This window comes from Cupressus sempervirens, chromosome 5, assembly GCF_028749045.1.
Source record: "Cupressus sempervirens isolate cs-2001-9-10 chromosome 5, ASM2874904v1, whole genome shotgun sequence".
Lineage (NCBI taxonomy): Eukaryota > Viridiplantae > Streptophyta > Pinopsida > Cupressales > Cupressaceae > Cupressus > Cupressus sempervirens.
The window spans coordinates 469,582,943-469,727,121 of record NC_143122.1 but is presented as its reverse complement, the minus strand read 5'-3'; the positions used below and the strand labels follow the sequence as shown (position 1 = coordinate 469,727,121).

General features: G+C 35.6%; 1 protein-coding gene across 5 annotated transcripts; it reads right to left on the bottom strand.

Annotated features, from left to right (window-relative positions):
* Positions 1-58,682: 58,682 nt before the first annotated feature.
* On the bottom strand, positions 58,683-118,056 carry LOC149556792 (uncharacterized). 5 transcript variants are annotated; one of them, XM_089831327.1, is made up of 6 exons: positions 115,878-118,056; positions 115,573-115,737; positions 115,309-115,427; positions 60,439-60,629; positions 60,173-60,341; positions 58,683-59,433 (listed from the first exon to the last, which is right to left on the bottom strand). In XM_089831327.1, the coding sequence occupies exons 1-2, from the start codon at positions 117,967-117,969 to the stop codon at positions 115,721-115,723; spliced, it is 2,109 nt and encodes a 702-aa protein (XP_089687453.1). In that variant the 5' UTR covers positions 117,970-118,056; the 3' UTR covers positions 58,683-59,433; positions 60,173-60,341; positions 60,439-60,629; positions 115,309-115,427; positions 115,573-115,720. The 5 variants fall into 5 exon arrangements, with proteins under 5 accessions (XP_089687453.1, XP_089687454.1, XP_089687452.1 ...); XM_089831328.1 differs by having other exon boundaries at positions 58,683-58,804; positions 58,959-59,252; positions 59,341-60,625; XM_089831326.1 differs by having other exon boundaries at positions 58,683-60,341.
* Between the last annotated feature and the right edge of the window lie 26,123 nt (positions 118,057-144,179).

Here is a 144,179-nt window from a genome sequence, read left to right as displayed (position 1 = left end):
ATGCTTTATCAATCTGATATCGTTTAATCGGGCCCCAAAGTGGGTTTGGCTAAAAAAAAATTATTTTCAAACAACTGATATTCAAAATTGATCCATTAACCATTTGGCACTAATTTGATCAAAAATCAATCACTGGAAACCAATTTGAAACTCATTTTATATCTTTCTACAAACTACAATTTTTAGCTAACAGAGCCTGTCAGGTGGCTTTAAAAACTAACCCAAACATCTAACTAAGCTCTGAAATCAAACATGCTGACTCTTTGCTTCGTACACTTTTACCCTATCAAATCTTGTCTCACGATGAATTCTCAGTCAAAAGATATTTGTTGTCAAAGTTGACCTCTTAAAACTGCCTACAAGAAAACATGTCAAAAAACCATAAATCACGTTCGGATTTGGCTTTGAAAATTGGGCAAATTGATACTTGGGAGAATGAAAATTGGGGCATTTGTTCACTATCATGAGGAGAGTGTGGATATACTATTTGGGCTCATGATGAATAATTGGGCACAAATGACGAGCAGTCAAAGTGGGCTACTCAAACTTTCAGACTAGAAAAAATAGCATAAAAAACATTTTTTGCAAATGGAATTGACCTGGAAAGGTGTGCAGACAGATTCGTCATGATTTGAAAATTGACACACTTAAATTATTTTTAGAGTACAACATAGTGGTACAATCCATTCAATCTCATCTATCATAGATTTCAAGTTATGACATAATGAATAGGGGTACTGAAAAATATGCACTTTATGACACTAGCAAAAGGTTAGAAATTGCATTTGGAATCGCATTTGAAAATTGATCAAGCGGATTCGTCATGAGCTCAAAATGGAAAGATAACATGTCTTTGACATCTAAAATGCAATGCAAAAGGAATTTTCTCATTTTGGTCAACTAGGTCAAAATTATAACAAGTCAAACAAGGCTTCCCAGAATTCAAAACTATTCATATCAGCATGACATTGATAAACAACCAACTTTGAGGGATTCAAAACCTAGTCAAACAGACTTGAAATGACTCAAATTCTGAAACATAGGCTCTTAGGTATGGGCACTAGAAACTTCCAAAGAAATGATTCATGAAACATTTCTAGGTGCGAGATATTTAGTTGCAAACACAACATCCTGTCACTATTTGACAAGCAAAAATGCTTATTTGACAAATGCTCAAAGCGTGGCTTCACAGAATGACTTAGAATGAAAATTTATCATCATGAGACAAGTGGACATACTGAATGGAAGCTGTTAGAAACATTGAACACCTCTTAAGCCTCTAAAGTACAGTCGGGCACATAGGCATCAAAAAGCATTTAAAGGGCTTGAGTTCTCAATGGTACTCAAAATTGGGGTTGCAATTTTGAGCACCAACACCACTTATGTTACAGAACTGGAGATGATTGTGCAAAATGGTTTATTGTTGTTTCCCAAATTGTGTAATATCCTCTCTTTTAAAAATGAAGTCAAAGATAAATTGTAGAAGATAAATCATGATATGAAGGCCAGTGTTGGTGCATTAAAAGAATGTCCTTGCACCTCATCAACACATTATTCCTGTGTGAAATATCTAATAACACTTCAACATGAATCATTACAAGAAGAGAGCAATCTAAGGGTCAAGATAAATGAAGTAAAAGCATTTTTATTACTCCATCTAGAGGTTATGCAATATTATATCAATATTTATAGAGAACTTGTAGTTGCCTAGAGCTTATTTATTCTTGAATACATGAAAGAGTTAACAACCAACTTGATAATTGAGAAGCAAACATTTTAGCTGATAAGAAAAAATTAGAACAATACAATGACAACTATGTTGAACACTCATAAGGAGTTTCTTACCGACTTTGAATTACATCCAAAGTAAGTATTTTTCATTTTTTGGGTTATTTTGACATTAGTGTCAAAAAAGGGGAAAATTATATAATACTACAAATAAACATAATTTTGAAAGATAGGTCATACCGAGGAAGTGTATGTATAAGGAAAGTTTGTATAAACTTTCAAGTTGTTTTGAAGCATAATATTTTTGTCACTAATGTCAAAGGGAGGGAATGGTACCCTCGGACATAATCATGTTGCCTATTAGTTTCAAAAGCCAAGTGAAAGTGAACATGGTAACCAAGTCACCATACTACCTAAGAAATGAAGGAAGAAAAGGATAAGTGTATACTAAGAAGTGTACTCATCAATTTATTCTATAATCGCTAATTAGAAGACATCACTAAATCAAAGGAAGACATTATCAAGCCAAATAAAAGGTCACCAATTAGAGATTTCACCAAGTGACATCATATTGAACACTTTATTTACTAAGTGGAATTGGGGCTCTATAAAATTTTGAATTGGCATATAATATGACGTGACATGATCATTTCAAGTGAAAAATGGAATAGATGGATCGAGGTAAATGTTTACAAAGATTTTTTGAAGACTGTACATTCATTGTATTATGATAACAAGGAAAAAATACCAATGAAAATGGAGAAAGGGAAGAAATGAAATGATGGATTATTCCAGATCATTGATTTTGATCAGAGAAGCACTCTAGAAATTTTTTAAACCCTAATTAGGTCAAACAGTGAAGAGGAGAAATAAAACTATAGAAGAACATATATGCAACAGTTTAAAAGTTTTTGTTGAGAGAAGTATTGAAGTGAAAAAAGAAGATGAGTCAAAGAAAGAAGCTAAAAAAAAAAGAGAAATTTGGAAGTACAAGTTCCTATACAAAAGAATATATCACCTACTACCAATGTTATAAATTCTAAGGGAAAGAACTCCAATACTCTAGAAGAGTATATCTATATACATCAAGATATGTGAAAAATGAGCAAGCTAGATTGAGAAAAGAGCATAAATAGAAATAAGTATTGCATGATATTAAAGGCATATTACTGCAAGTTATGCTAGAAATTATTTTGGATGAAAAAGGGTTCAGATGATCCAGTGGATCCACAAGCAGTAGCAAATTTTTGATAAGATAAATGAACCAAATATTGATACCCAACCAAAAATGATGCAAACTAATGATAAAAAATTTGAAAGAAAGGTGTTAGAAAAAGTTTCTATAGATATTGCAATCAAGCAAGTGGCATTATCCACTTATGTTATAGAACTGGAGATGATTGTGCAAAATGGTTTATAGTTGTTGCCCAAATTGTGTAATATCCTCTCTTTTAAAAATGAAGTCAAAGAAAAGTTCTAAAAGATAAATCATGATATGAAGGCTAGTGTTGGTGCATTAAAAGAAGATACCCGCACCTCATCAACACTATTCTTGTGTGAAATATCTAACAACACTTCAACATGAATTGTTACAAGAAGAGAGCAATCTAAGGTTGAGATAAATGAAGTAAAAGCATTGTCATTACTCCATCTAGAGGTTATGCAATCTTATATCAATATTTATAGAGAACTTGCAGTTGCCTAGAGCTTATTTATTTTTGTATACATGAAAGAGTTAGCAACCAACTTGATAATTGAGTAGCAAACATTTTAGCTAATAAGAACAAATTAGAACAATACAATGACAACTATGTTGAACACTCATAAAGAGTTTCTTACTGACTTTGGGTTACATCCAAAGTAAGTACTTTTCATTTTTTGGGTTATTTTGACATTAGTATCAAAAAAGGGGAAAATTATATAACACTACGAATAAACATAATTTTGAAAGATAGGTCATACCGAGGAAGCGTATGTATAAGGGGAGTTTGTATAAACTTTCAAGTTGTTTTGAAGCATAATATTTTTGGCACTAATGTCAAAAGGAGAGAATGGTACCCTCATACATAATCATGTTGCCTATTAGTGTCAAAAGCCAAGTGAAAGTGAACATGGTAACTAGGTCACCATACTACCCAAGAAATGATTATACTAAGATTTTTACTCATCAATTTATTCTATAATCGCCAATCAGAAGAGATCATTGAGTCAAACGAAGACATTATCAAGCCAAATAAAAGGTCACCAATTAGAGATTTCACCAAGTGACATCATATTGAACACTTTATTTACCGAGTGGAACTGAGGCTCTATAAAATTTTGAATTGGCATAAAATATGATGTGACATGATCATATAGGATGAAAAATGGAATAGGTGGATTGAGGCAAATATTTACAAAGATTTCTTGAAGACTATACATTGATTGTATTATGATAACAAGGCAAAAAATGCCAATGAAAATAGAGAAAGGGAAGAAATGAAATGATGGATTATTCTAGATTATTGATTTTAATCAGAGAAGCACTCTAGAAATTTTTTAAACCCTAATTAGGTCAGACAGTGAAGAGGAAAAATAAAACTATAGAAGAACATATATGCAACAGTTCAAAAGTTTTTGTTGAGAGAAGTATTCAAGTGAAAAAGAAGAACTGATGATAGAGAAGAGTATATCATAGGTCAAAGATTAGAGATAAGAAAATGTAGAGATGAATTATAGATCAATCACAGAAGGTGATATATTAGTGAGACGAAGAGGGATCTTATCAAGAAAAGTAAGTTGCTACTACAAAGATCATTTGTTACTACTTATAATCATTGTAGTGATTTTAAATCTTTGAAAAAGGTGGACCTAAAAGCCTTTATGTAAATATCTTAAGCATTTATACACTTAGAAGAGTATTATAAAACACTTAAGAAAGGTAGATCCTAGTAGATCAGATTGTATGCTCCTAATAGAGTAATTCATTAGAAGTGACAAAGCATTGAAGCCCTAACAATGAACCCTCTTACTGTAGTAGTGTTGGATTTTTGGGTACCATCCCCACCATAGTTTTCACTCTAACCAAGGGTTTCTACATGACCAAATGAGTGTGTCATGAGTTATGGTTTTACATTTATGTCTACATAGTTGTTTCAATTTAGAATAGACCAAGTTACTTCCATTTACAAAGTATTGGGCTAAATGTTATGTGATTACCAAGTTACAAAAGTAAAGGGATACATACCAGATTTGTTTAAGGATTAAAAAATTTTAAGGAAACTAATTCAACCCTATTAGAATCTTAGGATGTTGAGAGGGGGGGTGAATCAGTATCCTAAAAAACTTTTACTCTTAAAATAAATTCTATATTCACCTTGATTCCTCTATCACTCAGTAATCACTAAACATTTACAACATTACTAGTAAATCAAAGTCAATATTCATTAACCATAAACATAAAATCAGAATACATAAAATAATCTTTTGATCGCATAGAAACCCTTCATTAGAGGGAAAACTATGGTGGGGATGGTCCCCACAAATCCATCACTACTACAATAAGAGGGTTCCTTGTTAGGGCTACATTTTGTCGCTTTTGGTGACTTACTCTATTAGAAGTATACAATTAGAATTGTTAGGATCTACCTTTATCAAGGATTTCAAAACACCCTTCTAAGTGTGTAATTAGTTAAGATATTTACATAAAAGGTTGTTAGGTCCACATTTTTCAAGGATTTAGAACTACTATAGTGATTAGAAAGTAGCAGTAAATGATCTTTGTAATAGAAAATTACTTTGCTTTCTTAGATCCCTCTTCTTCTCACTAATATACCGCCTTTTGTAATTGATTCTATAATTCTTCTCAATTCTTATTTAGTCTCTAATCTCCTATCTCTAATCTCCTGTCTTGCTTCTATATTTCTCTCAATAGCAACAACTTCAAAAATAACAACCTTTAAATTGTTCCTTATAGTTTCTTTTATAGTTTTCTTTTGTCTCTTCTCTATCTGACCTAATTAGGATTTAGGAACATTGCAAAATTTATCATTGATAAAAATCAATAATCTAAAATAATTTATCATTTTATTGCCTCCCTTTCCTTATTTTCATTGGTCTTTCATGCCTTAAAACCATAAAATAATAAATTCACATTCTTCAAGAAATATTTGCAAATATTTACCTCAATGTAAATTGTTTTTCCACTCAGTATGATAGTATCTCATCAGATTATGTGTCAATTCAAACTTTTACGTCACCTCTATTTTACTCGATAAATACTTTATTTCTTGTGATGCCATTCAGTGTAACCTATACTTAGTTATAATTGTGTAGCTTGGTAATCTCTTTGCTCAATATACTCTAACTAGTTCAGTGATGGCTTGTACTTGGTGATTAAATAATTACTCAATAAGTACTAAACTTGTGTATAACTATAATGATCATTCATCTTCTCCTTCATTCTCGAGTAGTATATAGACTTGGTTACTATGCTCACCTTCACTTGTCTTTTTGACACTAATTGGAAATCAAATTCTCTCCCTTTGACATTAGTGACAAAAATATTATGTACAAAATAAATATAACTCCCCCTATGCATATGCTTCCTTGGTAGTAATTACTTTTCAAAATCTTTTTCAAAAAAATTTAGTATTATATCAACTCCTTAAAACTATGTATATAAACATAATAGAAACAAACATTTAGAAAAAAAAATATGCTTTCCCCCTTTTTTGATAGTGATATCAAAGTAGCTCTAAACATGAAAGTACTTACTTTGGATGCAATCCAAAGCTACCAATAAAATCCTTGTGATTCTTTAGTATAGTTTCCAATGTATTGTCCCAATTGGATTTGGTCAACTTAATGATTTTCTTCTCTATCCTCAATTTTGTCGTGAGATATATCATGTGATTAACAATTGATAAGCTTGGGGCGTCTATGAGATCCTTAGCATCTTTAATATGATTATGCATAACCTTAAGATAAGGTAGTAGTAATGCTTTTATTTTTTTGATCTCTGCTCTTAGATTACTTTCTTCTTTTAACAAATTAGGTTAAAGTCCTGTGAGAAATCTCACTAGGTTATAGTGTAGGGATGATGTACTTGGATCTGTTTTCAATTCATCTGCACTTTCCTTCATATCATAACTAACCTTTTGCAATTTTTCTTTAACTTCACTTGTTAACTAATGGATATCACACAAATTTTGAAACAATACTAAAACATTCTTGACAATATTTTCCATTTTGATAACATAGGTGGACAAAGTGACTTTTTGTATAACAATTTCACTAGCAATTTTCTCTAATAGTTGTCTCTCAAATCTCTTCTCTTCTTGCTTCATAAGCTTTGATTTTGTATCAACTTTTGGTGCATTAAGTTTGTCCACAATTTTTACTAGTTGGTAAAAAATTGGTGTCTTTTCATTCAATACAATATCTAGAACAACATCTAGAACTATATCCTTAACTTCGTGTGGCACTTGTTTCTTCTTTTGTTCCTTCCTCAATCTAGCTTGCTCCTTTTTCCTTTCATAGAGCTCGATATATATTTTCATTTCTTCTTCATCCAATGTATTTGGATCCCAGTTTGGTATGAAAATCACTTCATTGAATGTGATAGGATTAGTTCTAATTGCTTGAGCTTCTTTCTTCTTCTTTTTCATCTTCTTTCCTTTTGAATCAATATGGCTTGTGCTCATTGAAACTTGTAATGACACTAGAGCTATGGACTCCTGATGTATTTTTTTGGTTTCCTCACTTTTTTTGTTTCCTTGTCCTTTTTCTCCTTTGTTTATTGACCTTATGCAATACTTTGTTTCTCATCTTCCCTCATTTTCTTCTCTTGTGAAATCACATCCTGATGCTCAATATCAAGTTGTGTATAAGTTGAGAGCTAATAAATAATATGTCAATTAACTTGGGACAATGATAAATCTTCTAGCTTATTGACATTTTCATAAATTTATTGGCTTTTCCTAATAATTCCCTTAGTTAGAGGTTTGTGAGTTGTTGCTTCTTTACCAGTAGTAGAATTATCTACTTTGTGCTCTGTGGAGTCTCCTCCAATTTCAGAATTTTTAGTATCAATATTTTTATTTCCAAGTTCAACATATGCAATTTCATTTGTTTCTTCCCCTTATCCCTTTTGAGATTCTTGAGCCTGATGCTCATTATCTACATCTTCTTGTTCTTCTCATGTAATCATTGGAATAGTATCTACAAGTGTATATAATGACCCAATAGATATGTCATTCCTATCTTGTGGTTTCTCCTATGTCTCAATTGTAGGGTATGGTTTGATTTTCTCAATAACATGTGCATATCATAGTATGTGTGCAAATGTTTTCTTGGTAGATATAGGACCTTCATCTTTCTTCTTGGTTCTAGTCGTTACATCTTCATATTTCTTTAAATTTTTGATTGGATCTTCATCTTGGCTATCTTTAATGTTTATTGTTCTACCAATTATGTCTTCTACCATGTTGTGAATAGAATTGTCCCATTCTTATGGTGAGATATTAACAAACTTTTCTTGTTTTCAAGATACACATTTTGTTTCGGCTCAGTGTTGTCCACTTGAATCACTTCTTGCAGATCCTTTATGTTTTACACTTATTTCTAAATCATCTTTGAGTCCTCATCGACTAGTCGTAATTTTCCTTTCTAAATATAGATAGCTCTTTATTTTTGAACAAATATGTCTTTATAGTGTTACAAAGCTTCACTTACGTCTTCAAGACCAAAATATGGCATAAGAGTAGCTAGTGATCTGCCTCTCATTTCCTTCTCAATCTTAAGAGCATATTTCCATTGACTATCAATTCTTTGATATAGATCATTAGGAATTAGATTTCCAATTTCTATACATGTGTACTTTATTCTAGTCATCATGGCTATCACAGCATCTTTAACCTTTTTCTTGTCCTCTTCACTCATTGAATCATACTTGTAGTATTTAAATGTAGAAAATCTTGTATTGTTTTTTATATTCTTGGTTATTTCCTCAATGGTCTCAAGTCTTCTGTGTATAGAAATCCTAAAGTGACTTCCCTCATCTAACTTTTTTTTCTCACTATCCTCACCTTCTTTATGATCACCTTCCAAAATTAGTCTTCTTCTCCTTTGTGTGATATTCTTAGTAGATTTTCTTGTTGACTCGGGCACCTCCTTTCTCTTTTAATAAGTCTTTACTTGTGGTTGAGAGGGCTTAGTAATCTTCATTGTACCATTTTTCAATGGTGTTGTCATTTCATGTATAGCTAAGGTTCTTACTCTTGTATTATTTGGACTTATTGGTGTTGCCAAAAGTATTTTCTTTCCTTTCTTTGCACATGGTTTAGAAAAAATGATAGCTTTACCTTTATCCTTTTATTCATCAAAATAGTCATCCTTACTTTTCATGATCATCAGGGGTTGATTTTCTTCTCCTACACCAAGTTTACTCTCTAAATTATCAATCATTTCTTAGTTTTCTTAAATACCTTGGGAGAAATGATATCCATCTTAATATTTTCCTTTGCTTATTTATAGACCATAAATGGTTGTGCATTCTTATCAACTAGATCATTCAATAGAGCTTCAATGGCCTTGTTGGCTTGATCTATATTGATCTCATAATCCATAGGTCCAAGTCATGCAACTTGAAAATTCACTGCTTTCACCAGTATGTTATTGATATCAACCAAAAAGAAAATATCATCATGGTATTTTTACATTAATTGTGAGGAAATCCTAGACCTTCAATGCATCTTTTCCTTTAAGTTTTTAAAATAATCGATCATTTCACTATCAAAGTTGTCTCCTAATGTTTGAATTAACTAGTTGATTTGGTATATTATAGGAGTGTATGTTCTCCAATTTACTTGACCAATAGAGGGAAAATAATTTTAAATATAAAAGGAAATGCCTACCAATAATGATCCAAACTTGCAAGTATTGGACCTTGTAATCCAAATAGTCTTCATATTTTCTATAAGTTGTCTCAACTATAACTCGACAATGTCATGCTTATGACCCTTCTTCGCAATTTTATATCCTAGATCAACTACCAGGCAAGGCACATTGTTGGGTCAACTTGATTGAAAAAAAATTTATGCCACCACATACACTCCAAATTTCAATTCCAAGTCATCAATTGTAACAACCTTCAATCCTTGTTTACCCCACTGAGATTTTGTCTACTTCAATTTCATTATTGAAAGTCATTCAGAATGCTTTGGGTTTCTCTATTATAGGATACCCACTAACCATATGAATCACATCATATATAATCTGAATAAGTTCAACCAACAACATTTTCATATCATGAACTCAACTCAAAATAGTGCTAATCCATATAGCTTTGAATTCCTTTCGAACATGAAGGGCATCTGTGAGACCCTTGTTCTCCAATATTTTTTACTCATCTTTCAATTTCACATCTACATACAATTGTTCATACACTTCTTGAAGCTCAAAATCACAAATTTTACCAATTTTTTAGTGATAGAATGAATGACTATCATTCACCAACAAAACCCTAGGTAGAATAGAAGACAGTGCACCCACCTTATCCATTTATGTAGAAACTTTTAGATATAATTTACACTTTGGTTCTTTGCATGTCTCATTATGAATCAATTTCATTGAATTTTCCTTTGCATTTATCTTCATAGTTATAGATCTTGAAGCCATTGTCTCAAGTTAGGGTTTTGGATAATAAAACACTTCTTTCTTCACTTGATTTATGAAAAATTATTCTTCATACTTTGACTCTCAAGAAAATTCATAATTAGAAACTTTTGAATTTTATGGCTCTCCAAAATTTCTCTAATTCTCTCTATGCTCTTGGACATTTGAAACTTTAATATATACAATAAAACTGTCTTTATGACCACTAGGGAAAATTGAATGCTTCATACCCTATGCTCTATTGATATTAATGAACTTGGTTACCAACTATTACTTGGTCATGCTCCATTTCCATCACTTACTCAGTTAGCATAATAGAGTTGTCTTAAACTTGGGTAACTCACCATCTCTTCTTTCAACATTACTTGCTCGGTCAATACTATAGCTTTTGATTACTAACCAACTCAGTGTGACTTACAAACTTTGCAAAATTTCCAAAATTCATGAGGTCTCCTTTGTGCATCATACAGTATGTAGATATGGAATTCCTTACCTTTCATTGTAGGAATTGATATGAGATGTAGCAATAGTATTGTAATTCCTTGTCTTCTTCTAAGGCTTAGTTGGAAGTGGAGGTTTTACCAATGAGGTGTCACTACCAGTTTTAATTGATGTTTCATTCTCTTTCATCTTTTGTCTCCATGTCTTATTTATGAGTTCATGTATTTCATTCACGTTAACTTTTCCTTTACCTTTTGGATATTCCTCTTTTGGTGTTGACACTATGTTTCTACAATTCTTGGTTAAGTGATCAACCCTATGGAAATGATAACATGCCATACCAGAGTTCCTCCAATTACCTAATCTACCTCCAAAGTGAAATCTCACAATTTGCAAAAATAGACCATACTTTCCACATGAAGTACAAGAAAGTCATGTATTGTAATCCCAATTGATTGCATTACCTTTCTTTCTCGATGTCTAGATAGACTTCATATGTGGTCTGCATTCTTGCGACTTGTGTTCAAACTTGTTACAATTATAGAAATAATCATTAAATGCATGCCTCTTTGGGGATTGATTGCACTTAGATCTAAATTAATATACTTGTTGTCGTACTTATTGTAATGTTAACAACAACCATCAAATTTAGGAGTAACATTTATCTTACTAGTATTACTCCTGTAGAGATATCTTGTGTTTCCAATATTTCTACAGTGATAACATGTAGGTTTCTTTGGCTTTGGATTGGTGTACACATTTCTCTATTCATCTTGTTTTGGTTACTCTCCTTTCTCGGTAGTAGAATGCTTGGTATAGCCTAGTCCAAATGTATCTCTCAATCACCTTTTTGCTCTAAGTTTTTCATCTAGTATCATGATACTCTCTTCTGATATTTCCCATTTCTCAATGGTTTCTTTTTCATACTTTAGTTCACTCTTTAACTTTTCATTCTCAATTTTTAACTCAAAAATCTCTTCCATCTGTCTAGAGATCTCATTATTTTCACCAAGTACATGATTTACCATATCATAATGATTATGTGTCAACCTTATGATTTCTTCATCTTTAACATCCATTTTTGCAGTGATTTGTCTCTTATCTTCTTCCATCATTTGCTTGTCATCCTCAACTTTTCTCTTTTGTTTCATTACTTCACACATCCTGGTAGATTGTAACTCTTATTTTCTTTTTAGTGACTTGTCCTACTCATTGTGATTATTCTCCAATAGATCAGTTATGGAAACATCAAATTCATCAAGCATGTTTCCATCAAACAATTCTTCAATAATCTCTTCTTGATATGTTATTTCATTAGTTTGTTGAGAAATTTATTTACTCCTTTTCAATGAATTTCTCAATGCATCTTTCATCTCATTAAATTTGATTCATGGGCATCCTTAACTCCAATATCTAATTCTCAATAGTCCTATCAAGCCTATACCTCTCCATGATGTAGATATGTACTATCAAGTGGTAAAACTTTCAACAAGATAACTAAGCTCTGATACCAATTTTTGGAATACTAGGAAAGATGGGATGTTGAGAGGGAGTTGAATCAGTATCCTCAAAAACTTTAACTCTTAAACAAAATTTAGTAATCACAATGATTCCTTTGTCTCTCAATAATCACTAAACATATACTGCATTACTTGTTAATGAAAGTAATATAACTAATTCAATATTCATCAACCATAAACTCATAAACATAAAATCATAACATATAACACATTCATTTTATCATGCAAAAACACTTGGTCGAAGGGAAAATTGTAGTGGGGATGGTACCCACAAATCCATCACTACTGCAATAAGAGGGTTTCTTGTTAGGGATACAATGTTTTGCCACTTTAGTGACTTACTCTATTAGAAGTATACAATTAGATCTGCTAAGATCTACCTTTCGCAAGGATTTAATGACACTCTTCTAAGTGTGTAACCCAGTTAAGATATTTACATAAAAGACTATTGGATCCACCTTTTTCAAGGATTTAGATCTACTACAATGATTAGAAAGAATCAAAAATTAATCTTTGTAATAAAAAATTACTTTTCTTGATTTGATCCCTCTTCTACTCATTGATATATCACCTTTTGTGATTGATTCTATAATTCCTTCTCAATTCTACTTTAGTCTTGATCTTTGACCTCTTATATCCTCTGTACTCTACTTTGTCCTTTGATATCCTTTCGCACTTCTATATTTCTCTTAGTAGTAGCAACAAATTTAACAGTAACAACCTTTAAATTGTTCCTTATAGGTCATTTTACAATTTTCTTTTACCTCTCCATTATGTGACCTAATTAGGGTATAGAAACATTCTAGAATCCATCATTGATTGAAATCAATGATCTAGAATAATCCATTATTGTATTCCTTCCCTTTCCTTATTTTCATTGATCTTCCTTACCTTGAAATCATAAAATAATCAATTCATATTCTTCAAGAAACCTTTTCAAATCTTTACCTCAATCAACATAAACCTTTTTTCCACTTGGTATGATAGTGTCTCATTAGACTTTATGCCAATTCAAACTTGCATGTAACCTCAATGTTACTTGGTAAATACTATGTTCCTTGGGTTTTCATTTAGTGTAACCTCTGCTTGGTTATAACTATGTAGCTCAGTAATCTCTTTGCTTAGTATAATTTGACTAGCTCAATGATATCTTCTACTCAGTGATTATAGTTTTACTTGGTAAGTACTGAGCTTGGATATAACTGTACTACTCATTTATCTCCTCCTTCATTTCTTGGGTAATATATGGACTCGGTTAGCATGCTCAACTTTAGTTGGATTTTTTACACTAATTGATGATTATATATGGGAATAACACCCCCCCAAAGCATCCTACCTTTCATCATATTCCAACAAAGCCTTGTGTTATTCCAAGACAATGTGAACAAGAATTCTACGCAGACATTCCACATAAACTGAGTTGGTCTTTTGTTGTTAGACATGATTGAAGACAAGGGTTAGTAAAGTATAATGTGATAGAAGAAGATGATGATGTAGATGATGATCTTGATGGAGATGTTCATGAAGAAGAAGAAGAAGATGATGATGATTATGATGATTATGCTGATGAAGAAAACGATGATGATGATGATGGTGATAATATTGACAAATATGGTGATGGTGTTGACAAGTATGGTGATGACGGTGGCGATGGAGATGATGGTGGTCATAGTGACCATAATGATGATGGAGATGATGATCATGATGATGACTTAAATGAAGAAGAAGATCAATGAAATGAATGAAATATAGAGGTATGTGATCAATCCTTAATCTATTTAAACAAATTTAGTTGCAATTGGTTTTTTAATTAATGTAACCTTTTGTATTTCAACTCTAAGAGTTGTTAAACAAGATGAGGTGAAGGATAGACAAAATGATGTAGAAGATGTTGTTGGACAATAGAATATTTTATGTGATAATGTTAATGATTATTATGTGTTAATCAGTATGATATGTTAATGAATGAAAGTAATATTTTATTAATGATGAAAGAATGAATGAATATTAGATGTTAGATGTTTACATCATCTGATAATGAATGAATCTTTTATTTAATTAATGGATGAAAAAAAAAATGAATGTTAGATGTTAACATGGAATTTACAGTTATGTTAGGGTCGGAGGGGTGCGAGGGGGGGGCAGGGGGTAGGGAGCAGTTGAGCTTTAACCTTCACATGGTTATGCCTATTAAGTAGAGAATAATAAAACTATTCTTAAAATAAAGTGAAGCTCAATAATATACTAGATCCAAAAATTATCATTCTTTGACATATTAATAGTCAACTACTCCTAGGATCTATGTCTATTATATACAAGTCAATCACCTTCTCAAACTTTGATCACATCTAGATCAAACTTTGTTGTCACTACACTGACTTTGAGAAATGTTTGAAACAAATAGGGCTTGTCCCCAATGCTCCTTAATATAGTCAATAGTCGAAGTGGCCCAAACATTTATTTACCATTCTCTATGACCCCCAAGGGTTCCTAAGGTCTCAACTAAGTAAATTTAATCCTAACAATTAGGCTTCAAAGTCCCACACACTCAATTGTTAAGAAAACACCATTGACCCTATCTATTAGGCCTAGTAGCCTAATTAGGCCTCCAACAACTAAATTAAATTCCTTTCTAAAAATATTTCCAAATAACTTCCAATAGAAAATACACTTTCATATACCCATTTTCCTCTATTATAACATATCAAAATATTATCCATGGTCTTTTGGATCAGAAGCCTCAAAATGGAGAAATTGATTATTTTTAAGCCTCAAATAGCCCTTTTTTTTGAAGCAAGTGTATAAAACACTCGCTCCCAATCATTGGATCCTTCAAGAAATATCTTAAGGGTCAATTTCTACTAAATTCCTAAATTTGGCTTAAAACTAATTTGGTTTGTGTTATTTTTCTCTTTCAAGAGCATATTTCAAATGTTAAAGTGTTTACAAATGTTTATCTTATTTCAAGAGCAGATTCCACCTCCATCCAACTAAATTATAGGTCATTCTATGATTTCTAAATATAAATAATGAACTTTTAATAATATTATTGCAATTAAGCTTGGGTATGCAATATCCTATCGTACAAAATATTTTCAATTTTATTTATTTACTTTTATTGTTATCAAATGTTTACTAGAGAGTTATGAACTAAAAAGATAGAAAAAATCATTCCCATCATTTTCCCTCCCATCTTTTATTCATTATCTTTTAAATTAGTACGGATTGTCCCTTCTTTTGTCTTCTTAATTGTCCACTAGCATGTAGCATGTGACTTTATGGAGTTGCATTAAACAACTTATTCTTGTATTTGACTAATGTTATCATATATCAATAGGGAAACATAGGAACAACATGGTTTGTTTCCAAAGGTATATGACACTCCATCTTTAGAATTTTATGATATAATCTACTAAATTTATTTATATGGGTTGGTATATGCTTGAGAATAGTGAGTTCCAATAGATCTATACACCAAGTCAAAGAGGCGGTCATGAAAGTAAAAGTATTTGAGCCAAAATCTTTTTGTGTTCCATTTCAAACATTTTTATTAGGAGGGTATCCTGCATTGTTGGTTACAAAAGTTGCAGATTGAAATTTAATGACAACAGTTGTTTGGATAGATTGGGATCATTACTTTAATTTTGGATATTCTCATGGTGATGAGTTTCTAGAAACATGAGACATTGGAGGCATTTCTTATGCCATGAAGGCTATAAATTTCATTTTTTTTTATGTTTTTTGAACTATAACAATAGCCTATTGTGGTTTGATATATATTTTTGGTACCTTTGATGGGCATCCATCACATTTTTGTAGATTCACTCAGAATTAGATGGATGGTTTGCATTAATAATATGATGAGGGACATCTATAGAATTTCCTTACCATAGGAGCAATGTGGTTCATTGATAAAGGTATATGACACTCCATATTTAGACTTTTATGATATAATCTACTAAATTTATTTATTTTCCATTAAAAGCACTCCTTTTTCCTATTTTAGTTTTGATAGAATGCATTTTGAGGATGCAAGCAAATGTGGGAAAGCTCTTTCTTCTAATCAAAGCTTAGGAAGATTCTTCCTTTTTCCCTCAATAACTTGAATAGTGAAGTAAGTATAGCTCATATTTTCCTGCATCTTGCATGTTTATTTTCTTTGTCATATTACATCTTTGGACATCAAAATTTGAATGGAGAGAAATGTTCGTCTTATGAAGATTTACATGGATATTTATGTTCCTTTCTTTTCTTTTCTTATTGTTAATGTGATTAAGAAAGATGGTTTCTGGAGGATGTTTATTGACTATAGGGTCTTGTAACACAACCTTTAGGAATTAATTGTTGTTTTGTCAATTGTAATTCATTTTTTAAATCCAGTGCATGTAATAAATGTTTCCTTGATTATCATTTTATACTACCTATTTTTTCTAGATTACCTTTTTATACTAGCTACATTGGCCATTGAAGATGAATGCTAATTTTATATGTGTACTACATCAAACTCTTGGCTTTAGGTGATGCAGGAGGTGGCCCTAGTTCAATATCAAAGATCGATAATGGATTTGCTAAGGTGATTTTTCTTCCTCTATCACATACACACACACACAAATGGTTCTTTTCAGGAAGTAAGTTAGAGATAGTTGAAACCTCAATCCATAAGTATGGATGACAAATGGAGCTTTAAACATAATTTCCAACACATGTTTGCATGTTTTTTAGAGATTTCTATAGGTTTTTAAAGATATAGAATATGGAAGGCGTCATAATTTTGACTTCTATAGGAAAGGTAGTTCCCTCAACAAGAAAGAAAAATGAAATAGCTAAACAACCAAAAGAATTTTAATCAAAATAGACAAGAAATCCCGTATTTATAACCCAACAAGGAGTTTTGACCATCAACAATTTTCTAATATCAAAAAAATTATTAGTGGTTTGAACTTCTTAGTGGTTTTTGAATAAGGGTGTTCATAGTTGTTTTGATTACAAGTCTTCTATTCTATTATTTGTTCTATTTTGTTGGCTTGTTGGGCATATTACCTCACATATAAGAGTTAAAATTATGACATCAGTAATGGTCTATAACATAAAAAACCTATCCACCTCACATAAATGCAAACATGTGTTGGAAATTATGGTTTTGCTCCTCCACCCACTATCCATGCATATCAATTGTGGTTTTATTGTCCACAGTTTGCTTCCTCAAAAGTACCCATCACCAGTTTTACATATAAAGGCTAGTTTTCAACAACAAATCCAATGTACATATATACATGCAATGACTAGTATGTCACACATTTTTTCAGTTTGCCGACAATGTGACATCAGCACAAGACCAATCATATGTTTCTCATCGTTCTTCTATTTCAACATCTCTAGGGTGTGCTTTGTAATATTTGTCAATGTCAGATGAGCAACAGATGAGTCAATCATCATGAAGTTTGATGCCCATTTAGCAATGGTATGTTTCATCATGTGATCGACAAAGTGTCATCGACTAGTGTGACAAATTGTTGTCAAAAATTGGCGCAACATGTAGTAGTCTAAAATCTCTAACCCTAAGCCATTTTAGAAAAGCTTTTTTCTACTTACAAAATTAGGGCTAAATATTTTTTACAACCTAAAAACACTTCACAAGACAACCTTAGAAAATGGTTGATGAGTCAACTCAAAAAACCTTGATGAGTCACCCCAAAAAATTAATGAAAAGTATACAGTACTTTCCTAATTAATCACGTATAAAAAATGTCCCACTTGGAGATTGATCCTGTAGCAATACCACTACCACATGAGACTCCCACTAGATCAAACCACCCTGAATTCAACTAATCCTTTATTTTGTTTAGTCTAGAACACCAACTAAAGGTAAAGAGGATTTCAACTTCTCCATTATCACTACCTTTGTAAATATATTGATTGGATTATCATTTGTATGCATCTTGTCCAGCTTTAATTTTCCATCTGGCCGAATGAAATGGTACCATAATTGTATGTATCTTGTCTAGCTTGAGAAGGTGTTACAATATCTCTTAATGGAGAATACCAAAGTTGTCAACACATGAATGTGTTAATTGTTTCTTCAATCTCTTCATGTAATCCATGTTAGACCTAGCCACAAGCATATCATCAACATATAACTATAAAATAATATAGTTGTCATTATCCAACCTCTTAAAATAAACATAATGGTCAAGATGAGACCTAGTGTCCATGCAGATGTATAAAACTATCAAATTTAATATACCATTGTTGAGGTGTTTTCTTTAAGCCATATAAACTTTTCTCAACCTTCACTCTATTTTCTCCTTACCTTTGACCTCAAATCCCTGTAGTTGTTCCATATATATTTCTTCATCCAAATCACCATGAAGAAAAGTTTTTTTAACATCAAGCTACTCAAAATGAAAATATTTAGTAGCCACAATAGTTAAAATTGTAGAAATACAAGTCATTTTAACAACTAGAAAAAATATCTCATCAAAATCAAGTCCCTTTTCCTATGAAAAATCATTAATTAACATGGATTTAAATATTTTCTTACCTCCTTACTCTTCTTTTAGCCTATAAACCCATTCATTTAGTAAAGCCCTCTTACTTGTAGGTAACTTACATAAATCCTAAGTCTTATTTTTTAGCAACTAGTCCATTTCATCTATCATTGTAGACTCACACTAAATTTTTGTATCAACTTACATAGCTTCATCATAACATTCAAGTTCACCATCATCTATTTATAAAATAGAATACAAAGAGGGAGAAAATATTTCTAGAGGTCTACTTAGCCTTGTTGACCATCTAACATTCATTAGGGTGTGTGGTATTCATTGTTGTTTATGTTGTGGAGCATAAGGAACTATTGGATTACCATCTTTTGGAGTATCATCGAGTACTACATAATCATTTTCTTTCTTCTCATTTTACTGCAACATATGATGTCCCTAATTCTTACAATTTTATGATTTTAAAAATTACAAAGCTGATAACCAAATTCATCAATGCCATATCCAACAAATACATATTTCTTTACTTAGCCTCCAACTTGGTTTTATTTTCAGAATCTATGTTTGCAAATGTTTCACAACCAAAAGTTCTGATAAAATAATAACTCACCTTCTTACCAATCCATGCTTCCTCTAGAATACCATAGCATCACATATTTAAGGGTAGCCTAGCATGCAACCTCATGCTCCTTGTATGCTCCATTATTGTCATGTTCATGCATTCAACCACTCCATTTTCTTGTGGGGTCCATGGAATAGTTTTCTATCTATGAATGCCATAAGTGGAACAATAAAATTCAAAAAAAAAAATTGCAATACTCACCACCATTATCATATCTGAGACATTTTATCTTTTTACCAGCCTCATTCTCAACCAAGCATTTCCATTTCTTAAAATTTTGAAATACATCAAATTTCTATCTAAGGAAAAAAAATCCATACTTTCCTAGGTTCATTATTAATGAATGTAACATAATAATAAGAGCCACCAAGGGAAGATACCTGGGCTGGTCTACATACATCTGTATGCTCAAGTTCTAATTTCACATCTTTTTTTCCCTTCCCACTCTTCACAATACTAACTCTCTTTTATTTTCCATACACATTACTTTCACAAAAATCCATATTGACACATTTAAGACTTGGTAATATTTTCTTTGAATGAAGTGAATTCATACCTTTTTCCCTCATGTGCCCAATTCTGTTATGCCATTGTGCTTTTTAAGAATCTCTAGTAACTTTTTTTTAGCTCAACTACAACAGTTGTTCCTGAACATTCATTTTTCTCTTAAACAAATAAAGTAGAAGGAATAGTATGACCTGTAAAAAGAAATAACGTGTCTAGTTTCACACATTTTTCTACTATTAAAGAACCTTTTGAAACCGTCCAATTTTTATCATTAGAAGTAATCATGCAACCCTCATCACCCAATTGTCCTGTTGAAATTAAATTCTTACTTAATCCTAGAACATGTCTTACCTCATGTAGTAGCTAATGATTCTCATTCTACAACTTAATCTTAATTTTCCCCTTTCCAATGATCTAACAGGATTCATTATATGTCAAATAAACAAGCCAAAAATTCCCTTGGACATAATCAAGAAAATAACCTCTATGGGCAGTAGCATGAAATGAAGCCCCTAAATCTAAAATTGGTGAATCATCAACATTTTCAAAAGAAAGAAGCAAAGCATCATCTTTGAATTTATTACTTACCATATTTTCCTCCCTGTTTCCAACTTTTTGTCTCCTTCTTTGTTCTTATGAAACCATCAAGCTTTCTTCTTATGCCCTAGTTTCCCATAGTACCAACAATCTCTTGGTCCTCTATATTGAGACCTCTTTCCCTTTTATTTTCCTCTTTATTTCCCATAATTTATAGAATTATTTCGTCTCTCATTCATTCTACCTCTTCTTTGTGTGTTCAAAACACTTCCCAATGTAGATCCACAAGAGATTTTCCCACAATTTTCCTCACTCTGAATCACACCAATAATATCATCAAATTTTAGGGTATTAGAACCAAAAACATAATTACTCACACCTATTACCAAGTCATTTCATCTTTTAGGAAAAGAACACAAAATAAAGGGAGCCTTAATTTCTTTATCAAAATTAGCATTTATAGAGGATAATTAGCTAGTAACCATATTAAACTCATTTGAGTGATCAGCTACAAATTCACCTTCTATCATTTTTGTATTAAATAAATGCTTCATGATACATACCTTATCTGAAGTAAAGGGCTTTTCATACAACTTTTCTAGGGTTTGTATCAACACTTCTGCCATCTTATATTTCATAATATTAAAGGTCACTGATTGTGTTAGGCATAAACAATACTTCCAAGTTCCTTTCTGTCCAAAATATCTCAGTCCTCATCTATCATAGTTGTCGGTTTCTTGGATTTTCCTTGCAATTGCTACCATAAGCCTTGATAAATATTATCCTCCATTTTTATTTTTCATAATTGAAAGTTCTATCCATTAAACTTCTCAACCTTCATCTTAGCCTCATCTTCCATTGATCCCACTCAACAATGAGACCTTCCTATAGAGGATAACTAAAAACAACCTTACTTTGATACCACTTGTTAAGATTAATGAGATAGAAATAACAATTACATGCATATATAACCAATATAAGAAAATAATAAATCACACACAAGAGAATACAAGACACAAAGATTTAACAGGGTTCACTCAATCCTTGGGCTACGTCCAGAAACAACAAGTCCAATATTCCTATTATCTAGTGATTACAACTTGATTACCATCTGTGACCCCTAATAGTTCAATATCACCACAAGAAGCTATAGTCTCATCACATCATGAAATCCCTAACCCTGAGCCATTTTATACAAGATTTTCGTTTCTTAAAAAATTAGGACTAGATAATTTTGACAAGTTAACCTTAAAACACTTGATAAGTCAACCTTGGGAAATGGTTAATGAGTCAACTTAAGAAACATTAATGATTACTTTCCCAATCAGTCACCACATATCAACAATAAGAATTTTAAATGTCTAACATAAAGGGTAGTGCAATAACTCATCCCAGTGTTGCCTGATTTTAATAGAATATTTACTATAGAATGTACTGTAATCCATGTGGCAATAGGTATGGTCCTAAGTTAGGAGGTTAGACCAATAGCCTTCTTTAGTGAAAACTAAATGGTGTAAAATAAATTATTCATTGTATGATATGGAATTATATGATATGGTTCAAGTATTAGAAAAATTGTGATGTTACATATTTCCTAGGGGTTATATAATGTTTATTGATAACCATGTATTTTTTCTCTTAATGGATAGGATAAGTTGAACCAAAAACACATTAAATGTGTTAAATATCTATAAGAATAAGCTTTCATAATAAAAACATAGGGGGTGGAAAAATGAAGTAGAATATGCTCTCAATAGGAGAGTTGTGATAATACAAGAAGTTCAATTGTAAAGTATATGCATATAGTCCCTGAAAGACATGTACAAAGGTAACAAGACTTAAATATGCTTATGAGGTTTACAATAATTTTTTAGACTCTTCTCATATTGAATACTATGATTTTTTTTATTTTGAATGGAATATTAAACAAAAGAATTTATTTATGTGCCTAAGTGTTCTATGAAGGGGAAATTTATTAGGGAGAAACATTTGGGGGCTTGGGTGGACATTTTTATCTAGATAAGACATTAGATAAAGAGAAGAGGTGTTACTTAGGTCCTAGGATTTAGAAAAACGTTAACAAAAAATGGAAATGTTGTGTGGTTTTTCAAAGGGCCAAGGGAATTTTATATAATGCATGCCTACATAAGCTAATCCCTATTCCAAGAAAACCATGAGAGAGCATCAACATGGACTTTTTGGGGGGTATACCAAGGACACAGAAAATCTATGATATTGTGTTTGTAATAGTTGATAGATTTATTAAAATATATCATTTAATACCTTGAAAGTATGCTAATGATGTCTTCTATATTACAAAAATGTTCTTTAAAGAAAATGTAAGAATCAATAATTTACTAATAAGGAGACTCTAGGATCCAATGTGTTATATTATTTTTTGTCTAGGAATTTTTCTCATTATCACACTGGTACTTGAACTATGGTCTTGTATCTTTAATATTTAAGGTGAAACATTCCCCTTAGACTCAATCCTAGATAATCCCAATCAATTTATTTAGGTTTAAGTTTGCTCTGTAGGTCTCCTTTCCCATATATCCCCAAAATTTGATCAAATTGACTCCAAGACATGAAATGTCTCATATATTTGTTCTAACTTTCTTTGATAGGTTGTTGGACCCTACACACATTGTTCATATAGATTCACAAAACATGCCTAGTAGAATAGAGCTCCAATTAGGCCTATGGTTCGGATATTTTGCACTTTTATCAAAAACATGTCAAGGAACCTCTAAAATAATAACCATTATTATTACCCATTTGAATAGTCTAAAATATTTTTTAGGTTTCAAGTTCCTAACTATCATACAATACTGTCAGGCCCAGACTACGAGGGCAAAAACACACACACACAAATTTTTTTGAATAATAATTAATAATTAAACATGTTCTAAGTTTGAAATGATTGAGATAACATTTTAAGTACAGGTTCTCTACATAACATCTTAAGTTTATAGTCCTGAGGAGGAATTGAATCATTAAATATGAACTCTCGATACAAATCTGATATCGACAAAAGCTACCTTGTTATTTTAATTAAAGAGCAATCTATTATAACTTAGAATGATTAAATCAAATTTTCTAATCTCACAAAACAAAATAATTCTCTAGATGAATAATTAACATTAAAGTTAAATCTAACAATCTCACTTAATTTTACAACCTTTACTAACCTAAAGCATTTCAAGGTAAAATAATATGAACTTTTGTTTTAAGAACAATATAACCATTTATAATAAATCTCAAGCAATTTTAAGGCAAATTAATTATGCTAACTACTCAACTTAACAGCACATTAAAATAATGCCTAATATACAATTAAATGCACTTTTATTTTAATAACAATTTATTTAAAACTATAATCTAATTTATAATTAATAAATTTAACTAACAACTAAATGAACTTAAAACAATACTAACAACTTAATTACATTAAATACTAACTAATTACAAGTATTATCAATAACAAAAGTAACTACATGTAACAATTTATTATACTAAACTAATTTACAATAACTAACTTAAAAACTAAAAAAAAAGAATAACACAATTCTAAATTTAATATTTTAATCACTAACTTAAGTTAAACTAACTACTAAAATAAACTAACCTAACACTAACCTAACTAACCCCTAACACCTATTACTAACTTCCTATACTAACCTCTTATTTTTCCCCTATACCCTACTCTCCATCCTACACACCTCTCACCCAAGAAGGGCTTGGGCAAATCCCAAGCATACCCATGCAAACCGAGGGTTTGCAACACGCAGACCCAAGTGGACCTGACCCAAGTACATGGGACAACAAGTCCACCAACCAAAAGCTCCCTTAAAAGGTGATTGGTTAGGAAGATGGGTTGAAAACAAAATTTAATCTTATACACACCTACACACAACCCAAAACCAGCATCCATAAAAAGGGAAGGCATGGTAGGTGACGTCATCACATAGGATGACACTACTCCAGCAATGCCTAGAACATAGGTACTTCCACCAGCCGATCCAAAGTATGTCTTCAGCATAAATGCCATTGTTTGGTTTAAAACCTCAGCGCTTTCCCAAAAGGAAATCATCCCCTGCACAAGTACAAGGTGACGTCACCTAAGATTGACGTCCTCTCCATTACCAAAAAGGTTAATCATAACCTTCCTACGAGCTGGCTTCAAGTGGATGCAAGGAATTAATGCATAAAGTTTATATGGTAAGAAAAGACTTTAGTAGCTTGGATATAAATATTTTTTAAAGCATTGTTTTTTTTTTAATTTCATTGGGGGGTCTATTATTTTATTAGTCTGTAATAGAATCAACTATATATGTGTTTGCCATACAAATTCCAGAATGATTTATGTGCTACTACAGGCCTTTTTACAAGCATTTTGAAACTCACTTGTTGGTTTAAGTTTTTTTTTTTACTATGGAGTCTTATGGGATTAGTGTTTTAATTCTTAAGGATATTCACTAATCATCTATTATATAACATGCTTAACAAAGCAACTTATTGTAAGATCATCAAAATCTACTTAAAACTCTCATGAGTTTCTGGTTAATAATTTTTTCATGAGCCCCAAATGATATGCATTGCAATGATACCCACCTTACAAGGAACAATCATCTACATAATTCATTTAACCATCTATTATAACTGATGGATCAAAATTGGAAAACATAGTGACTAAACTAGTCTTAAGGCAATTGAGAAATAAAGAGATCAAACTGATAATGCTCTATTCAGTTTGTTGGGCGTATCAAAACACACCAAGTTCTTTCCTCTATAGTGTTTTCAAATTTAAGTTTGGATAACTTGACATAATTCTTTCCTACATGTCTTTTTTTTAAATTCACTTTCAACACAACCATCCATAAACTAAATCATACCAAACTCAAAGGAGATACCATACATTTACAATTTGAATCTTGCATAATTGCACATCATTGTTTCCTCTCATCTTTGATACACATTCATAAGACAACATAGAATACGAAAATTTTAAGAGAAGCAAAAATTACTCAATCGCTTATCTTATTAACAACCTGATTCAAGGGCTCAGCCGGGAAAGAACCAGGAAGAAAACCCTACGTCGTGGCCACTACAATCAAAACTGAATTTACAAGTTACATAGGATCTCAATCCCAAATTTCAACAATTTTATCAAAATTTCTTCATGACCCTAATCAAGGGATTTATAATGTTTTCTGCAACTCACTTCTAGAATCATGGAGGGAACATAATCTGATCAGGTGACAACCAAGCATAACCAAGAGATAATCAAACATGCATAATTCATACATGGTTTACACAATAGGATTCACAATGAATCAAAACTAGGGAAAGGTGGATTCTTCCAACAGGAGAAGTCAAGCACAACACCAATTCAGATGCCCAATCGGGGCTAATAACCAAGAACTTCTGTTCTTCCATTTACACATGCCATACTCATATCAGGTTTGTGCTGACAGGTAGGGGCCCATAACACCCTACCCTTTATCCCTCTTCTCATCCTGAGAAGAGACTCTACACTGGATGGAGTCCAACTAAACAAACCTTTCCCAAAATTGGTCACTTCTGCCCTCTCCAAGAGTGAGTAATACCAAAACACCCATGCAAGGGAAAAAAACTCAAAATTTCAAACATAAACAAGAAAGGAAAACAACCAAAATAACATGGTTATCAAATCTTCCCAACATACCCACAACCATACAAACAGTGAAACAACAACAAAGTAGCATGAGCATGAAACAAAACACAAAAACTGAATAAGGGAGATGAGAATTTCCTACCTTCACAAAGAGGTAATGGCAATGAACCAGTTTGAGTAGAGTATCCCTTTCCTTCCTTCAACCTTCAAGAATTCCTCTCTAAATGCAGAGATTGGGTAACAACCAACTAGTCCAAGGAAGGCCTCTAAATAAGCCTCCAACTCAACCACCCAAAAGGAGCAATAACTATTTCCACCCACTAGCAACTCTAGAAACTCCTAACTCAACCTACACTATGGTTAAACCCTAAGTGGAGATGAGGTGAGGTAACTCAAAATAACCATGATCAATTTTCGCACAAAGGCAAAAAGGGACTTTTTGAGTGACCTCAAAAGTCAAAAAAAGGGGCTTAGGGGTTGGAAAAGACCCCTAACCCATACCCATACTCTTTGGTTAGAATAATAACATGTTTAAAAGCCTTAGGAAAGAGGTTTAGAGTCAAATAAAATCTAGGAATAAAATAGGTCCAACTAACTACTCTAACTTGCAAAATAAGCACTAATCTGGATTAAGGGATGACTAACCTTAATTAAGAACCTAATAGAAAACTGACACTGACTTAAACCAACTTGGTCCAAAGGTTAAAAAATTAACCCTAAACAGCCACTGAAGCACATAACCATTTTATGAGTGTCAAGCGACACTGAAAGAACATAATTACGAACATTAACATTCACTTGAACAAAGAAGATGCATACATACATCTCACAATACAATTACGTGAATTACGAACAACAAGGTTTTCAAAAATTAGCACAAAGAGATCAGTTATGTTCCTCCGTAGGGTTTCTCGGCTAAATATCTGCACACTCATTGCACACATCAGTAGTCCCGTAAAATCACATGTACATAAATGTATACGTATTCAGAAATTTACATAAATTAAAACATACATCAATAAGGGTTTCTTTATCCTACTTAATTCTTAATCATTTAAAATATCTTAAATCAAAGTCTCAATCCTACATTTACTGATTTCATCAGCATACATATGCATGAAACATTAAATGACAATCATCAAATATATCTGAAAATAACACCACACAACATGAAATAATAAAATATGTTCTAAGCATCAGATAATGTCTCGACATCTCGAGTCGTGAATATCAAAAAAATAATAGTAATGCATCACTATGCTACGATGGGTCGGGGCAAGGCCTCACACAATACCCTAACCCCAAACTAGGCCTAACAAGCTTATCTTTGCTTAGAACAGATTGTTGTCATAAACACTTGTTAAAATGGATTCAAATTTTCTTGAGATCATAATATTTTCTTATCTTAGCCTCTTCTTACATTCCTTGATTATATTTTTACTCCATTCAAGCTACCCCTACAATTTCTAGTGTGTGTTGTCACCAAGTACCTAGTTGGGCATTCAAACTCATCGCCTATGGTTTTCTAGAAGAAATCACAAACATGACTTTATATAACTCTACCACTTGGAGAATAATAAACAAAGCCTCTAATTGTATACCCCCAATGTTCATGAAATTTTCATGAAATGTCCATGGTGGATGTTCTAGTTAGAGGTGTTTCTCTCACCAAACCATAATCTACCAAATAATGGCAACTTATAGTCTGATTTTTAGCAGATACACTAAAACTCCTAAACTATGCAAGCTATTATACACAAATAAATAATACAAAACACACACAACCTATTCAAAATGAGAAAAAGAAAGATTTAATCCAAAATGATCGAATTTCTTGAGTTGTGGAGCTATTGTACAGGTTTCACCAAAAACTATCACTGTGAATTGTATTGCAAAATGGGATAAATCATCACTAACCCTTCTACAATAAATCTAGGAATCTTAAAAATTCTTCCTAGTCATTATACAACTATTTGGGTGTGTCCATAACTATTTCTTTTATGAGATGTGTTAGAAAGTAAAGTTTGTCAATGCACCTAAGAGGGGGGGTGAATTAGTTGTATACTTAGTCCAATTTAAACTTAACTTATTTAATCCAACTTCAATAACCAATAGTGTGAAAAATTATAAGAGATAGAACATACACCATAATATAATTATTTTCTAACTAGGGAAACCCTTGATTAAAGGGAAAAGCCTAGTGGGGATAGTACCCAAAAATGATGTACTTGTATAAAAGTTCTTTGTAAGAGAATATGACCCAGTTAGGAGCCAATTTTATAAAATCATAAATATGATCACTTTTAATCCCTATCAAAATATTTGAGCCTTGTTAAGAGAAATAAAGAACACAACTAAACCCACTATCAAAATTGTTTCATAACTATTATACAAAACATATCTCTAGGATAACCTGTCCCAATAATGAACTGGCCAAGATAGAAAATTCTTTGCCAATACAGTTCCTTTGAAGTTATCAAACCAATCTCATCATCATCTATTTCTCTACTTTGATGAAATTTGCATCCTCGACATCAATATAATACAATTACTTAACCACACAACTGCTTGACACTTACAACCAAGGAAACAATCTTTCCTTTATACCTTGTCCTAATAACTAATTGAGTTGGCTTGTAAGGGCTTTCCCAATATACAATGAGTAATATATGACTAGAATAAGATGCTAAAATAAGGTTCCAAATGCTACAATACAATTTACAACTTCCAAAATAAATTTTAATTGCATAGTTGGTTGCCAATGAACATATCACACGTTACACTTCAACAACCTCTAAAGGATGATCTCTAGCATCTTCTATCACAAACATAGCATCATGAACATGTCTTCATCCATGATCTAAAATCTCTTACCTTCATTCCATCTCTCTAAAAAAATACAATTGAATTACTAGTAAACTATTTCATACACACTCACTTGCAACAATCTTCAATGGATCAATTGTAACTCATATAAATCTTCATACTAACATGAGAAAATATAGATTGTTAGGATTAGTGAGATAGAAATAATAATTACATGATAATATAGCCAATATCAAAAATAATAAATCACATATAAGATAAAACAAGACACAAAGATTTAATGTTGTTCACCTAATCCTTGGGCTACTTCCACCAAACAATGAGTCAAATATTATTATTATCTAGTGATTACAATTTGCAATCCCTTATAGCTAAATATTGTTTCAAGAAGCTATTATCTCATCATACATTATAAGACTCACTTAAAAAATTAAGGCTAGAATATGTTGTTAATAGAAAAATAGTTTTTGATGCCTTTTCATGGACTTCTTGCATGGATTGTGAAAAATCATCTACATGAACACTCATGCTCTCTAAACTAGTAAGATCTTTCATGAGCTCTATCACTCCTCTAGGATGCATTCATTATGTCACTAAATGCAAATTCATCTTAATGAATCACATGATCCCATGACTATCCATATTTTTTGGTCAAACATCTTACAATATTTCCTAGGGTTCTATTGACAACCTATGTCTAACCAACAATTTGAAGATGGTATGCAAACCCAAAAGACAAATTGGCATCCAATCTTTTCCATAGATGATTTCAAAAATTTCCTATAAACTTTGAGTCTCTATCAAAAACTATACTAAGAGTTTGTTGCTTCTGATTCCCCTGGGTTCCACTGTTTAGTTTCTTCTAGGGATTGGATTGCTGAGGTAGCAAAGGTGGAGGATGGTTACACTGTGATAAAAAGAAAGAAAGCCAAGTCCTCTACTCCTCCTTTAGAAATGAACCTCTGGTCATGCAAAGTAGGCTCTAAATCAAAGGGAAAATCATGAGCTCCCTTGTAGTGTCTAATTTTTTGGAGGCTGATCTCTTAGTTCAATTTTTAGCCTTCTAGCTGGGTGTTTGGTTTTGGCTGGTGAAAGACTTTTATGTCACCATGGTTACCCTTTGTTTGGGGGGTGATCGATTCCTCTTTTGTCTACTGTACTTTTGCATCTGTGATTATTGAAAATCTTTAGACTTGTATAGGATTTCAAGCACCCTTCAAAACTTGTTTTACTTAATCAAAAACAATAAAGTTAACCTGTTAGGGTTACAATGTCTGATCATAAGATATGATCTACCCTATGAGGGGTCTACCCTATTAAAACTTAAGAGATTATTAGGTCTCACCTTGTTAAAGGATTTCACTCACAATGAAGTAAGGACTCTATTAGGAGGTTTACATAGATTTGTTAAGACCACTATGTTAAGAGATTTACCTTATCTCAATTAAAAATAATTGATTTAGTACTCGACCCTCAGTTTTCTTTGTAAGCTAATCTTGGGTATCCTCATTGTTGTATCTTTGGTCTGATATCCTAATATGATAACTTTGTCTAGTCCTTCACTGCTCTGATTGCTCTCTATCTACTTTTTTTTCAAACTTTGTCTTTTCTCCTTCAAATGCGCATAAGGATACTTGTCCTTCTCTCCTCCACATAATTCTAGGGTTAGAATCCTCCTTAAATAGATGTTCTGTGAAAGTTCTAGATCTTGATCGATGACTTACACTTCATCATCTTTTGACGTTTCTATCCCATTTTGTGATTGGGTGAATTGCACACCTTGGGATCATTAACTTTTGTAATGATGCATGATCAACTCATTAGTTGACTCTTCAAATATTAAATATCATAGAAAAGTCAGCCAAAATGGTTTACATATGTGTTTGTGCCATCACAAACTTATATCAAAATTGAACTACTTGGCATTTGAATGCTCTGACACTCAATCATGTATACTTGTTCATGTTGTTACTCAGCTTCTATAGTCATGTTTACTCGACACTCAATGACTTGTTAATATGCTCAGTCTTGACTATATTGCTCAGCTCGTACATCTGCTTGGTTGCTACTGAATACTCAAAAATCACTATCCTGCTCAGTATAAGCATTGTATGCTTGACCTTTACTAGATAACTCGGTCATAGTGATGACCTTGTAATCTTGCCTAGTAAATGACTAAGTTTTGGACACTAATCAACAACATAGGCTTAGAGATCAACAATCTCCCCCTTTGACATCAATGGAAAAAACACTTTGTCATGAATAAAATAATCATTTCTATCAAAAATGAATACTCCCTCTAAGACCATAATTTGATCCTATAAGATCTAATATCTTATCTTTGATTTGCAGATTGCTTCCTTGGCTTATTCTGTCATATCCCCTTTTTATTCTTTCAGATCCCCTTTGTTATTTCATATCCCATTATTTTGTTTTTTTCATATCCCCCTTGTTTTTTTCACTGATGGAATTTGGGGTTGTTGGGGCTAATTGATACTTATCAAAGAATTGATGATGACTTGCCATAATATTAACATAGCCTTTATTCCATCATTCTTGTACTTGTTCCAAAAGTTGAAATGAATCTCTAGCTTGGCAACTAGATCAATGAAACCTACAATATGTGAAAAATGTGTCTCTTTCTTCAAAATGTCTTTAGCAATAGAGACCACCTTCTGAATAATCTCTATATGTGGCACTAACCGAAGTTGAATCAGTGTCAACTTACCCCTAATCTCTATACCTTTACTCGTGAGCTTGGCTAACCTCTTTTGACTGAATGTCAGTTCACTGTAAGAGGATGAGCTTGAAATTGTGTTATTTCCCAATGTAATAACATTCTCTCTAATATTTACATGTAATAGTTCTAATGTGCATGTAGTATCTACTGTAGAGAAATCAATATCACACAATTTCAAATATAATGAATTAATGGTTTTCAAAATTGTTTCTAGTGTGTAACTGATGTAGAAATCTCAACTTGTCTATGTACAAGTTCCTATGAGACTTTCCACAGCACTTCACGCTCCATTCTTCTTTCAGACCATTGTAATAATTTATCATTGATGTCTAAGTCTTCTGTCTAAATTTTATCAAGTATACTAGCTGATCCAAAATTGTTTGTTGATTGTTTAGATCTATGATCCCAAATGCATCTGTAAAAATATCTTTGACAATATGTAGTACATGCCTTCTCTTTTTCTCTCTTCTCAGTTGTTCTTATTTTTCCTTACGGCTCAACAAGGTTTGTATCTCTTGCATTGTAGTGTCTCTCGTGTTTGTAGTCTATACATCATTTATTTTGATTCGAGAGATACTTGGTACTCTTTTTGTTTATGTACTTTGAGACGACATGAGGGTTAGATGTTATACTTTGATTCAGTACCATAGATGCTATACTGCTATGCTATTCAAATTATCATATTTGCATGTTGATGCTATTTTGAGATGACACTAGATCTATGATGATATCTAGTTATATGGTTTATTTGGACATATTTTTTGGTCATGTTATGTGATGGATTTTTATGCTATGGAAATTTACTTACATTCTTGTATTTTTATGCTTTATGCGAATGTGAGTGATGTAAATGGATTAAATAGATATTTTAATACATGTTGCTTCATCTATGATATTATATACAATTGTTCTTGATCGTGTGTTTTAGTGTGAAGGAATTATATCCTTGGCAATGGCACCTGGAGATAGTGATTCAACTATTCATATTTTGCCAATGTCACCCTTGTATGGTCGACATATCTTTATTTAGTTGTTTAAATCAAAACCATTCGGTGATTAGTAAATCCAAACTCATCTACATTATGTGATTAGACCAGCAAGCATGTCTATGCATTTAGAGGTTCGCTCTGTTGTGAAAGTGTTAAGTGATTTTCTATGATTTTGGGTTTCCAAGTTTTAAATCTTTTTTGGATTTAATTTCTGGCAGCTTTACCTTAGGTGAAATTCCATTATGGACAATAACCTATTTTCTTTTGGATTGATTCGGAGTCTAACTACTCTAGTTGGCTATTTTCCATAATCGATTATTCACTCAAAAATGAATAAGTATTGGAAAGTGGATTTATTATTCACTTCTCACATTTTAGAAATAGAATTTGGAGAGCAAATTTGGAAATCCTCTTCTGAAGGATTTGTTTTTTGTTCATTTTGGAAGCTATGAGTGTGGGATCTGCGCAAGGTTGGTCTCATTGGATTCAGTTCAGGGAGTTTATACTTTGCCATCATTTTCAGCAAATTCGGCGGGTGATTTATTTTATTGTGTGAGTTACTGTTTCTCCCCTTTTTCTATCAGGTAGGGCTTTCTCATTTTACTGTTTTCACTCCGTTTCAACTTCTGTTTCTTGTAGCAGTATGTTAGGAGGTTGAGAACTAGTGTTCCCCTCCATTTCTATATGTTGGTTCTTCTCGGTTGATCAGGTATGAACATTTTCCCTATTTTTGAAATGGGGGTTTGGGTTTTTGAGTCATTATGCTGGTCATTTTTGCATACGGTGTTCGATTTCAATTATGTTTGAATTTTTTGGGTTTTTGCACCCAAAGACCAAATGGGTTTTAATTTCAAAAAATTTCCAAAATTTGGGGTTTTTACCTCATTTTGCATGCCACCCTATTTTCCCAGATTTTCTTAGCACAATGTGGCTCATGGACCTAAATGATCTATTTGGATATCCATCAGACCACTTTTGCATCTTTTGTTGCATTGGGATGCATGTTGCATCCATCCTCTCATTTCTATTTTTGGTTGAGGGACTTGTTTCCTTGTGTTCTCATCTAGTCCTTTGTTATGATCTTCATGATGGCGGTGCGCCACACACGAGTATGTGCACACACATTTTTGGATGACTTGCAAGTCTCAATCTTCTGTGGTATTTTCAAAATTGTGATCATTGGGGTTGGGTTGGGAATTTGCATGCCTACAAGCACTCATCGTTGGATGAGCATGGGTAGGGTAGGGTAGCATATGGAGGGCGCTTCTATCTTGCAGCTCGGTGATCATGACGCCATGGGTTGGAAGAAGAAGTTTTATATAAGTAATAACTAAAGAAAATACTAGGTGGTAATAAAACTTAAGATAAAAAAATGTGTGAGCACTTGATTAAGTTCGAGGACACAATGTGTGAGCACCCATTTAAGTTTGAGGACACACAATCCGAGCTTGGGCTTGTACATGCCAAGCGACTCTACATGATGTCAACCCTTACATAGTAGCCCATTGAGATGTCTGACTAGGACCTATAGTTATGCATTGTCTTTGTCTTGGATTCAGTCATCATACTGCTTGGCGTGTGTGTTAGCCATGGATGTTACTTTGTGTGTGGTTGTGGTTGGTTCATTATCTCCATCAACACGGTGAGTGTGGACCTATGGGTGCCATGTGGTTGGGAGGCATAGCTACCTTCACCACTGCTAGGGATCGATGTACAGAGATGGTCTTATATCCTAGTGCGACCATTGTTGTATGTGTTCACTTGGTACTTTGGTTCACAAAGTATGATTCTTGTGGTTTATGCTTTCATTGGGATGTTTTTTATCATGTTTAGATGATCTTAATTTTGATACATTCCTTATTGTGTTGATTAGCATGTGATAGGTGATGTTATCTACTTGTAGGTTTATCTTCTGTTGTACTACTAGTACGTTAAATTTCCTTATGCTTTTGGTTATTAGCATGTTTAGTAGTCATGTCCCTATTATGACAGTATCGAAGATTTGATTGATGGCTTGGGATGTTATGCACGGGGGATGGCTAGGGCCCATGATGGCCTTATGATGCCATTGACGGTTTGGAGGAATTGCATACTTAGTTTGGTTGTTCTATACATTGTGATGTTTCTTTAGTTCATTACAATGTTCCTTCTGCACTTTTTCTCTTATCCGTTAGATGGTTAGATGTTGTTCTTTCCGTATTTCCTTAGTCTATTCAAGTGTTCTTGCCTCAAAATGTGGATTCGGTACTCCTCGGTGTGGAGGTTCTGAACTTAGTTTTTCTCTATTCTTCCTTGTTTGTATTTTCCTTAAGTTTTCTTGTGTTTCTATGGGTGACCTTTTATTAGCATGGTGCAACACAAAAATGTATCACACGCCCATTGAAACTATATCATGCGTCCCTTGATTCTATCACATGCCTCTTGGAGAAATATCGTGCAATACTGGAAAGTATCGCACCTCCTTGTAAGAAATGTTGTACGACACCCTTAAAGTGTCGTACGCCTTTGGAAGAAGTATCGCCCAGTCCATGAAAGTGTGGCCCTCCTTTAGAAATGTTACGCAATACTTTTATGTGTTGTATTAAAGTATCACCTATTTTTTTATAAAAACCTATGTGGGCAGGCAGCGGGCACTTTTTGGTCTAGTTCAAACTTTTTGAGAGTTGATTTGGATACCCTCTTCATTCTCCAACCCTATGGTGTCGCATTTTAATTTCAGGTGTGTGTGTTTTTGTAGTCAGTCTCTTGGGGTTTAAAATATATCATTTAAGTATATGTTCCTTAAGATATATTTTAATATATGCGACGATTCATTTGAGATAGGTTCTAGACCTCTACAAGCTAAGATAAAGATTCTAAGAAATTTCAAGGCTTCAGAAATCCAGACTTAGCCAAATTTTAGGGCTTTAGGATTTCAGACTTAGCCAATTTTTAGGAGTTAGCATTTGTCTATCAGCTTGGTTGATCTCGTATGTTTTATTATTTATGTTTTTGTTAGTAGTGGCATTTGGAGATCCGTTGGTGATGGATGGTTGTTAGTCTTCCGTTGCGATCTTTATGATCTATGTAGTTTGTTATCATGTGCACTTACACTTGGTTTTGAAAAAAAAATTATCTTTCTTGTTTTTCGTCCTTGTTTCCAAGGATATTCGGGTGGGGCATTGCATGTTTTTTCTCTACTGTAAGTTTATTCAAATCATACATAGGTAATGTAATTACCTCATCAAGGCTCACTTACTCATCATCTTCCTCTCTTGAATGAGTCGCATCCTAAGATCGTGAAGGTGTATCACTTGGTAGTGATAATTGCAATTATTTCCCCTTTTCACTCGATCTCAATTTTGGTTGTTGCACTTGTGTAGAAATCACTTGTTGCATAGGTGTCACATTTGTAGGTTATGTAGCCTTTACACTCAGCAATTGAATAAGAGCTTGAGTAGCCTCTTGCTCTTTCTATTTTATTTCATCTTCTATCAATTTAGTGCATGAGTCTTTATCAAGATTTGTCTGCTTTTTCAAAATTCCATACAAGTTAATGGTGCATATAAAAATTAAAGCCTTACCAAGTTACATGGCACTTGTATTCTCTTAACTGATGTGACAGTAACATCATCAGTCTTTTATTTTTAAGCTTTGGACAATCAATTATCTATAACAAGATTGGGTTAGTACGGAGTTTTCTTGAATCTTTAAGCCTTAAATTTCCTCCTCTGTAAGTATATTTGGAATAGGTGGAGGGGTGTCAGTGTCATCCTCAATTGTGACAGTCTCTTTTTGTTCACACTGATTGACAAGTTGTTGAATCTCCTCGGTCAACTTGGCCATTTCTTGCTTGTATTCATCTTCAAACTCTATTGCATCTTGGCCTTCCCTCACTTCCTTAGATGGAGTAAGCAACCCAAATGCTTCTTTCCATATCTAAATACTATCTTGCTCAACTTCGTGAGCTTTATTTTTCAAAACCTTATATGCCCTATCTCTCAACATAAACTTCCTGACAAAATCTTTAAGGGCTATAGACATTTGAGCCTTCCCTAAATCTAGCATAATTTCTGCCAATGTTGTCTCTCCTATTTGCTTCTCATTGGACAATGCCCATTTCCACTTACCATCCACTCATTTGTAAAATCCCACTGGAAATCTAGTTCCTAATTCCATGGGTGTGCACCTAAACTTGATCATCATGTCAATCATTGCGCCTTCAAGCTTAACTTGATCGTCATTGTTCAAAGAAACATAATGAATGTCTTTGAATCCCATAGTGCTTTCATATTCGATCAATTTTGCACATACCTGATCCACAATCATTAGAGGGAGTCTCTTTACTATTTGAATTTTGTTGGTTTCATCAAACTCAGTCTTTTCATCATCCTCCTCCTCTTGTGCTATGATCAATTTTCTCCTTGGATTTGCTTGTATTTCAGTTGGTTTCCTCTTCTTTGATGGACTTCCTATGAATTTCTCGATAGGGGGTTGTGATGTCCTTTTCCTAGTGATGATCACCTTTCCCTTTGGCCTCTAAGGTGTCACGATTTCCTTTATATCCTTCTTTAAGTCAGCCTACACCTTAGATTCTATCACAACAACATTTTTCTACTTGGTGGCCTTCAGCTTTACAACAAGAAGTTATTTCCCTTTGTCTTCCTCCGCCTCTCTAGGTTGTCTTGACCCTTCTCCTTGTTCCTTGTTACCACCCTTTATAGCCTTTCTTTTCCTTTACTTCCCTACTTTAGGTGTGTCGGATTCAGCAATCAGCATGGCAATTATAGTCTTGTATGTGCCAATTTGCTCAGCATTAGCATCTATTTCTTCTACTAAAAGTGTAGTAATTGTTCCAGTTGCCTCATCTACATTTACTTCATAGGGCATTGGCCTTAGTCATGCTACCCTTATTAAAAAAAATTGTGCATACACAAAATCTATATCCATAATGAAACATACTTCATCATAGTATTTGTCCACAATTGACTTTGGAATTCTCATTTGATTCTTCATCTTAACTTTGAATTCTTCAAAGTAGTTGTCCATTATTGCTTCAAAATTCTCTCCCAATCTACTTATTAAGTCACTTAGTTTTTTTATAGTTGTTATGTTCCTATGCCATGCAATTGTTCCAATGGTAGGAAAATAGTTATGTACATAGAAATATATACAAACTAACAAGGATCCAAACTTACAAGAGGTATTCTTTTCTTTCCTCACTACTCCTAAGTTCTTTGTAAGTTGGTGAAGTTGTAGCTTAGCAAGATCATATGAATGATCCTTCTTCACAATTTTGTAGCCCAAATCCACTGCTAATCTGCTAGATTGATGAAATTTATGTGCAATCATGTGAACAACAAATTCAATTAATGGGTCCTCAATTCCATCAATTGACATACCACAGTTGTTCCACTTAGCCTTGGTCAAACAATTTCATTCTTTGATACATTTCTAATGCTCTTCAGTCAATCAACGTACCCAGTTACCTTGTGAATGATAGCCTTGTTCATCTTGATTGGCCCACCTTCTAACCACATTTTCATATCATGTACATGGCTCAACACAATCTTTATCCATTTGACTTTTAAAACTTTCAAAAATCCTAGGGCATGGGTAAGCCCCTTTTTCAGTAATGATCTTGAAATCATCCTTCAGGATTCCATCTATGCATAGCTTCTCATAAGCTTCTCTTATATCAAAATCTTTGACTTCTCCAATTTTGCATAAATAACATGATCTTAAATCTTGAACAGTCAAGACTCTGGGCAGAATTGATGATAAAGCTCTAATATCATCAACAGTGTCTTCAATGTTAACTAAATTTATGAAGTTGGGTGGAGGAATTTGATCATTCCTTATGATTTGTGCATGGTTGTCCTTCATCATTTCACTTCCAGATGTCATTTCAAACTAGGGTTGGAAACAAAAGTCTTTTGCAAATATCTTCACTGAATATTTAACTTAGTACTGAGTGTATTAATTACTTTGTTTTACAAATTCATTGATAAATTGTTGTGATTCTTTTGCTCTAGTTGCTAAAATCACTTTGATCACCTTGGAATCTTATCGTAAGCTCTTTGATCGCTTGGTGAATGAAAAATGAATGTCAAATTTGATAAATACCTTCAAACTTTCATTTTAGGTATGCAATTAATGTCTTCATAATTGGTGTATGACAGTTAGCTCAATCTGCACTTTAGCTCGATCAAGGTTACTCACTCGGCCATAACCAATTCATTCGGTCAGTAGGTTATCTTCCTTGATCACTTGATCTATACTGCAAGGCTCAATCAATATAGACTATACCACTAATGCTCAGTACTCTATGATTTTCTTTTTCTAATAGTTCTTACTGCATCTTTCTTATGTAGATATGAACTTTCATCACTTCTACACTAAGAACTGATGTAAAATATAACATTGAGTATATAGTTCCTACATACCTTCTTTCTTTAGTGAGATGTGGTGTGATCACCTGATCCATCAGATTGGGTGATCGCAGTTTCATCTGCTCTACTACTTCTAGCCCTTACTATCTCTATCCATCTTTTCTTTTCTTCAAGTTTGTCACTTCCATTACTTGGTACTAGTGTTGGTGTTCTAGTTTTGCAATTTCTACTGGTGTGTCCAAACTGAAACACATTATTTCTCCATTTAACAATTTCTTGTAATTTCCTTTGAAATGTATTTTGATGCAATTCTCTGGAATGTGTCCATATTCTCCACAATAGTGACAACTGTACCATGTATTGCAATCCCAATTGTAGGAATTGCCTTTCTTGTTGTACGAATTTGTTTTTTGGGTAACCAGTTTGACTTTTGAAAAATTGTAGCAATGATCTTGGAATCTAGATACCTTTCTGGCTGAGTCATTTTTCTTTGATCTACATTCATGTGCTTGATGTCTTGCTTTCTTGCAATTAAAATAATTACTACTTGGTTTAGGTTTAAAGGTTTGATTACTATTTCTGCTCCTACAAATGTTGGTTGTATGACCAATTTTACCATAGTGATGACATGTAGGTTTGCCTTTGGATTTTTCATTCATTTATTCTCCACTTTTGGATGATTCTCTTTCAATAAATGAAGAGTGCTTGTTGTACTAAAAGTGTCTTTTGTCCTAGGTGACCTCATCATTTCTTCAAAGTGTTTGATTTCATCATTTGGGTTGTTCAATCTCTCCATGAGTTCCTTTTCATGCCTTAATTCACTTTTCAATTGCTCATTATGTAGCCTTAGATTTGTGATCTCCAAATCCTTTCTATTTGCTTCCTGATTTGCAATTACTAATTGATTTATCGTATCCAGCTGATTATTTGTACGCTTGTTTACTTCAAATGATCTTTCTTCAAGTCTGCTAACCATCTTTCTTTTTTCTTCTTTAGCCATGATCTTTTCTTCCATTGCTTTCTTCTTTTGTTTGATTGCTTCACAAAGTGTAACAGATTGAATTTTGTGTTTTGTCTTGAGATCTTTTGCTTCTTTTACTACAGCATTATTCTTCTCTAGCAATTATGTCAATGCTTCATCATTGTTACCAGTCTTTCCACTGTCCAGCAATCTTTTTCTATCAAGTTCTTTGAATTGAGTGTCATTTAGCTAAATAGCTATCTCTTTTCTTCTTTTTAGGGTTTTCCTTAACTCCTTTTTAGCTTAACTCCTTTTTAACTGCTTCTAATTGTTGTAATACAATCTGGATTTTAATCATCTTATTCTCAATGATTTTTCCCATCTTATACACTGTCATCTCCATGATCTTATCCTCTCAAGCTATTACGCTTCCTAACAAGAGAACTGAGCTTTTGTTGGAATAAGTATATGGGAAACAAGATATTGAGAGGGGGGTGAATCAGGATCTTATACTTTTATCTTCAAAATCAATTCCATAAATTCATACCTAACCCTCATATAATAGATCTACCATTAAAATTGAAATGCTAAAACATAAATGAAATACATCACATCCATAAAGAGTTCAACACATAACACAATGATTTGGTTACTCAGAAACACTTCAAGATGAAGATAAAACTGGGGTGGGGATGAAAGCCACAAATCTTCACTATTGTAAAAATAAAGTTAATTGAATCTTCCCCTTCACTATTGCAACAATGGTAGATTCCTCTTTGGGTAAGGTTGTTGAATCTTCCCCTTCACTTTTGGCTAGATTTTATCCTAATGGTTGTGTTTGGGAGGCCCTTGGGGACTTCTTGTTGGTTGATTTCGGGTCTTCCAATGTGTTTAGGATGATGTATGCTTGCATTCTTGTGGAGATTGATGTCTCCAAAGGGCTCAATGAAAAGATTAAGTTGGCCTCTCCAAATGATTCTTGGACAGCTTCTTGATTATGAGGGAATTCCCTTCAGATGCAGTAAATGTCATAAGACTGGTCATCTCGCTGTGTGATGCTCCTTTGAAAAGGTTAGATTGAATAAATCACCTTCTTGGTGGTTGGGGGTTTTGGATAATACTACATAGTTCAGAAAGTAAGCACAGTTGTGAATGGGCCAGATAGCTTTTCTCAGAATGATCTTTCTTTGGTGGAGGATTATGTTGTTGTCTATAATGATTCAAATGTTGTCCCTATGGCAGTGACTCAGAATGATGTTGATGTACCTTCTTCTATTATTGAAAATGTTGATTTCAACGATTTCCCTTTGGTGGGTCAAGTTCAAATTGGTGATGTCCCTTTTTCTATTGTTGTTTAGAACATTGTTTTTGGTGTTGCTTCAGTTGTTTTATCTCTTGCTGCGAGGGTGTTGGGGGGTGGTTGTGGGGTTGATTTCCCTAATTAGTAGAAGGCTACTGGGAAGGTGGACAATGGATGGACATCAATAAAGGGAAAAAAAAGTCAAGTCCTCCAACCCTTTGTTTGATATGTCTCTACGTTCTCAAAAGACAAAACCAAAATGTAAACCTTGACGTTCTGTACTAATCGTGGTTTTAGGTCCTTTCAAAACCCGTTGATCACCTACTCTTTTAGAAGTTGTTTCTTTTTGTCAAGCTCTCCTGGTCTTCTATGGCCTGTTGTTTCTTTGTTGAATGTTTAGGTTTAGGACTTAATGTCTATTTCTTTTGTAAACTAATGGGTTTCAAGCACTCGTTAAAACTTATTTTACTTAATCAAAAACAATAAAGTTAACCTGTTACAGTTACAATTTTTGATCATAAGATATGATCTACCCTATGAGGAGTTTGTCTTGTTAGAAGCTTAAGAGACTATTACATCTCACCTTTTTAAAGGATTTTACAATCACGACGAATTAAGAACTTTGTTAAGAGGTTTACATAGATCTATTAAGACCACTATGTTAAGAGGTTTACCTTGTCTCAATTAAGAATAATTGATTCAATACCTAACCCTCGGTTTTCTTTGTAAGCTAATCTTGGGTCTCCTCATTGTTGTATCTCTAATCTCATCTCCTATATATCTATGTTGAGTCCTTCACTACTCTAATTTCTCTTTGTTTGCTCTACTTTTAGACTTCCTCTTTTCTCCTTCACATGCACATAAGGATACTTGTCCTTCTCTCTTCCACATGATTCTAGGGTTACAATCCTTCTTAAATAGATGTTCTGTGAAATCTAGATCTTGATCGATGACTTACACTTCATCATCTTCTAACGTTTCTATCCCATTTTCTAATTGGTTGAATTGTACGCCTTCATATCATTACCTTCTATAATGAAGCATGACCAACTCTTTATCTGGCTCTTCAAATATTAAATATCATATAAAAGTCAACCAAAACGGTTTACATATGTGTTTGTGTCGTCACAAACTTATATATCAAAACTGAACTACTCGACACTTGAATACTCTAACGCTCAGTAATGTATACTTGTTCATGTTGTTACTTGGCTTCTATAATTTTGTTTATTCAGCATCCAATGACTTGTCAATGTGCTTGGTCTCAACTATATTGCTCAGCTCCAACTATATTGCTCAGCTCATACATTTTCTTGGTCATTACTGAATACTTAGCAATCACTATCCTGCTCGATCTAAGCATTGTATGCTCGGCCTTTACTAGATAACTCGGTCATAGTGATGACTTTGTAATCTTGCCTGGTAAATAAATAAGTGTTTGGACACTAATCTACAACATAGGCTTAGAGATCAACATATAATTTTTTTGTTTCACATACAATTTTAGTTATGTCTGAGTAAATACATAACTTATCAATAATTAAATGATCCTACTTTCGAATAAAAAGTTTCTTAGGGAAGGACCGTTAATGGGATTTTGAGAGGTCACTCTCTATCTCGCCCCCATTATGTTGCTTAGCCACAGTCAAACTCAGGATGTATCAACATCAACTTTGATGAGGGCTCTGAGGGCAATATGGATTCCTCTAGGATTGGTGTTGTTGCTAGAAATGATGCGGGAGACAAATGGCATTTGGGGCCAAAAGGGTGTAGGATAGGATTAAGAATCAAGCATAATGTCTAGCTACTATTGATGTTACTATGCTTGGTGTCAAACCTAGTGTTAGAAAGCTACATCTAGAGGGGGGTTTGTAGATTGTGGTTAATGGAATTGCAAGAGGAAGCTCAGATGACTGACACCTTGATAAGCACCCTAGACAAGTTCAAATCATCTCGAAAGATGTGGAGGAGTTTAAAATCACCCATGTGCTCACAGAACCATATTCCATTGTAGACAAACTCTCAAATGTGGGTGTGGAGGGTTCTTCAAACAAGAATTTTGAAGTTTGGGAAGATTTTAGCCAAATCCAATCATCGAATTTGGATTGGTGATAGAGCATTAAAATCATTGTCGCATCAAGACTAACCAATTTTGTAATAGGGATGCTAAATGATGAGCTAGCTTGAATGTAGCTTTTTGTGGATGGATTGAAAAATCTTGTCATGTGTACTTTTCTTGGCCTTTTCCCATTGGCAATAGGTGTCCTTTTGCCTGAACATAGGCTTTTTGGTGATTGAACTTTTCTCTAACTTCACTATTTTTTGATCATGAAGATTTGAAGTGTGTGAATGGTCATAGCACCCTCTCTCCATATACAACTAGAGGTAATGGCATACAAATATTTATATTGATCTAGTCTGAAGGCATGTATGAGAATAGGCAGGATGGAAGTGTAATTATGACTTCTCACTAGGGTGACAGTCCTTCATGAGTCTTCAAATGCTATTAAATAGCTCACCTCTCTCACATTTTTAGGCATCCAAAGAAAGTCGTTTCACTTCCATTGTTTAGATTATCAATTGTTGGCAAAATGGAAGCAAATTTTTCCCTATTTACGGATTAAAAAATGCCCTCAAATAAAGGATCAATCTCTATTACTCCTCTTCAAAATGTTTTCAAAGTTGATCATGAAGATTTTTGGGACACTGTGAGGCTAATCTTTTGGGAGGATTTTTTGGAAAAGGACTAGTAGCCCCACTCAAACTTAGACATCTCTTGACTTTTTGTGGTTCTTAGCCTCATGGTATGTTATGAGGGCTATGCTAGAACAAAAATGGAGTGGTGATGTGAATGATATTATTCTAAGTGTAGAGTTGGGAATCAATCTTCACATAAAAAATTGTTTGTGGTATTTGATTGGAGGTGGGCTTGGGGAATTAGAGCACCTTTAGGTATGATCCTTGGATGCCCCATTAGATTTACACCTCCCAATGGCTCAATGGGGGTGGTGCGAACTGTTAGCTTTTGTGCAATTAGTTGATTGTGCTCAATTTTTGGTTGGTAACCAAGTTGTCAGGAGTGCAGATTGATGTCCTCTTATCAAGAGGCAATTGTTAGAATGTCACCGATGAGAGGTTGCTTGTGAAGACAATGTTGGAGTGGTGGATTTTGGTATTGCTAGTGTTTAGGTGGTTGATTGTTGGTAGGATGATGGTGCCAGCTTCTTCTATGCATGTTGATCAATTGCTTGAAGGCGGGGTTGACGTTTTTGTACTCCCTATGCAAGCTTCAGGAATGAAGCAAAGGTTGGGTCATTGAGTTGGTGATACTAGTCAATCTATTCATTCCTTTCCTAACTACACAAAGCAGGAGGGCACAAAATGGTTCAGGGGTTTGTTACACAACTTTTGTATCAATGTGTTCATTTTTTTGTAAACTCTGGTTATGCACATGGGTTGGGTATGTTTAGTGGGTGTTGAAAGGTTGTGTCTAAGTCTTTGACTCATTCAAATGCTACTAATGTAATCCATTTTTGGCAAATATTAATTTAATAGATCTTTATTACTGATAAAAAGAAAGTTTCTTAGGTATTAGTTCCCCGCTTATAAGTGTGCATTTAGCTTTTTGCACTAACTAATTATCCATAAAACGGACCAATTATTTTCAACTTCATTTTCTATGAAGATGTTAAGGCTTGGTACTTATAATATATGTCTTTTATATTTTCATTTATTTTCAAAGTATAAGATTGTGTTTTTAAGCTTTAGAATGATTATCATAATATTTTCTTTAACATACTCTACTAAAAATGAAGGAGATATTTATGGGGTTTGTATACATATGGCATGTGGTGGAAAAGAGATTCATTAGGGAGATTTTTTCCCTATAATATAACACAAGATATAATATCTATATATAAGGACCAAGAATGTCTATTCGGACTAACAAGAGAACCAAAGGAAGAAGACATAGTGATAGGGGAAGGTGATAGAGAATCCTTTAGATAGCCCATACAATTATGAAAAGATAGTAAATATGTTTGATGAAGAGGTAGAGAATCCAAGAAACCCAATAAACTTTGAGTACCCTACATTAGTCTAGGACAGTATTGTCGGTCTTGAGAAAATACACCCATGTTCTCTGCTCTTATCTTATCTTATCTTATATGTCAATGCTATATGCACATAAGCTCAATATCTTTCGAAAAACCTTGAAGGTGTTGGAACATCTAAAAATATAACATCATTAGCCAATAGCCATAATTCATCTTAAATCTTTTATATTTCATACATCTTTCAAGGGTTGAATCTACTAAAGTTTTATATTTAAATTTCATCACAATGAACATTTGGGGCAATCCACATGTATTTATTGGGTGCGAATGTGAATGTTTAAAGCATATTTATCTAGAAGAATATCTCTCTTTGGTTATTAGGAACCAAAAGATTATCATTAGAATATGAATTTCCCATGAGCCTTACAAGTAAGATGTTATCTTTGGAGTGTTTTTTTCTGTAGGAATCAAATAATGAAGGTTCAAAAATAGAACGGTATTTTTTTTATTTTTCAAGGCACTAAGACTTAAGTATTGGAGAGATCTTTTATGTTGGGGTGATTTCTAGGTGGAAATATTGTTAGATGGTTATTGACATGCAAGTTTTGTCATTAATGTCAACATATTTTTAGATAGTACAAAGGTGAGTTGGACAAACTATGAGTATATATGTTATAGGCTATTGAGTAAGAGAGTATGAACAATGTACTAAAATCTCGAGTACACAAACTTGGATTTATGCTCCAAAGTGAATGTATACGCTATGTCTATGGTTGTAAATGTTTGTGCTGGTATGAGAGATGTATAGGTGTTTTGGTAAATATCGGTTGCATATCAATGACAGGGAATCATCCTAGAGGTGGTTACTGTGTTTTCATGATAAATTGCTGGTAAACATGAGTCATGGAATACAAGAACAAGGTATGGAAGAAGGACTCTTCTAGTAGATGTTTTGGGATCTATAGTTCATTTGATCATTATTGTGTTGATAGCTTTCATGCAAAATTTAGTAAATTGCATTTGGGAGCCAAATGGATGATGTAGCATTTTGTTTAGTTTAACAAGCATTAATTATAGATCTTGGCATGTATTTTTTTATTTGTAATTATATTTTAATTTTAATAAGTGTTGTGTGTGTGCCTTAGCAATAGATTATGTAATTATTCGTGTGTTGGGAAAGTCTTAACGTGTAGATCTAATTGTTTTTTTGTATCTTGTATAAAGGAATGTAATTTCCTTTATCTATGTTATTGAAATGTGACTTTATGTGATATCCTTGATGTAGGATATTAAAGAAGAGTTGAAGGTTGGTCAAATAATTTTATAGAGGTATGAACTAGAATCTTTAATCACTCATTATGCACTTAATTGGATCTATAAAGGCAACTAAGTTGTCATTCGGTCAATTCATCAAAGGTGAATTTAACCTATACCATCTTAGATAATGAGTCCATATAGGAGGTGGCTTTAACCTTCACATTCTAAGCAGTGTGCTCAAGTAGTGAGTCATTTTTTCTCTATCAACTCTTAATAGGGTTGCGAACCTTTTAAAAAGGATTTTGTCCTTTAATAGGGACTTTTCCTTTAAAGGCAACTAATGTACTAAATGCTTTTTACCAACTCCTAATAGGGTTAGATCTCCTAATAGGGACATTTTTATATTATTACATGATCTTGTGGGTATTACCCCCACTGAGGTTTATCTGTTAATAGTTTTCCCTGAGAACAAAAATAGTATGACATAGTGTTGGCTTCTATCTTATTCATATTGCTTTTATGGTTATATATTTCATTGGGGAACTGGTTGAAGAATTTAAAGTTTGTAAATATTGACATGTAGGTTTTGTCATTAATGTCAACATAGAGAAAACCATGAAAACATCAAGTGTTATAGAAGATCTTTATGCACTATGTGTGGTCAAGGCATTATGATGAAAACATCAAGTGCTATGGAAGATCTTTATGCACTATGTGTGGTCAAGGCTTTGGCTTGATGATTTGAGACTCCCTCTGTCCCAGTTTCCTAAAGATGCTCTTATTCACAAAGTCCTCAGTTTTCTTCATCACAAGCTCTGAAATGTCAACTTTAGGGACTATTTTCCTCTTCTTCTTATCAACAAGCACATTGGGGCAGTGAACCATCTCATGCTTCACATTCCATGTCCCCAAAGACACAACCAACAACATCATCCCAATAGAGTATATATCGTGGGTCTTGCGAAAGATTCTAATTTTCATGGCAGAGAAGATTGTGAACTGGGCAAAAACAGACTCACAGCAGCCGCTGAGTTTTTTCCTATGCAAATCCTTAGTTTGTTGTGTATGATTTTTCCTATGGTGAGTTAACCCATAGTTGGGTTGTATCGACCAAAAACCTATTCTTTGTGGTTCAGAGTTTGTTGGGCTCTTATGGTCATGAGCGAGGTCACCAAGAATCTCATTCTTGCTAGAGCTTCTGTTTGTGATGGATCTTCTCCCAAGGTGAGTTCACAAGAGGAGACATTTTATGTTAGTGACCACTCAAAGTTAAATAAAGTTAATGGCAGCCTTCCACGTAGCCAGAATCGGCATGTACTAGTTATCCCTCCTGAGGCAGTAATGGAAGATGTGGACTATTTGACCACACATGCACTGATATGCAAGTTTCTTGGTATCTAAATTTCCCTGTTAGCTCTGGAAGCCTAGATTCCTCGTTCATGGTAGGTGGAAGGTGATATGGATATTATGTTGGTTGGTAATAGCTAATTTTTGGTGGCTTTCTCCTGCATGTCAGATCGGAACCGAGTCTTTTAGGGAGGCCCATATTTTTATGACTATGTGGGTCTTTTTGTCAAACCCTGGCATACGAAGTTCAATTCTGTTGAGGATCTCCCTTCGAGGGTTCCTATTTGGGTCCGCCTGTCGCAGCTTCCTTTGGAGTTCTAACGTGAGGATATCCTTCAACAGATTGCTACTGTGATTGGGAAGCCGACTGCTATAACACATCAATCACTAGATAAAAAGTGTATTTCTTATGCCCATATTTGTCTTGAAATTGATTTAAATAATCCTTTGTCAAATTCTTTTGAAACTTTCCTAGGTTCTTCTTCTTGGATTTAGTAGCTAGACTATGAATCCCTTCCCTTTCGATGTCGCATTTGTCATGTGTCTAGTCATTTGCAGTGCCAATGCCCTCAAGCCTCTAAAGGAAACGGTACCCCTAGTGGGTTCTCAAGCCCAAGAATGGCCAATGATGGTAAGGGGAATGGTCAAACTGTTAGTGTTGGAAAAGGGAATGTTCATACTAATAGTATTGATAAAGGGAAAGTTCAAATGAACACTTCAAGTCAAGGCAAGGGCCATCTAATACTACCGGTCCTAATAAGGATGGTTTTATCCCTACTCAAACACATGCTAAGGGGAGGGGTTAGAAGCGATCTCATCTAGATCAGCAAGTGGACTCAGGGTTCAATCGATTTGAAGTGCTCGACAACATGGTCATAGAAGAAGGCATTCCTATGGAGGCTCACTGTAGGGTTACTGGCTCAGAGGGGAGGAGTTTTATGCTTAATGGAAACTAGGATGTTGTAGTTCAGCAAAAGCCGAAGACCTCTATTGGCCCTGAGTCTAGTGCCCTTGTGGTTTCTCTTGCTCCACAGGAAAAGGATATTGTTCTAGCAAATTTGGTCAAAGATGTGTTTGCCTCTAGTAAAGGAAAGGGATCTTCTCTTGCTTTGGGCCTAATGCAAAGACCATTTAAGAAAGTCTCTTTTGCTACTCCCTCAAGAGTTGGGCGAAAGTAGGATCGAAAAAAAATTGAACTTACAAAGGATTTACTAGTAGAGTCTGGGGTTGTAAAGACCATGGATGAACATTTTCCCCACTCTACTCAATGATTATTCTCTCATGGAATGTGAGGGGGTTGAATAGTATCCCTAGACAAAAAGTTATTCGTGAGCTGGTGGCTAATCATTCTCTAGATATTCTTTGTATCCAGGAGACCAAGCTTTTAGTGGACTCCATGTTTAGATGTGCTCCTAAAATTTGGTTTCTAGGGCAATGTCAGTGCGTTGGTGCTTTGGGGAGCTCTAGTGGTCTTGCCATTTGTTGGGATCCTAAGAAAGTTACAAGACTCTACTGGGCCTCTTGCCACTCGGCTCTCTCAACGGTGGCCTCTTCTCTGGAAACTGGAGAGATGATTCTTGTTACTAATGTTTATGTCCCTATTGATTTCCCTAGCAAGATTAAGCTCTAGGCACATATTAGGCATGTCAAAAGATGTCATCCATTCTTGCCTTGGATTGTGGCCGAGGATTTCAACTCTATCATCAGTCTGGAGGAGAAGTACAGTGGGTTGGCTCTCTTGGGTCCTTCTGAGCTTCTTCGGGAAAATATAGATCTTTTACATCTCTCTGATGTCAAACCTCTTAATGGGCTCTTTACTTGGACCAATAGAAGGGTTGGAGATGATGCCATCTTGGAACACTTGGACAGGTTCTTGGTTTCTTGCTTTTGGAATTGTGGCTCTCTTTCTCTCTCTTCTAAAAATTTTGATTGGAGAGGCTCTAACCACTGGCCTATCAAGCTCCCGGCTAGTTATGTTTATGTCCCAAAGAAGCCCCCTTTAAGTTCCAATAGATGTGGCTTCGAGACTCTTCTCTCCATGATTTAATGGCTCACTAGTGGAGACAGGGAGGAACTGCATATGGCACTGTTATGTTCTCCTTCTCTAAAAAATTACAATATGTAAAAAGGAAGTTGAAGCATTGGAACAGGAATTATTTTGGTAATCTCCACATCATGAAGAAGAGGGCTCAGGCTCATCTTCATGTTATTACTAGGCAGATTCGAGATTTGGGTTTTTTTGAAGCTCTTGGTCTAGCAGAATCCCAAACTTCTAGTGATTGAGCAGAGTGGGATCTTAAAGAAGAAATTTATTGGAAATAGAAGGTTCGAGTTGACTGGCCTCAAGAAGTGGACAAGAACACCACATTTTTCCACAAATTTGTGCAGGCTCAATGTAATAGGAGTTACATTTCTTCTCTTGTTACTTTTGATGGGACGAATCTAACCTCCTTTCAAGCTATGTTCAAGGAAGCTATTCAGTTTTACTCTGCTCTCTTTTCAGATGACTTGCCTCTAGTGGAGATTGAGGAGAATATGATCTTGTCATTCCCTCTGTTGTGACCAGGGAGATGAATGACTCTTTTATTTTGTCGATTTGTATGTCTGACTTGGAGGAGGTGGTCTCAAACTTGCGTAAGGGCAAAGCTCTGGGGCCTGATGGCTTCCCTATTGAATTCTTCCAAGAATTTTGGGATATTATCAATCATGACCTTTTGGATGTGGTTCAAAAGTCCTATTCCAACAAAGATATGCTCCAGGCTTTGAATGTTACTTTCCTAGTCCTTATTCCAAAGAAGGAAGTGGCTAATCAATTGGACTTCTTTAGGCCCATTGCTCTTTGTAATGTGGTCTATAAAATCATTACTAAACTCCTAGTGGAGAGGCTTAAAGTTTGGCTTCCCATGGTTATCTCTGAGGAACAAGGGGGTTTTGTGGCTCGAAAACAAATTTTAAATCGGGTGGTTATTGCTTCTGAAGCCATTCACTCTATGTGTACTTCTAGAGAATGAGACACGTTCATCAAGCTTGATATGGCTAAGGCTTATGACAGAGTCAATTGGGGTTTCTTGCAGAAAGTTTTGGCTTTTGGCTTCAATCAAGAATGGGTTAGCTAGGTTTTGAGATATGTTACTACTCCCTCCTTCTTGGTCCTTCTTAATGGTGAACTGTCGGAGCTTTTTTGGGGCCTCTAGGGGTCTCCGCCAGGGAGATCGCCTTTCTCTTTATTTGTTTATCACTATGGCTGAGGGACTTGGCAGACTTATCAAGTCTCATGTTTCCCAAAATCTGATTCAGGGCTGGCAATGGGGAAACAGTCTACCCACTCTTTCCCACCTCCATTTTGTTGATGGTACGACCCTTCCTAGGAGAGCTCGAATTTGGGAAGTTGAAGCCTTTCGACTGACCTTGGATACTTACTTGGCTGCCTTTGACGGGAAATCAACAACTACAAGTCTTCTATTTTGTTCTTCACCACTCCTGAGCATATCTAGTGAGGGATTGCTAATATCCTGAGATTTCAGATTGAGTCCCTATTGTGGTGGGAAGACAGCCTAGGCTTTTTTGGCAGAGCTTGCTCAGCAAGCTTCGACAAAAAGTCAATCATTGGACTCATAGGTGGCTCTCTACTGCTAGCAGGGTGACTCTCCTGCAATCTATGATTCAGGCCCTTTCCATATACAGAAGCATGATTCAGGCTGCCCCAACGCATTTTCTTAAGGAATTTGATGCTCTTTCCCACCAATTTCTTTGGAGTTGCAATGTGCAAAATACTAAATGGAACCTCATCAATTGGGATACCGTTTACAGGCCAAAAAAGGAAGGAGGCCTTGGCCTTCATTCTGCTAACTTGTGTACTCAAGCCCTTGCTACCAAGCTCTATTGGCAATGGTGTTCTAGTCAATCTCAGCTTTGAGCCTGTATCCTATCACACAAGTATTTACCTGGCGTTGAGCCTTCAAATGTTTCCAGGTTTCCTCTTGAGGGAAGAGGCTCTATGGGGTAGAATACCCTCAAGATTGGTGCTCACCTAGTGAAGAGAAGTCTATTTTGGATCTGTAACAGAGGCATTGAGACTCTATTTTGAAGTGATTCCTAGAATGACCATCCTCCTCGCTTGTCCTCCCATCCGCACTTACAACTTATTTGTGATTTTTTCCTTTCTACTAGATGGAATAAGGTGGCTCATTATAAGGAGGCTCATAACCTAGGCCTTGTTGTTGGTTACAGATGAAAGAATTCTTTTGATTGGTCATCGGGTGGCTCGCTAGGGGATCGATTGAAGCTTTCTCTGATTTTGGCTTCTAGGGAGTGCAATTTTCTGCAAGAACTTGATGTTTTGGCTTGGGGAGGTGCTTCTTTTGGAAAGTATCTTGTTTCTTCAAGTTACATTGCACTGACTAAGCAACTGTTTGGCGAGGTGGTCTCTTGGTGGAAGAAAGCTTGAAATGGTTTTTCTTGGCCTAAGTGTAACTCTTTCATCTGGATTCTGATTTACAATCGTTGTCTTACTTGGGAGAATCTTTGCAAGAGAGGCTTCCAGGGGCCCTCTATCTGTGTCTTATTTTGCAATAGTGAAGAGATTGTTTCCCACTTTTTTTTCTAGTGCCCCTTTGTCAAGCAGATTTGGCACTTTTGGTGGAGTGTGTGGGGATCCACGTGCTGGCATGTTTCTTCCTTGTCTAAGTTTTGGGACTATCTAGGCCATCCCCCTTGCAAGACCTCTTTTCTTCAACTTGCCTGGACTATTGGCCCTTCCCTTATTTTAGGGAATGTCTGGCTTGAGAGAAATAGGAGGATCTTTCATGATGTGCAGCTGGGGATCAAGCACTTGTGTGGGAAAATTGCTAACTCTCTTCATGAAACACTCCTGGCTAAATGTGACTTTGGTGGAGGTTTAGCCCTTGGAGATGCTGGTATTTACTCACGCCTTTCCTTTCCTCTTCAAGGCGGCGCTCCCTCTCTCCCCCATACATGCTCTAGGAATAGCGCTAGGCAATGCTCTCAGTGTGTTAATCATGAGGGGCATTGTACTCCCCAGGCTAGCATCCTTAAAATCAACACTAATGGTTCTTCTTCGGGAAATCATGGACCGGCTGGCATTGGGGGAGTTGGGCATGACAGCTCTGGTGATGTTTTTCTATCTGCAAGGGTTACCATACAAATAACCTCATGGAAGCGCTTGCTATCTTGGTTGCAGTGGAACAATGTTGTCAATGAGGCTAGAGAAGAATTATCTATGAGACTCACTCACATGTGGTTGTGAATTTATTGAATAGACAGAACCTTGTGGTTGTGGATTGGCATCTGGCTCTGCTTATTCAACAGATCACTTAGTTATGCAATTCTTTGGATTTTGTGTCTTTTATGCATATCCCTTGAGAGTGGAACGGTGTGGTTGATTGCTTGGCTAAATGGGCCTCCAAGCATGTGTCAGATTTGGAACATTGTTGATCATAGGATGCTTCCCCCTAACTTATCTCATAAGCTAGCCCAACTGTTGACCAGGATAAAGCTCTTTAGTGCTCTTTGTTTCCTCTGTTGTCCTGTTCTCTTTGGTATTCAATAAAAAATTTACGCCTCTTTTAGTTTTTAAAAAATGTCAACATATATTCAAATATTGTAGATATGAGTTGGATGGACTATGAGTATATATGCTATAGGCTATTGAGTGGGAGACTATAAATAATGTCCTAAATTCCCGAGTACAAAAGCTTATATTTATGTTTCAAAGTGAATGTGTACAATGTCTATGGTCGCAAATATTTGTGTTGGTATGAGAGATTTATAGGTGTTTTGGCAAATATCAGTTGTGCATCAATGATAGGGAATTATGCCAAAGGTGGTTACTGTATTTTGAGGATAAATTGTTGGAAAACATGAATCATGGTATACAAGCACAAGGCGTAGTAGAAGGATTCTTTTGTTGGAACTTTTGGGATCTGTGGTTTATTTGGTCATTATCCTATTGATAACTTGCATGTAGAATTTAGTAAATTACATTGGGAGCCAACTAGATGATTTAGCATTTTGTTTAGTTTGGTAAGCATTAATTATGGATCTTGGCATGTATATTGTTTTGATTAAGTAAAAACTAGTTTTAAAGGACCCGAAACCTTTACATCAATAGAAGTCTAGAGATAAGCATGAGAATAGAACAATAGAGAAAAGTATCCTAAAGCAACACGAGACAAACCTCCAACAAAAACATCCAAGAGGTCACAAAAGACAAAGCTGGAAAAAAAAACAAAGGAACAGCAATCAACCAGTTAAGAAGTATTTATCAGGTCAACTGCCTGATCCACCAGAGTTTGCATATTTTCAGCAGTAGCCTTCACCTTGTCCTTCTTACTGATCTCCTCATTCTTCTTAGAGTGAGCACGGCGTTTACTTGGTCCCTGAGTATCAACCCCTAGAGGGGAATCCTGACCCTTATTAGGCTCATTCCTCTTCAAGAGAATACTTACATTGTCCACCAGCTCATTCCTCTTCAAGAGAATACTTACATTGTCCACCGGTTGTTTGACCAGTTTCTCCATATTACCCATCCTAGTTTCTAGTTTGGACACCTTCCCCTAAATGTTGCTTATATCCTTATCCATGACCCTTTGTTTAGCTTCGATCACTGGAACCTTATGCATGAGGATTTTCACTTCTTCAGCATTCCCTATAACCTCTGAGAGTTTGTCAATATGCTGGCCTAAAGTTCACTCCCCTCTGGAAGTTTTGCTCAGTTGTTCCATTTCCTTACCCAGCAACTGCATTTGTTGCTTAAGGATACCAATCTCCTTCAGAATAGAACTTGGGTTGCTGAACAAACCCTTCGAAGACCCTCTCCCACATTCAGCTTTAGCACCCAAATCTGACATATGCCCCTATTCTCTGTCATCCTCATTGTCTGAATCCCCATTCTTCTTTGTATTATACCTATCCTCCCGTCACCTTATGGATTTTCTTTTCCTCTCCAACCGTTGAGCCAAAGGCTCATCATCAGAAGGAGGAGAGACCCACTCATCTTGACAGCCTTTGCCCTTTCCTTTGCCACCACTCCTCTTATTGTAACGATCTCTGACAATTTTCTCTACAAAGTCACTTTCCTGGTCATGGTCAGAATCAACATCCTCAACAGTCTTTTTCTTCTTTTTTAAGCTTCCACTCGAACCCTTTTTCGAGCTTACCATACCCCTTTCAGCTTCATCTTGCATCTCAGAATCATAGCCCTTTTTCTCAATACTCCCTTCCATATCCTTATCAACCCCTTTCAAAGTCATAGGTTTTAAAACTTTTTTGGATTTTAACAAATTCATAATCAAAACTTTTTTGGCATGTATTTTGTTAGTGGTAATTATAATTTAATTTTGATAAGTACCATTTGAGCCTTAGAAATAGATTATGTAATCATTTGTGCGTTGGGAAAGTCTTAACATGTCAATCTACTTGTTTCTTTGTATCTTGTATAAAGGAAAGTAATTTCCTTTATCTATGGGAATGTGATTTTATGTCAAATCCTTGATGTAGGATATTAAAGAAGAGTTGAAGGTTAATAATTTTATAGAGGTACGAGTGGAATCGTTTATCATTCATTGTGTGCTTTATTGCATCTATAAAGGCAATTGAGTTGTCATTCAATCAATTCATCAAGGTAGATTTAACCTTTACCTTTTAGATAACGAGTCCTTATTGAAGGTGGATTTGATCTTCACCATCTAAGTAGTGTGCTCATGTAGTAAATCTTTTTTCTCTATCAAATCTTAATAGGGTTGTAAACCTTTTTAAAAGGGTTTTGTCCTTTAATAGGGACTTTTCCTTTTTAAGGGATTAATGTACTGAACTCTTTGTACCAACTCCTAATAGGGTTAGGTCTCCTAAGAAGGACATTTTTATATTATTGCATGACATTTTTAAAGTTGTAGTTGCTATAATTTTGGAAGTGCAAGCATTGGAATGGGCAAATCCTCATGTTGTTATATTGTGGGCAAAACAACAATTGCATATATTCTTGAGCAACAAACCCATTAGTGTGTCTCAAGTTACAAACAATCCCCAAAACATCTGATCAACATGTTTCTACATCATCAAAAATTGTGGTTGAACAGAAGCTGATGTGATTGTAAATGCAATCGTTAAAAATGGCTATTAGGCATTGGAGGGTCATGATGTACAATCATGGCTGCTGTGAAGTATGGTTGTGAAGGTTGCAGTGGGGCCACAACTGCACATGTTGGCAATCAAAAATCTAGGTAACAACATGATAGTTTTTTTGGCCCAATTAGCACAAATAACAAAGGCAACATATCTAAGGGTAATCTAGCTTCTTGGATTCTCGGCCATATTTGACAAGCCTATATCTATCATAAATATAGTGCAAGCCGACATATGCATTAAATGCAAATATAAAATTCATGTAACACTATAAAATAAAAATTAAAAAAAATTAAAAATAAAAATAAAATCCTTAAGAAGCACAGATGGAATCACAAAGAAAGGAAAACCTTTCAAGTTGAAAATGTAATCTAAGCATTTGTACAAAAATGAATACAAGAAAATTGTTGTAAAGTAACGATAACTCTGAAAAAATTGCAAACTAGGGTATGCTTCTTTTATAATGTAAAAGCGTATAGGACAAATGTCCCGGGCAAGAGTGGAAGTTTTATTCCCCGTACTTTCCTACCAATGCCCGTTTGAACGGAGACAATGTAAGAAAAAAAATTTTAACTTATATAAATAATATGGCTACAGCCTCTTACCGATCAAGGGAAAAAAAAAACACAAAAAAGAAAATGGTTTTATGTTTAGGCTTCAGCAATTAACAACAATTTTTTATACACTACAATTTCAAGTTTAGCCACAACATGAGCAATAAATAATTAATTCATTGAATTAGAGAATTTACAGAGCATATAGCAGTAGTATTTCAAACAAATCACATACTATAAACAGCAATGGATACATTTTAATATATATTAGCAACTCGGAAGAATTTAATTCATTGTAGTAACAGAGTTTTATGTTTTCATAAGTATCAACAAAAATAAGAAATTCAATAGTGCAAGAAAAAATTACAAGGAAAAAAGTAATTCAAAAGTCACAAGAAATCATCAACATGTTTTATTTGAAGTAAATAATAATAATTAATAAAGAAAATTCGATAGCTCACGTGAAGTCATCAAAGTTCGAAAGGGAGGTTCATATACAGAGGTAAGCAGTAGGTTGTTGTAAGGAATTCAAGGTCTAATTTAACAGTTAACATATATTTTAACAACACTTAAGGGGCTTTCTCCTACTTATCAATTGATGAGCTTACGAGGCTTTCTAATGAATGGTTCATAAGGCACAACACTTAGTGAAAGTCTTGCAAATGGGGTTGCAAGCTTTGGGTTTAACCATGGAGGAAACTCTGTAGTTAAGTGCGCTTTGGCTGGAGTAGTACTGGGATGGGTGACCTCCTAAGAAGTCCCAGTGCTTCACCCCTATGAGCATCACTTAAATCCAATGAGTGCTAAGTGTTCCATTTATTCTCATGAGATATGGATTCATGTTGAATCACTAGTCATGAAACATGGGCCAATGAATTTGACTCAAAATCACACAGTTAAATCCTGATAGCAATATCACAATTTGACTTGCTATGGAAATTAGCTCCTACTTATCAACTAATGAGCTTAAGGGGCTTTGTAATGAATGGTTCATAAGGCACAACACTTAGTGAAGGTTTTGCAAATGGGGTTGCAAGCTTTGGGTTTAACCATGTAGGAAACTCTGTAGTTAAGCGCACTCAGGCTAGAGTAACTCTGGGATGGTTGACCTCCCAGGAAGTCTCAGTGCTTCACCCCTGTGAGCATCACCTAGATCCAATGAGTGCTAAGTGTTCCATTTATTCTCATGAGAGATGGATTCATGTTGAATCACTACTCATGAAACATGATGGATCAATGAGTTTGACTCAAAATCACACAATTAAATCTTGATAGCAATATCACAATTTGACTTGCTGTGAAAATTATCTCCTACTTATCAATATATTTTAACAGTTAAATTGTTTTAGATGATTGCTGTCATATTATTGATAAGGAAGGAAGGAGCAGCCTGTAATTGAAATCACAATTGATAATTACGAAGGCCACAGATGAAAACAGTATGGCAAGGTTAAAAAACTGCTACTGCGATAATTAAATTATTAAATTCAAAATATGAATTGATCACAAAGCCATGTCCGTCTGAGTGATCTTTGGAAATTAAGTTAAAATGTGAATTATGTGATTAAATTATCAAATCAAGTTGACTTTTATGTGATTATTTATAACGCATAAGAAATATTATTAGTGACATTTAGGTCATTGAATATTGTCTAATAAAAATGACAAGGCACTGTTTCCAATTATCCTTGGTGTTTATGTCAACCAAATTTGCCATAAATATTAGTTAGTGGGGTTGTCAACAATGTTGTTATGTAATGTGTGTCAATTGTGAATGACTGCACGTGATAGAGGTGTGTCCAGCCATATGTACGTTTTTTTAAGGGAGCTGCAAAAGAGACTTGCAACATTCTGGTGAATTGAGAGTTCCACGGCATTACCAACCTACAAAAATTTTTAAATTGTTGACAACTGCAGCAAGTGTGAATCAACAATGCAACAGGCACTTGTACTAGCAAAATAGTGGCAACACCGTTTATGGACAATGTACAGAATATATTATCATTCTGAATATAAGCTAAAGCACAGCATTACAGCAATATCAAATCCCAGCCTCCGACTTGGCACAGTTAATTAGTTTTAGTTGTTGGCTTCACCTGCAGCCAAAAAATATGCATCTTAGTGTCACACAACAATGCTTACTGGTGATATATCTTCAATACACATTCATTGCGGTAGCCTAATAGAACAATTATGTTCAAATCATACATGTCATCATCCAGTTCTGCATGAATGAGATAGGGCACAGACCAATGTATCTTGAGCTTCCAAGCATTTGTGGTAGCAAAGCTCATAGAGTAGCATCCAACCTTTGGCATTAAAAGGACATTCCTGCAATTTGGCATCATGTGTGTCTTTCAGGAGTTCAATATTAATGCTCCAATAGTGTAGGTGGTGCAGGTACCAGTAGTGATGATCTAGAGGGAATTCATCCAACCATCAGTCACCTAACTAATTTCAGAAAGATGGAATATAGAACTCAAATGGTGCACCTTTCTACCCACTTGAAAAGGGCATAGTACCCATAGCTACTTTGTAAAACATCTGCAAGCACAAAAGTAATCATCCAAAACAAGTTTCATGCCACATGATTACATGTATTTGTAACAGGCTATGGATATGCAGTGCTTACAAACTTACAACCATTCCATTTCCTCGCATAAACATTACAGCAAACCATGGATGTCCAGTGTTAGATCACAAATTTCTCAGCCATTCCATTTCCCTGCACAGAAAAGGCTTGGTTATGCAGTGCTAGACCACAGATTTCTCAGTTCGCCCCTTTATTGTATGAAAGTTAAATGTGTTCTACAATCACATTGAATTTCTAATAGACAGAAACCTTGTGAAGTGCAAAAAAATCATAATGGTTGCAGCATCATTGGTTTTCATCTTCAAGTCATTTGATGACAATCAATAACAACCAAAATGTTTTTATTCCATTCTATAGTCATATAAAGGAACCTGCAAAGTCAATGGCCCAATGCTTGAAATAACTAGTCAGCAAGATTAACTTTAGAGGTGCAAAATTGTAGTATTGCACTTGCCCAACATGCTTGGAGATGCCAGATTCCATTGATCCATATATAGATAGAGTAGACCACCATGACCTTATATCATTATGCAGCAGCCATGTTCTTGGTTGTTGTGTTCTATTAGGCATTCCTTCATGGCCTTCATGTACAATGTTAAGAACTCAATAGAAGGACAAATATGCTGCAAACAAGCATTGGTGCCACAGTGACAAAATGGGTAATCAATGAGTATATGGGAAAAAGCTAACATGTATATCTTCCCCAAGGCACCTAGGAAATCCAGAAGGAACTTGTTCATTGCAAAGAAAGTGAACACTTTGTTGGGTGAAATCATGTTTGGATTTGATTTGGAAATACTACATGTCTGACAACTTGTAATGCGGCAAAAATATCTCAACATATTGATTACAGAAAGTAGATTGTGTCCACCTAGCCCTTCTTCGAGTTGCATTCCAGTAGTCCTTGTGCCAGAGAAATATGGCATATGGTGCCGCTGCATTGACTATCACACACTCAACTAGGTCATGGTGAAATCAGAAACATAGGTACCCCCTCAGCACATCAACGACCTCTTGGATCAGCTCCACAATGTACAATACTTCAAAAAGATTAGCCTCAAGTTAGGATATCAAGTCCCAATTAATCATAAAAACATTTGAAATACAACAATACAAATGGATGGTTATACGGTATACCTTTCAATTTGACCAACATGCCAGCAACATTCATGACCCTAATGAATGAAATCCAGCACCACTCACCAACTCCTTTACTTGGCTTACATTCTCATCTTCAGCAAGCCTTGGGTGGCGCATGTGTAGCACATCTCAAGCATCTCAGATACTCTGAACCAACACAATTTGTAGACCAGCTTCTGCAGGTCTTCCTTTAAAACAACACAAAATCAATATCTAAGCTATGTCATTGAGCACAAAAGCATCAATGTAGATCCAAAGAAAATCAGGTTCATTTTAGACTAGTCAGCCCTACACAAGACCACTGAATTGTACAACTTTCTGAAACTTGCAAATTTTTTTACTAGATTCTCCAGTTGTCACAAATCACTAAGTTATTCAAACAAATCACTCACATTAAGGGAGCTTTCTATTGGACAAATGTACAATAGTGTGTAATTGAGAAGCTCAAGCAGCACCTCTATGCAACAGCTATTTTGGTAATTCTTGGCATTGCATAGCCCATAAAAATTCAAACTAATGCATCTAAATACACACTCAGTGTAAGACACCTCCTCATATGTACTTGTTTAAATAAGAATTTCTTTGTTAAATCATTTAAAGGAGATTAAAATGGATATATGAGCACAACAAGGCAATGGTATGGGAAAATGTTGTTGCTCTTGCTAGAAAACATGTAGAGGACATTATGATAATTATGGCTATCTTACATATAATGTTTTGATGATTGTTGCAATAAGATAACTTGATACTTACCCTCTTATGAATCATTAAAAATACGAAGACAAAGATTATCAACTCACTAGAAGTGTCATTAAGTAGCTTAATTATAAATATTAAAAGTACATTACAATGTGTTAAGGTTGTTAGGGTATTATGTACAAGAGGTTATATTTCTGTATGAGATGAGTTATTTGATTGCTCGAAATTATGGTTTAAATCATAAACATTGAATGTGTTCTCTAAGATACATCCATATAACTAGGTGATAGAAGTTATAGATTTAGATGATTACGATAACGGATATGAGTTGAGGTTTTATGGTTTAGGTGCTCTAATGGAAATTGGTATCATTTGATGTGTTCATGTTTTGATACCCTATGATTTGAGACTTGCTACATTGTTTGACTGTTTAAACATTGATTTGTACCAACGATGCTAGATGGTGTTTTACCTTATGATGATGATGTTTATTTACGGTACCTTGATGATTAGGTTATATGCATTCAAATAGTTCAATATGCTCTACTGATGATGTTTATGATGTTTTAGGTATATGCATGCATTACGATGATTATTTCAGAAGTTTAATTCAAATTGATGAATATGTTATGGTATTTCAATTATGCAATCAAATATGTTTATCAGGTGCAAAAATGGAACAGTTATTACAAAAAGAATGTAGAATATTTAGTCAATTTATTATGCAATTTGATTTATATATACATGTGATTTTATCAAGCTACTAATATTCAATTGAGTGTGCAGGAAAGTTACCATGGAAATTATTAGAGAGATGATAACCAACCAAATGTGCAAATTGTAAAGCCAAGGTTAATTCTAATGAAGAGATTTGAACCTCATTGTTATGTGATTTAATTCATGATCATAATTTGTATGTATGTATTAGGTGTTTCATATGTAATTAGTGACATGTCAAATGTTGTGTGATGTGATTTTATAGTGTCACTTGACACTTGTCATGTGTATGTGTAACAACAAATTTACTAAGGTTGGCAATGTAATCCTAAACCAGACTGACCTATTAGGAACCTAATTAAACCCCTTTGATTTGAGATACTTGTAAATTCTCACCAATTAGGTTATTTGGATTTATTTACTTTTTTAGTCACTTTTAGAGGCCAATAAATGCTCCTAGGAGCCAATTTTAGCAAAATCTAAGTACCTCAGTGTTAGGGGTATGGGTTAGGAACATTTACTGACACTACTAGAAACCCCTAGTGGCCTTGTTGACCCTTTTAATATCCCATTTCCCACATGTTGCGAAAATTGACTGGACTCTTGACCTTTCCCCAAACCCACACTCCTTTCCAATCTTGCATTTATGATAGGGAACAAGTGAAAGCCAAAGGACTAAGGGATCATTTCTTAATTTAATGTCAATGGGTGGGAAGGATTTGGAGGCCTTTTTAGAGGCACTTTGAGGAGTTAGAGGGTGTTCACCCACTCTCTACTTTTAGAGACATTAGGGTTTTGGATTAAAGGAAGCAAAAGGAATTGAGCTCTTCTCAAACATCATTATACCATAACACTAGTGAAGGTTGGTTACTTCCATTGCCATGGAATTCTTGTTCTTGCTTGCAAATAGATTAGTATGTTATTTTATTCTCTTGTATATGTGTTCAATGTATTTTGTGTTGTTGTAATGTAAGGGGATGGGATTTTGCTTTGATTTCATTCTTATTGTGTTCATCTTTTGATTTGAATGAGGGAGTTTTGTTAAGGGTGTAATGGCATTACTCACCTTTGGATAGGGAAGAAGTGGCCAAGTATGGGGGAAGGGGTTGGTTGGACTCCATGGAAGTGTAGAGTGTCTTCTCACGAAGAGGAGAGAAGAAATGCAAGGTGTATGGGCCCTTGCATGCCAATTTTATTGACTTTGCTTTGGGGGAGATAAGGAGGAGTAAGTAAGGAAATTTTATGTGAATTCTAGCCTTGGAAATGGCATGGTTATTATATGTTTTACATTTGGCAATCTCCTACATGGTAGTCCACCTTTACCCCTTTGTTATGGGTTCAAGGTGAATCCCATTGTGCAAACCTTGGATGGGTGTTCTTGTTGCAGTTTATGTTGTTGTAATTGGACTTGATTGTCACCCGTTGGTTATGGTTTCTCCAAGCTTGGTGGGTGGTCTCCTTGAGACCTGGGATGGGAGGTGAGTTCTCCATGGTTGATTCTATGTGTAATTGCAGGTTCGTGGATTCTTGTTGGATAGCTTGGGGGTTCTTGAAGTTCTTACTGGAACCTTGTAAGAGAGGAGTTCATGGTCGTTGTGATCAAGTGTTCCAATTTCATTGAGTCACATAGTTCGTGAAAGGAATTTAGAAGAAAATATCATGTTTTATGATTGAAATGATTTTCATGTTGTTTTCAAGAATGTAGTGGAAATTGACTTATACGAAAAAAGACTCTATCAGATGGGAGATCCTTCAATATAATGTTGCACTCTAGGTTATATCAAATAATGTTGTAATATGATTAGTTGTTAAATCCAATACCCTCTATAGTTTTTTCTCTTGAAAAGAAGATCACATTAATAAGATACTATACTAATGAACTCATCCTTTTAGATTCACTTGATCAAATAGATTAGCAAATTTAAAATGTGATCATTAGAACTGTGTAAAATAATTAATTAGATAGTAAATCACCATAATTAATAACTAAATCAACACACTACTATACCATGACCTTTGATAAAATGGTATTAAAAACAAACCCTGTTAGAAAGCTAAGTGGAAAGTAAGAAAATTATATGCTCCATACATTTTTTGGGAGGAGCAAAATTGCTCTCTAGAAAATGTATGGGAGAGGAAATTAATTCATCCTCTAGATTTTTCAACAGAGTATATGCTCCTAAAGATTCTTTTGTTTAAATTTTAGAATAAATATTAACAAGTGAGACATGAATGCATAATATAGTAATGATCTACCCCTCTTCATGTCCTAAGTTCCCATGTGACCTAATGTACTGACTTGATAGAGCATTCGAATGGGACCTTGTCATACAAGTGGGAGGGAAAAAGTAATGTTACCTTTTAAGTCAATCATTACACTCCCCCTTGCATCTAACTCCACTTGTTGGTTCCCAAAACCACAGATTGGAATCCTACGAGCCTTGCCTGCTCGATGCTGGGATATCCAACTGGTTAAGGCCAACTTGACGGGATTGATCAATGTGATCCAAATCCCCTGTGCTTCTAGCTCTGCAAAATCGAGGCGAGTATACCTAATCCTGGACAACAACCTTAGATCCAAGACACTTATAGCAGATTTATTAGAACGTGAATGTGATGAAAGCTTTCAAAACGGAAAGAATTATAGAAAGCTTTAAGATTGCAAATTACAAATTAAGAATAAAAGTAAATGATTATATGAATGTTTTTTAAATAAAAGTGATTACTACAGATGATTGCAACAAATGAATATATTAATTCTTCAAAGGAAAGAAATGAAACAGTTGCCAGCATATGAATTACGAATCAAGAGTAAAGACCAATGCTTTAATTAAATGGGCAATCAGAGTCAATATCATAAGTTGAGACGTACAACTTTATAAATTTTAATATATATAAACTATAAACAATTTTAATAATTTTGACGCAACGGATGAATTATATAAACGCAATTTAAACTAGTCTAAAATGCACTTTAACTCCTACGAAGACAAATTAGACATAAATATGAAAATAATTAAATATTTCACAATATTTATGTTTATCAAGTTTAAAATGCAATAATGACCCAGTCCACTTATCTGAATATTAAAATATTTATAGAAAATAATAATAAAAACATTTATAAAGTACATAACTTATTAATAATTTAAAACGCCAAAATTTAAAATAAATAATAATGTCAAAAATAGAATCACAATAAAGACATTCCTTATAGATGATCCATCTATTGCGAACATATCTAGATCGCACAAAATCCACCAACTCAAATCCTTGGGCCTAGTTCAGAAATTCATTTCTCTGCCCATTGAAAACTATAATACATCATAGAGCATAGGATAGGTAAAATTTTAAAATATAAGAATGAATATTGTCTCTTGTCTAATTTTACATCTTATATTTATAAGAAGGTAAAAGGTGTCGGTTGCTCTTTTTAAAGATCGCACCTTCTCATGATAACTAACCAAACATGAAACATTAATAAAACTTTTAATTAATGTGATCATCGGTTATGTGATTCCTGCGTTCAATTATCAGCAATCAGTTTTGAATATTTTGTTTTATGCATGGACACCCATATACTCTGATGTTCCACATCATACAAGTGCTACGTTCCTTCCAACGCATATACCCTTCATGCTTGGCCAAGATCGATGCGTGCATGAATTTGCTTCTTATATGGTTTGTTTCCTGGCACGCATCCTCCATCTTATGCTTCAAATCTCCATAACGTTAACTCACGCAAATATGCTTCTAACACGTATATCCATAGTTCCTGCAATGAAACAAAAGAAAATGTTAGAAATGAACCACTAGGCAGCGATTGGTAGGAAATAACATTTTAATGGCTTCTCTCCAACAAAACCCGTCCAAACTGGAACAGGCTCTCAGTATCTCAAAAATCCACAAATCCTTTTGTCCAAACAGCTGTTGTGCCTCCTTCAAACATCTTTGTTGCCGTCTTTCTTATTTGAAGACTTTGAAAATAATAGTTTCTTGTCTTGAAACTCTCTTCTTCCATGTAACCATTTCAAGCGTATGCTGATCTGTACCATTGTCTTACACAACTCTCTCCAATTTGTTTACATTTGTAGACTTGGATGAAAGTTTTTCATCGCTCGACACACTCTCATGTATTGCCAAATACATGTCTTTGACAACTTCTTTCGCCTGTCTTTATCTGTATATATAGTTGCCTTTGTTTTTCCGACATCTTTTGACTTTATCTGTGTCAAATGTCATTCTGCAGGTCTGTGTAGGTTTGCTTATGTCAATTCATCTCAACTTTGACTAATCTCATCCATCAATGTTTTTGTCTCTGCAAGTTCAACATTCTAATAGTTCTGCAATCTGTGGATCTCAAGGCACAAATGAAAAGTATTTCCAAATTGTGATTTTTACACATTTTAACTGTGAGTGTCCTCATAAGTTTCAGATTGAAATCCTAATCTAGATAAAGATAATTCAAGTTCTTTCGATGAATAAGAAGATTCAGCATGTTACATTCTTGTCTACAAACTTGAATTCTTGCCTTTGCCAAGTCGAATTCAGTTGTTTGGAAAAACTTAGTAGCTTGGGGAGAAGAAAACTAATACTTCCTTTTCTGGCACTTCAACAACTTCTGATAGCTCACTCAAACTTTCACAGTGCTCCCTTCCTCATATAATTTGATTCCTTATAATCATCAATATATGGCATGTAAACTCTTGTCATTGTCATAGACATGACATAAATAACAAAAAGTTATGAAAATGTATAAAAATGGAGCCTCTAAAATTAGAGCTCCATCAATGGCTCTCATTGGGGACTATACTCCTTGTGAGCATAGTGAGAATTCCAGCTATCTCTGGAAAAGCAAACCAAGCATCCATGCTTAGTATGATGCAAGGTGAAATTTGGGTGGCCCCAGGGCCCCCACAACTAAACACTGCACCTTTCCTCTACCGAACACCCGATTCTGATCATGCAACACTTTGAACCTTGCTGAATTAGATGCACTGTGCTGTTCCTTACTAAAATCTGATTCATTAACAAATACTAGAAAGAAATCATTACATGACATCTGCATCTCCTTTTCAAGATTAGATTTTGCATATGCCTTATAAATAGGATCTTTTAAAAAGAAATAAATCTGATTATTTAATTCAAGCAAGTGATTTCTTACTTCATTGATTTGATTAGTATACATAAAAGAATAATCCTCAAAAGTAGGATGATGAAAACGTGAAAGAAATTCCTTAAGCATATTATTAACAAATGTTATCATAGAGTCTTCAGGGGTACTTACCTCGGTATGCCGCTCATACTTCTTACCTGTATCACATGCATCACTTTTATGAACAATACTCACTATCTCTGCTTCATGAATGCAATCCTTGATATTTGACTGTTTTGCTATTGAGAAGTCATTAAGTTGTGATCTTTGCTGAATTGAAGGTTCGTAAGTATGTAATCAATCATATTTGCATCAGAATGAGTCACCTTTGTCTGAATTTCCTTTTGCACACAATCTGCCCCACATTCTGAACAATTCTCTTCACAAGAAGATTTTGAATATAACCCACATTCAAACATTATTACTCCAATTTTGTCAAAAATCTGATTAATTGAGATATTTGAAAAAATTTCAGGACTAACTTCCAACACTTCCTCCTTATTATGTACATTCGGTTCCATCTCATCTTTATATTTTAATTGCAAATGTTTATCATAAAATGCGTTTGAAGATGGGTCTTCTTCAAGGGATGCAACTTTTCTTTTACCAAGAATTTGGTCAGCTATGAAATTTGGAAGATATTCAGAATCATGCTCATATGATTGCATTTCTTGTTCATATGATAAACTAGGAGATGTCTCATCTATTAAATATATATTATGAATTTTGTCAACTCCCCAGTAGAGTCGCCAATCTGTTGGTTCCCAAAACTGCAGATTGGAAATCCAAGAGCCTGCCTCTTTTCCAATAGGACTTCTCAATCAATTCTGGCCAACGAACGAGAATACTTCTCGATTCCCCTGCACTTCAAGCTTCGCTACACCCAGGTAGGTAAATCTTCACCTCAAACATTAACTGTCTGGTTCAAGGCTTTTCTATAGCGAAGTTAAACTTCTTGAGTTCTTTGGCTAGCAAAGTCCTCAAACTCGATCAAAATGAAATTGGATATTGGATAATGGTTGAATGTTTTGAATAATTGAATAATAAATTTGATGCTTGTAGAAGGAATATATAGATTTTCTGACTTCAATAATAAAAAGACTAGTGCCTCTGCTCATTCAGGCAATAGAGTCAACTTCAAAATCATTAGGTATGTGATAGTGCTGATATTTATGATTGCATAAAAGATCTTCTACAAACAATGAATTCAAGAAAGCAACCTTGGGAATATCTTTATGAGAACTTTCATTTGAAATCTTCTCACATTCATATGCTACCTTGTATATACTTTCTTCCTCTCCCTGAATTTTGCATTTTCCTCAAGCTCCAGAAGGGTATAAGAGTTATATTTTTCATTCTTTTCTGTTAATCCATCATATACGGGATATGAAAATTTTTTAAAGTTGTACCCAAGTAAATCTCTTCGTGTACTTAGACCACAATACACATCTTCAACAAATATGCCATCCTCTTGAGAAGTGCATGATCCTTCTGGTTCATTGGTTTCCTCCTCATGAGAGCAACATGCTTTTGTAGAAATCAGATTTTCCTATTCATTAAATGTTTCACAGGACACATCAATTTGTTTCTCCTTGATCTGATTTTCTTTATACACTAGAAGAAAAATTTGACCACCCCTTTCAACATACTTTTGATATTCCATATCTAACAAGATCGAAATCTCATCCACACTGAGAGAATCCTCATCATTTCCATGTTCTTCATAGTCTAATTCCTTACCGGTCTCATCATGATTGGATTCTTCTTCAATTTCTTCTACATTTGAATCTAAAACATCATTATGTTCTTCCTTTTCTTTGGCATCCTTTGCTTCATCTTTAATAGCTTGATCCCATATTTGAAGAAGAAGCTTCACATCAGGATCCTTCGGCGAGATTCTCAACCTAACAACTTTGTTTATAAATTCCATGTAAGGAGGTTTGAAGTTCAATGGAATCTCATGGCAAGCGTTCATCATCCTTAAAAACAAATGTGCTGAAGTCTCACCTTCATATCTTTTTATATTGAGGAAAGCATCAAGTAGAGACATATCAAGATCCTCTTCCATGTTGCAGCTTTGGTTTTCATCTTGTTCATAATACATCTCTTCTTCATGGCTTGCATCATCAAATTCAAATAGGAACCATCCTTCAAATTCTTTCCAAGACAAAATAAATTGTGTGGGTAATGATTCATATGCATATCTTGCATTATCCTTCAAAGTCCTGGCAAACAATTTCATTACTTGATCTTCCGCACAAATTTCACTATCTTCTATAAATGAGTAAAATGCACCCAAATGTCGAATTGCCTATTCATACCATTCTCCATGGAACTTTGGTACTAGTTGCGAAAGATTTGGAGATAACTTGTAAGGTTCATAATCAAACTTGCTGAAATCCAATGGCCTAATGCCATCTGGAACAAAAGGCTTTCTTTCAAATGATCGATACATTTGAAAATCCATCTACAATTTCCTTCTAAGTCTTCTCCCTTAGCAGAGTCACTGATAGTCCAGGTACTCCTCCTATTAAAGTACCAATCAAAATACAATAGAGTCGCCACCTCCAAATGGAGGAAATGAATAATCTTCAGGAATCTAAGTTCTTCCTTCCAACAAAGTATACCTCACCAAAGATCGAATCTACAGAAAAAGCTTAAAGAAAAACATACAATGCTTCTACAAGATCAAATCTTTATAATTAAAGCAATTTAAGATTTATAAAATAAATATGAGAAATCAAATCTTCAAGGAAATTAAAATGTACTCTAAAAAACTAATTAGAATTTGAAATATCTCAAAATGTTTTAACAAATTAAATAGAATCTAACTCTTACTAGTCTACAATCATAAACTCTTAGGGTTTATTCTACAACTTTCCCTAGTAGAGTCGCCAATCTGTTGGTTCCCAAAACCGCAGGTTGGAATCCTACGAGCCTTACCTGCTTGACGCTGGGATATCCAACCGGTTAAGGCCAACTTGACGAGATCAATCAATGTGATCCAAATCCCCTGGGCTTCTGGCTCTGCAACACTAAGGCGGGTGTTGGTTCCCAAAACTGCAAATTGGAATCCTACGAGCCTTGCCTGCTCGACGCTGGGATATCCAATCGGTTAAGGCCAACTTGACGAAATCAATCGACGTGATCTAAATCTCCTGCGCTTCCAGCTCTGCAAAACCGAGGTGGGTGTACCTAATTTTGGACAACAACCTTATATCCAAGATGCATATAGCAGATTGGTTAGAAAGCGAATACAACAAAAGCTTTCAAAATGGCAAGAATTATTGAAAACTTCAAACTTTGCGATTTGTGAATAAATGATTGTATAAATGTGATAATGTTTTAAATAAGGAATAATTATAGATTAATGCAACAGATGAATATATTATTTCTTCAATGGAAAGAAATGAAACAGTTGCCAACATGTGGATTATGAATCAGGAGTAAAAGACCAGTGCTTAATCAAATGGGCAATCAGAGTCAATATTATAAGTTGAAACATACAACTTTATAAAGTTTAATATATTTTAACTATAAACAATTTTAATAATTCACACACGACAAATCAATTATATAAACACAATTTAAACTAGTCTAAAATGCACTTTAACTCCTGCAGAGACAAATTAGACATAAATACGAAAATAATTAAATATTTTACAATATTTATGTTTATCTAATTTAAAATGCAATAACGACCCAGTCTACTTATCTGAATATTAAAATATTTATAGAAATTAATAAAAAACATCTATCAAGGACACAAAATAATAATAATTTAAAACTACAAAATTTAAAATAAATAACTTTGACGGAAATAAAATCACAAATAAAGACACTCCTTACAGATGATCTATTTACTGCATTTCAATTCCAAAATCGCATATAGATTTGCTCCGTAATTCAATCCACGGGCTTTGTTCAAAACTTCATTTCTCCGCCAATAAAAGATTATAATACATTATTGAGCATAGGATAGGTAAAAAAAAATTAAAATGACTATTGTCTCTCTCAATTGATTTTACATGTCATTTTATAAGTTTTGAAAGGTGTTCATAAAACATCACACCTGTTCATGAGAAATAACCACCAATATAAAATTTTAATATAATCCCGGTGGTTTAATAATTTTAGGCCTTGTACCTTATTGGGCTCTTAAGAAGATTAATCAATTGTTTCCTATAGTTTAATTGTCTGAATTATAAAACTCCCGATGCACAAATTTGTGGTGAGATTCAGGCCAAGACTATAGTGGGAGGAAATAATTTCTTCTTTCTACGGCGAAGTATTTCATCGGCATAGTGAAACCCGTAAAGACTTGGATGCTCAGCCCCTTCCTTCCGCGCAGGTTCCACATCTGTTCGAACTTTATACTTTGATTGCCACTATTTTTATCCTTTCCGTAATCAACAATCCATGGTAACTCCTCTTTTGATCTATTCGCAAACGGTGAGAATCACACAAGTGGGCTTCAATACTAGCGAGGGCTCCTCCTTCCAACATGTAATTCCAGACACTTTAAAACATAAGCTGGGAGTTCCAATGCTGCAAACCCTCAGTCAGGCCTGTACTGTCCTTGAACTCCAGCCAAGAAAATAAAATTTCTACAGTGGAATGCATAGAAACTTGGATGCTTGGATCTATCCGTTAATCACTGTGCTCTTATCGCATATCCTTGTGTATATAACTAGTCTCCCGTTTTCCTCTTTAGAACCTGCAGCAACATTAAAAATGCATCAGACATTAATAATCACATAAGATTTAAATCGATGGTGGATGGATAATAATCGAGGAGTCCTTCTAGTTTCCTCTAGTCCAAAAGAAAACTGTCCCTCAATCCACAGAATGTCCATTTATCTTTACTTGGTAGAAAAGGTTGTGTGAGATTTGTTCAATCGAATATCTCCTTTCACAAATACCATACAAGGCTTTTAACATCTTGGAAGACATATCATGTCTGTTCAAGATTTCTTTGGATTCATCACTGAAAATGAAACGCTAATAATCTTCAACTCAAAGTCCATGTCATACATGAACAAAACTGTGGAAACCAAAATTTATGTGATGACTATTTTGAATAGCAAGGTTTCTTCAAGCAGTCAACCATTTTTTGATATCTATGCGGACTGCTATAATGATTTGCTAACCATTTCTTTGTATCATCATTAACCATGTTTGGAAGTTCTGTCTCATATAATCACTGTATGCAGATTTCAGAAAAATGATTTATCTGAATCAAAGAAAAAATAAAAATATATTTATATTTCCTGGCCTTAGTTTGAAGAGGCACATTTTTGGTTGTATGCCTCTCTGCGATCAAAACAACTCCAGGCACGTGTACTGTTCCATCACATGCTTTCTGCAGTCCTTAGGAGCCTCAAATACCTGCCGAACTTGCAACACAGTTCAAGATCATTACTCTTTAGATCACATGAACATAGTTTCTCTTTAGATTTGTATCAACGATCCCTCTTTCTCTCACTGCTCTCCAGACGGAGAGTTGTGCAAATGAGTAGCCCCTTTTAATCTGTATTATATCCAACACAGTGTGACATAATTTATTGACTGCCTTAAAATTGAGATTCAATGCATGACCAAGTACAGAATGTTCATCTTATGCTTTTGATCACCCAGTCTAATACAATCTAGTCTGAAATTTAGTACTTCCTTAGGAATGTAAGGATGCCCTTTCTTTTTGCAACATGAATAGGTGTCATTCCCTTCGTATAACAGGCATAAGAATCCACTTTCAGCGACTCCTGTATCATTTCTAAATGTCCATCTTTGCTAGATATTGCTAAGTGTATTGGATTTGCTCCAAGTGCATGATATCTTCTGAAGGTAGACACTTTTTACAAGACTTGCATTCTGATTTTGGCATATTGTAAAATATCATCAATTTTATGATTAAAGATTTGAGATTGCTAAAAATGGAAGCCAAAAATTAAGGCTCCGTCAGTGGGTATACCTGATCCTAGACAACAACCTTAGATCCAAGATGCTTATAGCAGATTTATTAGAATGTGAATGCGATGAAAACTTTCAAAACGGCAAGAATTATAGAAGATTTAAGATTGCAAATTACAAATTAAGAATAAAAGTAAATAATTATATGAATGTTTTTTAAATAAAAGTGATTATTAGAGATGATTGCAACAAATGAATATATTAGTCCTTCAAAGGAAAGAAATGAAACAGTTGCCAACATATGGATTATGACTCAAGAGTAAAGACCAGTGCTTTAATTAAATGGGCAATCAGAGTCAATATCATAAGTTGAGACGTACAACTTTATTAATTTTAATATATTTAAACTATAAACAATTTTAATAATTTTGACACGACGGATGAATTATATAAACGCAATTTAAACTCGTCTAAAATGCACTTTAGCTCCTGTGGAGACAAATTAGACATCAATATGAAAATAATTAAATATTTCACAATATTTATGTTTATCAAGTCTAAAATGCAATAATGACCCAGTCCACTTATCCAAATATTAAAATATTTATAGAAAATAATTTTTAAAAACATTTATAAAAGACACAACTTATTAATAATTTAAAACTTCAAAATTTAAAATAAATAATAATGTCGGAAATAAAATCACAATAAAGACACTCCTTACAGATGATCCATCTATTGCGAACATATCCGGATCGCACAAAATCCACCCACTAACTCAAATCCATGAGCTTAGTTCAAAAATTCATTTCTCCGCCCATTGAAAAATATAATACATCATAAGAGCATAGGATAGGTAAAATTTTAAAATATAAGAATGAATATTGTCTCTTGTCTAATTTTACATCTTATATTTATAAAAGGTAAAAGGTGTCAGTTGCTCTTTTTAAAGATCACACCTTTTCATGACAACTAACCAAACATGAAACATTAATATAACTTTTAATTAATGTGATCATCGGTTATGTGACTTCTGCATTCAAATACTGGCAATCAGTTTTGAATATTTTGCTTTATGCGTGGACACCCATATAACCTGACGTTCCACATCACACAAGTGTTGCGTTCCTTCCAATGCATATACCCTTCATGCTTGGCCAAGATCGATGCGCACGAGAATTTTCTTCTTATATGGTTTGTTTCCTCGCACGCATCCTCCATCTTATGCTTCAAATCTCCATAACATTAACTCACGCAAATATGCCTCTAACATGTATATCCATAGTTCCTGCAATGAAACAAAAGAAAATGTTAGAAATGAACCGCTGAACAGCGATTGGTAGGAAATAACGTTTTAATGGCTTCTCTCTAGCAAAACCCGTCCAAACTGGATAAGGCTCTCAGTATCTCAGAAATCCACAAATCCTTCTATCCAAACAGCCATTGTGCCTCCTTCAAACATCTCTGTTGCTATCTTTCTTATTTGAAGACTCTGAAAATAATAGTTTGTTGTATTGGAACTCTCTTCTTCCATGTAACCATTTCAAGCGTATGCTGATCTGTACCATTGTCTTACACAACTCTCTCCAATTTGTTTACATTTGTAGACTTGGATGAAAGTTTTTCATCACTAGACACACTCCCATGTAGTGCCAAATACATGTCTTTGACAACTTCTTTCCCCTGTCTTTATCTGTATATATAGTTGCCTTTGTTCTTCCGACATCTTTTGACTTTATCTATGTCAAATGCCATTCTGCAGGTCTGTGTAGGTTTGCTTATGTCAATTCATCTCAACTTTGACTAATCTCATCCATCAATGTTTTTGTCTCTGCACGTTCAACATTCTAATAGTTCTGTAATCTCTGGATCTCAAGGCACAAAAGAAAAGTATTTCCAAATTGTGATTTTTACACATCTTAACCGTGAGTGTCCTCATAAGTTTCAGATTGAAATCCTAATCCAGATAAAGATAATTCTAGTTCTTTCAATGAATAAGAAAATTCAGCATGTTACATTCCTATCTACAAACTTGAATTCCTGCCTCTGCCCATTCGAATTTAGTTGTTTGGAAAAACTTAGTAGCTTGGAGAGAACAAAGCTAATACTTTCTTTTTTGGCACTTCAACAGCTTCTGATAGCTCACTCAAACCTTCACATTGCTCCCTTCCTCATATAATTTGATTCCTTATAATCATCAGTATATGGCATGTAAACTCTTGTCATTGTCATAGACACGACATAAATAAAGAAAAGATATGAAAATGTATAAAAATGGTGCTTCTAAAATTAGAGCTCCATCGCCACCTACCCCCCTTTTCACTTGCTTCTCTCCCTCCTAACGTACTCCCTTCATCCCCATGCGTTGAAAACCCTTGCCACCCTTGCCAAGCATCCACATCTCCATTAAATTCCTGAATTTTGATTGGGCAAGTTGGGAGAATTATATTACGAAGTAATTGGTAAAATACTTGCTTGTTATTAACAGAGACCGAAAGGTCAATATATACAAAAGAATAAAACGATGTTTCCTTAAGAAACGATCGTAAAGAATAGAAACATTCTATTCTAACAGAGAAAGCTAAAAAAAGATAAAGCTAACTAGATATTTACAATAGATTACCATTATCTAGTAATAGACAATTATCTATTATTGTAATACCCTCCCTTAATGGTTGATCTATCTAGAACACCAAGTTGTTCTCTGAATTTGACAAACTTATTAGGACCAAGAGGCTTGGTGAGGATGTCTGCAGTCTGATCTGTGATAGGAACATACTGCAAATCTAATGTCCCATCTTCAACCAGCTATCGTATGTAATGACAATGAACATCCACATGCTTGGTTCGTTCATGGAAGACTGGATTTCATGCTAACTTGATAACGCCTTCGTTATCAAAAAACAAAGTAGTCAGACATCTACATATCCCCAAACATCTGATGAAGCCAAACAGCTTCACATCCTACCTTAACAATCCCTTTGTATAGGAGAAAAACTACCTGTTGCTTCTTATTGGTCCATGTGACTGCACCGGATCCCAAATTGAACACATATCCAGAAGTTGACTTTTTATCATCAACAGAGCCTGCCCAATCTGAATCTGTGAACTCACTGAGTTTAGGATTAGAACTTTAAGAGTACAAAAGTCCATAATTTGAAGTGCCCTTCACATAACGAAGCACATGCTTTGCTGACATCCAATGATCAGCCTTAGGAGTTGTCATAAAGCGTGATATATAGCTTACTACGAAGCTGATATCAAGCCTAGTAGTAGAGAGGTAGATGAGGTTGTCTACTAGTTGGTTGTATGTAGTATCATCAACGGAAAAAGAATTAGACTTTGCGGATAACTTGAGACCTTTCTCCATAGGTGTAGATGCAAGTTTGCAATCTTGCATAGGGAATCGTCTAACAGGGCCCTGGCATATTTAGACTGAGAAATGAATATACCAGAAGACTATTGCCAAACTTCAACACCTAGGCAATAATGCATGAGCCCAAGGTTAATCATATCAAAAGACTGGCATAAATTTTGTTTGATTCCCTGAATCAAAGATGTCGAACTATCAATGATGATCAAATCATCCACATAAATAACCAAAAGGATGATGTCGCTATTAGTAGTCTTGATGTAAAAATTTGAGTTTGAAGAACTCCTCTTGAAGCCTTGATCACTGAGGTACTTATCAATTTTTATGTACCATGCCCGAGGGGCATGCTTCAAGCCATAGAGAGCTTTTACCAATTTGAGAACCTAATGGTCTTTACTAACAACCTTGAAAGCAGGAAGCTGCGTCATGTAGACCTCTTCATGGAGATCACCATTCAAGAAAGCAATCTTGACGTTCATCTGATGGACCTTCGATCCAAACTATGTTGTCATGGCTAGGACTAATCTGATGGTGCTCACCTTTGCAGTAGGAGCAAAGGTCTCCTCATAATCAATGCCCTGATGTTGAGAAAAGCCCTTCGCCACTAAACGAGCTTTGTACTTATCCAAAGTACCATCCGATTTCTATTTGATTTTGTAAACCCATTTGCAGCCAATGGGTTTCTTCCCTGGTGGAAGATCAGAAAGGACCCAGGTGTTGTTTCTCAATAGGTTCTAGTGTTCAGATGTCATGGCCTTTTCCCACTCTGGAATCCCTTTAGCTTCGGAATATGTTTGAGGTTCAAACACACTATGAATGTTGGCCATGAGAAATAAATTAACGGACTCTATAGTTTTGCTCTTTTTCCAAGCAGTTCTCCCATCAATGAGCTCATCATCACAAAGATTAGCAAGTGTCTTAGCCCAAGACTTATGTCGGAGAGGAGAACGACCAACATTAGTATTAGGAGATGCTTGGTGATCAAGTTCCTTATCAAAAGAATCGAGATCAAACTCAGCTAAAGCATCTACAAAATCGAGGTGATCCTACAAGAGAAGCCGGAGGTGTCTATATAGGGATCACTAATATAACTAGAGTTGTAGGAGCTACTGGAGCCATCCCATCAAGTGGACCTAATGGAAGTCGAACTCCCAAATCATGAGCCTTCATAGATTGGTCTGTTCGATCAGGAACAGGAGAAACGGGTAGGAAAGGTCCTCATTGCTCATCAAAGACTGCATCACGACTATAGATGAGACGAGATGTCTCAACATCGATCAAGCAGTAGGCTTTGTGAAGACTATTATTTCCAGCAAGCATGAGTTTCGGACTCTTGGCATCCAACTTGGTGCATGACGCATCAGGGATCCAAACAAAAGCAAGGGAGCCAAAAGCCTTTAGGTGCCTGATTCTGGGTTTGCGACCTGGCAGGCCTCTTCCAAAGTTTTACCTTTGACTGCCACTGTGGGTGACCAATTCAACAGATAAACTGCAGTGCTAACTGCTTCTGCCCAAAACTTCTTCGGAACATGTCTGTGTTCGAGCATGGATCGAGCCATCTCAATGATTGTCTGGTTTCGATGTTCAACTACACTATTTTGTTGTGGCATGTGGGGTGTGGAAAACTAGCGTTTGATGCCATGTGTATCCAAAAAGCTAGAGAAAACATTAAAACAAAATAATTGATTTCCCAGAGTATTTTTCAACTTAAGGTTTAAACTTCTAAAATACAAGAAATGCACCTTATTTATTTTTAAGAAAATACACCCACATTTTTCTACTAAAATCATCAACAAACAATAGAAAATACCTGGACCCAAGAACAGGAGTGGCCATAGGGCCGCAAATATCAACATAAACAAGCTAAAGTACCCGAGAAGCTCACCATGAATCGCCACTGGTGAAAGGCGTGCAATGTTGCTTCCCAGTCTCACATGCATCACAAACTCCAAGCTGTTGAGTCTGAATCTCTGGCAATCCAAGAACAAGCTCATCCCTAGCAAGTTGTGAGAGATAATGCACATTTAAGTGCCCATATCGTTGATGCCAAAGTGTGCTAACAGAAGACTATCGAGAAACCATAGCTAAGTCCCAAGAATCACCAGACTCAGTAAGTCTGAAAAGACCATGATCCTCAAGACCCACTACAACAGTAGACTAAGTTGCCCGATCAATGATGGTGCACTAATGTGAACTGAAGGTGACATCCAAGTGTGGAGAATGTCGCAACAACTAACTGACTGAGAGTAGATCTAGTTTCATCCCCAGAAAGTAGTACACATCAAAGAATATGAGATTCCTCCTAGGAAACTGAATTTGAATGTTGCCTTTACTAACAACCGTGTACTCTTCTCCACCACCAAAAATAACAGTCTAAATAAGGTTGGTAGTTAGTAAACCAGTCTCTACGGTGAGTGAAATGACGAGAGGCACCTGAATCAATGTACTAGGCAAACGACTTCACATGATCTGCAAGTCCTTTAGCCAAAAAGGCATAAAAGGCAAATTTCGCCTACTCAGTGTGCTCATTATTGTTTGCTTTGGGCTACGAACCTAATTGCTTAGATTGGGCAGCTAAGCAATTCCAACATTCAATCTTCATGTGGCCAAACTTGTGGCAGTAGTTGCATTGAATGTTCTTTCGAGAACCCTCTGATGCTGGAGCAGAAGACTTCTACTAAGATGGTTGTTGAAACTTGCCTTTATCCTTCTAAAAGGATTTCGCAGCAAAGGCTTGCTCTGTGGAGGTGGAGCTAGAGCTGCTACCGAACTGTTGTTTCCACCGATCTTGCTGAAGCGAAAGTGTGCAAAGATTAGTGAACTTCAAATCAACACCAGAAGACGTGATGTTGAGAGTCTTGATAAAATGCTCATACGACTTTGGTAAACTCTGAAGAGTAATAACCACAATATCCTCTTCCTCCATCTTCCGACCGATGGCAAGTAACTAATCATGGATTTCCTAAATCTGATTCAGGTCTGCCTGGAGCGAGGTGCGCTCATCCATGACAATAGAAAACATAGTGTTATTCAGAAGAAAGCTCTGCTTTTGTCAAAAGTCTCATAAAGACCTTTGAGATGTGTCCAGATCTCAGCAGCTGTCTTACCGGATGGAATCTGAGAGAGTTGATCATCAGCCACGGATAACTTGAGAAGCATCACTACCTCCCAATTATTTAGATCCCATGTACCCTGATCAAGACAAGGAGCACTTGAATGCTTCTTAACACCTAGTACAAGTTGATCGGTATTCCGATATTCAAAAACCACGATGATCCGTTGCTTCCAAGTGCCATATTTTTTACCATTGAATTTGGAGTTGTGCTCGAGCATAATGTTTGTCAGAAATGCCATGGCACGTTTTTCAATGAAAATACGTGAAAAATTGTGAAGGCATGTTCTTCGAGACAAAAAAAAGCCCTAGAAAATTTGGAGAATGACCCAGAAGAGAGCTCAAAAACCCCAAAAGGCATATGTTGTCATTTTTTGGATCCGATGACTCAAAATTTGAGGCACAAAAAATGAGACACCCAGAAAAATCGAACGACAACCCAATTGAGCTCTCTAAAAACTCACCATGAATCTAATATCAAAAAAAAATTGAGCTCAGAAATTAGGGTTTCGAAGAAAACCCTAGCTGGCGACCATTAATGGTCGAAAATGCAGAAAAATGGTGTTTTGCAAGTAGAAAGGTGGTCGATTTTATTTAGAACAACGGCATTTTGGCAAAGACAGCAGAGAGGATGAAGATTTGATACAAAAACATGCAAATTTTCACCCTAAAATCACGAGCTTGTTGGTTGCGGGGCTGCTAGAAACGATCTCAAAAAAAAATGTTTTAGATAATGATCTAAACCAAAACCATGGATTCTACATCTTTGGTAGGAAATAGAAGCCCCTACAACTACGTGAGCCTCCAAATCGCGTGGGTGCAAGCTGAAGACGCGAAAATAAAGACTTTTGTTTGCGTCCACAACAAAAGACGCCCAATCCCGAGCTGTTCAAACACGAAAATGGAGCCTGTAAAAAACGATAGTCAAAATGTCTAAAAAACACAAGCAAGAAAAACGACCAGAGTCGTATCTAATGGAAATTGTGATTTTTCACAAAGGATTCAAACACTAGCTCGAGATTGTGATATGATTCAAATTTCTCAAGGCAGAGAACCCTAGGTGGGTTTTAGAGAAATTGACTAAAATAATTTCAAAAAATTTAAACAAATAATTTCAAAAAAGAAATTATAAATTTTGTCGAAAAAATTTTAAGTATTGGCTCTAATACCATATTACAAAGTAATTGGTAAAATACTTGCTTGTTATTAACAAAGACCAAAAGGTCAATATATACAAAAGAATAAAACAATGTTTCCTTAGGAAATGATCGTAAAGAATAGAAACATTCTATTCTAACAAAGAAAGCTAAAAAAGCTAAAGCTAACTAGATATTTACAATAGATTACCATTAACTAATAATAGACAATTATCTATTATTGTAATAAATTAGAAGTACCACTTTATGCCTCTTTTGACTTTTCCTTTTTTAAGCTCCTTCCTTGTGAACTTCTCCAAGAAAAGGGCATGTCAATCCTTAGGACGTACGCATGCCTAGTTAGAAAAATGCACCCTTGCTTAGTAAAACGCATCCCATGCTTGGGAAGCGCGTATGGGATCTTAGGTCAGACCACTTGTCAAATGGGCAAGTGGGTAGGTTTACGATAGGGTTGTAGTTGTTTTTGGAATGTTTAGTTTTCATTGTGGATGCTAAGTTAGGATTAGGTAAATATAGATTATGATTTAACATTTAGTTATGTAAATATTATGTTAGTAAATTGATTGTTATTTTAGGTTGGTTTATGAAGGGTAATAAGTAAAATTTGGTATTTGTGAGTTAGATTAGGAAAAAGGTGTTTTTAGACTTAGGATAGTTAGTAATTAGTCAATAATATTTCAATGAATTTAGTATTATATTTTTTGTGTCTATAATGACATGGATTTATATTAATAAATGTGTTTGGAAAATGAAATTTATGTATTATTGTGATGTTATATTTAATAAAGTCTCTTCATGGGTTATTGACTTCAGTGCCTTTCAGGGTAATGTTCGAATTAAATAGTATTGGGAATGTAACTGAAGGTGTGGTTTCCAAATTGTATAACATTGAATTATTAATTGATGACTTGATAATTCAAAAGTTTTTATATAAGACATCTACCAATAATAATAATTAATTATATACGGCTTAAGCTAGTAACCTTATTATTAGAGGTTGTTAAAGTTTGAAGTGTTATAGGTTAGATTGTCAGGATGACTTGATAGTTGTATAGGATTATGTTAGATGATCGATTGTATGTCGTAATTATATAGGGCTTGAGCTAGTAACCTTATCATTAGAGGTTGTTAAAGTTTGAAGTGTTATAGGTTAGATTGTTTGGATGACTTGATAGTTGTATAGGATTATGTTAGATGATAGATTGTATGTCATAATTAGATTTGTGTTAAATATTTAATATTTTGTTAGTTCTAATTGGCTATGTTATAATCGGGATTAAGTGTTAAAGTATTGTTAGGTCAACCAGCAAGTGCAGATTTGTACACTTGGGGGATTGAACAAGTATAATGAACTAAGTGTTAAGGTATCAAATCAACATAATGTAACTTATGTTATTCATCAAACATCTTCCGAACATGATGTCACACCTTTTTAAACATGAAAATAAGGTTTAATCAATCGACTTAATCAACCCAAACTAAGTGTTCTTGTAGCACTAGAACTTAGGGTTTCGAATCCGTGCAAGGTGTTGGAATACCGACTCTACATCCTCTTGTAATGTTATATAAATTTAATTGCTACCTAAACCTTGTAACTCAAAAATTAGCTTTATCATTTTGACATCTTTCTACAACATATCCTCTTTAGTATGTGTCAAGCTTAGTTGTTTTTACCTTTTTTCATAAAAAAATTGTTGGTGTGTTTTTGCCCTAATTTTGGGCATGACACTTAGCTTGGGTGCTCAATCAACTACCATTTAGAAACATTCACTAATACAATTTAATGTTGCCCAACCTGTGGAAAATAATTATGTCATTGTACAAGTTGTGTAATCATGCCACTGCATTCTAGGTGAGGAGACAAACATTTATTTTGATCTTAATACACTTCAATTTTTGCACATGGAACAAGCTAGAGAACATGCTCAACAGTGAAGTGGATGACATACTTGCAGCAATTTTATTTGGTGATCAATTGCAAGAGGAAAGGCACCAAGGCAGCAAATTGCCTCAACCAACTATTTGTTCATCCACTCATGACAATGCTAAGACTGACATGGTTACAACTTTGCCAACTACGAGAACTCTACAAACACCATGTTTGCACGAGGTAGGCACGATGACAAGTTTCAACAAATAGACTTCTCTTTAAGCTTGGACACCTCTGTGTTCAAGAAGGTGCGCCTCACCAAAGACTCGTATAGGATCCACGCTATGCTAAAATAATAGGACATAGCATCATGACAAAGACTCTAGCAGCTGTTCAACACTTCTATTGGCTTCATATACATATAGAATCGAGTGACAAATCAAGTCTTGAATTCCTTATTGCATCTACACGCCCATGAATCCTCAGACTTCACACACCTTAATCAGCACCACAAAGGCCTCAAGAATTTATCAAAATGGATTTCACACTGAGTTGCTAAATATGGTATGGGTACATAGATATACTATGCCAACATGACAAAAACTATTGGAGTTTGTTATGTGCACACAAAGGCATAAATATGAACACATTTGCAAACTCTAAATTTGAATTTATTTTTTTTCAATTTTTTTAATTATAGTTTGCAAACTCTATTCTCCAAGTTGCCATGTTCTATCTTTTTTGTTGGGAGGGTTTTTACAAACTTAACATGGGAAAGACGTGAACAAAAAATGCTAGTGAGATAAAACACTGGTCAAAATATGTTTTTCACAGTTTGCTGCCATTAATCCATGCATTTTCACATTTGAGATGATAATTTTTTATCCAATACATTTTGTAACTGAATTCTACAAAAAAATGTATTTTAAGAGCTGTTAACTTTAGTACTTTCTGTAATATCCCTTTCCGGATATTTTCCCAAAACCCGTGATATAAACTTACAAGTTTAAATCCGAATAGTAAACCAGTATGTGATACAAATTTCAGAACTTTAATCAATTTGTTACCAGCAGATTTGCATACGAGAGAACTCAAAAAAGATTGTTTATTCCTCCAATATTCAGAAGTACAATATAAACCAGTAATTAATCACCAATAGTTGCCTAGTAACGTTACTGTATTATACATCAGCAATACAATAACATGCAACAATTCAGAATATCCAATCTTACAAACAGAAACAACAGTCAAATTGGCAATACAGATAAAACCTTAAAGAAGGCTAGGTTTGCGTCCAACCTCCAAAGTTTCTTCAAGGGTTTGCGTCCTCAAAGAAATAACCAGCAACCGTTTCTAGCTCCCAGATTAATATTTGTTTGAATATTATAATCTTCATATATCCCTTCAAGTGGAGCTTCTTGTACTTTTATTACTTTTCCCAATGTGATGCATGCTCCTTCAAGCAATGTGGGATAAAGCACCTTTTTTGTCCTTTAGTCACTTAAGTGAACATAACTTTTTTTAAATAAGGTCACAAGTTAAATGACTTTAATAGCGACTTAGTTAGGAAACCATATAATCGTCAGGCATTTAAATAATTGACCAAACAAACTCAGATAAGCTCGTGCAATAGCTCGTTGGAAAGCTCTCGGCAAGACACTTCCAACCCAACACTGAAGTACCAAAAATATTGAGCTCCGATTACTAACTAAAAATAGTAAGCATCTAGTCAACCTACCAAAACTACTCTGATGGGTCTAGAACTAGAAATGTCTAGGCCACATCTTGAACTGAACTCCGTAAAGAACTTTTTCGCCCCGGAAACCTAGGCGAAGTGAGCTGGCCACAAAGAATTATAATGTCCCAGAAAAACGGGACATTACAAAGCCTCCCCTCTCAAAGATTGTTTGCCCTCAAGCAATCCGCTCATACCTGTAGAAACCAAATACCAAGATCCCATACTCACCTCAAGAATGCGGTTTTACTCCGCAGTCGATGTACCTCGGCATGCACCTCCCCAAACTGAGAATGGTGAAATAGTACAATAGGAATCAATGTGTCAAATAACTAAATGCCAAGATCCCAAGTCTCACCATAAAGGGACACCAACTGCCATGTGCTACTGCCCTGTGTGCTAATACCGTCAACCAGGATGAAAACCTCACTCCATGAGTGACCCTGTGAGTCTCTACTGTCAAGTGAAGATGGGAGCTCAACCATATACCAATATCCACCCCAAAATGATAGCAACCAAACTCTCCAACAGGCTCCCCGATAGAAAACAATACATAGGGATGCTCCCCCTAGATCCCAAGTGAGAACTCGTGCGCTGTCTGAAATACCACCGACCAATTCCTATAACATTTGCACCAATGGCAATGACAAATCCGGCCAATCTAACTCAATCACTATATCACCCAGGTGAAAACGAAGTAATCCTGATCTCTGGACCTCTGATATGTCAGAAGGCTGAAACACACAAATCATAATCATGTGACTATGTAGCAACACAACATAATCCGCCAAATGTAAGATACTAGTAACAGCTAGATTCCCGACCACCCAATCAAACATGATCCTGGATAAATGAAAGAGCGGTTGGTGAATCACCAACATCATGAGTGCCAACATTGTCTTCAATACCCTGCTGAAATAGAAATGTAGACACCTCATGTGGAACGTAGGGTAATGTATGCTCTTCCCACTCAGCTGCAAATAACTCACTGACCCCTAAAGGCCAAATAGAATTAGTGAATATACTACCATCATACACAGACAAACCACTGATAGATGGAATATACCAACAAGTAAAATCACCAATCAACAAGTAGCCCGTGACCATCTCATAAGAGCTAGGTGATAAAACTCTGGGTAAGCTGAAAAATCCCTCAGTGCATGCTAAGGATAAATCTGAACTTCCTACTCCACCATAAGTACTCTCACTCATGTCAAGGTCTTCATAAAAGAAAGATTCACCATTACTTGAAACTTCTGAATTATCCTCACTTGTGGTATCCCTAACCATGTGCTCATGTGAAGATGTACAGCTGCTGTCATAAAAATCAGAATTTTCAGACTCATCAACTTGCAGATCCATAGAATTTTTCTCACCATAAGAAGTCTCAAATGGGAAACACGTGATTGAATCACATTGTTTGTCTTCACATCTACCTACTTTATGAATTCTTTCAATGATTTGCGTGATTTCTTGTGCCCATGAACCTTGTTTATCTTTCTCATAAGTGGCTGCCACACTCGTTTGATTTTCAGCTTTGTGGATGGAATAATGTGTTAAGTTCAATTGAAGACATAACTCATCTACCTCACTCTCCTTGTCCCTTCCAAATTTTATTGCTAGATCCCTATCCATTAATAGCTGCAAGTACTCAAATTTCATCATTTTCAAAGTTTCAAAAATAGTATGTAAAAGAGGACTTGTGACACCATACATTCCCCTGCCTCTCTTCTATCGCAATCTTCCGCATGAGATCCTCAATCAAATTGGAAGAATCATTCATCCTCGTCAACACTTGGACAATCTTGTCCTCTTTGACCAAAAGCATATCCAGTAAGTCAAAGAGCGATAATGGTTTTTGACCATCTCCTTCAAACACAAGTGGGCTGCTCTCCATAGAATTTTCTGAATTTCATCACCTAGGGAAACAACATTTTCAGATGTGTCCTCTAACTCAAGACGCGCCATATCATCTATCTTGCCAACATTGCGGTCCATTTGCTCCTCAAATTTTGACATAATTTCCAACCTAGTATCATCATAAAAAAAAATTTATGTCACCAAATAAGATGCTGGAGTTTTCCATGTCTAAATAAGACAGGGAGTTGCCAATGTTGGTGGGTTGGTCAAATCTTCTATCTGAGCCATCAACATGCTCATCAGAAGTACTAGTGTAAACAACTCCATAGGATATTTTTGTCTCCCTATTACTTGTTAGCTAAGTTGCCGGTTCACGGTTCGGTTCCGGGTTCGGGTTCGAGAACCGGTTCGCTGGTTCGACAAAATTTTGAAAAGGGGTTTGGGTTCGTTTGGGTTCGTTAGTACAAAAACATGTTAAAAAAAATATTTTTTTTAAAAATATATATATATATATATATATATACATCTTTACGAAGCATGAGTTAGAATTAGAATGTAGCATAGTAGCATAAACACATTTGAACAACAAAAAACTTTAAAACAGCATAAACAATATAGTAGCAAACCACAGCGATCATTGGAACCCCTAGCGACTAGATCTCTTCCCTTTCATTTAAAAAATTCATAACTGTATCTGATTAGTTTATGCAGATCAACAGTAAGTTTTAATAAAAATTTCTTCTTTTCATAAATTTATTTACCAAACTCTTATTATGATTAACATAATCGATTGAACGTGGTTAAAAACTAATTAGATCTAACTTGCAGAAGGTAAATCCCTTTGACCAGCTGAATATTCTTCAATCTCTTTGGGCACAATCTCCCAAGCACTGATCAACAACAGTAAACTGGAAAAAGACCATTCATGGAGGCCTCTGGATAACACATTCTGACGTCCCAGATTCAATATTCTTTAATACAATTTTTAATATACCTAGAGGAGAAATAATCAGCCAAACAGTGATAGACAATGTGGTAAGTAGCTGCCCCACCTGACCATATTCATGTGACCGTAACTTTCTTCTGCAGGGCAACATTTCTCAATAAAACGTTGTTTATTGTTTAGTGTTTGAAAAATTCATATTGCTACTCAAATAGGCCCTGAAATTCCTCGAAATTGGTCATGGTGGTCGCCACATGTTGAGCATCTTCTCTTGTGGGTGTCTCAAATTTAGTAGCATTTTGATTCAAATAGAAAGTGTTTTACAGCTAGGGATTACTCAACACTAAAAAACTGTGGCATTGTAATGCCTACCAACCCAGACCCAAGATGTATCAACATAAATTAAATTAAAACATGCTGTAATGTGGAAAATGTATATGTGGTTCTCTTGGGTTCGAACCCTGGTCCGAAATTTTATATGTGGTTCTCTTGGGTTCGAACCCTGGTTCGAACTAGATCGAACCAGGCCTCCAAAAACGAACCCAAGTCGAACCCAGGTCGAACCGGACCAGAACCACGAACCGGTTCGAACCGGTACATGGTCCGGAGGGGGGGGGGGAGGTACCCGTGCAACTTAGCTTGTTAGTATACCTGAGCCACTACTAGTGCTACTATCCAGTTGATTAAAGCCTTCCTCATGCAAATTTCTATAAATGTCCTCTGCAAGGAGATCTCGAGTCAAATCATAGTATTTGTTTCTTATCATATCCGGCTTGTCTTGCAGCTCTAGCTGAAAGTCAACATAGTCCAAGAAAGGTAATTCTTTCTGAATCTGTGGAGGAAATTTGTTGTACATGTTATATATGCTCATTATTTCAGTCCTCATTGAAAGACCCTTGTGCTTAACATCAGAAATATTTTCTACTATTTGTTCAAGTCCAAACGAAACAAAAGTATTCTCTCGGAAACTCTGTGTTTCCTACTCAGTATCTCTACTCAAATCAAACTGAGATCCTAATTTCCCTCCAAAATTGCCAGAATCAGTGATAGCATCTACATTATGTATGGGATCAAAAGCTCCACCAGCCTTTCTGAGAACATCGTCCCCTTCCTTGAGTGATGATATTGTCTGCATAGCAACATCTACCAATGTTGTAGCACTCTTCCTCGACTTATTAATTATTTCACCAATCAGCGGACAGGTATCCAATGTGAGAGGAGCACTGTGGTCCATAGAGCTTAAACTTGCAACACCCAAAGAAACTGGATTTGTACGATACTATGGAGGTGCAGAATTTTCCTGGTATGTTTCCGCTGTCTCAAATAGACAAGAGCTGAAGCAACCTGCTCATTGGCATCCTTAAGTTAGCAGATAACAGTTGCATACTGCTTCAGAAATTTGTCTGAACTTCTCACAGCCTCTCCATTTTTCTGGTGACCATTAACTTCATCATTCGTATGCCTCAATTCAACTAAAATTGCCTCCTTGTCAAGAAACGTGTCAATTCAGCAAGTGCCCTGATATCAGCCTCTCTGGCCTGTATTTGCTGAGCATTAAAATATTCTTGAGTAATTTCCTACAGCAGTATATTGATATTGCTCAAAGAAATTTCGTCAAACAGTTGTCTACTTCCAAACACAGAGTTCTGTACTGAAACTAGCGAATTGCATCAATGGTTGTCATACAGCTTCCAATACTTCAGAACATAAATACAAACTAAATAATCTATTTAATTTGTTTGCCTTGGAATAACACAGTAATGTGGGAATGGATTAACATTTAAAGACAAACACCATGACAACAGCTGTGATTTAATGTTAAGTGCGCACAATATATTAAACACAATAGCACCCAGTCTTCACATTATTCAGCAAACAGTATAACAAATAGTCTGACATGGTAACTACAACATGAATCAGTGGAAAATAGTCTACAGACCGAAGTTTACTGGTGAATAAGGGAAGATGTTCACTGGGAGATTTAACCCGATGCCAATGTTGGAGCTTCCCACGGCTCCTCACTGAGATAGTTAATCTGCCAATCAATCAGTGTTAAACCCAACCTTTCCAAAACCTTGTTTGCTTGAGAGAAATTTCTGCACGGGAAGAAACCTAGTTTCTATTTAAAAATGCCCATAATTTCCTGTTGTGAAAAATCGCCATTCTGCATCTTTGAATTAACCAGTGCAATTGCTGCCTGATGAAGAACTTCAGGATCTCTTTTAGCCTCCCAAACGGCTTGACCTGTTAGCCGACTCCTGTGCTATGGAAGAATGCTGCCCGGTGGTGAAAACAGTGGCTCCTTCACTGTGGGTCTAATACTGATGCTGTGGGTTACCAAAAAACATTCACGCGATTCCTTTCTCAGCGACGCCTTAAGATCAGTTCGCGGGTATTGTGCCCTTCCAAACTCCTGACTATCCCTTAACACGGCTATAGTTGTCTGAAGAGTATCCCGATTGGTGGACGGATTCCTCCTTATCTTTGCCAGCCACGACTAACACCCTACGTCCGCTCCTTTCTCATGCGTTCAAGAGAGTCCAACAGAACATTTCCCGACTCATTGAATGTCCTCCTTTAACTAGCCGGCGCTGGGTTGAGGAACTGCTAAGTTCTATCACATGGCCCTTCCTTCACACTAACTGCACGCAGTATGCAGTGACCATTTCCAGTATTGAAGACACTGCCCTATGTGATTCATAGAGTCTGTTCCATGCCTTTTCACTTGCCAGCAACTGGCCAGAATATGAGAGATAGACTCACGAACTTACTTCCAGCCTGCACAAGGTGAAAACAACCCACACAACCCGCACAATCCAATCTGTAACTGTATTGACCCGACTGGGAGTCTTTCCTATGCCGCTTACTGCCTATTACTGCTGGGGCTTTGAGAAATAACAGAACGACCTCCCTGAACGTGAGTTATTTGATCCAGCTGTGAATCCTTCAAGACATGCGTAATATGTCTACACGTGACGCCCAATGGCCCTGACCTTGGTGATGTCTCAAACTATTCCATGTAAAAACGACTGAATCCCAAACATCCTTGCCAGTAATCAGCGCAACCAACGTCTTCAGTCAGGCATATAAATCCGCCTATGAAGAGTGCAAAGCTCAAACGACCAGCTAAACAGCCCGACCAGTGTGACGTCCAAAGATTAATGCTGATACCTGAGACTTTGAAATCCCATTTCTCTAATACATCTAGTTCAGATCTTCAATAAGACATAAAATAGAAAGTTCTGACTTTTCATTGCTAACTGAAAACCACAGTTCTGGAAGTAATCGAATATCTCAGACTACCTTACCTCCAAACTTGTTCTGCTGTACTCTTTTCTTCTTTTCTCAACTGTCGGCTATAACTCCAGGTCATGCTCTCACTGTATTCGCATGCCCGCAGTGTTCTCATGAAGGAAAGGGCATCTCTCTCCCATACACATCGATACTAGATGATAATCACAAAAGCTCCACTCATACAAACTTCAACAACAATGCAGAGGTTAAGCAAGTCTGAACCGTACCAACTGGAGTATAACTGGAGCTGTACTGAACTGGGTAGAACCTTCAATAACTCAGAGATTTTCCAATAGACTCTTCAGTCGGCAAATCAAAAGTAAACCCTGCAGGCTAGCAGGATACACAGGCTCTGATATCAGAGTAATATCCCTTTCCAGATATTTTCCCAAAACCCATGATATAAACTTACAAATTTAAATCCGAATGGTAAACCAGTATGTGATACAAATTTCAGAACTCTAATCAATTTGTTACCAGCAGATTTGCATACGAGAGAACTCAAAAAAGATTGTTTATTCTTCCAATATTCAGAAGTACAATATAAACCAGTAATTAATCACCAATGGTTGCCTAATAACGTTACTGTTTTATACATCAGCAATACAAACATGCAACAATTCAGAATATCCAATCTTACAAACAGAAATAACAGTCAGATTGGCAACACAGATAAAACCTGAAAGAAGGCTAGGTTTGCGTCCAACCTCCAAAGTTTCTTCAAGGGTTTGCGTCCTCAAAGAAATAACCAGCAACTATTTCCAACTCCCAGATTAATATTTGTTTGAATATTATAATCTTCATATATCCCCTCAAGTGGAGTTTGTTGTACCTTTATTACTTTTCCCAATGAGATGCACGCTCCTTCAAGCAATGTGGGATAAAGCACCTTTTTTGTCCTTTAGTCACTTAAGTGAGCATAGTAACTTTTTTAAAATAAAGTGACAAGTTAAATGACTTTAATAGCCACTTAGTCAGGAAACCATATAATCCTCGGGCATTAAAATAACTAATCAAATGAACTCAGATAAGCTCGTGCAATAGCTCGTTGAAAAGCTCTCAGCGAGATGCTTCCAACCCAACACTGAAGTACCAAAAATACTGAGCTCTGATTACTTACTAAAAATAGTAAGCATCTGGTCAACCTGCCAAAACTGCTCCAATGAGTCTGGAACTAGAAATGTCTAGGCCACATCTCAAACTGAACCCCGTAAAGAATCTTTTCGCCTCTAAAACCTAGGCAAAATGAGTTGGCCACACAGAATAATAATGTCCCAGAAAAAGGGGACATTACACTTTCTAAGTTGCCAAGTTTTTGTTGAATATTTGTAACACTATTTGCTATTTTGGGCCTGCTAAGTACTCTCTGATTTTTTAATGTCCCCTAATTGGGTTTAACCTCAGCTATTGCCAAATTAACACAGATTTAATATTTATGTCCAAAGCTAAGGGATACAAGGCATTTGAAATTAAAAGAACTACTCATTTATTTAACCAGATTAATTTATTTGTATATTTGATAATACTCTTATCCAACCTTATTACTATTTCAGCTCAAAGATGGAAGAAGTAGGTGTTATCCAACTTTCCTAGATACCGACTGAAATTGACTCCCTCAAAGTTTATATATCCAAGCCCTTTAGCCTTTCTTGAGACTATGGCCACAAGGCACTTGGGGTCATTAAGCCCTACCCTATTTGGGATAGATAGTCATTGCTTGGATTTATACAAGTCTCTCCTTAAAATCACAACCTTCCCCTCTTAGCCAAATAGTAATAGGTCTTGAGGGTACGTGTATGTATCTATACATATGACCATAAACTTATATGGATTCCCTATCCCTAACAGAATTTTGATATAATAATATTAGGTAAATCGTTATTTAGCTCTTCGATACCCAATTGTATAAATAGTAATATTATGTAACTCATAGAAAAGTAATAGTATAATTTCCTGTCACACAATGTTTACCAGCAATGTAAATATATACTTCCTTACTCTTCCTTTAAGAAGATGAAATATATTTAAAATTTCTCATTATCCATCTGATCAGCAATCAGTATATATAATCTTTACTTCATCTTTGATATCTTCCTTTTGTACTAGATATATAATGTAGACTAATGTCTCATGTCTTACCACTTCATGAATAAACATACATATAACTCTGATTTTATTATTATTAATTTACATACATACATACATACATACATACATACATACATACATACATACATACATACATACATACATACATACATACATACATACATATATATATATATATATATATATATATATATATATATATATATATATATATATATTTATTTATTTATTTATTTATTTTTAATTGCATAAAGATATAAATATATATAATTATAATTTCATAATCATATATATGTATATGTATATAGCTCTAATCCGTAATATTCAACTCGAAGGAGGCATATAAATTCCTCAGGGCTCTCTAGATAAGCACAAAGGACTCCATCCCTACAAAACATTTTGTTGGAATAAAGTTTGTCTACCTACGGCAGGATTTTTCACCGGATTAGTTTTAAATAGGAAGGTCCTTACCTCGGAAAGATTGAAGAAAATGGGATACCAAGGCCCAAGTAGATGTCCTTTATGCAAAAATGAGGAAGAATCCATCGACCACCTTTTTTGCATTGCCCTTATTCGAGTCAATGCTGGAAATGGCTCAGCTCACAAATGGGGCAGGTATTAGCATTTCCAAGAACTATAACGGATATACTACATGCTTGGCCCCTCCTTAGAAAGGATAGTATTTATAGCTCTTTATGGATATCTACACCTTCCATAGTCCCATGTAAGTTATGGAAGGAATGCAACCCAAAAAAAATTCAGGATAAGAAGATGAATGTAGAACAACTTCTAATTAAAATTGAGACTTCAATCATTCAACTTACCAACAGTCGGGTTTTGAATAAACAAAAGGAGGCTATGATGTCTCATTGGGATGAGAAAATGAGAGGCAAGTGGACAGGTCTAAAAATTCCCCCATTTATAGGAACAAAAGGGAAAGCTACAAAAAGCAAATGAGAGATGTGCCAATGGAAACCACCCAAGGAGGGATGGTTTAAAACTTTAAACTCAATTTTCACGAAGCTTCAAGAGGGAATCCAAGCAGAGCAGGCATTGGTTGTAGTATCCATAACTCAAAAGGCGTGGAGATAGCAAAGTTCGCAAGATATATTGTAGTACCTCTCCCAGTTGATTTTTGTAAGTCATCCCGATGGATGCAACCTTGTGGATTTTTCATTGAGAAGGGATCGTGTTTGGGACCATAAGTGGCCTACACCCTTGAGGTGATTAGATTTATGTTACTGTATTAGTTGCTTTGATTATGTTTATGGCTGATTTATGAGATTATGATGTAATTTTGGGTTCACTAAGGTTTGTGCCAATGGTTACCAGGATTGATGTGGTATCATGATGATTGTTCTGTGATTACCCTGAGATGTGTGCGGAGATTACATTGTGTACCATTACCATGCTATACTGGACTAGGTTCCTGTAGCAGTGGTTGGTCATGTTATGACTGTGTTCACTTATGTGTTTTAAGTTCATTTTCATGTTATCTAAACAAACATTATTAAATGCTTAAATAATTAGAAATGGATTGTCCGTGTTGGATTCTTTGGTCATGTCCTACAAATATTTACCTTATTATATTTTGATCCGAGAGATATTTGTTACTCATGTTATGTTTTACATTTGAGATGACCTGAGGGTCAGGTATTATACTTTGATTTCAGTATCATAGATGTTAGACTCATATGTTGTTCAATTTATCATATTTGCATGATGATGTCATTTTGAGATGACAATATGTTTTATGATGATATCTGACTATCCAATATTTGGACATATCTCTGATTATGTTATGTGATAGAGTTGATGTTATGGTTATTTACTTCATTATGTTATATGTAAACGTGAGTGATGTAAATAGATTATTTCAGTATAATTGAATAAATGGTTAAATTAGGTGATTTAATGCATTTATTGCTTCGGCTAAGTTATTATATGAAATTGCACTTGATCGTGTATTTTAGTGTGCAGGATTTATATCCCTAGCAGTGGCACATAGAGTTAGTGATTCAACTGTTCATATTTTACCAATGTCGTCCCTGTATGGTCAATGTATCTTATTAAAATGTTTAAATTAAACCTTCTTGTGACTTGATAAATCCGGACTCATTTGCATTATGTGACTAGACCTATGAACATGTCTATGCATTTAGGGGTTCGCATTGTCACGAAATTTGTTAAGAAAATTCTGTGATTTTGAGTTTTCGGGCTTTAAATTTTATTAAATTTTATTTCTGATAGCTTTGCTATAGATGAATTCCTATTACTAGGAATAGCTTGTTTTTGCTTGGGTCAATTCGTGGTTTAACTAGGTTGGCTAGTTATTTGCCCTAATCAATTATTCACTCAAAAAGTGAATAAGTATTGAAAGAGGAATTTAATTCCCCACTTCACGCTTTTGAATTAGAAAATTTGAGAGAAAAACCCAAAATCATCTTCATGAGGAATTGTTGTTTTGTTCGTTGTGGGAGCTACGGGCATTGGGTCATCGCGAGGTCGGTCTCGTTGGATCCAACTCAGGGAGACCTTGGATTGCTGCGATTTTTGGCTACTTCTGCGGGATTTTTATTTTATGGTTCAAATTCTCGTTTTGCCCTTTTGGCTGAGGTAGGGCTCTCCCATTTTATTGTTTCAGCTTCGTTTCTACTTTTGTTTTTGGTAGCCGTTTGTTAGGAGGCCGAGAACTAGTGTTCCCCTCCATTTCTGTTTGCTAGCTCTACCCGGTTGGGCAGGTATGAGTATTTCGCTGTTTTCAAGGATGAAGGTTTAGGGTTTTGCACCGTTATGCTGGGTCATTTTTGCATATGGACTTCAAACTCATTTTATTGAATTTTCGTGACTTTTATGCCCAAAGACCAAATGGGTTTTAATTTCGAAGTTATCCAATTTTAGGGGATTTTACCTCAATTTGCATGTTGCCTAGTTTTCTTGGATTTTCTTGGCATGATGTTGCTCAAGGACTTGGATTATCCGTAGGATGCCAATCAGGCCACTATTTCCTCGCACGAAAAACAAGGGGCCATCTTTACTAGTTTTCAGGAAACGCAATTTGGTGTTTTGAGTACCCTTTGGGTTTACTTAATTTCCCATGCCTCGACAGATCTGAGATTTTTTGTTTTGTGGTTGTCTTTGTTTTCGTTTCTTTGTTCATGTGTGTTAGTTAGGCAATGGCGTTTGGAGATTCGTTGGTTGTCAGGATTGTTGGTAAAGTCTTTTGTTGCGATCTTTGTGATCCTTGTATGATGTTGTCATGTGCATTCATACTTGTAAAAAAACATATCTTGGCTTGTATTGAATCCTTGTTCCAAGGATCTCCAAGCGCAACATTACATATATAGGAACAGAAACTAGTAATTGGGCAGAATTAACGGCTTTAGTTGAAGGACTAGAACTATGTAAAATTCTTAGTTGCAAGAATGTAGAGCTTGAAAGAGACTGCAATTATAATAAATGCTATAAGGAAAGGCTCCCTTGTTAATTGGAGACTAGGCTTAATTTTATCTACAGCCCTCTCGCTATGTCATACTTTTGACAATATCACAATCAAGCATATATACCCAGAGGGCAATCAAAGAGCGGATGAATTAGCTAATATAGGTATAGAATAAGGTCAAACATAAGAAGTCGAAATTTCAATATAGGGACTCCATCTAAATTAGAGATGGTTTAGATTTTCTAGAATTTCAACCATAGTTTACATCTCATTATCCCGAGGAAGATTCAAGAGTCTTTCTTTTACTTTTACCCACTGCCTACATCTCACATCCCAAGACAAAAAGATTGGATGGACAGATTTGTTGTGGAAGATGGTGTTGGAGCCTAGAAAAATGAGTCTGGGGTGAATTTGGAGGTTTTGGAATCATCTAGTTTGGATTCGATGGAAAACCAAAATGGTAGGGAGCCTCTTTCCCCCCATTTTATGCCAATAGAGTAACATAGATTTATTACTGTTGTATTTTTATGTAACTAAGTTGCCCAAACACCCTTTGGTGTGACGAACTAATAATCACACTGCTTAAGATATGTTTTCTCTGCTAAGGAATGACTACTTCACTCTATCAAATGTGTTTTTTGATGATTCAATGTATGTTTTATTTTGTTTAAGAAAATACTTTTATCACTTTACATTTCATTTCTATGCCCTTTTCTATATTCATATTTTGTGATTTTTTAGAGCTTTATCATTAACGCAAGTGCAAGATGTAGTGCTTAGATTATATATAGATCCTGATCGGAGGCAAAAGAAGGGAAGGACAAGGAACCACCTAGAAGGAAGGCAGAAAAATGTAACTTGGGACTAAACGCTGATTATCCAAATGTACTTTATGATGTATCAAGGCTTAGGTTGTTTATCTATCAAATGTATGTGTGTGTCTATGTCTGTGTATTATTAGTCGATTCAGTCCCCTTCATATTATATATATCTATATTAATTCATAGATTATAAATATATGTATTAAAGTCATATTTAATCTCTATTATGATCCTTTCCCTTAATCATGATCTAGTTCTGTCATATACAATCCATGTATGGTACCCCCTTTTTATTTGAAGAGTGTCACATATTTCCTGTTTGTTTGGTGAATGTTTTGGAAAGTTTGTGAGTAATCTTCAGTTTTGTTTCGCTGGAGACATAATAGGAAACAATTAGGCCTACTAAGCAATTTGAGGGTTTTGGGTATTGTGTATTGCTTGAGAACCCAAATTTGGTTGAAACCTCTTAAATCCATCTTGTCTTGGTCTAAGACATCCACCTTGGTCATTGGGAAGGTGTTAGAGTTGTGTGTGTACTAGTTGTTGTTTGGAGGGCTTGGGGAACCTTATATTTCCCTTATAAATCTAATTGAGAACTACTTGATTTGACCCCACCACTTGTTTCCTCTGCATCAAGATTGGTGTTTTATGACTAGAAATGTCTTATTATGCCATGGAGAAGGTGTATCAACTCTCAGATGTTTGAGATTTAATTGGGAAGGTATACATTGGGAAAACCCTACCTTTGAGGGTTTGTATGAGACCAATTAGGGGGGTTCATACTTGCAGGGATCTAAAGACCAAATTGACTTGATTTTCCTTGGTTTGGGATCATTTCAAGAGACTGTTGAAATTCTTGGAGATTGGAAGTAAATAGGGCTAGTACTTGCTTTGGAAAATGACCCTATTTTGTCCCTAAAAAGAGTGCATAGTCTGAAGATCTGTATATTGTGCCAAAACAACCTATGTTGGGGTTAGGATATGTTGCAGTATGCTGAAATGGGTATTTGAATCTCCTATTTGTTTGGGGAATGTTTTGGAAAGTTTGTGAGTAATCTTCAGTTTTGTCTCGCTGGAGACATAATAGGAAACAATTAGGCCTACTAGGCAATTTGAGGGTTTTGGGTATTGGGTATTGCTTGAGAGCCCAAATTTGTTTGAAACCTCTTGAATCCATCTTGTCTTGGTCTAAGACATCCACCTTGGTCATTGGGAAGGTGTTAGAGTTGCGTGTGTACTAGTTGTTGTTTGAAGGGTTTGGGGAATCTTGTATTTCCCTTACAAGTCTAACTGAAAACTACTTGATTTGACCCCATCACTTGTTTCCTCTGCATCAAGGTTGGTGTTGTATGACTGAAAATGTCTTGTTATGGCATGGAGAAGGTGTATCAACTCTCAAATGTTTGAGATTTGATTGGGAAGGTGTACATTGGGAAAGCCCTACCTTTGAGGGTTTGTATGAGACTAATTCGGGGATTTCATACTTGCACGGGTCTGAGGACCAAATTGACTTGATTTTCTTTGGTTTAGGATGATTTCAAGAGACTGTTGAAAGTCTTGGAGATTGGAGGTAAATAGGGCTAGTGCTTGCTTTGGAAAATGACCCTATTTTGTGCCTAAAAGGAGTGCACAGTCTGAAGATCTGTATATTGTGCCAAAACAACCTATGTTGGGGTTGGGATATGTTGCAGTATGCTGAAATGGGTATCTGAATCTCCTATTTGTTTGGGGAATGTTTTGGAAAGTTTGTGAGTAATCTTCAGTTTTGTCTCGCTGGAGACCTAATAGGAAATAATTAAGCCTTCTAGGCAATTTGAGAGTTTTGGGTATTGGGTATTGCTTGAGAGCCCAAATTTGGTTGAAACTTCTTGAATCCATCTTGTCTTGGTCTAAGACATCCACCTTGGTCATTGGGAAGGTGTTAGAGTTGTTTGTGTACTAGTTGTTGTTTGGAGGGTTTGGGGAACCTTGTATTTCCCTTATAAGTCTAATTGAAAACTACTTGATTTGACCCCACCACATGTTTCCTCTGCATCAAGGTTGGTGTTTTATGACTGGAAATGTCTTGTTATGGCATGCAGAAGGTGTATCAACACTCAAATGTTTGAGATTTGATTGGGAAGGCGTACATTGGGAAAACCCTACCTTTGAGGGTTTGTATGAGACCAATTTGGGGGTTTCATACTTGCAGGGATCTGAGGACCAAATTGACTTGATTTTGCTTAGTTTGGGATCATTTCAAGAGACTGTTGAAAGAATTGGAGATTAGAAGTAAATAGGGCTAGTACTTGCTTTGGAAAACGACCCTATTTTGTGCCTAAAAAGAGTGTATGGTCTGAAGATGTGTATATTGTGCCAAAACAACCTATGTTGGGGTTGGGATATGTTGCAGTATGCTAAAACTACTTGATTTGACCCCACCACATGTTTCCTCTGCATCAAGGTTGGTGTTTTATGACTGGAAATGTCTTGTTATGGCATGCAGAAGGTGTATCAACACTCAGATGTTTGAGATTTGATTGGGAAGGCATACATTGGGAAAACCCTACCTTTGAGGGTTTGTATGAGACCAATTTGGGGGTTTCATACTTGCAGGGATCTGAGGACCAAATTGACTTGATTTTCCTTGGTTTGGGATCATTTCAAGAGACTGTTGAAAGAATTGGAGATTGGAAGTAAATAAGGCTAGTACTTGCTTTGGAAAACGACCCTATTTTGTGCCTAAAAAGAGTGTACAGTCTGAAGATGTGTATATTGTGCCAAAACAACCTATGTTGGGGTTGGGATATGTTGCAGTATGCTAAAATGGGTATCTAAATCTCCTATTTGTTTGGGGAGTGTTTTGGAAAGTTTGTCAATAATCTTCAATTTTGTCTCATTGGAGACCTAATAGGAAACAATTAGGCCTACTAGGCAATTTGGGGGTTTTGGGTATTGACTATTGCTTGAGAGCCCAAATTTGGTTGAAACTTCTTGAATCCATCTTTTCTTGGTCTAAGACATCCACCTTGCTCATTGGGAAGGTGTTAGAGTTGTGTGTATTAGTTGTTATTTGGAGGGTTTGGGGAACCTTGTATTTCCTTTATAAGTCTAATTGAAAACTACTTGATTTGACCCCACCACTTGTATCCTCTGCATCAAGGTTGGTGTTTTATGACTGGAAATGTCTTGTTATGGCATGGAGAAGGTGTATCAACTCTCAGATGTTTGAGATTTGATTGGGAAGGCGTACATTGGGAAAACCCTACCTTTGAGGGTTTGTATGAGACCAATTTGGGGGTTTCATATGTGTAGGGGTCTGAAGACCAAATTGACTTGATTTTCCTTGGTTTGTGATCGTTTCAAGAGACTGTTCAAAGTCTTGGAGATTGGAAGTAAATAGGCTAGTACTTGATAAGGAAAACGACCTTATTTTATGCCTAAAAAGAGTGCATAATCTGAAGATCTATATATTGTGCAAAAACAACCTATGCTGGGGTTGGGATATGTTGTAGTGTGCTGAAATGGGTATCTGAATCTCCCATTTGTTTAGGGAGTGTTTTGGAAAGTTTGTGAGTAATCTTCAGTTTTGTCTCGTTGGAGACCTAATAGGAAACAATTAGGCCTACTAGGCAATTTGAGGGTTTTGGGTAATGGGTATTGCTTGAGAGCCCAAATTTGTTTGAAACCTCTTGAATCCATCTTGTCTTGGTCTAAGACATCCACCTTGGTCATTGGGAAGGTGTTAGAGTTGCGTGTGTACTAGTTGTTGTTTGAAGGGTTTGGGGAATCTTGTATTTCCCTTACAAGTCTAATTGAAAACTACTTGATTTGACCCCACCACTTGTTTCCTCTGCATCAAGGTTGGTGTTTTATGACTGGAAATGTCTTGTTATGGCATGGAGAAGGTGTATCAACTCTCAGATGTTTGAGATTTGATTGTTTGAGGGTTTATATGAAACCAATTTGGGTGATTCATATTTGCAGGGGTCTGAGGACCAAATTGACTTGATTTTCCTTGGTTTGGGATCATTTCAAGAGACTGTTGAAAGTCTTGGAGATTGGAAGTAAATAGGGCTAGTACTTGATTTGGAAAACGACCCTATTTTGTGCCTAAAAAGAGTGCACAGTTTGAAGATCCGTATATTGTGCCAAAACAATCTATGCTGGGGTTGGGATATGTTGCAATATGCTAAAATGGGTATTTGAATCTCCTGTTTGTTTGGGGTGTTTTGGAAAGTTTGTGAGTAATCTTCAGTTTTATCTCACTGGAGACCTAATAGGAAACAATTAGGCCTACTAGGCAATTTGAGGGTTTTGGGTATTGGGTATTGCTTGAGAGCCCGAATTTTGTTGAAACTTCTTGAGTCCATCTTGTCTTGGTCTAAGACATCCACCTTGGTCATTGAGAAGGTGTTAGAGTTGTATGTATTAGTTGTTGTTTGGAGGGTTTGGGGAACCTTGTATTTCCCTTATAAGTCTAATTGAAAACTACCTGATTTGACCCCAACACCTGTTTCCTCTACATCAAGGTTGGTGTTTTACGACTGGAAATGTCTTGTTGCGGCATGGCGAAGGTGTATCAGCTCTCAGATGTTTGAGATTTGATTGGGAAGGCATACATTGGGAAAACCCTACCTTTGAGGGTTTGTATGAGACCAATTTGGGGGTTTCATACTTGCAGGGGTCTAAGGACCAAATTACCTTGATTTTCCTTAATTTGGGATCATTTCAAGAGACTGTTGAAAGTCTTGGAGATTGAAAGTAATTAGGGCTAGTACTTGCTTTGGAAAACAACCCTATTTTGTGCCTAAAAAGAGTGCACAGTCTGAAGATGTGTATATTGTGCCAAAACAACCTATGTTGGGGTTGGGATATGTTGCAGTATGCTGAAATGAGTATCTGAATCTCCTATTTGTTTGGGGAGTGTTTTGGAAAGTTTGTGAGTAATCTTCAGTTTTGTCTCAATGGAGACCTAATAGGAAATAATTAGGCCTACTAGGCAATTTGAGGATTTGGGGTATTGGGTATTGCTTGAGAGTCCAAATTTCGTTGAAACCTCTTAAATCCATCTTGTCTTGGTCTATGACATCCACCTTGGTCATTGGGAAGGTGTTAGAGTTGTGTGTGTACTAGTTGTTGTTTGGAGGGTTTGGGGAACCTTGTATTTCCCTTATAAGTCTAATTGAAAACTACTTGATTTGATCCCACCACTTGTTTCCTCTGCATCACCTTCAGTCATTGTGGTATGAAGTAATAATTGTACTCCTTGTGCATATATGGTATGAATGAATATGAATGTCAATTATTTTGTAGATTAGCTCTCTAAAATATTCATATGCATATAATAAACATATGCAAGTAAATGTATTTTTATATCTATACAATCAACAATATCATACACCTAAAATAATCGACTATATTACGGAAGGAAAGGAAGTGTACGGCATAGGAACAATGAGGCCTCCTCACTAGGTATACCACCTCAAGAGATTGGTAAAGGAATACACGAGGCCATCCTCATATACATTGTCTCTATCATCACCCCAGTTTTCTAGGTCATCAAATATGGGGATGGGGACGGGGATGCAGCTACCCTTGAAGAAGTGTACGAGTCTATTGATGTTATGCTTGGCCAAATGAGGGCAGTTGTGCGAGAGAAGGGCCCTAGTTTAGCATTTTACACTAAGCAAATTTGGCATATTATTCAATGTAAATGGGACAGCCTCAACATTCCCTTCCACATGGTTGCTTATGCATTGAATCCAAAGTGGTACATGCCTAGGCCTAGGAGAGTTACACCACTGAATGATGAGGTAATCTATTATCAATTTAATAATTTAATAAATTTATCAATTATCTTGCAATTATAATCCAAATCAATGCAATCATGTTTATGTCTTAGAAGTTTAAAACTTAAAAGTTAGAAGTTAGTACACTTACAATTATGAATATTTTTTTTTTTAATTTACTGATCTTAAAATTTGAAATTTTAGGTGAAGGAAGAATTCTTCAAGTGCATTAATCGAATGTATGACACTGAGACAGAAAGGAAGGTTAGCAATGAGTGGACCAAATTTTCTACTCTTAGGGGCTATCCAGATAGAGTAAAGGCCGACATAAAAACAAAGGCACAAGAGGATCATATTTTGTCGTGGAACTGTCATGGACCCAAATCAACAACTACCACACTAGCCATTCGTCTCATATCTCAAGTTTCTTGTTCTTCAACTTTAGAACCTAAATTACAATTATAAAAAAATTTAGTTATATGTTTTCACTTTCAATTTCACTTTTACTTTTAGTTATGAATTTAAATTTTTTAATTCTCATACTAGTCATTTGATTGCTAGCTTAGGTATCTAGTTCTTCAGCTTCTGAGAGGAACTGGTCTACTTATAGCTTCATCCACTCTCTTAAGAGGAACAGACTTACCTTTGAGAAAGCAAAGAAGCTAGTGGTTCGACATTGTGCCTTGCGTATCAAAGATCGCAAGACATGTGCGCACAAGGAGAGCAATGCAGTACGATGGGATGTAGAGCCAGAGGAGCCATCACAAGTTGATGAGGATGCGAATACTTTTGATGCAGGGTTGGTTGGTGTTCCTCTCTTGGCATCTACCATTGGAGAGGCTAAGAGTTCGAATAATGAGTTTGTTGAGCCTGAGCCTCATCTTGGCAAGGATGATTAGAGGCCTCTGGATAGTCTCTACTAAATTTTGGCGACCTACTGCATTTTGGCGGCCCACTGAATTTTGGCGGCCCTTGGGCCTTCGCCCTTGAGTACTTGACATTTTGTCATTTAATTTCGTAGTTTGTACTTGATTTCATATTGAGGCTTGGATGTGTAAAGTTTAAACCATTGAACATTGTGATCATATCATGCTTGATGCTACTTGATGTAATTAAGTTTATGATGACATTGAATGATTAATGAGATAGCGATACTCATACTTTTGCTAAATTGATAATAGATACTATGACTTTTGAATTTGAATCTTCAATTTTTGATTAATTATGTTATTTGATATAAATTAGAAATTACAGCTTAGATCTCTTTTATTGTTCATTGTTCAATGTTCAATGCAATGTAAAACTAAACTAGCAATAGCGGTCTTCATGAACTTATACTTCATATTTATCTCTTATATTGTTGTACATCTTTTCATAATTAGCATTTTAAGTATCATATGTATAGTATATACTATATACCCCCCCTCCCCCTCCTTGTCTCCCGTCGTCGTGCCTAAATTGAGGCCCTTTTGTCCCCTTGTCCCCCAAACCGATGTAACTATGATGAAAAATAAAAAAACAAAGAAGAGGCAATAGCGTAGAAAACAAAGGCAGATGCAAGTTCATATTACAAAAAATAACAAACTAAAATTGGCATAGATTTTGAGAAAAAAAAATACTTGACTGAGAAAAATACGACACGGACTAAAAAAACTAGAAGGAATCTAAAACCAAATGATTTTCCAACAAACACAAAAATTAAGACACCCAGAAAAATCTGCAAGCAACCCAGTCAAGAGTTCAAAAAACCGACCAAGACTACACAAAATCAAAATTTTGAATCCAGCATGGAAACCAAGAGTTTTGAAATAAAATCCCTAGCCGATTGTTTGAAAAGATAATAGTGGATTGTCTACAACAAACCGGTCGAGAATGGGATCACAAAGAGCAAAGAAAGGGCGTTTGCAATGAGAGAGAGAGAGAGAGAGAGAGAGAGAGAGACATTTAGCCCTAGTTGCAGAAAATGTCAATGTGGATGCAACAAATGCCCAAAAAACCATCATCGAAGGATCACGAGTTGTAAGGAAAATAGCCCACAAAATGCAAACACAGTTCAAAGAATGGAGACATAGCTTAAAGAAAATCCACCAAATATGGTTGACGAAACCGAAAAGAGACCATGAAACAAGCATAGTAGCCATTGCTTGTTCTCACCAAATAACTAAGCTAAAATGAAATCGTGCAAAAAAAGGTGTCACATTGATAATGGATGATCAAAAACAACAACAAAATGATTGAAAAACACCAACTACAAGTCTTTCAGACAAAAATGACTCCCAAAAAAGAAGCTCGTACAAAAGAAATTTGCAAGAAAATGGTGCCAACGAGGACGCAAAAGCCCTAGACAAGTTGTTAAAGAATAATTGTTTTTCCAAAAACAAAGAAAAATCTCATTCAAAATTTTTCAAGAAAACAAAAATAATAATTAGAAGGCTCATATTCCATATTACTGAGAAGTAAATGGTAAATTATTTTATGTATTAACAAATGATCAAAACGATCATTATAAAGAATTTACAAATGTAGAAAATAGCAAAGCTTCTAATAAGAAACTGAAGATTGTAAAAAAAATCTTATCTACCTAATTTACATAATATATAAAAGGACCATTTAAGTATAATACTAATATACTAATAAAGAAATTGGTTATTTCTAAGACTTCCAATTTTCTAGCAAAATCGATCAGGCCCAAGTTGATAGTAAAGAAGGAGAAATTGGTGATCTGGCACCTTGGCAGTTGCTAACTCCACTATCGGTCAAAGACATCTACAATAATAAGAGTGTGCACCATGGCAAACTGATGAGCAATACCAGCAGTGACTGTGGCTTTGACAATAATAAATAATAAATAATAACAATATGGTTGGATGCCAGGAGGATGGTTGATTAAGTGGTTCAATAGCTAAGGAAAATAATTAGTTAATGTGAGTGAAGAGAAGCTACCCTTGAAGGAAAACACAGCTGGGAAGAGACACAACCCTCCAAACAGATCAGGAGATATTTAAGAACGTGTCAGGGAGCATTCCAAGCAGAGAAGGGACAGTAATCCAAGAGACAAATCTGATCAGAAACTTGGATGAACCATTAACTGTGGTATTGCATCTGTTAAATGGTAAAACTCCATCATGGGGACATCACAGTTATTGCCACTTTTTCCCTAATTTTTAGCAAGTCCCAAGTTTTTAAAAATTACAGATCAGCCAAGTTTATTGTTGTGTCTGAGTTTTTCAGCTACAATATGAAAAAACCATTAAGTTTTCCAAGTCTTGTTCTATTTCTCTCATATGTGTTATCTCTTTGTTGTTATGAATTGCAATCTATATGGTCAGTCACAATTATATCTTCAACTGCATCTGATCCAACCACATAATATGATAATTGCTTTCATTCAATTTGAAAATCAGTTCCTTCGTTTACACTACAATTCATAAACATAGTGTACTACCTACAGAGGCTAGTGTTAGAGATTTAATCCAAAATAATTGAGTTAGGGTAAGGGTAAGGATGAAGGAAAAAGTAGGATGAAAGGTAGGGTCCGGAAGAGAAAACAAATTAAAAAAATTTGCTGATATAATCTGAGAAAGAAAAGAATAATAATTTAGAGCAAAAAGCAAGCCAGAAATCAAGGTTGACCGATGAAATCAAAATATCACCATTTTTTTTAAGATAGAACAACCCTATCCATTGATGAAAGTGCTTTAGAGATGCAGGAGCACCAAAACACTTGACAGCTAAAAGAGTGATCTTATATGATGTATGAACAAATTTTATGATATGATGCAAATATGTTTTGCTGATTGTTGTTATACGTATTCTTGAATTAGAAAATTACACAACTGCATACAGAAATAATCTCTCTCTCTCTCTCTCTCTCTCTCTCTCTCTCTCTCTCTCTCTCTCTCTCTCTATATATATATATAGAGAGAATCTAGATAGATAGATAGATAGATAGACAGTATCGTATAAATTTTAGTAGGAAGAATAAAGTATCTAGAATCAAGCCAACATACTATGCCAAGAGCTACAATGATCATCAAACTGTGAAAATAACCCTGTTCTGCAACAATTCCAAACATGAAAATTTGCCAAGGTAGAATATTCCAAAGGCCAATCACATTCGCAGGTTGCAAACGATGAATTGTTGATGATAAGATGACGAGAAATTTGTAAAACTAGCACCCTTGTCTGTGTTTTATGAACTGAACTGACTTGGACCTGCGAATTGGTTTTTTAAGAAATAAAATGATTTTGTTCTTTCTGATTTTTGGATTTTTTTCAATTTGTTTTTGTTTTGGCAAGTTGATTGAAAATGCTTAGAAAAAATAAACTACAATGGAACCAATCTGAAACAGATGCAATTTCTCTAAATGAAGAACACAATTCATTTATTTTAATTATGGATTTTGATGTCAAGTTTTAAAACTGGAAAGTCAATTACATACAAGCCATACCAGGTGAATACTTCAGCTAGTTGATTTTGTCCAGACTAATACAAGACAATTTCATACCAATCTGCCACTGCTGTCTGCCTGGGACTGATTACTGAAGATAACAAATGACTGAAAGTAGTTTCCTACACCTTCACTTGAGACCAATCTGAGTTCCTGCAGCTGGAACAGCATGCATATGTGGGTTTTCCTTCAATTTCTTTCTAGATCCGACGTGCAATCTTCCCCAGATAACCTGAACTGCTGTAGCTGATGATACATTCTACTAAATCTCGCCTGGCAATTCAACTCTACCCACACCAAACAGCAATTTTCAGTTTTTGTCTCCTCATTGGTACTGTATGGCTTCCAGACGCCTGCAGCTGTTCAAATCTGCACCTAGGAATCATACCACACTATGCAACCCAGTATTTCTTTCATCTAACTGACTGAAAACTATTAATTTCTCCCTCAAATACAAACTGATTGAAGCTCTTCTCTGTAATTCACCCTTGGATGATGTTGCACATCTGTAGGCAAATATCTAACTGAGAGTTTTCATTCTCAACTAGGCAGATCTGATGAAAAAAACCTGCAACAAAGCTCGCTCCTCAAGCTAATATCAAAAAATGACCTCTAGATCCAAAACAGCCTCCAAAACTTCATTTTATGCTTTTCCAATTTTCCCTCCAAGATCAGTTTCGGATTAGGGCTTCTTTTCCCCCATTTTAACACAAAACAACATTTTATTATATTTTAATCCCCTCCTAGACTTTAACTTCATAATGGGTTGTTATTCATTACAACCATGGCCCCCTTTTAAGGTTATAACTTAATTTAATGCCTAGGGACTCGGACCAATATTATAAAACTTCATTATATAATAAGTGATTATAATAATCACTTTATTGTTATTTTATTAATTCCCAAACATAATAATTATTAGATTATTTCTCAAAATTCCATATCTCACAAGTCTGACCTCTGATTTGAGTTTTGTCTGAAGAAAGTTGTCCAGTCACTGTGAGCTAACTAACAGTTCAACCCTAAAATTTAGGAATGCTTTTAAAAAATAGGAAATGTGCCAGAAACATCCAACATGATCCCAAAAGCACTCTGGTGTATCCCTACTGACTCCCACTTCATCTCTAATAAATAGGGATTCCACCTAAAATCTAAGAGACTGCCAAAAATTGACCAAACTGGCTCTCCAAGCCCAAAATGTCGTCATAGCCCCCTAAAAGGATTTCCTATCCATCTCATTGGCCTATGGGACCCCATTAATAGGCCAATCTTGCTAGTTGGTTGATGTAGGAGCATCTTGGGTCTTTGAGCAATCTTGCATCAACCAAAAATATTTCGCATTTTTTGTACCAATATGTTGTTCACAAAGTAGTCATTGTTTCTTTTGCTTTCTTATTGTGCGCAATTGTACTTATGTTGAGGAACTGTTCTAGATCCTTGTACTAAGCGCACGAATTCTAATGTTCTATATTTTTCGAGTTTTGTGTCATCCTTTGTGGTCCTATTTTCTTGTTGTTTTAACCCAATGAAGCGTATTGTTACAATTGGCACAGTTTTTGTGGATTACGTGGTGTCTTGCACAGTTAGGAGTTGACTCCTAACACATGTGTGGACCTACCTTTAAGTTCACATCATTTCATATTGTCCTTTGCATGGATCTCGGTTTACTCTTACAAGTATGGACCTATATTGTAATTAAATGCTTGACTAGCCGACTTGTGGCTTCGCTAGCTATAAAATAAGCTTGCATAGATGTAGGAAAGTAGCATCCCTAGAAGATAGAAGCTAGAAGGTGCAGGCTAAGGCTTTGAGATTGTAAAATTCTTGTTTTGTATAAGGCCGCAACCCGAAAGGTCTCACAGTCGGACATGTTGTGGCTTTTTTATATGTGAAGTGGAATAATTAAACCTACAAATATGTTGCATCTGGCCTTGTGTTCTCTGTGATTTCATTAATTGATGTCAACTTTCATGTGCATCTCTGAGCGAGGAGTGTTGGATGTTTTAAGTTGAGTTTATTCCACATCTTGTCTTTAAATCCCTGTGCTTCCCTACATCATTGGTATTGACACTAATGATGGCATAAAAATGGGGACATTATAGTCTGCCCTCTCCAAAGATTGCTTGTCCTCAAGCAATGCCAATACAACTCCAATCAGCAAGCTAATCCATACTAAAGTCTAGAGCAGAGTAACAAGACTCGCCGCGAGTTGGGCAAGTTGTCCAAGTCAGTGAGTCGAGTTACCTCAGCCAGGTCAAAATGACCCATGACCCTGACTCAGCGGGTCAATTGGGCTGACTCACCCGACTCGGCTAACTCATTTGACTCGTTTGATTTTTTATTTTTGTTTTCAAAATTTTCTTAATACATCTAAAATTTACCTTTGTACTTATGTAATCGATGTATGTGATCAAATTACCTTGTATTTCATGATGTTAAATAGTCTTTAAGCTTTATTCAATAATGGGTGTATGGGATTTCTTTAAATCCTAAAAAATCTCTACTTTCAAGGGTTTTGTCACTTTCGAGTCACTGCCGAGTCCAAGCCGAGTCACGAGTCAAGTTACCCTTGCCGAGTCCAAGTCAGGTCCGAGTCTCGTTACCTTGATCCAGAGTGATCACAGGATCCCAAATTAAAACCTACAAGAAACCACCACGCTGACGTTGCTGATAATTACTGAGATATTATCATACCAAACCAGCTATCTCCATATCCAATATACCTCACCTCATCCTGTAACAACTATCCACGAAGAAAGACCAACAAGGTGATGTGATGAACTCCCGTATCCCAATAAGTCAAGACATTAAGTCTCCCAATACTCTTGTTGTGACCTTGACCAGCAAGACAAAAGGGTCCAAAGGCGTCATCATATCAATGCAAATCACAAGAATCCACCTCATACCCATATAGCCTAAATACTCTGACTCGTACTCTATCCAAAACTGATCCAAGATGCTCAACAAGGTCCTCCTGCATCACCAAGCCAATGGTATTGACAAAACTCCACCCAATCCAAAACTGCACCAAAAAATCTTGACTAAATAATGTCATGTGTACTAAGTCCATCATGAGTTGTATTAAGTCTATCATGATTTACTGGTATGAAAAGGACTGATAAGGCTGGCCTCTTACTCAAACCAAACAACTGCCAATAGCGTACTAGGATCTAAAGAAATGACAAGTCCTAATGTGAAGCCACCACCAATAACTGCTAGTAGCTTAAGATAAGCTACCATGTCATCATATCCCAACAACCTCTGCAACCAATAAGGCCTGTCAAGTGGAAGCAACATTATCCCAACATGTCTATCATGATGAAATACAACACTCACACCACCTACAACTCCAGGGGGGGTAGTACTGCTCACGGATGGACATGCAAAGTCCTCTACACACTCTGCCAAAGACAAAATATCATGCCTGACAATGAGAATGTCTTCATAGGAATATGTCAACTAACTCTTGAATCCCTGTGGCCTGTAGCCTCCATGACCCAGACACCCAAGTACCAAGGGACCTCTTAGTGATCAGTCAATACATATTCCTTAATAACAAAGCAGAAGCCACAGTCTGACCGCAATGCACACATTATTGTTCCCTGGTCATAAATTGCAGCAACAACCCCATACCCAACTCACGAGCTACTGTAGTCTCCAAAGTATAGGAGCCAAAAGCAAGAGTCTCCATGGTATGCATACCCAATCTATGGGATAGAGCGGCTACATATCCTGTGTAGGAGTCATCAACTCCATGTAACAAGGTTGTTACCAAATCATTATGAAAAGATGTATGGCTGTTGTCATAAAAGTCAGGATAGTTGTCACATATTTGAATCATGTATTCACTAAAAGTGTCACCACCGAAGGGTTCATGCTCAACACTTGACCTTTGAGAGCTTACAATTATAGGCTCTTCCCCATACATCCCTCAACGTCTAGGGCTTGTGATCTCATGAAGATGAAGAAAAACACTAACACTGCCCATAATGTCCTCAAACACCTTCCTCGTTGCTGCATTGAGTGCTAAAACTAAAACGAGTCTCCCAACCTAACAATGCCATATCATAAAGAGAAGGTGTTCAACCTGACAGTGTACTATAGACTTTCCCATTGCCAACCAAAAGCAATTGTCAAGTGACTGGTCCACAAAAAATGCCATCCCAAACATCATTATCATCCTCAGAAAATGGTACAATTTCAACTGCTTCTTCAACACTAGACAAATTTTGCTTATCATCATGGGATGATGTGTTGACAATGAAATTTAACCTGTCGTGCCAACAGATTGGTTCATGCCTTCCTAAGCCAGCTGTCATCTAACCTTTGGGACTGTCCTATAGCAGCAACTCCAGAGTATTTCAAATATGTGCTATAGTATAACGTATCATCTAATTGGTTGTACCCAGTGCTTGTGTCTTGAGCACCAGCCAAGGTGGGAACTATATCGCACATTTCCCTTGAATTAAAGGCTACCATGTCATTAGAAAGAAGTAATATACTGCAATTGTCCAGGCAAAGAAGGTGGATACTGATTTCAACCTTTTTGTCCATGCCTTCATGAATTGAACCCCTATTGTCCTCCTTGTGTTTATCATCCAATACTTGAGAGCCAACATAAGAGGATCCTAGAGTGACATCACCTTCATGTAACAAGGTTGTCTTCACATGGTGATAATAAGTACACCTATTGTCATAAAATTCACAATTGTTATAACACCATTGTCCCATCCTTTTTACATCAGCACTGATATTTACACAACCCATCAAACCAAAATGTGAAGGATAAGTAGGATCTATAGTGAAGTCATGGGTAGGTCCATAGTTAGCAGAATTCTTGACATGTGTAAAGTCCATCACTGGATCCCAAGTGCAAAATTGCTGATTGCTCCACTGACAGAACTTCTGAACCAAAACTTCTTGTTCAACAAATGTATTGCTGAAGCTAAATGGCATTCCATATTCAAATTCATAAAGCAGATTCCAATGAGTCTTTTCAACTCCCATCCCAAACAATGGGTTATCATATGACTCCTCATCATCCAACCTGAACCACAGGTTATAGAAGAATTCCCTGCTTTGATTCTGTAGAAAAGGTGACCTGGGGCTACTGGTAAGGATAAAAATTGACATTGTCATCCATAGATACTCCATCACTGTCCAAACTATCTTGTTCGCCCCCATCATTGCTTCCCATGGTGTACTAATGGGTCAAGTTATCAAAGACACCATCCTGCATCAAGTTACCCTTCGGGATAGGAACAACTCTAGCTGTGCTAACCTGCATGCCTGTGCCCTGCTCAAGAATGTATTCAATACTGTCACTAGCAATGTCAAGGAACTCATCATGCATAACCTCAGCCATTATTTTTTCTTCTTTTTGGCAGGAAATTGGATCAAGGGCTATCATATAGTACTCTCTCTTCGTGAACTCGGTCTTGTAACACAATCTTGGATGGTTTTTCACAAAGCCATTGAAAGGCAATTCTTTCTTAGTAACCTGGGTAAGTGTATAATATGCCTCAAACATACTAATTACTTCTCTCTAATTTTTATCATATGAAACCTTCATTAAATCCAGAGTCTCTGATGTACACAGAGGATGGCAGGAATAACTGTGCTCTGATAACATTGTAGAGTACCACCCCTATTCGCGTTTTTTGAACTGATCTGGCTTTGACCTGCAAATTGGGCTTTTGTAATTTTTTTGCTTATGTTTTTTCTGGTTTTCGAATTTTTCCTCAATTTGTTTTGTTTTTGGAAGTTGATAAAGTACAATGGAACCAATCTGAAAACAGATGCAATTTCTCTAAATGAACAATAAAATTCCTTTATTTGAATTCTGAATTTCAATGTCTATGTCGTAATACTGGAAAGTAAATTGTATACAAGCTGTACCAGGTGAATACTTCAGCTTAGTTGATTTCATCCAGACACAAGGCAATTTCCTACCAATCTGCTGTGCTGTCTGCCTGGGACTGATTACTGGAGATAATAGACGACTGAAAGCAGTTTCTGGAGACCAATCTGAGTGCCTGTAGCTGGGACAGCATGGATATGTGCTTTTTCTTTCAATTTCTTTCCAGATCCAACCTGCAACCTTCCCCAGATAACCCGATCTTATGTAGCTGAGATAAATTCTACTAAATCTCTCCTGGTAAATCAATTCTACCCACGCAAAACAGCAATTCTGAGTTTGTTGTCTCCTCACTGGTACTGTACAACTCCTAGACGCCTACAGGGGTTCAAATCTGCACCTATGAATCATACCACAGTCTGCAACTCAGTAATTCTTTCATCTAATTGACTGAGAACTATTAATTTCTCCCTCATACACAGAACTATTAATTTCTCCCTCAAATACGATCTGATTGAAGCTCATCTCTGTAATCCCCCCTTGGCTGATGTTGTACATCTGCAGACAGATATCTAATTGAAAGTTTTCATTCTCAATTAGGCAGATCTGATGAAAAAACCCTGCAACAAGGCTCTCTCCTCAAGCTGATATCAAAAGTGACCTCTAGATCCAAAACAACCTCCAAAACTTCATTTTGTGCTTTTCCAATTTTCCCTCCAAGAGCATTTTTGAATTAGGGTTTCTTTTTCCCCACTTTTGATACAAAATAATATTTTAATCCCCTCCTAGTTTAACTTCAAGAGGGGCCATTACTCATTACAAATTTGGCCTCCTTTTAAGTTATAACTCAATTAAATGCCTAGGGAGCTGGGCCACTAATATAAAATTTTATTATATAATAAGTGATTATAATAATCACTTTATTATTATTTTATTAATCCCCAAAACATAATAATTATTAAATTATTCCTCAAAATTCCATATCTCACAAGTCTGACATCCAAATTCAGTTCTGTCTGAAGAAGGCTGTCCACTGATGTTATATGGTCACTGTGAGCTACATGGCAGTTCAACCCTAAAAATTTAGGTATACTCCTATAAAATAGAAAATGTGCCAGAAACATCCAAGATGATCCCAGAAGCCCTCTGGTATATCCCTGCTGACTCCCATTTCATCCCTTGAAGATAGGGATTTCACCAAAAATCTAAGAGACTGTCAAAAACCCACCAAGCTGGCTCTCCAAGGCCAAAATGCTGTCATATCCCCCCTGAAAGGATTCCCTATCCATCTCATTGGCCTATGGGACCCCACTAATAGGCCAATCTTGCGAGCTGGTATTGACACTAATGGAGGCATACAAATAGGGCCATTACAGAATTTGAATTAATGTGGACTAGGGGATTAAAAAGGTGAAATTTTGAGGAAATCTTATAGTAACTACTTATAATTTAACAATAAATTATTTAAATTGAAATACCAATATTCAAAATTACCAGCTGGGGAATAGGAAATGAGAATTAAAGTGGGTATGTTCATGATTTTAGCCAGGCGCAATATAAAGGTGCCGAAGCACCATCACACATTCAAGAGAAACGATGATGAGTAAGATAAATCTCCTATATTCATCATGAATAAGTTATGTTACATAGGCTATGCTGCTGGAATTAGAGACCAAGGTATGCTATTCACATGGTTCAAATCCTCACAGAAAATTGCTTAAAAGAGAATGTTTTACATTAATGGTATTTTGCTTGCCTTTGTATCTATTTCTCAATCTTCTCGAAAATTAAGGAGGAGAGAGTAAAATATATCTCCAATTTGTTTATAAGATCGGACAGTTACAGAGGCTGTTTGTATTCTAACTGCTTCAGTTTCCTTGGTCCTTGCTGGATGTGGACGATGAAGTGTTGTCGATGATGCAGGTTCATCTTGAAGTGCATATGCAGCCCAATATGCTAATGTGCTTCATACTATCTTAATGAAAGGTGTAAAGTTTTGCAAACTGCGAAGTCAGAAGAGTTGTTAATCTACCTTGGAAATCTGCACATCCACACGAGGTGCTTATACTTGAAATCATTTCCTCTTTCTAGAAGAGAAATGATCCCCATTTATTGTGCAGCCACTTGCAGATGCCAGAAACAGATTTTGGAGCTGTGAAAAGATGTGCCACTTTCCTTGGTCTGATTATTACCCCGATATCATAATTCAGAAGAACTAATGAGTGCCATGGTCAGTGTGGATCGAGGTAGTGTCAATAGTTTGTCAATTTCTACTAAGTCAAGTATGCTGGGTTGACCTCGGATGGATGTTGGACTGCAAAAGGCTCAAGCAAGGGCTACCATATACAGCTTGAGAAGTTCAACACCAACCCAACAAAGGAGAAAGATATACATGATCAGCTGTCCAATCATATGAGAAGTTGTGCAGTATTTATGTGATGGACAAGTTCATCCTTATGGATGAAATGATGGTAAAATACTAACGTCCAACAAAATAAATTCCTATTATAGCACAGGATATAAGAAAATTAAAAAAAGATATAAAAAGGCAGGAATACGAGGCTTATAAGCATGTTTGGAAGTAAGCCTACTTGTATTCAAACTGCCTTTGGATACAAGCATCACAGGTCTGATACAAAAACCACACGACCAGCCATCCCCTTCAAGAATGTAATCAACCTGGCAAACTCTTTCTTAATCATACGCTCATCTGCAACAAATAGAAGTCAAAAGAAGCTTCAGAAAATATCTTTGAATTTTCCAATTAAACAAGTACTGAAATCAAAGTTAAGACAAATTCGATGACAAATTTGTAATATGGAAGAATGAAATGCATCTAAGGGGAAAATCCAAACCTGATTGATGGTACTAGCGATTCATATGTTGCAAGACATGGCCATCAATCTTCTGTCATCTAATGCATGTCAGAAAGCCCCTTGCCTCTGAAAAATCATTGATTTGGAATTGGCGAAAGATGGAATAACATTCTTTCTACATTCCAACTTAGGTCCTTCTAAGAACTGCAAGGAGAAGAAAATATATATAGAAATGACAGATTGTAGAAGATAAATAAACATTAAATAGTTGTCATTTGAGCGAAAATCCACTTCCGCGTGTGCAGTTCTACAAAAAAGAAATGGCAAATCCTAAATTATAATACCTTTGCTTTTGATTCCTCCCAGCATGTTTCTCTTTCGTACAGCATCCGCCAAAATTTCCCGAGTGCTTGAGTCCAGCGGATAGCCCTTCTCCATCATTTCTTCCCAGAGTTTACAAGCTATGTTCCAGTTCCCTTCTCCGCATAGACCCCTGATGAGCAGGCTATAGGTATGCTCATCAGGATTGCAACCATTCTCAGTCATTTGTTCAAAAAGTTCAACAGCCTCAGTTGCTCTAAATGCCTTGCAAAGACCGTAGATCAAAGAATTATAGGAAACTACATCAGGACGACAGCCCTCTGTCACCATATCAATAAACATATCACGAGCCTCATCAACCCTATCTAGCCTGCATAAGTGATCAATCACAACAGTACATGAAATGGCATCAGGCGTTAAACCCTCTCTGATCATCTCATGGAAAAGCTCCTCTGCAAGGTCGGGAATACCTTCCTCAAAAAACCCATTTACCAGTGTAGTGTAGGTAACAATATCTGGATCAATACCTTTCTGCGGCATTTCACTTTTTACCAGCTTGTAAGCTGTGCCGGTCCTTCTAAGCTTGCAAAGCCCATTAATAAGCGTGTTGTAAGAAACAACATTGCTTAAACCAGCTGCCTCCATCGTTTGAAAGAGAAGTCTAGAGGCTTTATACAATTTGCCAGCCCTGCACAAACCATCAATTAGCTCGTTGTAACTATAGCTGGTAGGAGCAATCCCCTTATCTATCATCTTACGAATCAGCCTCTCGGCTTCATACAATTTCCCCTCTTTGCAGTGATAGTTGATCAAAGTATTATAAGTGACCACATCAGGAGCGCAACCATTCCTCTCCATAAAGGTTGCAATAATCTGTGCTTTGGATCCTTTGCCGGCTTTACAAAACCCTCCAATTAGGGCATTATATACACAACTGTCGAAAGCTATATTCTTGCTCATTATCATAAACAAATTATAGGCCGTATCGATTTTTCCTAACCCACAAAGACCAAGTATTAATGCTCCACAGGCTATTGCATCCGGCGGGCATCCATGTTCGGCCATTTTATTCCAAACCTGGCTTGCGCCCTTCACTCGGCCGGCCTTGCACAAACCATCAATTAAAGTGGTATAAGTTACAACGTCAGGTTTGCATCCATTCTCTTCCATTTTGTCCAAAATTTCAAGCGCCTTGTCTATTCTATTTTCCTTACACAGACAATGAATAAATATATTATATGCATAAATGCTCAATACATGCCCTCGCCTGGACAAGAAATCATACAGCTCGCAAGCAAACCTCAAATCATTTGCTTCACAGAGCGCCCGGATAAAACTGGAATAAGTAGAATCAATCAATGAAAAGCCATTTTTCACCGTTTGCAAGTAAATCTTCTTGGCCAACTCCAGGCGGCCGCTCCGGATGAGGAGATCTATAAATCGACTATAATCAATGCCAAATTTCACACAATCTGAACTTAACATCCAATGAAAAATCTCAATGGCATTTTCTACAAATCCAGCCCGGACATAGCCGTCAATAAGAATCTTGAAAAGGGACCTGTGAATCCGAAATCCAGCACTATCTATGTCTTCCACGACCTGAGACAATAAATCAAAGCGACGCCCGTGGACTAGTATTTTAACGATGCTCATATAAGTAAAATAATCGTGTTTATATGAATTTCGTGACTTGGCCCACGCAAAAAACTCAAAGGCCATGTCCACATTGTTCTGTATCTTCAAGACCTGATTTACAGTGTATGGATTTAAGTCAATATTTAACTGTTCAAGCTCATTTTGAAGGTGTGGAGACCATGGGCCACGGTTAAGGATCTTACATATCTGCAAAGCACACTCCAAGAATGGTGGTTTTCTTCGGGCAGTGAGAAGGTTTCTTAACAATGCTTCCCTGTGGCGTTGTTTGAAAGATAGGGTCGAGGGATTTTCAACTTTAAAGCTAGGGTTGTCGATATTGATGGCCTCTGGATTGGATGAATTGGTTCCACAAGCTCTGTAAATTACTCTTGCTCGCAAGATTAATAAAACGGTGGAGTTAAGCTGTTTTGTACGAGAGAGTTGGCATTCTTGCAGAAAGCTGGAGGGAAGCACCATGCCTCCACACCCATATAAGCAAGAATTTAGCGCAGATACACCATATATCTCGACTTAGCTATCCTCCAAACAGGTATCAAGGAATATTGTTTGAACTAGGTAATCTTAAACACCAAGTAGTCTTTGCCCAACTTTATTTTATGTATTGAAATAGGTACTTCATAATAATAGGCTTAGCATTAAAGAGTGATTTAATTCATTGTTAATAGTCAACCACAATTCAATTTGAATTTCAACATTTTTGTTGTATGTTGTGTGCATCATTTAAAGTTGCATATTTTCTATTTAGACTATTAGTTTAAAGTTTACAATGTTGTAATTGGGGTTGCAAATGGTTTGTAAGTTCATCACATATTCTAATGCAAGAGAATGCACAACTTCTTGATAGTAGGGTTGGCAAAACATGGTCTTAGAGTACTCGGTTATAGGGAATTACAATTGTAGAGACTACAAGTCAAGAATTATTGAGAGGTTTGTTATATATTTGTTATTTTTGTCAATGAAGTTGTGTATTACTTTACATAAATATTAAAACCATGCTTTTCTAGCACACTATTATTGGACATCTTCACAATTGTAGGATTAAAAAGGGGTTTGTATATGCACAATAGGAGAGAAAATGCACTAATATCCAAGGCAGGCACTAAAATAGAGGTCTTAGCATATTCATTTTTGGAATCTCCCATTTTACTGTGTTGTTGTTTCCATCCATACTTCTCTTTGTTGTTCTTAAAAGGAAACACTACTACATAGTTTCAAAGGAGATAGCTATCGAAATATGTTTTAAAGTCCAAAAGCAATTGTTGATTAAGGACATTAGCATTTTACATGTGGTGAGAGGTGGTTAGGCTCGATGAGCACTAGGGCATATACTTGACCATCAATCAAAGTGAAAATAAAAAGCTTTGAAAAAACTATATTTCCAAGTTTTTTATTTTTATCATCAAGCATGGTGGAGAGAAAATATGTGTTGTAAGTTTCTTGTTATCTATGCTGTAAATCGCCTTACCTATTGTACCGTCCTAAAAAGTTAGCACACATAATTGGATGCTCAGTTAGGTCCCATTTTTGGCAATTTTGAGATTTTTTGTATATCATGTTTGATCGCTATCAATCTCCCCTTCATCTAGCATCTACTCTATCTTCTAACTTCCCAAAAAATAAAATTGTTTTTTCCTAGATACATAACACCTAGGCCTTTATTCTCCTAAGAATACAATCAATGATTGGGCCCAAATTTGAACTGGATCCTTGTTGTGGTGTTTCAAAGGGAAGTTAGATCTTATGGTCAACCTAGGTTTTTGTAATCCTGAAAGGTGTATTGATGTATATAAACACCCTATCTCTCCTCATTTTGGTATCCAAAATCAATCCATCTTTTATCTAGATCTAAGAAGTAATTAAGTTGCCAAGTGAATTCAAAATTTCAAGGCAAGCATCCAAGATCTAGCATCTCTCCGAGCATCTAAGGCATTTTGAAGGCAATCTTCTCCATTGTAACGAGCTTCTTTCTCATGATGGCCAAGGAGACAAGTTTTCAAGCAAGAAAGAAGATCCCTTGTCCATACCTATGTGTTTTCCTTTTGTTAACCACTATTTAAACAAGCATAACAATATTGAAGATCTAGGAATAGCATGTGTCCTTGATTCCTTTCTTGATGCAAAACTATTAGGATTTAAAGCTCCAACTACACACTAGTTCAATATCCTTCTTTATTTTGTAACAACACTTGCTTGATTTAATTCTCAAGAGGGAACTACTATGCCTCCAATTGCTAGTGACCATTGATGGAATTGGAAAACCTTCTTTGATAGATTATTTATAAGTCATATCATGATGTTTTTAGGTCTTTCCAACCTTGTTAGACTAATGTCACAAGGCTATTGACACATTCACCTTTATATCCTTGATCTTATCAAACCTCAGACAAACCAAACCAATTAGATCTTAGGTTGAGAACTCTAATTTATAATTTATTCCAATCATACATGCAAGGACAAATATAATTATGCACCAATAACAACTTCTCAAGAGACAATATGGTTTATTATGTATACACAATTTCTTCATTTCTATTAAATGTTATACCACACAGTTTGGATTAGGGAGATTACAACATAATAGTTTGGATTGGGGAGATTACAACATAATAATGAAATCATATCGTATTCCTTAATTCAAATGACCACTCAAACATCTACCCTCAACTCTTCTAATGTGAGACATTACTGATTACAAACAAATATTAGACCATTACTATCCCATTACAATTTTTGAGACACCTTAACTGGTATTTCAATAGTACACACAAAGATACAATGATTGAGACTCTTCTTACTATACAATAATGCCTTCCTACTAATAAAATATCTATAATAGCAATTACAATACATAGAATCACTTCTACATATAGGAAGAACATCTCAAACCTAGAACTATTGTGGTTTAGATAACAATTTTATAGTGATCGTTGGAAATCGAATGCTTAGGTCATCAAAAATCCATCACATACCTTTTAGAGGGAGAATTTGTATTTCTTTATGTCCAATCCAATCGCATCTCATCATCAAAAACTTTAATTGTGACTATAATTCATTAGAACTTCTATTTGATTGTCACAGATGATAAAAACCATGTCACATCATTTTACTCACAAATGGAAGGAAAAAAAAGAAGAAAAAAGCATTTGATGTAGAACGAAATTCACAAGAAATTCATATCCCAAGGATCATGAATTTTGAATGGATAAAACATGAGCTATTTCCAAACCCTTGTGTGTATCTCATTTATAGAGGTTTTGATAACAATTGTAAGAAAATCCTCTTGATCTCTTAGCACAATCCACAACAATAATTGCATTCCATCACCAAAAACTTCAAACATGACTATAACTCTTCAAAACTTGTATTTGAATGTCACAATCAATAAAAGGCATGTCGCAATCCCATTGGGGCATCATTTTACTCACAATTAAGAAAAACAAATGATGTAAAATCAAATTTACAAGAAATCCATAATCGGTGTGCTCAAACATACCCATGGATAATGAATTTTTAATGGTTAACACATGATATATTTGGAAACCCTTGCATGTGTCTCAATTATAGAGGGTTTGATAACAATTAAGAAAATCCTCTCGATCTCTTACCTCAATCCACAACAATTGCTCCCATATATTTCAAGGGAAAGATAACTCATTATAAAATATCCCTAAATAGATTACAAAGAGAAATCAATCAATACAAATGAGGAATGAAGTTTTGATCAACAAACATATAGAGATGGGCATATAAAAGCATCATTATTATTGGTGCCTTATTTCTGCAAGCTACTTAAATGTGTTTCCCTAGACCTAAATAGGTTATTTAAATACATTATAATTAGTTATAGTTTTTTAATTGATTCCCAAGTTGGTTGATTGGTAATAGGAACATTCTTGCCATTTGCAAAGTTGCAACTTTTAAGGACAATTTGACAATATTCCACCCAACTTTCAAATATGACCTCAAAATTTGAAAATATATCCTAATACATATTAATTAGGAACAAATTGGTCTAATTACATCTATTCCACCTATTTTGACCATTGTCCAACCCTGATCATGATTTGACCAACCAAGCCCTAACTATAAGAGACAAATTGGCTAAGAAGCCTTACAATTTGATTGATCAACATTTTGTAAATAGTCCAAGTGGCCTCATTACACCAAAATATAACTCCTACTTATACCAAGTCACTTTATTGAAGAAATTTGAGGGTGCTCCTACATCATACGCCTAAGGATAATAAAATTCAAGTCCCCTTCATTGTACTTCTATGTCTTCCAATTCCTTTCTACAATGTTTTTATTTATTTAAATTGTAAATAAAGTAGAGGTGCTTTCTATTACTTGCATGTCATACTCTTTACCATTAAAGTGGTATTCAATGTCTTGGTTCAAATCTTAAAACTATATGTTCATGTCATCAAAAGCATCTACAACATAGTCATCCCTACAGAATCCTTGCAAACTTGCATATAACTAGTTAGGAAAGAAAATTACACCTCTAGAATTAAGATAAGCATTTATTGGATTCTCCATATAAACTTGGACATCGTCATGTACACCAATATTTGTATCACTCTTATGATCAGAAAAAGTAATCATAGTAACCTTTTGTTTAACAACATTAATCTCATCATGAGATCCATCACTAATCAAACCTTCTTTTTGCTAATTAACAAAATCCACATCTTTAACATCATCAGGTTTGTCTATTGACTCTTAAAACAACAGAAATCACATTTATTTATTTTCTCAGCTTTGATAATAGGTTCAATTTGTATCTCTAATCCTTGTGCTACCATCTTTTATTTCTTCTATGAATGGTCTTCCTTATGGGCCACTTGATCCTTGGTGATCTAATATGTAGATACCATGATTGACCAACCCACTCTATGTAATCATCTATGATCTTTTCCAACTCTTGTTTTGTCTTTTCTAATCTCATTACATGTTGTCTCTCTTATTCATCTTCTCTTTTTATCCTTCCCTTAGCTTCCTTCTGTATTCCTCTTTCCTCTTCTTTTATGTTTCTTGCTTCTTCTTCTTCTTTTATGAATCACACTAAACATTTTGTGCATTCAAAATCCTTCTCTCTGTTAGTGTGTCAAGTACTCTATCTTTTTTCCTCACCTGGGTAAACCCTTGCTTACCTAGTCTCTTGGCCACTACTCAAAAGTTCTCTCCTTAACTTGCCTCACCCATATAACCACTTATATTGCAAAGATATTTTGGACTCTAATACCAATCTAATTTAGAGATATTAGGATTCACAAACTCCAACTACACTCTAAGTCATTATCCTTCTTTATTTTGTAACAACACTCACCTAATTTGAATATCAAGAGGAAACCATTATTCCTTCAACCATTGGTCACCATTGATGGAATTGGAAACTTTCTTTTATATATTATTTACAAGTTATATCATCATACTTATAGGAAATTTCTACCTTATTGGACCAGTTTCACAAGGTTATTAATGCATTCACCTTTATATCTATGGTCTTGTCATAGTTGAAACATGACAAATCAATCAAATCTCTTGGTTGATCTCAATCCCCCTTTTATAAGAAATTCCTATTCACCAATAACTAATCACAAGAGATACTTTACCTAGAAAACAATAGGCTCATAGAGTCTTAGTCTAAAACACTATTCAATGCATTCCAATCATATGTGCAAGGAAATTTTTTATTGTAGTGCATTAACAACAAGTTGTCAAGAGAAAACAAGGAATGTCAAGTGCTCACAATTTCTTCATTTCTCTTGGATGTTTTGTCACATTTGGATCAAGGAAATGACAACATAATATTGAAAACCTATGTTAGTCCTTAATTAAAAAGACCTGTAAGAATTTGGTATAGCTCTAATACCATTTAAGAATTTGATATAGCTATGATACCAAATAAGAATTTTCCTTAGGGCAAAATTCACCCAAGATCAAGGAACTTGAGCACAAGCACAACAATAGACCAAAAGAGTATGATCAAAATATCAATATGTATTCAATTCAATTTGTAAATACACTAGGAGTGTCTATGTATAAAGGCCTTTGGAATGCTTCTAGAATGCCTAAGAATCAGCAACATGATAAGGCATACAACCAGGCACATGTCCACTAGGCATGGATTATCCTCCATTAAGTACAGGAGTAAGTGTGATGATGAGAGGATAAGCCTACAAAGGTGTAGCACATAAATTTATGTTGTAGACATCATGTGCTACAATAGGAGTGTGAATAACTGTGTTGTCTATATGACAACTCAGTTAATTATGCAAACTCTAGTGTTGTAGACACCATGTGATGAATTAGAGTTGCTTACTCCAGTATTTTCAACATGACAACTCATAAGAGTATGCAAACTCCTAAGGGTCTCACCTAAGAAATAATAAATTAATGCATTAACCTAAGTAAACTTAAGTAAGTATAAATAGTGAATAATTATTCACCCCAACACCCCCCCCTTAAGTGCAACTTAGGGGAATGCACTTAAGCTCACAAAAGGATGAAAATGCATGATGGGTCCTGGCTATTAGGCCATGTTAGGTACCCATGTACAAATGCAATGCAATCTCTCATAAAGCAGAGAAAGAGGAAAAACCTCATGGGAAAAACCCTCCTAGAAAAAGAGAGATGAAAAAACAAGATGCATGGATGGATGGAGTAATCAAGACCCCCCCCCCCCCCCCCCATTACAACATACATGAAGCATATACAAAAGAGAAGTAGAAGGACAAAACCCCATAAGAGGAAAAAGCCCCACCACCAACCCCCCCCCCCCCCCCCCCCCCCCAAAATGTAGAGTGTTGATTAATGATAGCCACTCCAATGTAGAAGTTGATCCATGATTGTTGAATAATGTTCCTCCCCTTTGGAAGAAACAATGGTGGATGTACAGGTGAGATGCTTTCCCTATGTGTAGAAAGAATCCCAATGATTAATGATGCCTTTGAAACCTACTCAACTGTCCCTGTGTCGATACTGATTGTCGCTCCTTCTAATACTACATAAAAGAACATATGCAGATCGAGCAAGGATGGATGTAGAACATGCCCCAAAGAACCAACTATCTCCTCAAATGATAAAGAGACCTCCTGCAACTGTTGTACATAGGGATCCACAATCATATCAACCTATGAAGATTGATCATGTAGAAAATGGACAAGAGGGTCAAAGTGAGCCCTCGCAACAACTGAAGAAGGATATTCTTCATCAAAGAGAAGATGTACATCATCAGTGATGTCTCCCAAATATGCTATGTGTGACTCCACAAACAAACCTAAAATATCTGTCAAGAAGTCATCCACTGATGCTGGATTTGGAAGACTGGGTGTACCCTGTTGTGCTAGACCCATCACTATGGCTATGGATGAAGTATTCACCTCAACAAAGAGAAAATGAATATCATTGATGATGTCTCCCACATATTCAATGTGAGACTCCATGAACAGGCCTACAACATGTGAAAGGAAGTTGCCCCATGAAGCTGAAGTAGGAATACATAGTGTTTCCTGCTGCACTAAATCAAAAGAATCTATGGCTGGAACAAGATTAGTAGTAGCAACAAGAGCATCAAGAGGTGTGATTTCATTTAGAGGTGAAGGAACCATAGCTGAAGTGACTAATGATAGAATGTTTTTTGGAAAAGGAGGAGCTATTGGATCTCCATATTCTTTCCAAAGAGCCATCCACATATCATAAGGGTGAATGAGCTTTTTAATGACAGGCCAACAATCTGAACTGATATTCAATATAATGATATCTAAAAGTCTATTAACAGGTGGTTTTTCTTTAGTGTTAGAGATTAGTTCATTGGAACATAAATAAGGAAATACTTCCTTATGGTCACTTCTTAGATGATCAATGATTAAAGCACTCCATTTGTGATAGTTCCTTTTTGTCAATGGAGGTCTAATTCACCGACATGTGTGACAAACTCCTCCACGAGATCAACAAATGTATGCACCCCCCAAAATGCAAGAGTGAATCAAAGAAACCCCCCTAATGGATGATTCAGACATTTTATAGCCACTTGCCAATTTAGGGCCTATTTCTGAAAGTAGTACTTCCCCACAAGCCTATAATCTGATTACAAATATGGAAAGTAGACAAAAAATTAAGCACTTTAAAAAAAAAAGGAACCTAATTTGGAGTCTAAATGAGCCTATACTAAGCATTTGAAGTTGCAAAAATCGAGATTTGCGAGTTCCAAAAAATTTCAGGAACATAGATCTCAAACCACCTGCACTAATGTGTAGATCATGAAATTCTACCCTAAAACAAAAAAGAAATTTCTCGAAAAAAGGAGTCCATATGAGGGAGATATCGTTGTTTAATCACCTGTGTTATTCTTTTTCCTGAATTGTTGTCGTCGCACCTCCAAAAATCAAATGACTCTAGATTTCACCTCAAATATCTGATTTTGATGAAACAAAAGTCAATTTGGTCTTTTTTTGACCTTTTGAAGATGATGCCAATATCTAATTAGCACTAGCAAGCTCCAATCTTTGCTTGCAAAAAATATCTCCTACTAGCCTAATGGCCAAAAAAATTCTGAAAAATAATGCAGATTTGAAAAAAATAGCTGAGATTCAAATGAAAAAATATGTAGATCTGAAATTCAAATTTAGAGATCTAAAATGGTCATACCATTCTGCAAATCGGGCCTCTAGGTGCCAGTTTACAAAAAAAAAGAGCCTCAAATTCAACTATGGCCCAATATAGGCAAATTTATAGTCAATTTTCATCGAATTGATGTTCTGGACGCAATGGTGAGGTCTGCTTTGGCTCCAGACACTCCCAATATCTGCAGATTCTTTGGATTTGAGTCGAGGTGTCCTTAGAGAGGTGAAGCAAGATGGTCTCGAATGACTATGTGAAGAGAATCTCCCCAAGCTCTGATACCGTGTAAGAATTTGGTATAGCTATGATACCAAATAAGAATTTTCCTTAGGGAAAAATTCACCCAAGATCAAGAAACTCAAGCACAAGCAAAACACTAGACCAAAAGAGTATGATCAAAATATCGATATGTATTCAATTCAATGTGTAAGTACACTAGGAGTGCCTATATATAAAGGCCTCTGGAATGCTTCTAGAATGCCTAGAAATCAACAACATGATAAGTCATACAACCAGGCACATGTCCACCAAGTGTGGATTATCCTCGATTAAGCACAAGAGTAAGTGTGATGATGAGAGGATAAGCCTACAAAGGTGTGGCACACAAATTTATGTTGAAGACACCATGTGCTAAAATAGGAGTGTGAATAACTATGTTGTCTATATGACAACTCAATTAATTATGCAAACTCCAGTGTTGTAGACACCATGTGCTGAATTAGAGTTGCTTATTCCAATGTTGTCAACATGACAACTCATAAGAGTACACAAACTCCTAAGTTTCTCACCTAAGAAATAATAAAATAATGCATTAACCTAAGTAAACTTATGTAAGTGTAAATAGTGTGTAATTATTTAAACCAACAAGACCCCTCAAACATCTACCCTCAACTCTTCCAATATAAGACATTATTGATTGTAAACAAAGAGTGGATTGTTGTGGTCCCATCATAGTCTAACATTAACATCAATTGGTATTTGAGAATATCATACAAAGATACTGTTGGCGCTCAAAATTACCTTCCGAATTTTGAGCACCATTGTGAAAATCAAGCCCTTAAACGCTTTTAAAATGCATATGTGCCTGGTTGTACCCGACTGTCCATTTGAGATCCCTAAGGTGTTTAATGCTTCTAGCACCTTTCTTTCAGCATGCCTAAGCGTTTCGTGAAGTTAAATTGAGATTTTGAGTTGTTTGGCGAAGTTCTATTTCAAGCATTCGTCAAATTTGCAATTCTGCCCTAGTGTCAAACAACGACAGAAAGCCTTGTTTGCCATTGAATATCTCGCACTCAGGAATGTTTTGTGACTTGCCACTTTGGGAATATCTAGTGTCCATACCCGAGAACCTATGTTTCAGATTTCAAGTCGTTTCGAGTTCGTTTGACTAGGTTTTGAATCCCTCAAAGTTGGTCAGTTACTGTTTTCATGCTTTTGCACTTTGCACACATTTTCGGGAAGCCCTGTTTGACGTGCTATAACTTTTGACCAGTTGACCCGAATGGTAAAATTCCTTTTGCGTTGCATTGTAGACGTCAGATACTTGCTATGTTTTGAGTTTTAGCTTATGACGAATCCGTTTGATCAATTTTCAAATGCGATTCCAAACACAATTTCTAAAGTTATACTGGTGTCAGCATTTGCAAATTTATCAGGACCCTTGTTCGAGACATTATAACTTGTGATCTGTGATTGGTGAGATTGAATGGATTATACCCCTGTATTATCCTCTAAAAATACTCTAAGTGTGTCAGTTTACAAACCTTGACGAATCCATTTTCACACTTTTCCAGGGTCATTCCATTCATCAAAAAATGATATTTTACTGATGTCCAGTCTGCAAAATTCTGAGTAGCCCACTTTGACTGATCGCCATTTGTGCCCCGTGATTCATCAAGAGCCCAAATCATAGAAGTATACTATCCTCATGACAGATAATCAACACCCCAGTTTTCATCTTTCCATGTGCGCATTTGTCCGGTTTTCTGAGCCGAATCCAAACCCAGTTTATTGCTTTTTGACGTGTTTGCTTGCAGGTAAATCTGAGAAGGCGACTTTGACAATCAATATCTTTTGACTTGGAATTTTTCGGGTGCGAGAGTGCAGAGAAAAGAATCAGTGTGCCAATTTTTACGTCATGATCAGTTGATTTGGTCAGTTTTCAAAGCTAGTCAACGGACCTCCTGGCGCATATTTGACAGTTGACTGAACATTGAAAAATGAGTTTTAAAAGTGGTTTTCAGTGGTCGAACTTGATTCTAATCAGCATCAAATGGTCAATGGATTCATTTTGAGTATTAGTTGTTTGAAAACGATTTTTTTTTTAGCCGGACCCGTTTCAGGGCCCGACTAAACGATATCAGACTGGTGTGATGTTTAGACATGAAGGCACTTTGATATGAGGGCATCACTGTAAAAGATTTATCAAATGTGGCTTGATTTAATTACAAAAGTCTAAGGCTGATGGGAGAGTAGGTGTTATTTTTTAAAAACTTTGAAGGGGATCATCCACATTTACAAGTGGTCAAATAAAGACTAAATAATCATGAATATGTTTCAAATTCTGTTTGATTACGATTGTGGATTTTGCCAAATTGGTGCAATGCAAATCTCACTCCAAATAGCCCATGCGCACTGATCTTGGTACCAACTGCCAAGTTGGCTACTCAAATGATATTTATGCTTTTGAGCTTGGGTATGAAATTAAAAAAAAGTGAAGGATTGTGAAGTGAGAATTTTTTTCCATATTAGAGGTCAACATGAAGGAACGATATCTTCAAGGGAATCAAGGCAGAAATTAAAGAACAAGCCACTGATTGTAAAAAGGAAGAGGCATTTTGGAGAACGATGACCATGCAGGCAAGGAGGCCTCTAGTCAAAAGTTGAAGACGCCAAAGCTATAGAAAAGAAGCAGTCCACGCCTGAAGATCGAGTCCAACACAGTTAAATGAAAGGGAGCAGGGTGTGCATCCAATAGCTCCACGCATGAGAAAAGAGAAACACCTGCAACAAACAAAAGAAATGCAGGTCAAAGAGAGCCCACATCAGAAAGGGGAGGCGTCATTAGAAGACCAAGTTGGCCATCAAAGAAAGCATTCATGCAGAGAATGAAGGGGAAAACAATGATACCAATTAATCCCACATTTACTGTGGAAGGGGAAAATTATAGTTTTTAAATACTATGCAACACACAATGCAATTTGAATTAAGAGATGGGCCTTTGAAAGTCAAGACTGTGGCCGTGCGTGGTAGGTCCGACTCAGGTGCTGAGCTGTGAAGGTGATCGGTAATAATTTTGAACCAACTCGCATATCAAAGTGGTGATGTTAGCAAAGCCAAGCACCCGAAAAGCTAAAAAATCCAGCGCCTCGCTATTTCACTAGCCGGGAAATGTCAGAAATTTCGGCTAGCGAGGTAGCAATGTCACTGGAAAATCCAAAATCCGGCGAGATCCAAAATATTGTGTGGGTTCCATCTTAGTGTCGTCAGCGAATCGGATGGTGACAATTGGCAGCGATAGAGTGTATGATGTGGCGAGCAAATGTTAAGAGCGCACCAGATTGCACCACGTGGCAGATCTGACGGTTCGCGTTACCTCGCTAACTGAAGTTGCTCACCGGTTAAGCATGGCGAAGTAGCAAGAAGATGACACGTGGCGCTACCTAGTTTGAGCCAATCAAAAGATGACACATGTCACAGGTCGGTCAAAAGAAGTTTGACCCGGGTAGAAAATGAGGAGAAATTTTAGACTTTTCAAATTTTTATATTGTTTTTCCTCAAAACTCACGTGAATAACATTTTAAGTAAAGTCTAAACTTTAATATAGTTTGAACTATATGTAAAGTTTAATTTTTGGCAAAACATGTGCAAAGCCATGAACAGAGGCCTTATTTTCAAACGGCCATATCTGGGGATTTTTTAAACCAAATTGGGTGCTCCAATATACCGTTGGAAGCGGGAAGAGCTAAATTTTCCATTTCTAGAGTCAGATTATGCACAGGTGTTCATCGGTTCACGTGGTAGGCCAATTTGTAAAATCCAGGGCATTGGCGACAGAATAGGCTGAGTTCTTCATTGATGATTAAGATTGGTTAGAGGACAGTTTTAGCGGTCAGTTGCAATCTTAAGGTGAAGAAAATAAATTTGAGGTTGTTTTCCTTGGCTTCTTGAAATCACATTGTAACTATTTTTTCACTTCTTACCGTGAATGCATCAAGAATCAGTTGCATCTTTTCATCATTACTTTTTCAGATATTTTGATGCCTTTGAGAGGTATAATGATGAAGATTTGATCTGCCAGTTGATAGAGAGAGGGAAGAAAGAGGTTTTTCAGTTACAGAGGATTGGATTTCAAGTGAACACCTGGCGATTGCATATCAGATCCGGGAATTCATTTCTTGCTATATCTTTCTTTCTTTCTTCATTTGGATTGGTTCCAGTTTTTGTCACTGAGAAACCAGTTGGTTCCAGTTTCTGGAAAGAAAAAGTTGATTGCTGTGATACCATTGGGGATTCCAATTTTTGCACTGTGAGACCATTGGTTCCAGTATTTTGACATATTTCCATGATTGTGACACCATTTTCTTTAGCAGAACTCTCATGTGAAAAGCATTGTAGAGATAATATAGATAGTTCTGATATATTAGGTTGTTTCATGTTTTAATTTTATGCATCTGAATGTATAGTTTCAAGGAAATGAATACATATGAGCAACAATCTCACTAGTTTTGTTCTGGTTCTTGTCTCCTGTCTCAGCAATCTGTAAGTCTTATGTGGTTTTGGAACAAAGATTTGAGACCCATTTGCATCCCTTTCAGGTTGTATGTTTAATGTATCTTGATGTTCGACCAAAGGGCCAAGTAAATGCTCGATATGTTTAAACAAGGTTACTGGTTGTTTGAGAAGGATATTTTGTGAGAATGAGACCTGAATGAACATTGATGTCTGAATCACAAGGTGGTTGGATAGATCTGATGTCTGGGTATATAAGATATGCCCTGATGTGACAGATGTATGTTTTGAATTCATGGAATTGCCCAATGGATTAGGCACTGATCAGTTATAGGATCACTGGTTATACTGTTGCATTTTTGAGGTTTTGTTGAATCAACATCTTTAATCAAATGAATTTCCCTTTCATGTTGAAGAGCTATAAACAGAATGCCCTCACTCAGCTTACGAATTTTATTGTTTTGCATCTAGCTACTGCAGATATATGTTATTTCATAAGTTATCAGGAGAAATAAGGGTTTTATCTGCTTCATATTAGATTCAGTGTATGCTTTGACAACTGGTACCATATAAAGAATCTACAGGTCTACCCGCCTAGGTTTTGCAGAGCCTGAAGTAGAAGAAGGGTCATGCCTTATAGTTGGCCTGGTGTCTAAATGGATGTGTTGATAATCGAAGTTAGCTACCCCTAGATGCAGTTTTGTTCTCATCAGGGTAATTGGAAATGGGTAACGTTTTCAAACACCAACAGATACAATGACCGAGGCTCTTCATACTATTCAATAATTACTTCCTACTAATAGAATGTCCACAATAATAATTCCAACACATAGAAAATATTTACACATACAAGGAGAACATCTTAGACCTACAATTGTTGTGGTTTAGATAATAGTTTGATAATGATCACTAGAAATTCGAAACTTAGGGCATTAAAAATCCATCACATACCTTTTAGAGGGAGAATTTTTTTTCCCCAATCCAACTACATGTTATCACCAAAAACTTCAATCATGACTATAATTCATTAGAATTTATATTTGATTGTCATAGTCAATTAAAACCATGTGACAAGCCTGCTAGGACATAATTTTACTCACAAATTAAAAAAACCATTTGATATAAAACCAACTTCACTAGAAATCCATATCAATGTGCTCAAGCATACCCAAAGATCATGAATTTTGAATGGTTAAAACATGAGCTATTTGCAAACCCTTGTGTGTATCTTAGTTACAAAGGGTTTAATAATAGCTATAAGAAATTTTTGATGATATCTTACCAAAATCCATGGTAATTTCTTCCATTTCTTTAAAGATAAAGATAACTCATTATATGACCTCCCCAAATAGGTTTCAAAGAGAAATTAATCAATACAAATGAGGAATAAAGTTTTGATCATAAAAAATACAAAGATATGCATTTGAAAACATCATTATTATTAATCTTATATTTCTCTAAGCTATGTGACTATGTTCCCTCAATCCAAAGAGTTCACTTAAATATATCTTGATTAGTTATAGTTGTTCTAGTTGATTTCCAAGTTGGTTTAATGGTAATAACAACATTCTTGCCTTTCGTAAAGTTTCAACTTTTAAAGATAAGTATGCAATATTTCACCAAACTTTAAAATATGTAAATTGCTCCTAATACATATCAATGAAGACCGAATTTGTCTAATTACATCTATTATATCTATTTGACCATTATACAATCTTTGACCATGGCTTTACCAATCAAGCCCTCACTAGCTATAAGAGACCAACTGTCTAAGAAGTCTTATAATTTGATTGATCAACATTTTCTAAATGGTCCAAGTGAATCCTTGTCCTAAGTCACCTTATTGAAGAAATTAGGGGGCTTTCCCACACTTTTCATACATTCCAAAATCAATTATATATTATGTACTCAATATTCATTCATAAAGGCATTGGCAAGGTAGATCTAATATTTACCTTTGTATTTATATTCCTTTATGCAATCTTATTTCATTTTTGGTGTTGAATCCTAAGCATACCCCTTTCCAAAACCTTTTTTCCAATTTTTTTTCTTCTACAAATACAAGTGGTGCAATTCAAAGATATACTAAAATACATGAAATAATAAATTTCAAAAAAGATAGATTGATGGAAAATTAAAAAAAGAAGCTACATTGATTTGAAATAAAAACTTGAAATTAGAATTGACTTATGATCGAAATTTGAGGTGGAGTTTTAAGGGGGAAAATGCATAGGGCATTTTATTCCTAGGAACAAGAATCTTGGGGTGTTTGTTCCTAAAGTTCTACTCAAAACTTTGACAACTAATCCTACAAATCCCTTTTTAACTATACATTTGGGTGAGCCTAGAATGTGGCATTTCCAATATAATTTTAGTCTTAGATTCCCTTTATATATATATATATATATATATATATATATATATATATATATAATCCTTACATTTCATTTCATAACTAGAGATTCATTAGTTTATGTGTACAATTTATTTAGTGTTGCATTGATATAATGAGTGTTCACATATCTCTTTCAAACTTTAGACTTGCATTTGTTAGATCTATCTTTTTTTGTGCATGTTTGTTATAACATTGAGTTCTACCTATAGTATTCTTGTTAGAAGAAGCCATAGTATTATGGGTTCCTTTTGATCCTAAGTTTTCTTCATTTTCTAGGAATCTTGATGAATCGTGCATGCCTACTATTAGCCCCAACCAATAGTGTTTTTATTGTATGTAAAAGAGTCATGTCAGTTGTTATGTTGTCATTGGTGTCAAGCATCATTGGTAAGACATTATGCTAATTCAATAGGGTGCCATATCATTTGATTGATGAAGAGGAATTGAAGAAAGTATGATGATGAAAGAGTTGATAAGTGTATGGTATTCAATGGGCACTTGAATGAGTTAGATTGTAACAATATAGTGTTGATTTGATTATTTTAGAATCATGTAATGTTGTGATTAAGTGGTGAAGATCATGTATATGCAAGACACTTTGATCAATGAATGAAGAAATATAGTATTAACTGAGCTACTATAGTTGTCACCAAGCACCTAGCAAAGAAGAGTTGAAGTTTAGTGTTAATCAAGTAATTTTAGTATTAACTGAGTGATGTATTTCTCAAGAAAAGTTGTAGTGTTCATTGAGAATGAATAAAAAGAACAAGTTATGTTTTTTTAATCTAAGGGTGACATTTGATAAAAAAATATGAATGTTTGAGAAGTTCAAAGGATAAAGTCAAAGTTAGTTACGAGATCTATGTCTAGAGAAATGTAATGAAGATCTAATGAATAAAATTTAACAAAATAAAGATGGTTGCAAAGTTCAAAGAGAAGATGTATACATCGATTGTCTAGATTCATCATATCTAAGATCTACGATTATGTTTAAGTGGCAAAATTTGGAAGATTCTAGAATGAAAAAATAATATTTAAGGGGATGAACAAGATTTTATTATTATTATTGATTATTTTTTATATTGGTTTTTTTGATCGATTTGTTAAAGTTAAAGGAAGATAGAAGGTGAACCAAATAGAATGAAAGTGGAAAGATCAAGCAAAGGAAGTGTTAAGTTGAAGTGTAAGTGTGTGAATCAACTAGAAAGAGATTAGAAGGAAGAAATAGAGCAAAGCAAAGATTTGAACAAGTAAGGTAGTGCTAAACCTAACAAATCACTTGACTGTTACTTGCTTACCATTATAGTAGATAAAATATCTTAACCAAGTGGGCATAACAAGTCTTTGAAATTCTATGTGGTAGCATCCATTAGTGGTGTTTATAAGTCCTTTAGAGTAGGCCACTCTTTAGAAATTTCAACAATTGATAAGGTCTAGATCATCTTTGGTTAAAATCCTCTAACTAGGTCACACTAAAAATGTGCATGTAACCTTTTTCAAGGTTGGTACCTAACAGAGCTCATCATAAGAGTGAAATTATTTGGGTTATCAATTCCTAGATGGTTTTTCCCTTTATAGGGTTTATGTGTTAAATTATATGTGTCAAATGTATGAATACTTATTGCATTGCAAGTTTATTTTCATGTTATTTGCTTAATGTTGCAACTAAGTATAAGCTAAGTGATTACTCTAATACTCGGTTTAAGCAAGAAATAATGAGATAACAGTTTGAATTGAATTTTTTATAAGTTTGATTTGAGATGTTGAATATGGTTACCGAGTTATTGATATGAAAGTTTATGAAGTTTGAATTGGTATAAAAGTGTATGAAAGGCATTAAGGATAACTAGATATAATTGATTCACACCCCCCCGCTTCTTCCACTCCCTCCCTCTTAATTATCTAACAATTGGTATCAAAGTTGAGTGCTTGAAGGAAGAAGTTTGAAGGGACTTGAGCTAAAGATCCAAACACGTGTAAGAGAGAGGTACTAAAGTTGAACAAGGAGAAATTTTCCTCATGGAAAATAGGATGAGGCTACATTTATCTAGAATTAGAGACAATGCTACACATTGGCTAGACCACTAGTATGTTTCTCCTACCCCCCTATGACTATGGAAGAGATGAATAATTTTTTTTAACAATAGTCTAATGATTGTGATTGCATCTACCCTAAATGATATTGAGTTTGATAATGTCGAGAATTGTAAAATTGCTAAAGAAACGAGACAAGTTGGAACTTGTAGATGGTGGAGATGAGAATATACTAAGAGAAAGAGTAGAAAGTTTGATAGTTAAATATGATGATATGAGGATGAAAGAAGATGAAAATGGTGTGCAGTATGAGAACTAAATCAAGGAAGTTGTAAGTATTATCAAATTTGTTGGAGTCATTAGTGATACTAAAGTTGTAATAAAGTTCTCAGTACTCTCTTACCTATTTATGCTATTAAATTATCTATAATTTAGGAAATTGAGGCTATGCCTAGTAGTGATCTTATTCTCGATGGTTTAGTTGCTCATTTGACTACATTTGAATTAAGTAATTTTGATAATAGTGTGCCTACAGTTGGAAATGCTTTCAAGACTTCACTAACCATTGGTAGTTCAAAGAAATAAAATAGTAGTAAGGATGAAAGTTAGTTAGAATCAAAAAATATTATTGATGAAATTGAAGCATTACTTGCAAGGAGGTTACTGAGAGGTAAAGTTAAATTAGCTCTTATATGTTTCAAATGCAATTAAGCAGGTCATATTATTGTTAGATATCCTAACAAGAGCAGGAGTGAAAAATTTATAAGAAGGATCATGTTGTGGTATCCACAACACACGCCCCATTCCTCACTAGGAATGGAGACCCCCTACTTTCTTCCGACTCCCGGGCTCATAGTTCAAAAATCGGAAGAAGGAGAAAGTCTCGTTTAAATTAGTTAGAGTAAAATTGAAAAAAAAATTAAAAATTAAAAAAAAAAATCGTGCGCGTGCATACCGAGGCACGCACGCTTTGTAAGAACAAGCAAGGAGAGGGGGTTATAAAACCCCCTCCTTCCTCATACTCATTTCATTTTTCCACTACCTTTTTTTTTGGCTAAGGGAGGAAGGTGAGGAAAACTCCCCCTCTCTCTTCATTCACGTTGCATGCGCCTTTAGGGCTGCGTGCACGCCGTGCCGCGCGCGACACCCTTTTGGGCTAGACGGCGTAGCACTGCATGTGCCTTTAAGGCCGCGCGAGCGCCTTTAAAGCCGTGCGCGCGGCGCTGCGCAAGCCTTTGAGGCTGCGCGTGCGCGACGCTCCGTCGCGACGCCCTTTTTGGCATGCGACGCGCGTGGCCGCAGCCATCACCCTCATTTTCTTTTACTTATTTTTATTTTATATTTGAAAAAAAAAAAAAATAAATAAATAATCCAAAAAAAAAAAATTTGAAAAAAAAAAAAGATTAAAAAATCATAAGTAAAATAAAATTGGTTTTTGAGTATCGTTTTTTTAATGTGTATTATGTATCTAGTAATTAATTGGTTTTTTTTTTTTTGTTTGTGACGTGCAGGTAATACAATCAAATGGCGTCCACATCCAGATCAATAGTAAAGCCAATCGTATACAAGTTTCAAGGCGTAACCCTGAAGTCACGATTGCACAATGAATACTCTGAGATCAAAGACACAGAACTTGGACACACGGACTTGGGAGAATTTTTGAGGGTTTGTAACAACCCAACTGAAAGATCTTCTTTGAGATCTGCCTTAATACGGTCTAGATTGGTAAATGCAGCATCACATCCTGGGACTGTTCAGTCAGCTGAATTGATTATGACCTTATCTCGACATTTTGTTCCCGAGGAAAGGATGGTAAAGAGTGTCACTGGGGAAGTAGTCTTGGATCTACAACCTGATAATATCGAGAGAGTCTTTCACTTACCTAGAGCTGATCAATTTATCAGGCTTTCATATGAAGCAGCTAAGAGGTGGCATAAGGATCATCACCAGGAGGCCATGGACATCATATATTCCTCATACTTCATTGAAAACCCATCTCAAGGAAAGACAATCAGCAAAGTAGATATGGCTCGAGGATATATGAGGGATGACATTGGATATTCAATCATTCTCCTGAGCAGAGTTATGGGATTGCCTGCAGTAGGTCAACTCGCTCCATTTATGGTTAACTTCATTGAAACCATTAGACATGCAAAGATGCCACTGGATTGGGCTACTACACTTAGTGAGAACTTGTGTGATCAGTTGCGGACAGTAAAGGACAAGAAGAAGTTCTATATGACTTCTTATGTAATATATCTACTTGCAGCAAGAGCCACCGACTATCCCGGGTTGTACAAAAGGGGCAGTATGCAGGATCCTAACGCATGGCCATATATAGTTTATCCTCAGCTAGTTAAGAAAAAGCTCTCACCACAAAGCAAAGAGTACAAGATTGTGAATGATGCCTTTATCTTTGCCATCATTTGATTCATCGAAGGCGACTATGGAAAGAGATTGTCTGATGAGGCCAAGGCACAGATCACAGCTCTCGGTGCATATTTTATCCAGTTCCGGACATTCACATACATTCAGGTTGGTGGTGCATCTATCCATCCAAAGAAACTCCCAAGGTACCCAAGTGACAAGTTGGTTCTGATGGAAATTTCTCGACAGATTGAGTCAGCCTATGAGAGGATCAAAAAACAACGAAGGCCTTGTTGGGATTGGCCTTTTGTAATAGGGGCATACCAAGTAAAGAGAAAGCGGGATATTCTGACTTTCGAGTGGGAGTACGAGAACTATCCTCTTGAGGAACATAACTCTCCCCGACCGTTCTTTGACAGTGTTGGTAAAGTGGAAAATTTGGCAGGAAAAGAATTCTACCACCAAGACGCCATTGAAGATCATTGGATGAATGCCACAAATGACTATGATGTTCGTATTAGGGACTATTATTGAATGACTTTGTATTTAGCAGAGAAGGCTCTCCATTTGACCATCCCGGATGAGATAAGGCTAGAAGATTCGCAGGAGCTACTAGATCCCTTATTCAATAAAGATAAAGTTGGTGAGAGGCCCATTCTGAATGCAGAAATTGATAGAGAGGAAGGAGATGATATTAGTCATCAAGCAAGACATGTCATCAGAATGAAAAAGAGTTGGACAAGAAACCCTTTCTACTTGATCCAATTCTGGATACAATGATATTCCATATACATGCTCGCCCAAAAAAGGTAAAGGGGAGGAAAGTCACAGTTCCTATCTTTGTGCTCCAGTCTCTTATCAGGCCAGAAACGGTCTACCAACTTGATCGTCTAGTGGGATATTACCATCCACCAGAGAAGAAGAAAGAAAAGAGGAAGAGAGCCTCTCCTCAGAGGATCTAGACAGAGCATGTTGAAGAACAAGCCCCTTTGCAGCAACGTGAATCTACTCCTCAGGACCCCCATGACTCTGGGATTTCTCATATCCAGGTTGATGTTCCTTTACCTCCTATTTTGCCAAGCCAACAAGAGGAGGGAGAGATTCCAGAGACATCCATTCCTCTGATGCATCAAGAGCTTGCTTCTCCTATGGTTCCACAGAAGCAAAGGAGGGTCAAGGTTAGAATGCACAAGAGGCAGAGAGTTCATAAAAGATTAGTGCCTAATCCATCTGTTCTTGAAACCATTCTTGAGGAAGAATCAGATGAGGATGAAATAGATTCAGATGGGGAGGAAGAGCAAGTGCCTCTACAAGGGAGAACCTGACTTGCCAAAGCTACAGAATTAGAAAGAAAGAAGAATGTCACAAATACCCCACCACCCACCCAAGCTGAAACAGTAGAGCTCTCTTCGTCGGAAGACAAAGTACAATGATGGGTGAATGAGCAAAGAGAGCTAGGTGATGATATTCTCTCCATTCCAAATTTTGATTTCATGCCAGTAGGTACAGAATTGGTTGGAGATAAGATTAGAGATACTTCTACAGGTGAATTTCAACAGTAAGATTGGACGCAGATGCCACTTGAGACACAATGTCCTCATCCAACGCCCCCATCTTCACCTCAATCTATGATGGTAGATAAGGTTTCATTGAGACCTCCACCTCCGAGTTTAGAGGAACATGTTCAGAAAGAATCATCATTACAAGGAGAACCAAAAACAAGGACTAATGAGCCACCAAAAGAGGCACAGGTAATGGAATGTATACAACAGCCTTCCCAGGAAATTGAGGATCAAACTACGGGATCTACGAAAACTGAGACTACAAAAGAAGAACCCTCACAACAAGAAACTCCAAGCAAAAACGACAAAGGGAAGGAGGTAGCTGAACACATCCCTTCATCATCTAGAGCTAGGGTTGAAGAAAGACATATCTCGAGATGGTTTCGGAAGGAAATAATGAGAAGTGCTAAGCATCAGTTCCTTGCTTCAGAGGATGATATTTGTGACATTGCAGAGATTTTGAGCAAGCCTGACTCTCCATTACAGGATGCAACACCATTTGCATTCATTAATACTACTCAGAATTAGGACCTATTTGCACAAGTGGCTCATCCCCCGAAAGGTACAGATGAAGAAGATGTTAGCCTTCAGGACTATGAAGTAAAGGATATCATGTTAGGGAAACCTACACAGGATACTTCTCGACAAATGATGACTATGGGAGTCAAAGAGGTTCTTAACCACATGGAGCGTGATGAGATTGAAATCAGAGCACTTCGAAGGCAAGTTGAGATCTTGAAAGGATATCTAGCTAAAGTTATTGGTCCTCTTGATTTTGAACGCCCCGAGGAGACTTTGACTACCATTCTTAAAGAAGGGGAAGGTGTACGACTCAATCCATTTTTGAGAGCTTGTCAGGATTGGCGAGACAACCTTGAGGATAGGGGTATCACTATAATTATAGGAAGTCTGAAATTATTGCATGCTACACAAGATAATGTTGATAAGATCGTGGCAATTTTGAGGTAGGACTTCAGCATTATGGATGAGGTATGGGTTTGGAGCAAGGATTTGCAAATTCTACAGGCCATAAAAGGACAATGGTACCGCATTTTGATTGATGTATATACTGGCAAAGAGCTAGACATGATAGATGATTGGATAGAAAAGATTGCAGAAGGAAATAAAGTGATGGAAACATTGCATGATGAGATACATTGGCTCAAGGACCAAGATCAAGAGCAAATTTTGGAAGCAGAAAATTTATATAGTGATGCATGCTTGGATATTTTTGAAGATGAAGAATGAGAGAAGCTTTTATCAGTTGAGGTAGTTGTAGAAACTTCAGAAAGACATTAGAGGAAGCATCCAGTGATGAAGACATCAGACAAGCCTTCAAGATAGAAGAAGCATTGTTAGAGTTGGATACCAAACTTGGGGATTTTGCAGAAACTCGAATTGAGGTGGACAACTACAGACAGAAGGTTAAAGATAAGTATGAGGCTTTGGATCTTCCCGATGCTACTAAGACTACTGAGATTATAGAGAAATTCAAGGGCAAATATCCAAACATATCTTTAGGATGGAGATGAATAAAACCCAGATGCCAGAATTTCAATTTTGACACTTAGAATTTTTTTGAGGTTTTTGACTCAGTCGAGGTTTGCAGCTCCATGAAGCTCTGCAATTTAGAGGTGCGCTGACAGTTGACTGCCAGTTTCAAAAATAGCACTTTCCATGCATTGGAAACACATTTTGATGGCAAGTTAACTCCGACACACATCCAGTGAAGGGCCAACTTCTATTTTGGGTGTCTCCATGCACTTCTACTTTGACTGATGGCTTCCTCCTACTTTCTCTCATGCTTTCATTGTTTTTGACATGTAAAGGGCTCATGCATCCAATTAATGAATAAAATATGGATGGAGTCCCTCTAAGCACCAGTTAGATTACCAGTTTGTATATATTTAGTTTGTTTTAATGTTTTTAAAAGCATTTTATTGCATTAAGATATCTCTCACTCTCAACACAAATTGAGGAGACAATTTCTTATAAATACCCCATTGTAAAATGTAAAAAGGGCCGCCATTATTATGCAATAAAATTATGCTTTTGGTGCTAGCATTTGGAGTGTAGTTATTCTTGCCTGAATGTGTCATTGTTTTGTGGATTTATTCATGAGATTTTGATTGAGCCAAAGGTTTATTGCATTGTTTCTGGTTGTGGGATCTTTTAGTTTTGGTGTTTGCTACAGATATATGAATTTTGTTGACGTAACGAGCTTGAGAAGAGATCACCCGATTGTGTCTACATAGCTTTTTGTCTCACATGAGCGCACTTTCTGTGGCCTTGCGATTTGATGAAGAGTGAAATATTATTCGATTTGTTACAGATTCTCACCAACGATTGCATCAGTGGATTCTAGGAAGAGCTGCTTTTGTTTTTATTAGTTTCCTACCGAACTCTTCAAAGGTTTAACTCATAGCATGTTGTGTTCTGTAGTTTATGTCCATTTAGGAATTTCAATTTCAAGTTATTTGATTTCATGTTATTTGCTTTCAGTTTCGTTATTTCCTTTGCTAACCCCCCTGTTAGAATAGGACCTCATACTAGCTGCATTGTTAGATTTGCATTCATTGAAAAACATAAAATACAAAAATATTGTTCTTTTGGTGTGATATTTTGAGACAGCGAACAGATTTTACTTGATTCCAAGGTAAAAAGAGTTTTTGGAACCAGCAAAGGCCTCCTCATGAACATTTGCATTTATCTTCTACTGAGTGGATTTTGGTATGTCACAAGACAAACACTGAACCTTGGAGTGAGTCCTAAAAAGGATTTGCTTTTCAAGAGAGGAATTACACTATGGATTCCTGCCGTTGACCTTGTGCAAAATGAATGCCCAACAGATCACAAGATCAAAGACTACAAGGATAAAGGGAAGAAATCATGCTACATTGTTGGAGAAGAACACACTGAGTTAGACACTGAAGATGACAACGAAGGAGTAGAAGTGGTGTATGTTGTGAAACAAAATCTTAATGAGGAAAGGTACGAGGATGGAAACACTCTTATTTAACATGTTAGTAAGAATGAAACATGGATCATTGATATTGGATGTTTACATCACATAATTGGAGACATTAATAAGTTTGATAAACTTGAGGAATATGATCGTGGATCTATTAAACTAGGGAATGGTGTTCCATGTCTAGTGAAAGGTAGAGGTTCATTGATGTTAAATGATAAAATCAGATGTGATGATGCATATTGGGTACAAGGACTAAAATATAATCTATTGAGTGTTGCTCAGTTGAATAATACATGTCACAAGCTAGAGTTTCAGAATAGGAAAGTCAAGATCTATGATGATAATAGAAATCTGATTGGCACTTGAGAGCAAACATAAGGTAATTTGTTTTATCTCGATCCTATAATTGACACATGTTTGTTTGCAAAACTTGAAGACATTTGGTTGTGGCATACGAGGCTATGTCATGTTAATTTTGAAAATATGGTTAGAGTTAGTAGAAAGAAAAGAGTTAGAGGCTTACTGAATTTCCATAAGATTGAGAATGTTATGTTTAAACAATGTCAGCTCTGTAAGATGACCAAGTCAAGTTTGTCAAACAAGACACATGCTTCTAATGATATTCTGGAATTAGTGCCTACAAATTTATGTGGATCAATGGGAGTAAAAATTTATTATGGTGACATATATTTCATGTTGTTTGTTGATGATTATTCTAGGATGGTGACTGTTATATTTATGAGGATAAAATAACATGCTTTTGATATGTTCAAATGGTATAAAGCTAGAGTTCAAAAAGAAATGGGTGAATAGTTAAATTTTTTGAGATTTGATAGAGGTAGTGAGTTTATGTTAGTTGAATTCACTAAATTTTGTGCTAAGCATGTGATTAAGAGACAATTATCAGCACCAAGGACACCACATCATAATGGAATTGTTGAGAGAAGGAATAGATCAATTGTGGATTGCGTAATAACATTGCTAATTAAAAAAGGAATTGCTCAAATATTTTGGAGAGAAGCCATTACCACTGGAGTCTACTCTCTCAATTGAGTTCAAATAAAGAAAGGAACAAATAAGACACCATACAGACTTTGGTATGATCATACACCTAATATAAGTTATTTCAAGATATTTAGAAGTAGATGTTACGTTCATAAAGATACAAGGACTGGAAAATTTGATTCTAAAGGTAATGAAGGCATTTCCTTGGTTATTCTTCTAAGAGAAAAGCTTATAAATGTTTGAACAAGGCTACTAACACAATGATTGAAAGTACAAATGTGAGAACCGATGAGTTTGTAGACAAGAACAGCGAGGAAAGCAAAACATAATTGATGATTACAAAAAGTTGTCTATGTATGTAAAGATGCACCTAGTGTAGTGCTTGAGCAAAAATAGAGAGCTATTGAGGGTCAACCTGTATTACCTGAGCCATAAATAGAACAAACCAAGTAGGATGTAGAGCCCTAACTGAGTGAAGATAATGCTAAAAACCAAAGAACAAAACCTATGCTAGCAAAGTACATGAGAAGGAAACATTCACTTAAATAAATTATTGGAGATAAAAGAGTTATGACAAGAAGTAAGTTTAAAAATAATACATGTTTGATTGTTGAGTTTGAGCCAAGAACTCTGAAAATTGCACTTCACAAGGAAGATTGGATTAATGCTATGAATGAAGAGATAGATTAGATTGAGAAAAACAACACATGGACACTAGTACCAAAACCAATTGACAAGAATGTAATTGGAACAAAGTGGATTTTGAGAAACAAAGTGAATGAAAATGATGAAGTTGCAAGGAACAAGACAAAATTAATTTGTAAAGGGTATGCCCAATAAGAAGGAATTGGTTATGGGGAGACCTTTGCACATGTTTGTATATTGGAGGGAGTTAGAATTTGGTTGGCATATGCAACTTACAAGAAGTTCAAGGTAAATCAAATGGATGCTAAGTCAACATTTTTGAATGGAATAC

Coding starts and splice junctions, on each gene's coding strand:
- LOC149556792 (XM_089831326.1), bottom strand. CDS start 117,969: ATGGTGCTTCCCTCCAGCTTTCTGCAAGAATGCCAACTCTCTCGTACA.